The following is a 136,645-nucleotide window of genomic DNA, read 5'->3' as shown; positions in this document are numbered from 1 at the left end:
TCTCTGCAAGTACAACTTACTAAAATTAAAGAGGTACAGTCCCTGCCTTCAAGGAGATTTTGGCCTGAATTGGTGAGAAAATAATGAGTAGAATTCACTCTCACAAATGTATTAATCAAGATTACAATTGGACCTTGACATCTACGCTGACAACAGCAACAGCCAGGTATGGTGGCACATACCTGCAATCCCAGCAATCAGGAGTCTGGGGAGTGGGGGAGGAGTGACACGAATTTGAGGCCACTTTGGGTTACATCAAGAGTACCAGGCCAGCTGTGGCTGTCTACTAAAACAGTGTCTCAAATAAACAACCAAATCTACAAAACCGAACAGCAATTACAACTATGTATTTACAGACTATGCTTTTCACGGTAGGAAATGCATTTTATATAGAAATACTACACATACCTAGTATACATAAACACTTGCACATACAAACACATATACAAACCCCAGAAAGGTTTCATGAACTAATAGTCACCTGTGAAATCTGAAAATCTGAAAGCAATCCAGTGTATTCCATTCTATTCCATTCCATTCTCTCCTACTCTCTCTTATCCTCTCTGTTCATTTGCATGTTTTAAATCCTAGATTTTGCTGCCACTCAATTGATATCATGATACTGTTATATGTCTTCAGTTTGAAAAGTGATGTAGAATGTAAATGTGATAATAAGCTCACAATGTGCAATGGGAACAGATAAAGTTAAGTTAATAACAACTGAAAGACAAAACAATTGCCTCAGCAGTACAAAGCTAAGCTAGCATTGATGGGAAGAGAAGAAATCAGCCAGAGAGGAATTTCTCAGTAGAGGACGACAATGCTGATGGGGAAGCAAACAGAAGGGTCTCTGTGTGGGGATAGACAGCATGATGTGACCTGTGCTGGACACAGGAGTGAAGTGTTGATAGGAGCTTAGTTCTGTTCTTCACATATATGTTCTCAGGTCTACAAGCTGCTCTAAAGTCATCCCAATGACATTTTAATGTAGTCACTGGTCATAATAAATAGTAGTGATGCACCCCCATGATTCTCCAATGACTCCTCAATACCAATGGGACCAAATCTAAACACCTTAGTTTCTTACGCATCCTCACCTGAGCCAGCAATGCTGGTGAGCTTGCTCCGTTCAAGTGGAGGAGCCCACTTTGCCCAAATTGTAAATTGACCGGTCCATGCCATTCCCTGCAACAAAAGTCATTAAGATCTTTGGGGTTTTTTTTGTTTTGTTTTGTTTTGTTTGTTTGCAGATATTGGGAATCTGTATCCCATCAGTCTGAGGAAACATCTAGATACCTGGGCCATCCCCTGGACTGTTCGAATGACAATGACCAAAATCACCCCAAAGTCAGCAGCCAGTGGAGTAACCAGTGTAAGCAGGGATGAGATGAGCAAACCAGCACCAAGAATCTGCTTTGCTCCAAATATGCCCGCTAAATAGCCACTAGGTATCAGAGTCAATATGATTCCGTAGCTGATGGAGCTAAAGATGATGCCCTGCGTCTCTGTACTCCACTGATAAACAGCAGCCTGGAAAAGAAGAAAAGGGCTTTGCTAAGTCCTGATTTGAAAATCTACATTATATTCACAGTTGTTGGGTATTCAAGAGATTCTATTATAAAAATACTTATTTTGGTGTAGGTTTTTTTTTCTCTCAAATTCTTACCTAACATTATTTTTTTATTTATTTGTTTTACAAATAACCAACTCTGTCCCTAATTTGTTTCCCTTAAAAAGAGAACATTTCAAACATAAGAAACAAGGAAAAGAGATAAAGATACATAATTGTGGGGCTGGAGATATTCTTAGCGGTCAAGAGTACGTGCTGTTCTTACAGAGGACTCTGATTCAGACCCCAGAACCCATGTGGTGGCTCACAACTGAACATAAGCTCCAGTGGATCTGACATTCTTTTGGCTTCTGTGGACACCAGGCACATATGAGGAGGACACATATACACACTGGCAAATGCCCACACACAGAATATAAAGATAAATCTTTAAAGAAAAAGATGAACAATCACTTAGATGAGAGGATGAAAACCATAACTAACCATAGCAGGTTGACTTATTTGCTAACGAGCTTCTTTTAAAACCTGAGTACCATTGGCACTCATTGAATAAAGTGAACACAACTTTGCTCATTTCTTATCAAAATTAACCCAATTTAAAAAAATCACATTTAGTTGTTATGGATGGTCTGCCTGGAAGAGCCAAATTACTAAGGTATACATTGTGAATGAGTAAATTCTTCTGACATAACTCAATACATAATTTTGATAGTCTCTAGATCTGGAATCATTATAAATTAGATTACCAAAGAATATAAAACAAGAAATACTTTATTCACTTAAGATAACTCTTATCACCCAGGTGTTGGTAGAACACACCTTTAATCTCAGCACTAGGGAGGCAGAGGCAGAGGAAGGCAGATTTCTGTGAGTTCGAGGCCAGGCTGGTCTATATAATAAGTGCTAGGACAACCAGGGGTATATAGAGGGGTCCTGTCTCAAGAAATAAGCAAAGAAAATGAAGATTATTATAACTCAAAGTATATGATTCATATTAGAATAAACATGTGAGGGTGGACAGAAAATTTGAGGATGGGAAGACAGTTTGGGAGGGTACAAGAGAGAATAATTTTAAGCTATCTTTTGGAGAATGCCTGTGATTTCTGTAAAGAGAACAAGGACAATGCATTCCTACTGGATAAAAAGGAAATTAGGCTTGCAACATGTGGGATATGAACTGCTCCCATTCTGACAGTGACTGTGGCTGGCTCAGAGCAGAGACCTTTTTTTGGCCATTTCTGGATGGGAATGTGCTGAGGAGGAAGACCAGACTCTGGTAGAGCACAGTGTGTCCTGACCCATGTGCCCTGAGTCCCCAAGCACAGGAGTGTGAATGAGTAGGTGAAATATAATACAATCATAAATCATGGATGACATTAGGAATGTGTAGTAAATGAGAGGATAAAGGACAATTGCCAAAATAGTATCTTTATGATTCTTATCCATATATGATGAATATGTGGTAAAGGCAGTATTAATTCATTGATTAATGAGGGAATTGGTAAGAATATGGTAGCTTGTGAAAGAGAGGGTGAAAAGAACCACATCTATCTAAGCTGGACAGCAAAGCAGGAATGGAATTTAAATTGATGGCACACTGCCTTGTTCAGCCACAGTGCAGGAGCTGCTGACTGGGAAGAGGAGAGACCAAGTCTCCACAGGACTAGAACCATAAGCATTTCTATTCATCATATAGAATTTGAAGAGCTATAAATAGCTAAAAATGGTGAAGGCTGCAGGGACTCAAATAGAATTGGATAACCTAGAGGGTTCCCCTAGACAGTAACTAGTTTCTCTCTGAAGATATCCAAGTCATTTATTTGTCCTATTTTTAAATTGCTAAGATTTTCTTACAATTTGTCTATATTACTACAATGAACGATAATTACTATTACACACTCAAGCAATGCCTCAAAAATCATCTCAGTTCCTTTCAGTTTAGAGTTGAATTCTATGCTCAGCAGAGTGAAGACTGCACCCTCCCTTTCCTGTTCTTCTTCTCTGTCAGTGATGTTTTTTTCTCAGCATAGAGCCTGCTCCCCACCACACTCACCCGAGTACTAAAGTCCTTGATGCTTCTGCTCCAGTTACCGAGGGGGTCTGTCAAAGGTCCCTCAGAGGATGTGTTAGCTGGGTCCTGATGCTGTGTGCTGTTCACCATGGCGATGATGGCAATGCTCAGACTCACACGCTGCGTTATCATGGTGAAGTTGGAGAAGTGCATAATGAGAGCCAGCCCATAGCGTAAGGAGCAGAGACCTGAATCTAGGCAGTACAAGAGTTACACAGTGAGTGCCCTAGAGGACACTGCTCTTTCCCATTTCTTCCTCAGTTAAATCTGAAAGAACTCCAGATCACATGACTCAATGCAACTGTCTTGCTTTCTGTTGTTGTTGTTTTTCATCCTTCCTTCCTTCCTTCCTTCTTTCCTTCCTTCCTTCCTTCCTTCCTTCCTTCCTTCCTTCCTTCCTTCCTTCCTTCCTTTCTTTCTTTCTTTTCAGATCCTTATCAGGCAAGCAGTCTTCCTCTGAGCTTTACCCTCAGCCCTTTTTAGAATGCTTTTGAGACTGGTCTCATTAAGTTGCCCAGATTGACTCTGAATTGACTTTGTAGCCCAGGAAGGCCTTAAACGTTCAATCTCTCATGCCTCAGCCTTCCACGATGTCAGAACTACAGACCAGATGTCATCAGGCCCAACTAATTCCAGTGACCTCTTTTCACCAAAATAATATTTTTTCCAAACTCCATTGCCATATTATTTTGCTAGCTTTATTACAATGAGTATGATGAGTTTGGGATCTTGCAAATATGGCCTTCTTTAGAGGCATGGAAACAGATGATGAGCAAGGAAAGCTTTAATGCAAGGGTCTCATGTTACATTGCTCCAAAGTAGGAGATTAGGGGAAAGAAGGCAGAACCAACCATGAATGCCAGCTCTCTGCATGGCAAGTAAGTGATCCATCTCATTTAGCATGTTCATTTCTCACAGAGCTTTGTGAGATTATGCATTGATAGCTGCCTTTCAAGGACACTACTTCCCTGTCTGAGGATTCTCCTTTGAACTGGTAGAGAAATAACATTCTTCTCCTTTCCTGTTCTGAACTCTCTCCCTCACTATCCATGTTGTCTTCTTCTTTTCATTGAGACAAGAGCTGAGTTTGTTGTCCAAGGCTAGCTTGAACTCCTAGGCTTGACTGAAACCCCCAGCTCAGCCTCTGGAACATCTGGAACTCCTGCTGTTTACCACCGTGCCTAGCTGAGAGCTGATATTTCACAACACCTGAGTACTTTAGTAACTCCTTTTTCCTGTGCATTACTAGATCCTGCCTTCATGGCACTTCAACTTTTTGAACAAATATGTAGAAACAATTCTACTAAACTTATAGGTAAAATGATAGAGTAGTATTCATTGGATGTATAACACACACACACACACACACACACACATATATGCATTCAATACACTTCCAATATATATGTTTGTGTAATGTGTGTACTGGTATTCTGTATCTATTCCCAATAAAATAAAGCAATGGGCCAAGATTAGAAGGATTTCCAGGTCACTGATGGGTTAGACTTTTTCCCCCTGCATATTTGAAAAACTAAGTTGTGGGACACAAACAGGATCTGTGAAGAAATAGAAAAATAAATGGAAGAAATCTCTAAGCAGCCTAAGGGGTAGAACTAGCTGCCTGAAAATGAATTATTTCAATATCTGTTTGAGTTTCCAAGCTCAGAGGAAGTGGCCAGGCGTTTGGCAAATGTGTTCTGCAGGGATCTGTGCCTAAGCTGGCAGTTTGCTTTAAAATTACTTGTTCAAAACTCATTGCATACTTCAGATACAGGATTTATTGATCATGTGGTTCAATTTCTGCCAGATTCATCCATGGTGTCTCCTAACAATAAAGCAGCAGGCAGCAGTTTGGGATTGAGGCTCGATCTGTTTCAATTAATCCCAGCCCTCAGGAGGCTTAGACAGGACCAGAAGTTCACTAAGAGAGTCCAGAGGAGCAATATAATGAAAAAGCAGAGAGAAGACAGCAGGCAAGGGGGAAGACGCTGGAGCCAGGGACTGAGTCTTCTAGAAGGGTCTGCAAATGAGGACAGTGGCCTTACCTTTCCTGGTGGTAGGCTTCTCGTCCATTTTGCTTCTCTGGGGAATGGTGTGCACTCTGTGGTGGAGTTCTCCTCTGCCCCGAATCACGGTCACCAGGGCAGGCTTTGACCTATGAGAAGAACATCATGCAAGAAATGAGACACAGCCTCCTCCTGCCATCACTGCCTTCTTTGGGGATCAGGAAGAGGTGGACATTGGTTGTTTGTTTTTCTTTATGGCTTCCACATCCTGACTCTCATAGATTCTGACTACGCTTTCAAGTGGACTATGTTATTATGAGGAAATGATTGTAAATCCTTAGAGAAAATTGTTTAAATTCTCTAACCGCCCATTTTTGCATCTGTTTAATAAGTTTTCTTTCTGAGTGGTACTATAAAACTGCAAAGACTTAATCAAACCATGCAACGCTAAGAAGCATCATTACTTATGCTGACCATAAAAAGTACAGTTGAGCTCAAGAGCTGAAGATGAAGGTTCTAGAGAAGACTTGACTCCCATCCTGACCTCTGGACAAGCATCTTCTTTGAAGATGCTACATGACTTTCACATGCAGTAATGGTCAGTGTTAATTGCCAACTTGTGGAATCTAGAATCACCTGGGAAGATGGACCTATGGGTAGCCTTGTGTGAGATGAGCTTGATTATGTTAACTGAGAGGAGGTTTCATCCAGTGTGGGTGGCACCATTCCCTGGGCAGGGGACCCTGGACTGCATCAGAGTGGAAAAAGAAAGTTGAGCACTAACGTGCATGCATTACTCCCTTCTGACTGAGGACAGATGTGAACTGGGCAGCTGCTTCTGAGGCCTTGACTTCCCTTCCATGATTAAAGTATTGTTTACTGCACATAAAATGAACATTTTATTGAACTGACAATATCTTTAAAACATTTATAAAATGATACTGAATGGGGGGCTTCTGCTGGAATCATAAATGAATTTATCTACTTTGAAAAGCAAATAAAAATACTGGCCCCAAATATGGTCATGTTTAATTCAGTATCTGTATATCTTTGGGAGGAGTATATTCATTTGCTTCTTTTAGCAATTCTAAGGATCTTGTAAATTAACCATTTTTAGACTGTATCTTCAACGACTGTTAAAACCACCTGCATCATATTTATATTTCATAATTCAGGATTTTATACTTTCTGAACCCAAATTTCAAGAGATATTCCCACACTCTTAAAGATTCTCATAACATATGATAGAGGGCCATGATGGAAAATACAGATGAAGAATTTTATCCAAAATATCCATTGTAATATTTTTTTATAACAGCGAAATTTTGGAGTCACAGTAATCAAACTCTAGGGGTCTGGAGGGTTAGTTCTGAGGGCTTCTTGTCAAGGACTCTGTTAGAACAATGCTTTTAAATCTATTGAGATAATATCAGAGAATCACTTTGTACTCAGAGAGTGTAAGCAGGATAATGTGCAAGCCACATGCAGAGAAAAAAATTACACAAGTGGAACCATTGATGTTCCCAAGAGGCAGACTCTGGGAGTTACTTTATTATTCATTATTTCTCATATGTATGGTGTTTTATGTGCAAATGTGTGTGTTCATGTATGTTCAGTTTGTGTGCATGGGTGCACGTGGAGACCAGAGTCAGACTCACATGTCATTCTTCAAAAGCTGTCCATCTTGTCTTTTGAGTTAGAGTGTGTCACCAGGACCTGGGGTTGCAGATTGGGCTGGCTGGTCAGGAAGCATCAGGGTCCTCCTGTCTCTACCTTCCTACCTAGAAGGAGCCAAGTTCACTTCCAAATAACTATTAGACTTCTCAATTGTGAGATATTCTTGATAATTTTTTCTTTCCTTTTTTCTCCTTTCTTTCTCTTTCTCCCTTCCTCCCTCCCTCCTTCCCTCCCTCCCTCCCTCTCTCCCTTTTTCTCCCTCCCTCCCTCCCTTCCTTTCTTTTACTGAGTCCACTATGTAGATCAAGCTGACCTTGAACTTCTGATACTCATTCTGATACCTATTTTTCAGACTCCTGAGAAATAGGAGTAATTGAAACTTAGTTTTATTACAATGGACCCACATCTAGGCTCAACTGCCACAAAGAACAGATGAGCAACAAGGCAGATGCTGGCTAGGTGCTCTGGAAAGCCTCTGAGTTTCACTAACATCTGGATGATGCCAGGATTCATCCCACTGCTCTACACACAGCTCTGGAAGAAGAGACATAGGTTTTCTGCTAACAGCACACACCTCACTGGTAAGAGAATGTGTGCAGAAGATTGGGAAGTTATCCCATCCTCATAGTTCACAGAGTCAGCACCCGGTCTCTGGTCTCTGAAAGGGCCAAGACTGGGAAGTTATCCCATCCTCACAGTTCACAGAGTCAGCACCCGGTCTCTGGAAGGCCAAGACTAGGAAGGTATCCCATCCTTACAGTTCACAGAGTCAGCACCCGGTCTTTAGTCTCTGAAAGGCCAGACCACTTGTGTTCCTATCAGTACAGCCTCCTTTTATTTTCTTAACATTTAAAATTCAAGTTTAAAAAGCAATAACTAGCTTCATTTTGAAGTATTCTAAGTTTTAATCATTTTTTCCCAAAGGACATTTGATGATAAAAAGTTTAAGTTGAACTTGGATTTGAATTTGAATATTAAAAAAAAAAAATCTAATTATCTCTTGCCTTTGCTATTAGTGGAACTGTATTATCAACCTGTTCTGGGGGGATGGAGAGATGGCTCAGCAATTATGAGCTCTGGCTGCTCTTCCAAAGGTTTTCAGGTTCAATTCCCAGCACCCACATGACAGCTCACAGCTGTCTGTAACTCCAATTCCAGGGGACGCAGCACCCTCACACAGACATACATGCAGGCAAAACATCAATGCATATAAAATAAAATTAAATATATTACTAAAAAAGTAAGTAAAATAAACCTGTTCTGACCATGGTTTCAGTCCAGGCCTACAAGGGAAAGGAATGAACGGTCTTAACAGCCTTTTGTTTCCCCCAAGGATTGCCCCTAGGGCCTCATGTGTGCCAGTCAAGCACTGTGCCTCTGAGCTACATTCCACCACCCCAGGTGGGGTCACATGGCTTCTACTGCCTTCCAGTGTTACTTTGATTATCTTAATAGTTTTCTATTGTTTTGTTGGTGCTGGTGTTGCCTTTTCATAGGACAAATATGAAAACTGGACATTCCAAATTGTAGTCTTCCTATGACATAATGAAAACCATGCGTCTAACACAATCACCAGATTTCACAAAGCCACATGTCATTAGCACGATGGATAAAGGCAGTCCAATCATTCTAAGTCTAACTGTAAACAATTGAGACCATGGAAACTTTCAAAGGCCTTCCCATTCAGGAAATGATAGTGAATCCTAGTGTCCAAGTTGCAAGTAGACCTATAAACACTGAAGTAAAATTAAGTTAAATTAAAATTTATGTTTAAAAAGGTTTATGACAATCTAGGTTGTACTTAGGGGGGACGGAAAATACAGACATTAGGTTATGTGTACAGGGTTTTATTGAGAGGAAATGGACTATGGACATTATGCTTATGCGAGGGTCTTCATCCTGCCCTTCTTTGTCTAGAACCATTGTTTTGTTGCAATGGCATTTCTAATACTCCTTGATTTTCCTTAACAACCTGCTTGTCTTGCATAATTTTGTGAGCCCAGTCTCCTGGTTTACACAGAGCAAATGTTGCATATTGTTCAAATATCAGGAGCTAGCAGTTCAGAGCCTGAGTTCCCAGTCTGTGCAAATCATAGCAAGCCTCATAACCTCTTAAAGCCTTAAATATTTCAGAGGAAAAGAGGAGACAATATTGCTTCATGAGACTGTTTATGTGAAAACAAAATATGAGGTGTGCCTGGGTCACTGCAAGGAGTTCTACATTGTCAAATGTCACCAGTATTAACATCGGTAACAGCTACTATGTCCCCACTCCAACCATGTTAGACCGTCTCAGATCCAGGAACAAATACAGGCATGTAGCAAATTAAAAACATTCTGACAAAATAGTTGGTTTTAAACTTTTTTTAAAGTATGTTCTTCTGCCTTGGCTACAATGTGGATGAAGAGGTGCTTATCTTGCCACAAACCTCAAAGAACATGAGGAAAATAATCTCCAGAGTGTTAGGAGAGATGAGGTCCTCATCTACGCTCTATTTTTCTGAGGGACTGAAATAAAATAAACTAGTCCATGTATTATTATGTCACTCAAACAATACCTTTATAAGTTAAATCACAGCAAAAAGGCAAAAAAAAAAGTCCTAGGACTAGAAGTGGAAAATTCTAGAAGTCAGGGTTATGCCAAAAAGCCAAGCACATTTCAACAGTGGCACGGTCCACAGGGGCTCACAGCTCAGGAGTAGCCTCACTTGGTTCCTCTTCCCAGTCTGGAGCTATGCTTTCGAGTCAGGATTCCCTCTGGGTAGGTGGGTAGGATGAGAGAGGTGTCCTCACTGAATCCTTTCTGCTATGGCTCCCACTCATAAACAACAGGCACCTTCCACAGTCTCTCTGGCGACCTCTCAACTGTACAAAACCAGCAAGCCTTCTAGGAGCATTCAACTTGTCTTGATTTCCACCTTATTCAGACTTCTGTCAGTCTCGTTTTCTCAAGAGCCAAGATCAAGTGTATTGAAACAGGGAAAGACTGACCATGGTCCCAAACTAAGCCTTCTCAGCTCATTTCTCATAGTTTCATCTACAGCCAAAGCCAACTGGACTCATCTACATACACAGTCAATACTCACACGTTCCTCTGGCTAGTGACCACTGACCACTGCGGCCCTCAGCACCAGTGGCCTCTCAAGCCTTAGGGTCTTGATTGGATGGTTACTTTGTAAGAAAGCCTCTTCTCCACTTTGGAACGAGACACCATTTCCAAACGGAGATCCTCAGGCTGCAGTTGGTGTATTTTTGAGTGCTTGTAAAATTAATGGATGCATCTCTCATAGTTTAGTAATTAGCATCCTATTTAGAAAAAGATAGCCACTTACCTTCACCATTAAACTAGTATTTGAAGCCCTAGACTAGAAAGCTAGCTTGGGAAAAGAGGGCGTTCCTTCTCTCCTTCTCTTCACAGGAAACATAATGAGTCACGTGGGAATGGGACAGGGCCAGGTTTGACCCTGTGCCCTCAGGACAGGGAGTCTGCATTTGGCTGGGCCGCTTAATTTTTAACTTCACTTTCAAGTTGTCACTGACCTAGTGAATATCTCAAAGATGTCACTCATGTTTTTCTGTTTTGAGCTGTGCACACAGCCATTCAGTCAATAAGCCATTTAACCGAGTGGAGCGGGAGGGAAGCAGGAGTGTTTTCTGTGTCCACAAAGCACTCCACCTTTAGGACGGGTTTCTGCATTAAGAAACCAGGCTTGACATGTTCACAATGCCTAGTTCTTTGACAGAGGAGATGAAATCTATCTGCTAACAGGTAGACGGCCTTAGTGAGATGTTCCTGCCAAGGGATCTAGTCAATCTGCTAGACTGTCCTTCTGTCTCTGGTGCCCACGGTGAATCACTATGAATTGTGGCTCTGAGAATTTCCCTGGTCCCAAGCTTCTTTTTGTCTGGTTCCTCTTGATGTGCTTTTGCTCAGCTCCTGACTCCTGGGTTTGTTTTGTGACGTTTAGGGTTGGGAATGTGGATGGTAGTAGATCATGCTAGTTTGCTTCTTGGCCCTCCTAAAACAAGGTGAGGACCTGCCCGCTCTACTTTTAATCACCCTAGCTGAGCTTCTGAGCCCAGTCCTATCATCAGAGTCCCCCAAAGAGCCTGTACTACACAGCCTCTTAGCCAGTCTGAGTGGTCTCTTTCAATTTTCTTTTTTATTATTTAAAAAATTCAAACTATGTTAATTTTCTAATTTTTTATGTATGTGTGCTTATGTGAATGTACAGTGTGTATGTGAGTATGTAAGGAGGCCTAAAAACCCCTGGAGCTGAAGTTACAGGTATTTGTGACCCCCCACCCCCACCCCATGAGGGTTCTGGAAACCAAACTCAAGCCCTCCAAAGAGCAGTATGTGCTTTTAACCACAGAGTCATCTGTTCTGTGACATCTCTTCCTGGGGGAAACGTGAACAAAGACCTGCTCACTCACACAGGAACAAACAACATGCCAAAGTAAGGAGACCACTAAAGTCCAACTTGGCAAGCGAGCTTTATTGGGGTTACTTACAGGAGTATAGTTGAGGGGGTTGCTTATAAGAGCTGCACCACCAGCAGCCAACCCCAGCATGGCTGACAGCTCACAGAAACTAGAAACCTGGAGTTCACTGCATAGGTGTCTCAGCTGGCCTGAGCTTCTTCTATATTGGAAAGAGCAGGACCTAATGTATCTGAAAGTTTCAGGGACTTCCTGAAACCTTTGAGTTGTTTACTTCCTGAGTTTAAGGAGGCCCACTGAACTACAGAATGTTTCTCTTCTCTGTTTTCTCAAGGAGCTTCCTTCAAGATGGATGTTCATCTGGCACTCTCTCCAGCATCCATAATTTTCTATATGTACTGTATCAGATCACTTACAAACTTGGGGTGTTTAAAGCAATTTATGCTTCTCCCCTCAATTGTAGAAGTCACTAGTCCAATGTGTTTCACTTGGCCAAAATCAGTGTCTGCAGGGTGGGACTCCCTCCAGAGGGAGCCTACAGCAGCCTGAACAGAATAAGACAGCGTGTGCTCAGTAAATAGCAGCTTACAGGGGCTGGAGAGATGGCTCAACAGTTAAGAGCACTGGTTTTTCTTCCAGAGGTCCTGAGTTCAATTCCCAGCAACCACATGGTGGCTCACAACCATCCGTAATGAGATCTGGTGCCCTCTTCTGGCCTGCAGGCATGCATGTAGGCAGAACACTGTATACATAATTAAAAAACAAAAATAAATAGCAGCTTACAGAATGAATGACTTCTTGAATTACACTCACAATGAAAAAAAATCAAGGTTTTTGGAGCTGGCTCAAACTCTTTACCCACATTGTGATTTTCACATGATAACTTCAGTATGGTTTAAACAATTACAAACACATTTAGACAATTTAGATTTTGGGAGGCTGAGGCAGGAGGATTATGAGCTCAAGGCTTGACTGAGCTACATAGTGAAATCTGGGGATATAGCTCAGTAGCAGAGTGTTTGCCTAGCTTGCAGGGTGCCCCCAGTTTAGCCCCCAATACTAGAAGAAAGGTTGACTATATTACATCTGTAACATTCATATACACCAAGAGTGATAGAACCGAATTGGGAAAGTCTTAAAAATGTAGGTTTCTCTGGATTGTTCTTGACAACTGTCCCCAGGTAAAGCAGTTTAACTGCAATGCTTCTTGATTCTTTTTAAAGTTGGTATGTTCCAGACATGATGCCTACTTTCTGAGAATATCAATTTGTTTAATGCCTGGCCCATGATCTACAGAGCCCAAAGTCCACTGAGTGGGGCTGGATGCAGACAGACATCTAGGATGAAGGGTAATGAATGCCAGCCACACAATCTTGCACAAGGTAGTAGGAAAGAGCAAACAAGGACCCCTGCCAACACAGAAGTGTCAGAGGAAGGCTTCTCGGAGGAGGTGGGGCTGTGGCTGGTTTCATAAGCTGCATGAATAAATACCATGAGGGAAGCACCAACCAGAATGGTCAAAGCTATGAAAGGTTGGTATGGTTCCTTCTGACTGAGGCCTAAAGGGCAAAACCATCAAGGGAATTTGGTAAACTGACCCGAAACATGATCATTCTTTTCAGGAAATTGATTGTGTGTTCTCAATAGTAGAAGCAGATTTTCCAGAATAAAACTAGAAAAATGTTATGTTTCCTGCAACAAAGCTATAAAATTTTCAAGGACTGCTTGAACAAGAACAGTATGACTCAACAACAGTAAATTATTAAAAGACATACGGCAAGATCTGTCTAAATAGAACTGTGGTGGTTTGAATGATAGATGTCCACTGTAGAATCAGAGATTTGAATGCTTGGTCCCCTCTCAGCTTCCAGCTCTAGCGACATCTCTGCTGCCTGCTGCCATGTTGTACCATCATTATAGACCCTAAAACTCCCTGGGACCATCAGCACAAGTAAACCATTTCTTCTATATTGGCCTTGGTCGTGTGTTTTATCAGAGCATAGGAAAGTAACTAAGACAGGAACCAAATACTGTGTTCTTAGATGGAAAGCCTTAATATTACAAAATATTAACCCTCCCTAAATGAATAAACCACTGAATAAACAACTTGGTGGCTACTGGATAAAAAGAAAGGCATAATAGAGATAGCCAAAGGTCACCAAAGGAGACAGAATGCGTGACACATGTAAGAGCCTCACCAGCAAAGGAGGGATGAGTCACACCTGTCATGTGGATTTGATGCTTTTATATACATAAATATAGTGGATTCTTTTTTAGTCTTGTTTGTTATGTACCCCAGCCTATTTTCAAAGTGGTGATCCTCTTGCCTCTGGGATGCTAGAATTACAAGCATTCACCACTATGCCCAGCCAATGCACTGTAGTTTCAAATAAGTCAAGCAAATAGAGCGTGTCTATAAAGGGTCTAATATTTTTCTAAATGTTTTCCCCCAAAGACGTGTGTGTGTGTGTGTGTGTGTGTGTGTGTGTGTGTGTGTGTGTACATGATTACATGAGGCAGATAACTGGTCACTTTGGGAACTAGTAATTTTTTCCTCCAGTTAGAAGACTAAGCACAACAGATGACTCTAGGTTAGAGTGGTGGGATGATTCAGTGGGTAGAGTGCTGTCTGAGGGCTGTGAAGGGAAGAACATACTCAGCATGCGAGCAGGGACAAACAGGAAAATGAATGTCAACAGACAAGGGCTCTGAGCACCGCTGATGGGTGGGGCCGCAAGCAGAGAAGAGAAAGTGTTGAAAGAACAGCTGCCATGAGTGGATGGCTCCGGTGTCTCTGGCTTCTCTTTCGCTCTTTCTCTTTGCTGTACTGTCCCTCCATTGATCCTTACGGTGTCTGAACAAAAAGCTTCTTCCTTGTGTTATTCCTCCACGACAGCTTTTTACTGTTTCTCCTTGCCATGGCATTCAAGTCAGAGAGCTGCTTTTTCCTTAGTGGACTTCACCGTGAGTTGGCTTTCTCTTGTCTCTTCTGGACACTTGGGACCTAAGTTGTTGAAGGAAGTACTTGAAATGTGGTCTGGGAAAAGCCAAGCAAGAAATGCTTGCCTGGGGTGATCAGATGCAATTACTCATGGCTTTTCCAGTGTGGTGCAGGCCAGATCACAGGGACCTGTAACCTGGAGCCAGTTAAATAGAAACATAAAAACCCCGACATCTAAGGAACTCATCGAAGTGGTGCAGTCAGGCTGCTGTTTTTCTTTAGTTCGTCTGTCTTTATAACAGAAAAGAAAAAGCAAAAGCGAGACTATCCAGGCTTGGTGGGGTAGAAACAAATGCAGACCCCAGACACAGGGCAAAGGATTCCCAAAACAGAAAGGCTATCAATTAAAGGAAGCAGGCTGGTGGCAGGTCCAAAGGAAACTCTACTCCCCAAATTCTGGCACCCATTTCCAATGGCCTACCAAAGGAGCCTTTCCTGTCTACTTTATCCTGCTCAATCTACTGAACAGTCAGCTAATTTCCTTAAAGAAGGTTCTACATAGTCATCCTGGAAAAGGGGGTCTCTATAACACTGAGAGAGTCTGGCAGACAAGTAGGCAGCACATTCCTTCAAAGGAACATATTTCCCTTCCATTGTTTTCCTTATGGGCAACCTGTGAGTCTGCCTAGGAAGACTCCTTGGTGGGCACACAGCCCTGCCCCAGCCAGTTAACTTACTAGAGAGCTCCCTTGATCAGAGCCCTCTTTCATTCTATATGGTGGGACCTGATGGGGACCTGTGGTCTGGTGTGGGGTGGGACCTGATGGGGACCTGTGGTCTGGTGTGGGGTGGGACCTGATGGGGACCTGTGGTCTGGTGTGGGGTGGGACCTGATTGGGACCTGTGATCTGGTGTGGGGTGGGACCTGATGGGGACCTGTGGTCTGGTGTGGGGTAGAACCTGATTGGGACCTGTGATCTGGTGTGGGGTGGGACCTGATTGGGACCTGTGATCTGGTGTGGGGTGGGACCTGATGGGGACCTGTGATCTGGTGTGGGGTGGGACCTGATGGGGACCTGTGGTCTGGTGTAGGGTGAGACCTGGTTTGGACTTGTGTTCTGGTGTGGGGTGGGACCTGTTTGGGACCTGTGGTCTGGTTTGGTGGGACCTGGTTGGGAACTGTGTTCTGGTGTGGGGTGGGACCTGGTTGGGACCTGTGGTCAGGTGTTGGTGCCCCTCCCTTATCCTGGAATTTATGAGTTCTTTATTAATCTCCAAAAGACTCTGGACCATGATAAGCAGAGGAGTGTGGTTCACGGGAAGTATCCGGAATACTTGGGGTGCTTTTATCTCTACACGACCACCAGATTAAGTGATCTAAAAACATCAAGCTGATCCTGTCCTACTCCTGCATGAAACATTCATGGGATCCAGCTCACTTTTTGTTTTGACTCTGATGTCAGCTTTAACTGCAGGTAGATCTAAGTGTGCAGTCGGAAAAAGCCTGGCACACTCATGGATTCCTACAAGCTTCTGACTTCTCCCTTTACAATCCACTTCCAATTCCTTTAGAGATGAAAGTTTGGCATTCAAATGAGCCTACTTAATTGTTAAAAAATCCTCAGACTGTTGAGTGTCCATGGCACTTAGAAAAATGTTTTATATTTTTTCATGACCTCAGCACCATGGTATGTGTGACTCCACACTTGTGCTCAGCAAGCACTGAAAGAATGTTCCTAAACAGTTCACAAACAAAGCACTCTTGTGGTCTGGAGCTCCTGTCTATCTCTCTGTCTCTGTCTCTTTGCACATAAGCATAAACATGGAGGCCAGAGGTCAACACCAGGTTTTGTTCTTCAGGATGTCATCTACATTGTTTTTGAAGACAGGGCCTCTCACTTTTAATTTTTTTAAAAAAAGATTTATTTAATTATTTAAATTTTTATTTGTTTGTTTGTTTATTTATTTATTTATTTATTTATCTATCTATTTATGTATTGGGTGTGTAAGTTTGTGCCCACATGAGTTTATGTGTACAACGTGTGTGTGCTGGAGCGGGAGGCAAGAAGGCGGCATTGGATGCCGTGAAACTTCATTTGTGAACTATACACTACCTAGGTGCTAGAAACTGAGCCCAGGTCCTTTGCAAGAGCAGTGTGATGGCTAATCTTGGTTGCCAACTTGACCACATCTGGAATCAACTAAAACCCAAGCAGCTGGTCACATAGGTGAAGGATTTTCTTGACTGAATCTTTTGAGGTGGGAAGACACACCCGAAACCTTAGAGTCAAACCTGCTGGTGCCTTTCACTGGGGTGAGACCCTCTCTCCACCTGTGCCTTTTCATGTTGGGAACCTGAATCAACAAGAAAACAAAACAAGGAAGCAAGCAAACCCTTCCCCGCCCCGCCCCCCCTCCAAGAGCAGGAACACTTGCTGGTTTTGTTGCGTGACTCCTTCTCACAGTCAGAGTTGGTCCCTGTGTGGAGGGGGAGGGGCAGGCCTCTCAGTCAGGGCCTTCCCCGCTGCCACCTGAAGGGAATGCACGGGGGAGGGAAGTAATTCCCCTAGGTGAGCATTCCCTCTGCTCCTTGCCAGCTCTAAACAGCCCTGGGAAGGAATGAAGTTCAGTTGGATTAAGTCCCAAAGGAAAAGAGAAAATTTCACTCCTTTCTCTTTTACGACTTATGTCACTTTTAAAACCAATAATCCATATATAATTGGAAAACTCAAAGCTCATCATTCTCTTAAAATAAAGAAAAGGGCTGGGCGGTGGTGGCACATGCCTTTAATCCCAGCAGAGCCAGGTGGATTCCCGTGAGTTTGAGGCCAACCTGGGCTACCACGTGAGCTCCAGAAAAGGCGCAAAGCTACACAGAGAAACCCTGTCTCTGACAAAAAAAAAAAGAAAAGAATGAACATTCAACACACAATTTGAGGTGACAGTTCCCCTGACTTGAGATGAACTTTCTTCTCAATAAAATTTTAGGGATGTGGTTGCTTGGGAATTACATATATATATATATATATATATATATATATATAGAGATATAGAGAGAGAGAGAGAGAGAGAGAGAGACAGAGAGAGAGACAGAGACAGAGAGAGACAGAGAGACAGAGAGAGAGAGATCCACATACACACACTGGGCTTATCTTTACTTCTCTGCCCATTTGAGGATGGTGAGCTGTCTGGAACCTAACTCTCAACTTTAACAGCATATCACAGTGGTATGCCACTAAGGACCCTAAGTGGTCACCGAATGATCCACACAGAAGAGATCTGAAAGATACCACAAAAACTTTGAGAACTGACCTGTCAAGGAATCAGATGGGAGATGAAACCTGAATCCAAGGAGCTTGATTATTTGTTAAATTAAAAGAAATTAATAGAACTTAAATAAGATGTGAGGCTCGTAAAAGGTGACATTTAAAACCACCCAGGAGCTTAGGGATCTATTCGAGGTATATATGCCTGCCTAGCATGTATGAACCCCTGTTTGACCACCAGACTCACATAAGCTGGATGTGGTAGCGTCTCCTTTATTTCTAGCACTCAAGAGGACGATGCAAAAGAATCAAAAGCTCAAGGTCATTATCTGCTACATCGTGAGTTTGAGGTCAGACACAAGATCCTGTCTCTAAAAACTAAAATTAATGAACCAGTCAATAAAATCATAGTAGTGCATGGTAGTTCATACCAAGAATCTCAGTGCTTAGTACTTGAGAGGGTGAGGCAGGAGGACTTCCATCCATTTGCTGTGAGCCTGGGCTACATAGTGAACTCCAGGACAGCCTGGGATAGTGTCAGACTTTATTTAAAAGAAAGAAAAAAAAAATTTTGTTGATTTGAGTAAAAATTAATATTATTGTTAGGTGTGTTGTGCATGCCTTTACTCCTAGAACCCAGGAGGTAGAGTCAGACCAATGGATCTCTGTGAGTTTGAGTCCAGCCTGGTCAACAAAGCTAGTTCCAGTTAGAGTTACACAGTAAGACCCTGTCTTGAACAAAAATGAAAAGAAACAATGAAAAAACCCACCAAAAATATTGTTGACTTAAATTATTTAAAATGATTTGTAAGAACAAGATGAATTGCACATTTATTTGATCTTGGTCCAAGTATTTCTTTTATTAAAGGTAAAGCGCTATGACCAGAGCCACCAAAAATACAAGAGTGCCATCTACTGGTCAATGTATTAGCTAACAGCATAGTGAAGCGGCCCAAAGCTGTCTGTCTCTGGTGTAGCTGATGTAGAAGGATGGAATAAAACAGGAGAAACATGGCTATAGAATTTTCTAGGAAACTGAAAAATATATTCTCAAAAGTTCATGCAAAGTATATTGTTAATTGTAGAAGTAAATAGTGTAAATTATTTTTTTCAGTCCCCATGCCTCTTTTCCAGAGTATATGATTTATTAGTGTGGCTTACAGGATATGGTTCAGCTAGTCCAACAACATCTGTCTACCAATGGAAAGTCCAAAATTCTAGCAGTTGTTCAGCCCATGAAACTGGGTGTCTCAGCGGCTCTACAGTATATGCTAGAATCACAAAGAAGTAGGCTCCAAAGCCAGTGAATGAGTGGACATGCCAGAGAGAACTGAGGCAAGCAGGGAGAGGGAGGGAGGGGGAGGGAGGGAGGGAGGGAAGGGGAGAGAGAGAGAAACATTCTTCTTCCATATCCTTTTGTAGGCTGCCACCAGGTGTGGCCCAGATTAAAGGTAACTCTTCCCACCGCAAAAAGATCCAGATTAAAGCTGTATTTTCCCACTTCAAATAATTTAATTTAGAAAAAAAGTCCCTCACAGGTGTAGCCAGCATGAGCAGAAAACAATAATTACCTTAAGATTTTTTTTTCTCCGACAACAGAGGCTATGCAGTATGTTTAGAATCATTCAATATTTCAACACATTTTGAAAGAGTTATTTTAATATGTTGAAATCTACTTCTTTGAAATGTGGTAGTCTAGTATACCAAATGGTCTTAAACAAAACTTTGACTCGAGTGTCATGTTGGAAAAAGAAATAACAATAGCAACAGCAAGAACAATAGTTAAGCTGATGTTATTTTCAGTTCTTGTTCTTTTATTCAGTTAAAAGACACTGCCATTAGTTCATCTCTCATACTAGAGTTTGAAACACATCAAAAAAAAAATGTAAAGACTCAAAAATTTGACCTTGGAGTCATTTTTATCACAACTATAAAGAGTACTGAATTCAAAGTCCTGAACCCACAAAATGCAGTGGTTCTCAAAATGTGGGTCAGTACCCCTTTGGTAAGCCTCTATCTCCAAAAATATTTATATTATGATTCACAATAGCAGCAAAATCACAGTTATCAAGTAGCAACAAAAATAATTTTATAGTTGGGGTCACCATAACATGAAGAACTGTATTTAAGGGTCACAGCATTGGGAAGGTTGAGAATTATTACACAAAAGTGAAGGAGAAAAAAAGATAATTGTCACTATTATTTTGTTTTCCTTTCCCTGAAGCTGACCATGTATGATATTTTTAGCCTTTTCATCAATCAAATCAGTGCACATTTATTGAAAGTTCATCAAAAGCATTGGGACAGTGGTGAAGAAAAATATTCAAGTTTCTGCCTTATGAGATTTATGTATTTTCTATGATGCTTTCACCATGAGGACTTTTCCCCTCTCCTTGATCACTTCTGGCAGGCAGGAACAAAGGAGAATGTTCATAAACCTGGAAAAAGGGCCTCAGAGTATCCCGGAAGGAAGCCTTGGGGAAGGTGAAGATGTGGGAGCCAGAGGTCATATTGTAGAAGGATATAACCCCAGCCTCAATGTCTAGAAAAACTCCCACAAGCTGGGGCTTCTCACTCAGATGAAGGGAAGTAGGGGTGGAGGTGAGAGCTACAAGACCATCCTTTTTACACATCTTGATGGTCCAGAATCCAAACTCAGGCTCCTTCTTCATGTCAAAGCCCCTTGGTACATCCTTTATACAGACTCCCACATCCCAAGTGGTTGCATTCTCAACAGACACTTCGAAGTAGTATCTTCCTGAAGTAAAGTCCTCACAGCCCAGGACACAGGGGAAAACATAAAATCTCTCGGTAGAAGCCTCAAGATCCTTGTGGCATTGTTTGTAAGTCACTTGTCTTCGATCTTTAGACAGAGCTAGGTCAGGATGGGCTGTGCTTGGGTCCAGAGTCACATCGACTGTAAAACAACCACAATCAGTCTCTTGGGAGCTGGAAACATGATAATTTAAAAAACAAACAAACAAACACACCTCTGTGTTCAAATTTGGGCATGATTTGACATTGAAACCCTATCTATGCGAACTATGTATGAAGTGCCTAGGAGGGGGAAATCATGGAGCCTAGTGCAGACACCAGTGAGGAGAGTTAAGTGAGTCCATGTTTGCCTGGGACATGAGACACGGCTAATCAGCAGTGGCAACAATAAGTCAACCCCCTCATCTGTATCACCAGCATCTTGAGTTATTTGGAAATGCCGAGGATCAGAACTCTTTGGAGTAACTCTGGTTCTGTTCTGTCCAAAACCCTCCTGAATTCAGAACTTTTAGGATTGGTGACATTGATCATGGAGCATAAAGGAGCTCTTCCCAACTCTGTTCATATCTTATGCAAATACTATCTCAAAATAAAGAAAAGGAAACACAAATAAGCAGAAAGCACAAGCAAAATAATCACCAACTGAAAAGAGAAACAAACAACTTCCCTGAACCTTTGCTTTTGAATTTTGTAATCATGGACAAGAAGCTGTAGATTGTGGCAGGCACCAAGAAACAGAATGGAGTAGGAAGCGTACTAGGATCAGCAGCATTTCATTTTTGTATCTAACATGTTCATTCATATCTGAGAAGAGTCCCTGTCTTAGGGTTTCTATTTCTGTGAAGAGACACCATGACCACGGCAACTCCTATAAAGGACAAAATTTCATTGGGGTGGCTCACATACAGTTTCAGAGGTTCAGTCCATTATCATCATGGCAGGGAACATGGCAGCATATGGGCAACTAGAAGTTGGCTGAGACACTGGGCGGTATCCTGAGCATAGGAAACCTCAAGCCTACCTCCACAGTGACACACTTCCTCTCAAGGGCCATACCCACACCTCCTAATAGTGCCATTCCCTTTGAGGGCCATTTTCTTTCAAACCACTAGTCCCTAAAATTATTTCCAGCATTCTACATACTACTCAACTGCCGTGGAGCTTTGAGTGAGAGTGGCCCCCCTAGATTCATATATTGGAGTGCTTGGTCCCTAGTTGGTAGCAATCTTTGGTAAGGATTAGTCAGGGTGGCCTAGTTGGATGGCCTGGGGATGAGCTTTGAGGTTTCCAAAGATTCTAGCCATCCCCAGTCCCCCTCTTTCTACTGACTACTTGAAGATCAAGAAGAAGTAAACTCAGCTGCGCCTGCCACCATTCCCGTGCTCTGCCACCGTGGACTCTAACCCTGAGGAAGCCTAAGCCCCAAGCCAAATGCCTTCTTCCATTTACTGTTTCCTTATTGTGATCAAATGCCTGACAAAAAGCAAGGGGTGGGATGAGGTGGGGTGGGATGGGGGTGTCTTCTTCCACCATTCAGAGGAATGCAGTCCATCACAGAGGGAAGGCGTGTCTGTGGGGATGGTTTAATCCCTCACACTGACCAGGAAACAGATACAGGAAAAAGGAAGGCCTGTACTAAGCTTGCTTTCTCCTTTTTCTCTTTTCCTTGTTCCCAAGACTCCAGCTCATGGCATAATGCTGTCCACATTCCGAGGGGGCCTTCCTTTCCTCATTTTATGTGATATGGAGAAGCTAAAAGACTGGATGTTGCCTTCAGAGACATGGCTAATCATGGAATAGCAGGACCTCGCTCGACAGGTCTGTACATAGAGCTATACATATAGAGTGTGCAAAGCATGCTAACTGCTAAAAAGCAAGAATGTGACAGCTCCACAAAACTAAGTGAGCAACCAGATCTTCGTATGGGAGTGTGTCTCCTGAAGTAACTCTAGAAACCAGGAAAGTAAAAATGAACCATTCCTGGGATGGGGGTGGGGGGTGGGAAGCAATGGAGAGGGGAACAGTGGATAAGTGATGGGTTGGGGAAAAGGGAAAGGGAGTTCTTTGGAGAGGGAGAGGGAGGATGGCAAAATAAAAGTAAGAGGTCTTACAAAGGTCAAAAGGCATAGTACTATTATCTATCTTTAATTAAAAAACCTTGGGTTGGGGATTTAGCTCAGTGGTAGAGCACTTGTCTAGCAAGCACAAGGCCCTGGGTTCGATCCTCAGCTCAAAAAAAAAAACCTTATAATATGAGTAATTCTGTGTAAAAGTATTCATACATAGTTTGAGTGAATTTTCCTCATCTGGGTTGACAATGTTTCCTTCAAAAGCCAAAGATGGTCTAGCAAAAACCCCAATACCAGACATGAGAGGCCCTCTTTGAGTTGTTGGTCAGGGTAGGCCAAGAGATTTCCAAAACATACAGCCTATTGTTATTGCCCTTTCTTGTCCCCAAGAGGTGAAAGGTAAGTTCCTGCTGCTAAAGACACCATGTACTTCAGACACCGAACTCAGAGGCCTTTGGTCGGGCACTAACATGACTGTCTCCTCCCTAAGGACTAGCTTTCATGGAACCAGAAGGTGTCATGCAAGCCTCCAAAGGAGGACATCAATCAAGAGTCCTAACCAGATATGATGCCTATGAACCAAAACAATGACCAACATGACACAACCAGAAGGGTGTAGTAGTGGCACACATACCTTGGTAGTAACCAACAGCTCTCTAATTGGACTTAAGACCCACTCAACAACAAGAAACCATGCCTGGTACTGGAAAACTAGCCAACTACTCAATGCTAGTGAAGTCATGGATCTTGGAGGAGAACCCATTACCATGTGGCCCTTACTACACCAACATAATCCCTAACTACAATCTAAATATTTGTCCTTGTACCCACAGATAAGAGTAAAAAAGTGATAAGTGAGTATGTGTTGCAGCAGGAGGTGACACTGACTCCTGTTTAAGATCCTCCAAGCCGTATTTCACACACCCACCTTGGTGGCGTCTTAACAATGTCTTCACATCAAAGTAAAGCTCAGAAACATTACATGTAGTATGAACCTTCGGGAGTTCGGCCTTCCATGGTTCTAGCTTCACAGTCTCAAACCTAGGAGAAGCAAAAGATGGGGCTTTCCTTAGTATTATGTTCCAGGCAGCTCTAAATGCCCTGACCCCCTTCTTTTGGGTGTTCATGCAAGACTTACCTGCTCAAAGTGTTTTTCACATCCTGTGAAAAAACAAAAGCAAAAGGTGATTATGTTTACATCAGTATCTCATGGAGTTTTTCATGTGAAGTTGATCTCTGAATAAACTCCTCTCACAGAAAGAATAAGATCATCTATCCAACCAAATGGTGGATACTGAGGAGTGTTTTACATGTAGTGCTATGGGATATCTTTCTGTATGCTGTGAATATGTGTGGCTTCCACTGGATAATAAATAAAGCTGCTTTGGCCTATGGCAAGAAAGCTAAGAGCCAGGTGGGAAATCAAGCAGAGATACAGAGAGAAGTGTAGTGGACCAGCATTGGCTATGGATATCAACAAAATTAATAAAAGTTCGATTCCAATAGGAGAAACCCCTTGATGAGGAAAAGTAAAAGATCACCCACCAATGTGACATCTCTTCAGGTTGCATATTGCATACTGCACTATACATTCCTACCTCTGTTAAAGATATTTTGTGTATTGTCACAATTTAAAGTCATTGTCCTTTTACTGTACATTTGCTTACAGACTGTTTGCTTTATTTATAGGAAGCCTTAGTCCTTAGGTTGTTTAGGTAGATAAGACTTACAGAGTTATTGTCACCTATGCTTGTCATCTCTATAATTATGTTAGTTAGGTTATCCAGATTTATAAATACATAGGTCAGATGGACTGGTAATCTTCAAACACTTCATGGACCTAGAGAATATGGCATTTAAATAACTTAGAATTCTGTTGACGTGAGACACGATTGCTCCTGGCAGCACCAATTTGATCCCGAGAGAATGTTGGGCTTCTAAGACATTTCCACTTGGAAGTTTGTCTTCTTGGCACAAAATGGCCTACTGGGCAAAGAACTGCCCTTGCCTCAACTACTGACAATACAAATGCTGTCCTTTCTGGACAAGCGGGACACAAGGAAAGCGACCACTATACTTTGCCAAGACAGGGTAAGATAGTCTTTCAGAATTCCTGCTTCTGAAAATGGTCTGTCAGATACTCTAGGCCTGTAGCCAATTTGAAAGCACCAACGATGCTGAGAAACATTAGGTGACTGTCCAGGCTGCCAGCTGTCTCTGTCTATTCTTGCAAGACTCCCGAAAGTTGCTTGCGTCCTTCTCCCATTTCTCAGGTATTATTATATTCCTTCTCAGGTCTTTGATGAGGTTGAAGATTAGCAGTTATAGTTACAACTTAGTATATATACATATATAATATCTTAGATAGAATATATTAAGTATTAGACTCAGGTTCTTTAGGATAAAACACCTTTTGGAATGATCTTTGTAACATGCCACCTACCCATGCCCTAGACTTCCCTGGATTTACTATGTGTTTTTTTGCTTGATATTGTTTGCATTTATTGTAATTCCAACTTATCTAGGTCATTATCCCTCATTACTCCTGGACAATATTTGATAACCATCTCTTTGTATATAGTCTTGTATTAGGTTAGAACTTTCTTATTTAGACAAAAGGGGGAGATGTAGTGGATAGCCATCCCAGCATTGGCCTGGAAGTTCCAACCCCCACTGAGGCTTTGGTAATGGTCATGCCCACAAGGCGGGGCGGAGGAAGAAGCGGAAGACCCAAGAGAGAGAGGAGGGGCGCGCGCTCTCTTGGTTCGGGGACGCTGGACACAGGAGGTAGACTGAGCAGAGTTCTCCAGAGAACACCGCCAGACTGCGCCATACCTTTGCTAGACCCTACAACCTATCCCTTCATTTGTAAGTTACCCCACAAAATAAACCTCCCTTTTAACTACAAGGAGTGGCCTTAATAATTTCACCAATAGAGAAGGATGGAGTCAAGAGAGATGCCAGCCAGCCACCCAAGGAACAACAAGGTGCCAGCAGAGTGGTAACATCCACATGGCAACATATAGATTAATAGAAATGGGTTAATTTAAGATGGAAGAGCTAGTTAGCAAGAAGCTGAAGCCATAGGCCGTACAGTTTGTAATTGTTATAAGCCTCTGAGTGATTATTTTATAAGCAGCTACAGGCCTCGGGACTGGGTGGGACACAGGAAATCTTCCATCCACAATCCAGTCTCTAGCCAATAAAATGGAAGCCTTTTTCTCCATTGGGAGCCTGCTTCTCCATTGTAGAAGCCTGTGTAAAGCCTACAATGTGGGCTGCTTGGAATGGGAACGGAGAGCTTTTCTCAACCTTCCTCTGACAAGACTGGTTTTGGTCTAATCTCCTTCACAGAGAATTCTTGTTGGTGATAACTTGTAACATGAGTCCCTAGTGGTAAATCCATACACAACTCCTGAGACTGAGCCATTGAAGCGAAAAAGCAGGTACCACTGTGAAGTAGAGCACTGTAACCAGCAGCCCCAGTGGAAGAAGGAGAACTCAGAGCTCCAGCTATTTATCTTGATGGGAGGGATACATCAATCATGCAGCTGTGAGTAAGTTCTGGATCAGGAACCCTATAGTAAGTCATGGAGTAGGTATTATTCTCTTAAATGTCTACATCTATCACTGGTGTATTTTAAGGGTGAGTTTGACAGATACTTCAGTGGCTAAGATAATGTGGCAGAAATTATCCTATTTTGTCACTCTATGTTTATCCTGAGGAAGCGAATTTTTCTGGTTAACCTAAAGGATCCTGTAGACTAGTGGAAGTCTCCCTGATGCTACTCAAACATGACCCTAAATTTCCCACTCCAATATTCTTGTTATTCAGATTGGAGGCAAGCCTCTCCCATTTCCATGCTTCCTTACCAGAATCCTCCTGCCATGAGAATCACCTGCCTTCTTTCCTGCCTCCTAGCCCACAGCCTCACCTGTAGTATATCCTGGGCTGGGCCCATACATTTTGCCTCCAGTTCCTGAATTTGGCTTTCAGTTTTTTCATACTTCTGCTGTAAATTGGCCTCAGCATCCTTCAGCCTCCTCAGCACCTGCTCTCCTTCATTCTCCAACCTCCAAAGGTAAGACTTCTCTTCTTCATGTAGAAAATGCTGGAGATTCTTAAAGTTAGACTGGATCCTTTGCCTCTGATCCTCTATGGCAGCCTAGAGTCAATGAAAACTGATCAAACATGGGGACACACACCCATGTTTGAAACGACTAGCAAATGATACACAAGATGTGGTGTAGAGAATGCAAGGAGGAAGAAGCTTGACTACATCCTGCTAACTGCCATAAGCACAGAACTTGTGAACTAGTGCTTCCGTGATTCATTTATTCAGATCACCAGCAGTGGTCAGTTTCACAGACACAGATCACAGTAGTTACCAGGCATTGGGAGAAGAATGGCAGTTCCTGATAGATAATTACATGTCTACATGGTTGGGCTTGCCCGGCGGACCGCCTAACTCTTTCCGGTTCAGAATAGCCATCTCCGGGTCAGACATCTCACGGGACCAGGACTCCATGGCTTTACATGGTTGCATAAAGCGCGTGCAGCCATGTAATCTACGCGCATGCGTGGAGTACCCACAGGAGTTCCTGTACGCATGCGCGGCCCAACCTTTAAAAAGCCGGTGCCATCTTACATGAGTCCCCCTACTCTCCCACCACGTGTGTTTCACACAGGCCTGTCACCTCTGTCCTCTTTAATAAAACCCTTCTGTGGTCTTGTCGTGTTCGGGACGTGTTCCTAGCACAGCGTAAATACTAACAGTTCCCATTTCAGTTTGAAGAGTAGAAAAATGTCCCGGAGATGAATACGGTGATGGTCACACAACAGCAGCTACAAAAAGCACTCAGTGTCCTCAACTGTATAGTTAACAATGGCAAATCTTATGCTACACATGTATCACCATCAACCACCGAAAGAAAGCAGGAGCAGCTACAGTGATGTAAGCTCCCAATGAGCTGTTCAAGCAGAAAGAATGCTTCAAGTTCTTACGTGGCACTCAGAGGTCAGTGGAAATAGTGTCCCTAATTCCTTAATTAATTTAATTGTGAGTGATTTTTCTTCTGGTTCAACCAAGATATGGGGGAAAAGTGGGGTAGGAACCCTGGAAACCTGAATCACAGAAGCATGGCATTGTTCAACTACTTTACCAGTTGTAAGGGGAAACACAAATTTGTATTTGATGAGTAAGAAGGCATCTCTGAGGATGGTGGAATTCCTTGCAAGTTGTGAAGAATACCACTAAGAAGGAATTGTAAGACAACTATCGTGGTGTAGGAGAGACCTTGACTCCTGGAAAAGGAGATATTGGTGTGGCTGGCTTTTGCTAGGGCTGAGGACCATTACCCAGCAGCCCAGGGTCACTGTTCATTCCTAGGCATAAGACAGCAAGACCCAAATGTTTATGTGATGGGGCTTGACTTTCACTTTGAAATCAGAGACTTGAAACATCTGAAGTTGCTTTACTGACTTTCATGTTGTGATGAATGGTTATTGATTTAAGAAGAATGGGCATTGTGTGTGAGACAGGTACAGCTGTAGCCTTGATATTGATGAGGTTTTCCATGTACATTAGAGACAATTAGTTTCCTTCATTTCCCACAATCCAGAAAGAAGTGAAGTAAGGAAAAACATGTTCTGGAAATTCAAGGTAAACATCCATATGTAAAGGAAGCTGAGAAAAGAATGGCATTAGCTGTGGAAACTGACCATGGAGTAATTGTTAGGTCTCAAAACCCAGGACAAATGGCTAACTGAGGTGCCTATTTAACATATTAAAGTGGACCTAGCCACCAGGTTCTTCTAGCATCTCAGTCCCCATCTGTTACAGGGTTCTTTCGGCTAGCATACCCTGACCTCACCTTAAACTTCTGCAGCGCAGGGGCTGGGCTCTTCTTCCCTATACACTCCAGCCATTTGCTTACCTGGGTCTTTTTGTCTACCCTTCTCTCTCTTGGCTCTCTTGCCTTCCACTCCCCAATCCCTTCATATGGCCTGTCTCAGGCTGTCCCAGATGTCTCTGTGCCTTGCTATACTCTCCCTCATATCCACATTAAACCTTCTCCTGTACCATATCTAGGAGCAGATATGCCCTTCCTTTTTTATTTGTTTTTTTTTTTTCATTAAGTAATCGATAATAAATATACTTCCAGAAAGAATGCACTTCAGACATGTAGGCAGCCTCTACAGTCAGCCATGAAAATGGCTGAAGCCCTTGGTATGCTGTGGTATGCAGCTGTGGTATGCAGCTGTGGTATGCAGCTGTAGTATGCAGGTTTTACAGCAAGATCCCTGTGTCTTAGAAATCACATAGGTTCCTTTTCTGCCCTCATGATATTCAGCCTGGGGTGACCCTCCTGATGAATTCTCTCAAAGATTAGTTTCTGACCTGGTGAGGTCAAGATTCTGACAATCATAGCAAAGTCAGAAAGTTGATGCCTGAGTGTTAGAACACTGTCCATGGAAGAAGCTGTGTGAGAATTCTGAGTGCTTGTGAGATAACAGGACGAGAGTCTTGTGACCTCAGCCCTCCAAAGCACCTGCTTGTTCATGGAATGTGTTTTCGTAACCCTCCCAGGTATAGTAAATAGGAGTGGGTTTATTTCAGATTACCCACTATCTTATTGTTATTCAAACAGTGTTTCCAGGCATACCTTGTCCTTGTGAGTGTATATATCCACATGAACTTTGCTCATATGACCTTGCTTAACCCTCAGAATATAAATAGTCTGATGCTCTATGAAGTTGGCTACTGCATGAGACTTTAGTCCGCCTCATGTTTAGGCTCCTTTCTTCCAGATTCTACCATCTCTACCACAGTGACAACAACTAATGGTTTGAAACTGTGAAACAAAGTGTGCCACAGAGTAAATCCATATTTTTGAGTATTAAAGATGAAGGTCTTGAGGCTAGGAAGATAGCTCAACAGTTCCCAGGACCCAGGTGGTTCACAGCCACCTGTCACATGAGCTCCAGGAGATCTAATGCCCTCTTCTGGCATCCTTTGGGCACCTGAACTCAAGTGCACAAACCCACACCGCCCCCACACACATATTTAGTTTTTTTAATAAAATATTTTCTTCTAAAGAAAGTCTGGGCCAGGGAGCAAAGATGGAGGTTGAGGACATCCTGCTAAGAAAAATAGGCATGAGACAAGGGGTAGATTGTAGCGGTAACACCCGAGCTACCACCACCCATTCACTATGTCAGAGCGAGGGAGACAAGAACAGGGGGTCGGTCATTCGCCTCAGCAGAATGCCGAATGCCGTTTATTGAAGGAGGGAGGAAACCTTAAATACAGACTTACAGCCCAATGGGAGAACCTGGGAGGGCAGAAGTTCGCTATCGATGTTTTACATTCTTGCATCTAAGCTGTTTACATCAAATGCAGGATATACAAACAAAGAACCTCTGGAGCGTTCAGGAAGAAGGAAACCGCCAGGGAATCAGCATAGGGAGGATATCTGGTCAAGGTCAGCAAGCTAGGCAATAGCTACCCAAAATGGGGGTGGGGGGACGGACGGACAGGTGGGGGAAGGCCCTACAATAGATATTACATTACACCTGTGTACGGTGGCAACAGGTTCATTTTATAGAGAGGAGGATATATGCAAGGAAACCAAGAAGCAGTTTAGCGTCTGATGGGATTATCAGAAATCCCAGCCAGTTAGCATTGGAAGAGAGAAGGCCTTGGTGACAAAATCTCATAGCCATAAACAACTAGGACATGAAAACAGCACTGTGTTCTTTGGGCTTCCTCTCTGTTGGTGATAACCAGACACCCTGTGTGTCTCCCAATCTTCCTCTATATTGATGATAACTGACCACCCTGTGTTTCTCCCAATCTTCCTCTATATTGGTGATAACTGGCCACCCTGTGTGTCTCCCAATCTTCCTCCATGCCTAGACTCACAACAGAAAATCTCTTGACACCAATGATCTCAGACTCTTACCTTCCAGGCATTTATTTGTTCTGTCATGAGACATAGCTGAGCTTTGTGGTTTTCTTGGAGTTTACCCATTTTTTTCACAGTTTCCTGGAGCTTTTCCTGAAGGAAAAATTTGAGTGAACAAAATCAATTCATATTAATCATGATTTCATTTTGAAACAGGGTCTGATGTGGCCCAAGTGATCTGGCTCTCACTGAGTAGCCAAAGATGGCTTTGAACTTCCTGCCTTCACTGAGTGCCATGGGACATATGCACCAGCCAGTCCTGCTTTGTGCAGTATTGGGGAACACTAAACTTGGGGCTTTGTGCGTGTTAAGCAAGCACACTACCAACTGAGCTATACCCCTCATCCTCAATTTGATTCTCACTGGGCCCTTAATATGAATCTCAGTACCCTAAAATATGATAAAATCACAATGAGTAGCTATTGAGCTTTTAATAAGTCCCTTAGAGTGCACGCTGAGGTTGTGTATATGGTAATTTACTGATTGCCTTAGCAATCCTCACAGTTGGTAGGATGCTTAATATTGTTGCTGTGCCCTGGAAAAAGAGGCAAGGGAACAAGTAACTCATCTCAGGGGGCATAACTGGGAGCCTCAGGAGTACAACTAGAACTCGCCTCATTGGCTGAACCACCTCCACTACCACAGACTCACTAAGGGAATGTGGTCATAGACTACCATAACCATTTGCAGGGGAGTTTATAAAATAATGTGCTGAACCAAACAGCCGGTACTGGGATGTTTGACACATCTGGAACTCTGTATGTATCATGGGTGAGTTAGAAAGGAAAGGTCTTGACACTAATTGAACTTAGTAGAGTTTGGAGAGAAGAGGGGTCTGGAGGACGGCATCAAGAAACCAACTTAAAGGAATTAGTGTCCTTGTCCCCCAACCCCTGAGTTAATTTCCAATGTGGTTTCTCATATTTTCACTGGGAGCAATTTGAGGCTACCAGAAATTGCCCATTGGGATCAAAGATAAAATAGCTGATTCCAGGCCTCTGTAGACTCCACAGATGTGTATGCATTCATTTCCAAGGAATCTCACAAGAAGTCTGTGACTGCAATATGTTACACGCTGTGTGACTTTACATAGTGTGATATCCATCAACAAATACAACTCCCAGCATATGTGCTGAGGACTCAGTCTATCATCTCTGTTTACAGAGAGGGATAACAAGATAGAAAAACTTTAGGCAAGTTAGCACAGTTATCCATCTGCTCAGTGCCAGCACTAACACTCCACCCTAGCAGTCTGCCTCTGTAGCTGGTCACTGTCACCCTGCCTTGCTCCTTTTCTTACTATTCAGTAGGAAAATCATCCAAATAGCAATTTCTGCCTTGCAGCTGTTCGAGAGAGGCTAAGGAAGAGCCCAGTGTGGGGTCACCTTGCCCAGCTTTAATACATGGGTAGGTGTTTAGTCTTAGTGCAACTTGATATTCCATGTTTTCTTGATACTCATGGGGGACCTGCCCTTTCCTAAACAGAAATGGAGGAGGAGTGGATTGGGGGGTGGGAACAAAGGGTGGTGGTGGGGAGGGACTGGGAGGAGAGAATGGAGGGGACAGGGATGTAAAATTAATTATTTAAAAAGAGTCCAGTGTGCTGAGTGGCAGCTGGCACTGATTCATCCTTAGGAAAGACTTGAAGCCTTTATATGAGACTATGTCTGCTTCATGGAAGACAACATGAGGAGGCCACACTTGGTATGTCTTCCTGGAAGTCACAAGAGCAGACTAGGATCAAGACAGCCACCAGGCATGATGGTGTACACCTGGGATCACACCACTGGGAGGCAGAAGCAGGCAGAGTTCAAAGCTAGCCTGGTCTATATAGTGAGTTCTAGGGCAGCCAAGGGCTATGTAGAGAGACCCTGTCTCAGAAAAACAAAGCAACAACAAAATCAAAAGACAGCAGGACTGAGCTTGCCCCTCCGTGCTCTCCAGGACCTAAGAGCCATGGTACTCCTCCCTCCAGGCAACTCAGCACGAGCACTTATTTTCAGATCTTTGATTCCTCAGGAATCTTGTGTAAGCCTGTCCTCTCACACTCTTTCTTCTGAAGATAATTTGAAATTTCCCCTTGACGTTTTTATTGTACAGCACCAAATCTTCTCAGTGCTTCTGGCCCTTCACTTCCCAAATGAACATTCCTCTACAGTAAGTGCTACTTGACCTAGGCTTTAGAATTAGCAGTGGTGGGAGGGTCTGGGCTCTGGCTTCTTTCCTGTGTCAACACCTCCCATTCCTTCACAGGGCTGCTTGGCTGGACCATGATGATCAGGAAGTTCCTATGGTGTGACTTTTCATATGTACAGTCTCTCCTACTATCTTGGTAGGTGATGATTGTAGGGTAAAAAGGCAAGCCAATGAAACTCACCCTGACCTTTGGCACAGCCATATCTGAATGGAACAGCAGAAGTCATAAAGCCAGCACAGCTGCTTGACAAAGATCCAGCAAAGCTGAGCCACATGATGGCTGCCATGTCACCTTTGGTTTTCATCTCTACCTGTTACATACTTGGGGCACTTTTAATAGTTGTACAATTTGGGGATGTTGGATTGATGGAAAATTCCTTATGAATCATGTATGCCGTCTCCCAGGAATGCTGCTTCTAAGCTCACCCAGGAAGGTCCTGAGCATACTATCTCCCCTCCCCTGCCCGCCCTTTGAGGGAGATATCCTTATCTACTTGTATGCCTTGGAGATTGTGACACATAAAGAAGCCAGAGGTCTCTTCATGAGGCGATGAGACATTCTTGAAACATCTGTCCCTGTACTTACACAGGAACAAGATGTTCAAAACAAAGTAAAATTCAAAAAGGCCAACAAGATCCAGTGGACTAGAGGAGTTGGCCACAGTTCAGATTACAAAGCTCTTCCCACTGTACACTCAGACAATTACATGCCATACAACTCTGCCCTACATAGAGACACTTTGGTGAGCAAAGTATGGAGTGGAAATATGATGAAAGATGAGATGTTAGGACCTCCCTCTTTTAGAAGTTAACTCATGTAAGTCACTATAATGACATATGACCAAGGAATAACAGAAGACCAGGATTAGACATATATAAAGACATAAATGTGAACATTGATTGTATTATGCTAGAATTTGAATAACAACTGCAGCAGCTTTAGCCTGAGGATTTTTCCTGGGCCCTCTGACCACTAAGAGTTAATAATACATTGCTTGAGACATGGCAAAATGCCCATGAAGATTTTGTTTTGGTCTAATGTCTTTCAAGCAACCAAAGCAACCAACCTGAGAACAGGATGTCATATGCCTCTAGATTCTCAAAAATTGGGCCATGGGGTTAATGAGTAAGAATGATAACTCTTTATTAATGATGTCAAAACTTGAGAAAAAATGATTGGAAATGATAACTCTGTTCTGTCATAGTTTATTAATGGTGACTAAAAGTTAAGTAAAAGGAAATGAAACACATGTCCAAAACCAAAAATGATATGATCTATGTTTTGGAGCATCATGAATGTATCCCTGTTAACTAAATCCTGTATAAATAAGAAACACTCTGGCTGCTAGTCAGTCAGGCTGCAAGATTCTCCAGACCACCATGGCCTGGCTCACTTCTGCAACTCCTTACACCCTCTGCAGGACCCATCCACCGCTGGGGATCACTCCCGGCAGACCTTGGAACCAGAGCCAAATCTACCCTTGACCAACTGAGCATAAAACCAACCAATCCCTGAGCAGGAAAAGCAACCAATCCCTAGGCACAAAACCAACCAATCCCTGAGCAGGAAAAGCAACCAATCCCTAGGCACAAAACCAACCAATCCCTGAGCAGGAAAAGCAACCAGTCCCTAGGCACAAAACCAACCAATCCCTGAGCACAAAATCCAGCCAATCTGAGCTTGTTCAAGCTCACGGGGGTCAAAATCTGACCAATTCTCAACCTGAAAATCTTTGCCCTGGAAACGATCCACCCCTAAGAAGCCCTTTCTAAGCCCAGTGCCTGGTTATCAGCTGCCCTTCTCTACCTCACAGAGGCGGCTACTCTGCTGGATTCCTCCTCCCCAATAAATCTCTAGAAAGACCTTTGGATGAAGACCTTTTTCAGCTGGAGCAGAGCAGAATCTCTGCTGGGAAACTCTTTGCAGAGTGGAGCAGAGAAGCAATGGACACCTCTGCTGGGAAACTCCCTTAGAGGAGCAGAGCTCAGCTGTCTGCTCCAGCTGTACCAGCTCTATCAGAGTGGAGCAGGATTGCCACATCCTGTGGGGAGACCATCCACCACTGGAACCCAGCTTTGGGTATAGCCTGACTTCCCAACGGTCAGGATACCTTTCTCCTCACAGCTGTAGGTATCCAGGATACCTTCCCTTAACAGCTGTAGGTATAGTATAGCCTGATAGGTGTGAAGGAGAGATGTAGTTGTATGCATACACAGACATGGGAGTACTCATGCTTGTGTATACACACAGAGGCCAGAAGACAGTGGTTGGCCTGTTCTGTCTCTCAGCATTATTCAGATAAAGTATATCCTTGCTAGGCTTCTATGTGGGTGCTGGGGTCTGAACTTGGGTCTTTGTTACACAGCAATTCTCACAAGAGAGTGGACACTTTTAGAAACCCCCAACCATTATACTCACCTTGTAGTCCTGGCACACATCCCCCACAAGAGCCACGGAATGACCTTTGTGTCTATCCTCCCAATTACAGCGCCAGCAGAGGAGCTGACCCTCATCTTCACAAAACAGATCAAGCTTCTCTAAATGTTCCTTACACAGCATCTTATTGGCGTCCTCTGCCATTTCCTTGATGACATCAATTATGTTTTCCAGATCCTTGTTGGGCCGGAGGTTCTCTAAACGAAATGAACTCCTACACAAAGGACAACCCGATTTTATCTTCAATCCTGTCTCTGAGCTGACTTTGGTATAGTATCTCTGTATGCAGGCTCTGCAATAGCTGTGTCCACAGTTGATGCTCACTGGGTGAGACATCAGTTCCTTGCAGATGGAGCAAGAAGAGATCTTTATCATCTTTATTATGCTATTGCTTGTGCCCATGGCTTTTCCTGAGAAGTTTCCAAATGAAGCAAACAGAAATGGAGAAATATTTTCCACAGTGGTAGATGTACGCCTCACCTAAATATAAGTGCAGTCACCGGCTGCTACTGGTTTTAGGAGTTTGAAGTCTCTAGAAAAGAAAAGCAGACTGGAATTGAGAAGATGCATAAATGGTTTCATGGTATTACATAATAGCCACTATCCCATTTAGCCATTTACATTCAACCTGATAACTGTTTAACCATTTTTAAGTTCAGTTTCTCAGTCTTATCGGGCACTTTCTATCTTCAATTGTCACCTGAAGCTGGTGATTCCATGATAGCCCAGATATAGAACAGTTCATTTTTGTCCAGTGTTCTCTTGTGCCATGTGCTGGGAAAGGCAGAGCAAGACTAATTCCTCTCGGAAGCTGAACACAGAGAATGTGAAAACTTTTCCCATTCTATGAGCACACGAATAGTGCTATTGCTGTCATTATTTATAGCTGTTGGGACATTTGGTGCTCTACCCAACCAGATCTTACACATCCTTTTCCTGGGTCTAGCTGGGTTAGTCTGTCTTATTCTCTCCTCCATGAACTTTCATTGGCCTCCCAGATCTAGCCTCAGGTCCCACCCCCAGTGCCCTAACCTAGTGTGACCTGTGTCATAGTCAATCTCTAAGCTCCCACCTGGACAGGCTCTGTCTGTGCCTGACCCATAGGCCCTTCCCACACCACATTCAGCTTCTCCACTCAGATCCTGCACATTCTTTTCCATGGTCTAGCCTGGTAGGTTTGCCTGAGCTATCCCTTCACACACACTCCTCAACACCCAAACTCTAGGCTTGGACCAGTACACACATCCTGCATACTAGTCCAGCTCCATGTGTCCGCTTGACTTCATTTCACCAACCTCTAGGCCCAACCCACACATTCCTTCATCTGCCCCAACCTCCTCTGTCTATACCAGACACAGAACAAAAGAAGTCCACATATCCAAATTCCATTGCAAAAATACAAATAATATGGAAGATCAAGACTGTATCTCCCCGCCCCACAAATTCACTATTCCTAGAGAAATGTTTGCCAATGAAATTTTCCTAACTGAACCTCAGGATACAGAATTTAAAATAACAATAAACCTTATCAAAGAATTCAAGAAGTTTAAAGAAAATTCAAGGAGTATGAAGAAACAGCTCAGTGAACTTAAAGAGAAAGACTTAGAATAAAAGCCTGAGTGACACTCAAGAAAACACAAACATAAGGCTGATGGAAATGACAAAGACAATCCGGGGTTTGAAAACAGAATTCAGTAAAGAGCCAGGAACGTTCAAAAAGACTTGAGGGGAAGTGAAGATGGGACTGAGACCGCCAGTGACCAGAAAACCCAGACAAAAGCCTTACAAGACGACGGGTCAACTAGAAGACAGATCAGCAGGACTCAAAGATAAAGCAGAGGATCTGACAACATGAGCGAAGAGCTTTTTAAAAAATGAAAACACAGGAAAGGAACATACAGGAAAAGTTGGACACCAAGAAAAGACCAAACCTTCCCTTTACAGGAATAAATGAGGGAGAAGTGTTGGTCCCTGGCCCCCTGGTCCAAGCTTGGGTAGCTGCTGCCTTGCTTGCTGCTCTTGACCAGATGTCTCCCTATGTTGATTTCCTGCCGGCTTCCTTCCTGGAAAACAGCTAACTGCAGGCTCCTTGTTCTGGGTACCCATCTCAGCTGAGTAAACAAGTTAGGGTGTGGGATAGCGAACTTTTGCTCTCATGGGTTTTTCCACTGTGCTGTAAGCCTGTATTTAAGGCCTCTTCCTTCCTTAAACAAACAGCATTCTCTTGAGAGTGACCCACTGTCTTGTCTTTATTTAATCCTCAGCCCCTCACTTGGACATGGTGAACAGGTTATAGCTTGGGCGCTACAGAGAAGAATCCCAGGCCAATGGCATAGATCCTATATATCTTCAACAAGATCATAGAAGAACACTTCCCCAAACTAAGGAAAGACATATTCATATAAATGCATGAAGTACAGAGAATACCAAAAAGACAAGACCAGAAAAGAAAATCCCCACAGTGTGCTCTAGTTAAAACAAAGAAACTGTATTGAAAGCTGCAAGAGAAGAAAAGACACAAGTCACATATAAAAGAAAAACAATAAAGATGACAGCTGATTTTCCCAGTGCAAACTTTGAAAGCTAGAAGAACCCAGAGCAGTGCATTCCAAGTCCTAGAGGAAGGCCACAATGGCCAACGTAGACAAATATACCCAGCACAACTATCTGCCATAGTTGAAGGAGAAAGAAAAATATTTCCATGATATAAACAACCTAAACTATTTATATTCAAAAAACCAAACCTAAAGAAAACATAGGAGACCCATGAGCACAGTCCAGAGACTGTACAAAGAAATACATAATTACTAAAATACAAAGAATCACTAAGAACACAGTACAAAAGTCACACAATGACTGCAATCAATAAACACATTTCAGTGGTAACTTTAAATATTAATGGCCTCAATTCTCTAATCAAAAGATACAAGCTGGCTGAATAGATCAAGAAACAAATTCCATTTGTCTTTTATCTATAAGAAAAGATAGCTTTAAAGATAGGCACTGCCTTAGAGTATTCCAAATGGGACCAGGAAGCAAGCAGGTGTTACTGTCTAACAAAACAGACTTCAAACTTATAACTATTGGGAACATTTTGATGGTTAATGGAAGATACCAGTCAGACTATCACATTTGAATCTTCCTAAACCCCTATGCCCAAAGATCACAAGACATCTCAATAGTGAAATCTCAGCAGAGTCACAAACAGGAGGACGGTAAATATAACTAGGGCAACCAGAACTGATTTATTGGTGGGACTCTTTGTCTGTTTCATACATGGCCTACCTACATAGCCCTGACTGGCAAACAAAAAACAAAACAAAACAAAACAAACAAAAAACAAAAACAAACAAAACAAAACAAAAAACCACCAAAAACCCCAAAAAACAAAACAAAACCAAAAAAACAAAACTCCATGTCTATCAGTCTGATTTGGGATGTGGTTAATCTGTCTTTGCCTCCAATTGCTGGCATTATAGGCATGTACCACTGCGCCTGACCAAAGACTGGTTTATTCTTGTGCCAAGAAAACTGGGAAAAGGGCTGAGGAGGGGAAAGTGGGTCAGGGAGCAGCATTCCTTAAGAACTAGGGGATTTATGTGTCCTCTCTGGGCCAGAACCTTCTCCCAGAAGTTTAGGTGGTAACAGCTGAGGGAGGGAGTGTCATGTCAGAGCCTAGGACATGGAGAAAGTGGGAAGGAGGCCAGAGCTCCAGGAGAACCGCAGTCTGGTGTGCCCATGAGGACGTGATGACCGGAGGGAGTGGAAGGGTGTCTAATAGCGACACTTTCTGTTTCCTGTCCTGTGGCAGCTGCTTCTGAGTCTCATCCCAGTTCTCACACACACACACACACACACACACACACACACACACACACAAAGGAGAGAGAGAGAGACAGACAGAGACAGAGACAGAGACAGAGAGACAGAGAGAACAATAAAACAGGAACCAGGAATTAAGCTGAACTGAAAAACCAGCTGCATTCCTCTTAAAACCAAGCCACAGAGCCACAAAGGATTTCTTCAGAAGCCTTCTGGTCACAGGTAGGATACTGACCCGGTGGGATACAGTTGGGCTTTCTCTGCAAGGAGGCACCACATCCATGACAAATGGCCTTCCCCACCACTTCAGAGGCCCCAGCCAACAGGCCCAAGCTTCACTCACCTGTGTTCTGGGTTTTCTGAGATTGTGCCCTTTAAGGAGCAAAAGCAGATGTGAGAGCTGCCCATGTTCTGAGCCTTTTCAGAGCAGTGAGGAGAGGCCTCTGTTATCTGGATAACACTCTCCACTCAGCTCCGCCCCACGGCAGTGTCTGGGGAAGACAGCTAGGGCTCGGCTGAACAGTTACCACTCCCAGAAACTCTAGGCATCACTGCTGAGTCACTTCACAGTGGAGAGCTCTGTGGGAGGCCGATCGCCAGACAATGGAGGCGCTCCTGTCCTCTGACCCCTCTTATCCTTAAAGGACAGAGGAGACAAAAAGAACAGGATGTAAAGTATTTAACGCAAGGGACAAATGCATGACAAAGTTCAAAACTCTTGTGACCCAGCAGGAAGAGAGCAGAAGCTCAGCACATGCTCTGGTGTGAGAGCTATATGCTTTTACTTCCAACCTTGGACTCCAAAGGCTTCTAGAGCTGCTATTCCATTGGCATTTTGAGGTAGCTTCCTGGTTCATAACTGCTCAGGTGGCAGTAGTGCAGGGGGAGGGGGGTGTCACAGCGCTTCACTGACATCACAAAATTCCCCCAAGCCAGCCAGCTCTGTCTCTGCCCTGCTGGGCTGTGTCACCCATCCTCCTCACCACTCTGCAGGATACAGAAACATTTCCATGAGCAGACTCGGCACTGCAGAGCAGGGAACGACAGACACCACTGTGGAGGCAGCCAGACGCTCATCATAGATACCTATGTGCCCGTGTGCCCGGTGCTTTATGGACAAAAGGCGGGAGGTGACAGGGTGTCACGCACTGAGTCAGCCTCAGCCTCTCTACTCCAAAACCCAAGCAAGGGTGATTTCACGAAGACAGAATTATTGTAGAAAGGAGAGAAATGGATCATCATATTCAGACAAGGCCTGACCACATTTCTAATTGCAGGTTAATGGGGTAAGTGCACAAATACCTTTTCTGCTTGCTTAAGTAATAACATGCACAGTGGTTCAAGGGAGCTGGTAAAGGGGCTGAGGGCACAGGAGGAAGTATGAGTTAAACTTGGATTCTGGAGTCTGTTGGGGAATAATTCTGATAGTTATTCATGTCCAGTGCTAGATCCTCAGATTGCAAAGAGTGCATGGAGTTTATCCCAGCCACTAGCCAACTCAGGCTAGAAGCAAACGTTAGACAGGTCTCCTGCCTTCCCACTGCAAACAGGAGACTCTTCAGCACTGGGAGGTCCTGGAGCCACATCCGCGCCTCACACCATACAATGAGATGGAAGGAACCCATGTTTCTGCACTTACTCCAGGAGATGCACTCCCGTATGAAGATTTGGTTGCTCACTTAGTCTTGTGGAGCTGTTATCTCTTGTCTTTTAATATTTAGCATGCTTCGCATACTAATCACACAGCTCCTTGCACAGTCCCTTTTAGGTTCTGCTTTTCCATTATTAGCTTGCAGGCAACACCAGTCTCTCAGTGTCTCCATATGAAAAATAAAGAGATAAGCATATGCAAAGTCCCCCCTCCATGGAATTAACTACATCAACAGTGTGGACCCATAGCATAGTAGTTTATACATGCTCAGGGAACATGGTGGTCTTAGAGATGATTACAGAATATAATAGCTAATTTTGTCAACTTGATTAGATTAATAAATTCCTGTGGCATTAATGAAGCACACCTTTGCTGATGTTGTAAAGATGTTTCTAGAAAGGTTTAGCCGAGGAAGGAGGGCCCACTCTGAATGTGGGCAGCATTATGCCATGGGCTGGAGTCTTGGGAACAAGGAAAAGACAGAAAGGAGAAGCCAAGCGAGCCTAGCACAGGCCTTCCTTTATCTGTATCTGTTTCCTGGTCAGTGCGAGGGACCAGACCATCCCTGCAGACACGTCTTCCCTCCGTGATGGATCACATTATTCAGAAATGTGGACGAGGACATAAACCCCCACCCCAAGTTGCTTTTTGTCACAGTAAGAAAATAGTAACTGACACCCAGTATTTATTGTGAATTGTTGTGATTCTTTGAGCAATGTTAGCAAGGCAGATGTCTTAGCTACTTTATCTATTGCCTTAATAAGACACCATGGCCAGGGCAAACAAATAAAAGAAGGCAATTAATTTGGGGCTTATGCTTCCACAGGGTTAGAGCCCACGATGGCAGAGCACAGGCCTGGTGGCAGGAATAGCTGAGAGTTTACATCTTCTTGAGCTGCAAGCAGGCGGTGGAGAGGGATACTGGGAATTGCTAGTCTTTTGAAACTTCAAACTGTCACCAGTGTGTGAGCTCCTCCAACAAGGCCACCCGGGCTAATCTTTCCAAAGATTTCCACCAACTGAGGACCAAACGTTCCAATGTATGAGTCTACGGGGGACCATTCTCATTAAAAACACTACTGTAGTTGAGCAGTATGTAGTATGATGGAAATCATTTTAGGGTCTCTTCTCAGATAATGAATGAACATTTTAGATACAAAAATGAAATGCTACTAATCACCATAAATAAGCTTCCTGCTCCGTTCTGTTTCACAGTGCTTGCTACGTCCTATAGCTTCTTGTCCATGAGTACAAAATTCAAAAGCTTCTAGTCAATAAAAGTTTGGGAAAGTTGTTTGTCTGTCTTTCTTTTTGGTTGGTGATTTGTGTATTTGTGTGTGTCTGTGTGTGTGTCTGATTTCTGTTTATTTGTGTTTTGGTGTTGTTTTTGTTTTTTAAGATAGTGTTTGCATAATATATGAACAGAGTTGGGAAGGACCCCTTTATGCTCCATGATCAATGTCACCAATCCTAAAAGTTCTGAATTCAGGAGGGTTTTGGACAGAACAGAACCAGAGTTACTCCAAAGAGTTCTGATCCTCGGCATTTCCAAATAACTCAAGATGCTGGTGATACAGATGAGGGGGTTGACTTATTGTTGCCACTGCTGATTAGCTGTGTCTCATGTCCCAGGCAAACATGGACTCACTTAACTCTCCTCACTGGTGTCTGCACTAGGCTCCATGATTTCCCCCTCCTAGGCACTTCATACATAGTTCGCATAGATAGGGTTTCAATGTCAAATCATGCCCAGATTTGAACACAGAGGTGTGTTTGTTTGTTTGTTTGTTTGTTTTTAAATTATCATGTTTCCAGCTCCCAAGAGACTGATTGTGGTTGTTTTACAGTCGATGTGACTCTGGACCCAAGCACAGCCCATCCTGACCTAGCTCTGTCTAAAGATCGAAGACAAGTGACTTACAAACAATGCCACAAGGATCTTGAGGCTTCTACCGAGAGATCTTATGTTTTCCCCTGTGTCCTGGGCTGTGAGGACTTTACTTCAGGAAGATACTACTTCGAAGTGTCTGTTGAGAATGCAACCACTTGGGATGTGGGAGTCTGTTTAAAGGATGTACCAGGGGGCTTTGACATGAAGAAGGAGCCTGAGTTTGGATTCTGGACCATCAAGATGTGTAAAAAGGATGGTCTTGTAGCTCTCACCTCCACCCCTACTTCCCTTCATCTGAGTGAGAAGCCCCAGCTTGTGGGAGTTTTTCTAGACATTGAGGCTGGGGTTGTATCCTTCTACAATATGACCTCTGACTCCCACATCTTCACCTTCCCCAAGGCTTCCTTTCCGGGATACTCTGAGGCTGTGGAATATTTGTACACTGTGTGAAAAATGTATTGCTGTGATTGGTTTAAGAGCTGAGTGGCCAATAGCTAGGCAGGAAGAGGTTAGGTGGGATTTCCTGGAACAGAGAGGGCTCTGGGAAAAAGAAAGGTTGGAGTCACCAGTGAGGCAGAGAGGAAACAAGAGGTGCAGGATGAAAGAGAAGTAAAATGCCACGTAACAGAATGAAGATTAATATAAATGGGCTAATTTAAGTTATAAGAGCTAGTTGAGACAAACCTAAGCTATAGGTCCAGCTTTCATAGTTAATAAGAATTCTCTGTGTGGTTATTTGGGAGCTGACTGGCAGGACAAAGAAAGATTTGTTATACTTGAGGTCCTTTTTCCAGATTTATGAAGATTCTCTTTTGTTCCTGCCTGCCAGAAATGATCAAGGGAAGAGATAAAGTCCCTATGGTTTAAGTAGCATAGAAAACACATAAATCTTATAAGGAAGGAAGAAACTTGAATGTTTTTCTTCACTGCTGTCCCAATGCTTTTAATAAACCTTCAATAAATGTGCATCGATTTGATTGATAGAAAGGCTATAAATAACATAAATAACATACACGGTCAGCTTCAGGGAAAGGAAAACCAAATAATAGCGACAATTATATCTTTTATCTCCTTCTCTTTTGTAGGTTTAGGATTTTGATTTCATTACTCTTTAGAATGATGATAAAGTGACCCCAAGGTCAAAGTTTTTGTTTCTGCACTGCATTTGATGTCCATCAATCTCTTGTGTGAGGGATGAATGAATGACGGTGTCTGTTAACTGAATAAAAGAACAAGAACTCAAAACAGCATTAACTCAACTGTTGTTCTTGCTGTTGTCCTGGTTTATTTTTTCCTTCTGGATACCAGAGTCAAAGTTGTGTGTAAGACCATTTGGTGTACTCCAACTAGACTACCACATTTCAGAAAAGTAGATTTCAACATATTAAAATAAGTCTTTCAAGATGCATTGGAATATTGGATAATTCTGAACATATTGTAGATGTAACCAGCTTGTTAAATAAGAAACACAGAACCGATTGCAGAGTTAAAAACCACGAGGTCAGAGCAAGAGCGGAAAACCTTACCCTTCACTGCTTCTGCTGTTCTTCCTCTCCGAAAGAGACGCACTTCTGTGCGTCCTGTCTATTTAAAGACTTTCTGTTCTGTTTTCTCATTGGTTGTAAACCCAGCCACATGACCTCCTCGTCACTGCCTGTTTGTACAGACCTCCAGGTCTTCTATGGTTGGTATTGAGATTAAAGGTGTGTGTCTGCCATGCTGGCTGTGTCCTTGAACACACAGAGATCGGCCTAGCTCTGCCTCCCAAGTGCTGGGATTAAAGGCATGCCCCACTACTGCTCAGCTTCTGCTCTGGCTTGCTCTGACCTCAAGGCAACTTTATTGACATACAAATAAAATCACATTTCAATACAAATAAAATATCACTATAATACTACACAGCCTTTGTGTTCAGAGGAAGACTCTCAGGATAACTCTTGTTTTCTGTTCATACTAACAGGATTAGAAATGTACTATGGTTCATGTTTTGTCTACCTCAAGGGGGGGCATGAACTTGACTCACACAACTTTGTATGAATTCTGAGTAGAATTCAGAAAATATGGGGCTCAGAGGTTGAGAGCACTAACTGTTCTTCCAGAGGTCCTGAGATCAATTCCCAGCAACTACATGGTGGCTCACAACCATCTGTAATGAGATCTGGCACCCTCTTCTGCCCTGCAGGAATACATGCAAACAGAACACTGTAAACATAATAAATAAATCTTAAAAAAAAAAAAAAAGAAAGAAAGAAAGAAAGAAATCAGGAAATACTTACTAGAAGGCTGTGGCAGGAGCTCTTTCCCACTCCATCCCACCTAAGCTTCTCATATATCCAGTCTGGGAACCCATCATCAGCATGCAGAATTAGTGGATATTGTTTGGGACACATTTAGCTAAACAGAAAAGGAAAAGCTTCCCTTTTTAACTCCTGTCCTTTGTGGGTGGGGCATGGAGAAGACCAGCTGTAGAGACAGGGCATAGCAGGAATGTTAGCCAGGGGGCCGCTGGAGAAACATAAATAAGATACTACACAGAAGGTCTGTGTCAACCTGCTCTCCCTGGCACAGTTCCGTCCCACAGACCTCAGTCTTAAATTCTAGTAACATCAATGGTAGGAACTTCCTGTAAATATTTTTAATAATTATGTTCTTTAATCAAGTTACGGTATTCATTCTATTTGATTTGATTCCCCAGTTGATAGCTGTTAGCCACTTTCCAGGTGCTCCTGCTGTGTAAGATCCACTCCTGGGTACTTCCTTTAGTGCACTGAACATTCTGGGTCCATTATAAGTAGTAAATGAAAGCCAAACATAACCCTCACACCTTTCTATGGGATCCCTCTGGTTTCTACTGGAGCTGTGGTCCTGGGTGCTAGTTAGGAAGTGCAGGAACAAAGTGCTGGATATTTTAATGAAATTAATGAACTTCACCATCAAATGACTGAATTATTTGAAAACATATATCCTCTTCCCCTCTCTCTTAACCACTCCCCCAAGCTAAGTAGCTGAGCATGACCTTGAACATCTGATCCTTCTGAAGTGGCCAAAGCTGTATGGTCAACCTCCTGTTGGGAGGTTGATAGGAGGCAGTGCCACAGTTGGTAGAGGGAGAGGCCCAGGGCCTGTGGGCACCCTGAATCTGTATCTTCCTATCAGCTGTATCAGCAGAAGGGGGCCAAGTCTAATTATCCAGAGAACCCTCAACTCAGGACCTGACCAATGAGGTACAAGGAAATTAAAGATATTTTGTCTCACTTTACTATGTACTGAAATTCTTTCTGTGGATGTCAAGGATCTGGGTGCACCTGAGCGCCCTGAGAGGAACTCCTCAGGCTGCATTGCTCAGGGCAAAAACTGACTTGCATTTCTCACTTCTGAGGACAAGGCCCTTCCCTAGTGCATGTGGAGTCAATCTCAGTTCCAGTAACTTCAGACTGAGAATCTCTACAGTACACAGCCGCTGCCCTCCATCGTCACCCCTTCAACGAAGGCCTTGACTCAAACAGGTACTGAGGACTGGCAGGTGTTCTTGTATCAGACCCTGAGAGTATTCTGAATTTCTGCTGTCCCCCTTCCGGTCATCCATGACACTGTCTAACATGTTGCTTCATACCGCTCTGGTAGGAGTAAAGTGGTATCTGTGTTAACAGTGTACATCTCCAACAGAGAGCCTTACTTAACTTTACTGTAGACAAGATTATTGAAACTCACCTCATGACTTCTGCTTAGATTGGAGAAGTTCTTCCCTACCCCATGTTTCCAGAAGGGCCATTTGCTTTCTGTTAACAAAACTTAGAATTTGTTTTGTTCTCTTCAGCTTTTAGTACACTGGATTGGCGCTTGGGTAAGTGTTGGTGGAGCTTCCTGGCACCGTCCGCCATCGGGCCCATTACAGGTGCTGTCGTGGATTCTGGCCCTGAGCTCAGTCATTGTCTACGTTCTTGTTTCTCTCATTACCATGCTATTGTCCTCTGGGAGGGCTGACCTTTTAAAGTTAGCTAAATCATCTTTGGCTCCTTTTTATCTGGATATATTTCAAAAAGTGTTTATTAAACCAACCAACCAAACAAACAAACCAAAAAACCCACAAAGTCAACCAGGTGTTACGGCACATGCTTGTCATCCCAGCACTTGGGAGGTAGAGGCAAGAGGATCAGGAGCTCAGGTCATCCTTGGGCACATAGCAAGTTTAATGCCACCTTGGGCCATGTGAAACTTTGTCTTCAACCAAACCAAGCCACACACTTCCACTGAAACTCTGTTCCAGGTAATCAACAAATGTATTTTTGTCTCAGTGTTTAAATTTCACCCTCCTTTTCTGTTTCTCTTGGTTTCTTATGGGCCGGGGAGGCGGATTCCTTACAACCCAGGCTGGCCTGGAATTTGTGTTCTAGCTGTTTCCAGAGTTCTTAGGGCAAGATCTGGGTTCCCAAAAACTCAATAATCTAGGCTCAGCTACCTGTGCCCATGACACCAATTAATGAGATGGGGAAAGGGGACTTATTCACTGCTACCCCAGTGGGAAGAGGAATAAAGGGGTCTAGTAGCCTTCAAGCCTGTCTTCATGGGCACTGACATAAGACTTAGGTTTAAATAGAGGGCAAGGGGTTAATTAGTACGTACAGTCAAACGATCCAGGTGTAGGTATGGTCCCACCATGGTCTAAGCTCTGCTCTCTCTCTGTGGTCTGATAAGTTCTCAGAATTATTTGAAGTCTCCTCCTGGAAGGCAGATTCCTCCTCTGGCTGGCACTGGGGCTTTAGCTTTTCCCTTCCCCGAGCTTGGGACTTCTGGGGGTACTTTTTTCTTTGGGGTCCATCATTTCAGCAGTCTGACAGGCTAAGGAGATGCACATCTCTCTTTAGCACATCTCTCCTGCCTGGTACCTTAACCTCCTAGGTGCTAGGATTAGCTACCACATTGGACTTTATTTTTTTGACAAAGATCTATCTTGCTGACTTCAAGAGAAGAGGCTTTTATATTCCTTCAACTCTTGCAGACACATGACTTGTATCATTACTGGTTTGTCCTTAACCATGATCCTTCCTTCCTCCTGCTGCTTTCTGAATCACCCTAAACTGAATCGTTAGCCTCTTAACCCTCCATCTCAGTTACTTTCTATCACTGTGAAGAGATCACGGCCAAGGTAACTTGTACCAGAAAGAGTTTACTGGGGACTTACAGCTTCAAAGGGTTAGAGTCCATGATCATCAGGACAGGGAGCATGGCAGCAGGCAGGCAGGCCTGAGAATATTTGGCACAAGTGTGTAAGAGAAACATGTAGGGGTGTGGAGATCGGTGCCTCTACCCTTGAAAGGTTCTAACCCAGTCTATGAAATAAACTGACATCAGGCACGTTACAGGGGAACAGTTACTTAAAATTTGTTCATGTGCAAAGAATATTACATGAAAGAGAAGAGACTATCCTAAAACTCAGTGAGATCGACATGCTTATACCATCTTCAGAAGGAAGGAAGAGACAGGGAGATACAGGTAACTTCAGGAAGAGAAGCAGAAATGATTACAAGTATGGCCATAGACCTTTTTGTGCCCAGGTGTTAAGAAATGAACTTGGGCCCTCACCTTTCCAAGTCAAGAATTTTACCAACTGAGCCATCTCCCCAGGTCCCTTATACATTATCATTGGCATGATTATCTCAATATGCCAAGGCCCCAGTCTAGGGATAAATGCTAGACTGTGTATCATGGCAGGAAAGGACCAAGCAAAGTGATAGTGATATATTTGTTCTGGTGTCCTTGTATGTTTGGCACGGCTCCTTTCTTTTCCCTTCTTGTCTTAGGGGTTCTTTTGCTGCAACAAAACACCATGACTAAAAAGCAAGTTGGGAAAAAAGGTTTATTTGGCTTATACTTCCACATAGTTGTTCATCATTGAAGGAAGTCAGGACAGGAACTGAAACAGGACAGGAAGGCAGGAGCTGATGCAGAGGCCATGGAGGGGTGTCATTTATTGGCTTGCTACTCCTGGCTTGTTCAGCCTGCTTTCTTATAGAACCCAGGACCACCAGCCCAGGGGTGATACTCACAATGAGCTGGGCCCACCCCCGTCAATCACCAATTAGAAAAATGCCTTACAGCTGGATCTTACAGAGGCATTTTCTCAGTCGAGGTTTCCTCCTTTCAGATATCTCTAGTTTGTGTGTCAACCTGACATAAAACTAGCCAGCATACTTCTGAACTCAAAGCTGATTCCTCTTAAGCCCTGCTTGCTTTACATAGCCATCTGACTGAGTTAGGAACAGCTAGGTGGGAACAGTTGTAAGGTTCATACAAGCTAGTGATAGCAAAGATTCTCATCGGACTGCTTTTTAATAATCCTGGCTGAGGCTGTGCCTTCAGGCGCCAGGGGCTTCTTTGTATGGTTGTCTCACGGTATCTGTGGGACATCTGAATTAGCTGGTGTTGGCATAAATGCAGTCTTGGCTCTATGACTGGCTGACATTCTTTTTCCTCAAGGCAGCCAATGCAACAAGAAAGAGTCCAACAGCTGCCCATTGGGGAGGCCGATGGTCCCATTGCCAGCACCTTCGATTAGTAATAAACAGTGAACACGGAGAGGAGTGTTGATAGTGAAGACTTCATCGTTTGTCTTTGGCGCAAAGAGAGATTCCAAATGCTTCCTTTTGTGCTGAGGACTGCCTTACGAAGCACGAGCTGTGAGTTAGGCTGAAGTGTAGGCACTGAGAGTGAGCAGGGAAGAGCGGAATCTCTGTCTTCTTTGGGCCTCTGTTCTCTACATGCTGGCTAGTTTTATGTCAACCTGACAGAGGCTATAGTCATCTTAGATGAGGGAATCTCCATTGAGAAAATGCCTCCAGAAGATCAGGGTGTAAGCAAGCAACCCTGTCGGGCATTTTCTTAATTAGTGAATGATGGGGGAGGGCCCAGTGCATGGTGGGTGGTGCCATCCTGGGATGGTAGTCCTGGGTTCTATAAGAAAGCAGGCCTAGCAAGCCAGTAAGCAGGACCCCTCCATGGTCTCTGCCTCAGCTCCTGCCTCCAGGTTCCTGCCCTGTTTGAGTTCCTGCCTAGTGATGTGGCAATGTAAGTGAAATAAACTCTTTCCTTTTCCCAAGTTGCTTTTGGTCCTGGTGTTTCATCAGAGCAGTAGTGACCCTAACTAAGACACTATATGACAACTATTTAGTACATGCTCCCCCTGAAAGCTTTGAGTTTCTCCCAGCCTCACATAGTCCCCACTTTTATCTGCCACCCCGCTCCCTTTACAGGAACAATGAAAACCATTTTAGGAGCATGCCAACACCATGACTGATATGGATTTGGTGTCCTTTACTCTTTTTGTGCTGGGAAGTGAAAGGATACTGTACTAGGATTCCCACATGGAGAATTTAGATCAAAAGACTACATAAAACAGATGTAATGAAGGGACCGCTTACCAAGCTATGAGAAGGAAGCCGTCCAAGAGTAGGATGTGATGACCTAAGCCCCCCTGCGCTACTTGTGAGGACCCAGCCCCAGCTCCAGATCTGCTGCCTCACCACCTCCCTCAGGTCCTACATGGGAAGATGATGGCCAAAAGGATAAGAAGGACTTCATTTACTTCCTGTTTACTTCCCAGTTTGTTGAGACCATCCTAGGAGGAGCTCCTCCTAGTACTGACTGTTGGACCCAATAACAGCAGTCAGCATCTTCTATGCCCTAAAAATCAGCCTCTACTGAAAAACCCAACACTTAGAAAAACCATCTCCCCAAAATACATGCTCCAAAAAGAAAAAAAAAAAGCCCTCCTTGTAATGCTGCTCATTTTTATGGTTGAACTATTCCCACCAGACAGTGAATTAACAATGTGACTGAAGAAATGCACAGTATCAGATCATGTAATATATTCACCACTCAAAGTAGAGAGGTGTGAATGCTTATCATATAGTTGGAAGAGCTTGGTACCTGACTTTAAAAATATGTTATTTAATTGTAACTCATAGGCTTTTAGTAAACTGCTGGGCTGAACAATGGACTCACAAAATGCCTGAAATTTTTCCAGCTGGCTCTTTCAAGCCACCAAATGCTGGGATGTGGCCTTTAACACAGATTAATATACTCTTGCTTGAAGTAAGATATGCTGTTATTATAGCCCAGGCACAGTTAAGAACACTAAGTCTCTGGAGGAGTAAGCAGATGGTCAGAGCTCAGTGCTTATGAAGACAGAAAGCAGGTACAACTTTGATTTTCCTACCTTCAAAGCTTGGGGAATTTCTGAACCCTCACATCCTGGTAGCTGGGTGGTGGGTTCTCTTGAACTGGTTCCTATCACTAGGTAGGTAACCTCTGGGTGTTTGATTTCCCAAATTGGCCTTCCCCCTAGAGGAGGTGGTCCAGACCAGCTAGGGTAGAGATGGGTCAGTATGTGGTTTGATTTAAATATATATATATATATATATATATATATATATATATATATATATATACATAAAAATAAAGAAGATGGTGTCCTAGTTAGAGTTACTATTGCCATGATGAAACACCATGACCAAAGCACCTTGTGGAAGAAAGAGCTTACAATTCCACATCTATGTTCATCATTGAAGGAGTCAGGGTAGGAACTTAAACGGGCTGGGAACCTGGGGTTACAAGCTGATGCAATGACCATGGAGGGCTTGCTACCCCTGTCTTGCTCAGTCTGCTTTCTTGTAGAATGCAGGACCACCAGCCCAAGGATGGCACCACCCACAACAAGCTGTGCTCTCCCCCATCAACCAGTAATTAAGAAAGTGCTCTGCAAGCTTGCCTACAGCCTGAGGATATTTTCTCACTTGAGTTTGTCTCCTCTCAGATAACTATGGCTTGTGTCAAGTTGACATAAAACTAGCCAGCACAGGTGGCATAGCAAAATTAATCACAAACAATTCTAAAGACAGGTGACTGTCTTGAAAAAGGAAGTGTAGTTTGCATTTTTTGTATCACAAAGGAAGGACTAATTTCTTACACACACACACTCACCTGTAGATAGATGTGAGACGGAATAAAGTCTTGTTCCATCACATGATGTGTGCCACCTGTCACTGAGAACAAAAGAACTGTGTCCCTTTACAGACCCAGCCCAGGGACAGACAGAACAGAATGTGTATTATCCTATGAAAGGGTGAGGAGGGGAAAACACAAAATATTTGTACATACTTTTTGTTTGTATTTGCATAAACTGTGGTCATGACAGAAGAAGGAAGCTCAGTGTACATCTTTCCACATAGTTTTGACTGTTGAAATAATATATTGTGTTACTTTTTACCACTTGGCACAGAAATCTTCCCTCTGAGAATCTATTCTAAGACACACTTGACAATGAAATGATGGTGTAAGTTTTGTTAACATTTAAAAATGTTTGCAATAGGTAGCAGGTTAGAGCAATGGAACACACATGGGAAGGAATGCTGTAGTGAATTGCTCGGCCATGTTTTTATTAAACATCTAGTTAGCTGATAATATTTCTGGCTTAATCTAGCTTTGCTTTTTTAAATTTATAAATTCCATTTATTTATTGTGTGTGGGGTGTGGAGTGTGTATGTGTGTGGGTGTGAGTATGCCATGACACACACATCGAGTCAGAGGACTTGTGAGAGCTGAATTCTGCAGTGCGGGTCACAAGGATCACATTCAGATCTTCAGACTTGCAGCAGCAAACATCTTTAGTTTGGATGCATCTCACCATCTCTCTATCCATGTTTTATTTACATTGCATTGTACACTGTCAACAAGCTGAAAAGATTAAAAAAAAAAAACCAGTAAATTCTTCCCCTTTCCCTCAACATTTTCCTTTTGTAATTTGGCTACATAAGACACAATAAAACCTGCATGAGAGATTCTCCTCTGACTCCCTGGCCTGTCTTTCTCCCATCTGTGTTGTGATCGGTGTATGAACTGGAAAAACCCATTATTTGTAGTGTCTGTACCACTTTATTGAGGTCCTACAGGTCTTCAGTTATTTCCGGTGATTTTTCTCAGCCTTTCCTTTTTCCTTTTAAAAAGCTCCAAAGGCAGAGATGAAGCAAATGGTAAAGGATAGAATCTGGACCTGTAAGAAGATGGGCTCAGGCAGAAAAGGTGCCTGACCTGCTTCAGTTGCCGGGACTCACTTGGTAGGAGAGAGTCGACTGATTCCCACAAGTTCTTGTCTAACCTTTACTTTACTGGAGGCTGTGTCACGGGCTCTCACTCTCTCCTCCCCCCTTTCCTTCCTCCCTCTCCCCCACCTCTCTCTCGCTCACAAAATAAATGAATGGAATAATTTAAAAAATAGAATATGTACATGCCTGCTGTCATCTTGTAGTCTCAGGAAGCCCTGTCTTCAAGTCTCTGCTGCTTGTACTTCAAGTGCTCTACCTATGTCCAGGGAGATCTGCTGATTCCAGAGTCAGGACATCAGCTTAAACATGGACTCTTCAGAGTGAAAGACCATGGTCACATCTCAACCACTGGCTTTCAGAACATTTCACAATGACCACCAATATAAAATATTGGTGAAAATGATGCAGAAAATGTATGCACACAGCTAACAACACAAATGTCTAAAATACATACTATATTCAAGGAAGAGATTTTCTGCTCTGTGATGTGACATGCTATAACATATTCTCTTTTATTCCATTCCTACCAGGCTGTAGTTGGAAAATACTACTTTAGCCAGCCATGGTAGGGTGTGTCTTTATAATCATAGCATTTTGGAGATGGAGGCAGGAGCATCAGGCATTGAAGATTATCCTCAGCTGCATACTGAGTCATGAGACCCCTTCACAAACCACTAAAAGCAATTCAAAGCAAATTACTTTAGGCCTTTACTTTGAAGTCAACAAATGGAAGCCCCAAAATGTAGATTTAAGAGATTCAGAATTATGTATGATAAATGTTCAAGGCCAGATCTCCCTCATCTTTGACACTGGAAGAATCAGGAATCAGATTGATATCTCTCTCTCTCTCTCTCATACTCTCTCAGTCACTACCTTGGTGGTCTGACCCAATCTCCAAGCTTTAAACACACACATACATTAAAGATTCGAATTTATAACTTCACCCTCCCACAAGCTGTTGTCAAGGCCATGAAATGATTCCACACAGGGGGACTAAGGAGCGCTGACTCACATCAGGGTACCAGCAGCGTTTGAGTTGGCTGCCGAGTCTGTGTTCTACTTGCTAATTTCCCAGGCTGCAGACTCACAGTATTGTGACTTGCCGTCTCTCAACTCCAGATGGAGTTCTCTCAGAAACATCCATCTTAGAAAAACGAGCTTCCTTCTTCTACTCTCAAGTCTTCCAGTCCTACCATATTTGTGGGCCTCACATTTAAGAAAGTACTAAACAAATTAAATTATATCACTATATAAAGAAAATCTATCAGCTATCCAAACAATTTAAATCAAAAGAGAATGAACAGGAACTACTTAAAATACATATACTAAAAAATTAGTAAGAAATATCCTAACAAACATCCAATACCATACACATTAAAACCGGGAATTAAAGTGCCTGCTAAAATCAATTCCCTGGAGAGCAAAAGCAGCACAAAAATGCATCTGATTCATATTGAGGAATTTTAAAAAGGTGATTTATTTATTTCGCTATCAACTATGAAAAACTTCACACATTATTTTTAAAAGAGTAAATAAAATAAAGTAGAATTTCACAAATTGACAAGAATTCAATATGCTTGTTCCCTGTTACCAGTAAGAGGTAACAAAAAGCCAAGAGAAATCTTCTAGTCACAGTAGAAATAAGCCTATCAGTCGGAATAAAGAATTTAAAAGGCACCTAGTTTATATGGAGAGAATAGTAGATGCAAAAATAGACTCTAGATCCTGTTACATAGAAGTTTAGAAGTGAAAGAGTTTATGTTAGACCAGTGAAGGAAGCGAGTGGATCATTTATGAGTGCTTTTGGAACAGCTATCTAAAACAACATTAACTATATTATTTGTGGATTAGAAACTAATTTTTCTTTTCTTTTGGCAGTACTGGGAATTAAACCCAGGGTCTCACACCTGCTAGCCAAATGTTCTACCACTGGGCCACATGCTAAGCCTTTGTTTTCCCCCAGCCCTCCCTCCTTTCAATTTTCTATTCTGAGGTAGGGTCTTGCTAATTTGCACATGATGGTCTCAAAAACCTCACTCTGTAACCCAGGCAATACATGAATTTGGCGTCATCTTGCCTCAGCCTCCCAAGTAGACATGTTCACTAGACCCAGTTGAACCTAAAAACGTTTTAAAAAGCAACATTCTTAAAATCTAAGAGACTACACAAATAATTCAGTCACTGGGGTATAATTTCTTAATCAAAACTTGAAACCCAGAAGCCATTAAAGGCATATGCATATTTAACACATTAGAATATTCACATATAATATTCAAAACATTAAATTTAATATGCATCACACATAAAAGTAAAAAAAAGTATGCCACACAAAAAACAAAGAGAAGAAAAGATCAGAGTTAGAATACTGCAATGCTGATGGTACAAAACAAAACAGAACTAAAGTTTCTTTTTCTACTATATTAAAAAATATAATAGAGGCAAGGGGAAAGATGGCTCAGTGGTTAAGAGTGGTTAACAAACCCTTGGTGGCTTGTTCCCCACACCCACATGGTGGCTCCCAATCATCTGTAACTCCACTTCCAGGGCATGTACAGTGTACATACATGTGGAGAAAACACTAACACATTAAAATAAACATACAAACCTGTAATGAAACAAGAAGACAGACTACTCTGAAAAAATGAGCAAGAAATACAAGCAAGCAATTCCCTGAAGGAATATTAAGATAGCCAATAAACAAAGTAGATGCCACTGGCCAAGATAATTTGAGTTAAAATTGAAATGATTTTTGCATCCTGTAGACTCTGCAGAAATGAACGAGCTCCTACTGAGGAGGGAAGCTGAAACGGGCACTTCTGGAAGTTGAGCTATTCTTAGAATAAGTCATTTACTAAAACTATAAAATATACTTTATAGGCCGGGCGGTGCTGGCCCAGCACTCGGGAGGCAGAGGCAGGCGGATCTCTGGGCCAGGAACTCCAAAGCGAGTTCCAGGAAAGGCTCGAAACTACACAGAGAAACCCTTTCTCGAAATAAATAAATAAATAAACAAACAAATAAATAAATAAATAATAAACAAACAAACAAACAATTAATTAAATGAATGAATGAATGAATAAATAAAAATAAATAAATAAGCTAACTTTATAATTAACAGTATGGAGTCCTATTTGTTGTATCATGTTCAGTTTAGTGCTTACCAACAGATTAACAAATGGATAGATCAGAATACTTCATGTGAAAGACTGTTTTGGTTAAAAACAAAACAAACAAATGAAAATCAAATCCTCCCTGGCTGTGTGGCATAGGCTGCCCTGAATTCAGGATCCTAGCTTCAGCTTCTCATGTGCTTGAGATAAAAGGTCTGTGCCTGTGCCTTGGCTAATTTGTTTTCCCAAGTTCTGTAGAAAAAAAAAGTATCTAAATGTGCATATATCACATTTCGGTGAAATAACCATAAGGGAAAGACAAAACAATCATTACTGTTTATGGCCAAATGTATTTTTTTTTTAAAAAAAAGGGAGGGAGGAGAAGGAAAAAACAAAACAAAACAAAAAACTAAGTTTAGAGCCAGAAAGATGGCTCAGTCACCAAGCCTGGTAACTTGAGCTAATCCCCTGGGCCCAAACTGTGGAAGAGAACCAATTTCAAGTTGTTCCCCAACCTCCAGACACAAGTGTACACCCACACCAATAATTCTTTAAAAAACTGAATACAAAGGATTGAATAGGGGAGCCCAGCAAGACTGGTGGGTAGGGGTTGGGAGTAACCCTGGTGCTTGGGAGGCAGGAGAATCGGTTCAAGTGCACAAGTGGGTAGCAAAATCAAAGGCTAAAAAAAAGAGCTGCCTGTGACGTTATTTCCAGTATGTGGGAGAGGGACCAACTCTGTCCTAAGAGCAGGACTAGGAAACCCCTCACAAAACCGAACTTGCAAGCATCCAGCGTTCTGATAAGGAACCCAGCCTTTTATGCTTGGAAACAAAAAGCCCACACTGCTCATGAACTTTGTCCTGACCATGCCATGTCCTGTTTGTGACAGACCCCATCATGTACTTTGAGCATTGCATAAGAACCTCATTCTCCGCCTGTTGGCAACACTGGACACTATCTAGGTGTCTTCTAGCCGTGTAGGAATAAACAAGCGACCACATCTGGGGAGGGCGTGGGTCTTCCCCGGGTTACTATCGCATCCTAAGTCCACCCATCTGTTTTCGAATGAACTTGGGAAGGTTACCGAGCTTGGCAGACACGGACCTAACTGGTTGTCACTCAAAGCCTCCGGCTGCCTAGAGGCAACCAACCAGGTATACTATGAAATGCGTGCTAAGCTCTCCTGAGTCATGTAGGTGGCTCTGAAAAGAGCCGTTGGGTTACTGAAGAAGCCTCCAACCGAACTATTCACTTTTTCTTGGGCGCCGCCTTCTTGGGCTTAGCTGCGGTCTTGGGCTTTGTCACCTTTGCCTTGGCAGCCTTGGGCTTCACGGCCTTGGCCTTGGCGGGGCTCTTGGCCACCTTCTTGGCCTTCACCACCTTGGGCTTCTTAGGGCTCTTGGACGGCTTCTTTGAGACAGCAGGCTTCTTGGGCTTCTTCGGGGTCTTCACAGCCTTCTTGGCTGCGGCCCCGGCAGTCTTCTTGGGTTTCTTAGACGTCCCAGATGCCTTCGCCTTCACTGACACCTTGGCGGTGGTAGCCTTGGCCTCCGCCTTCTTGTTGAGCTTGAAGGAGCCAGCAGCACCTGTGCCCTTGGTCTGCACCAGGGTGCCCTTGTTCACCAGGCTCTTGAGCCCCAGCTTGATGCGGCTGTTGTTCTTCTCCACATCGTAGCCGGCGGCTGCCAGCGCCTTCTTGAGCGCTGCCAGGGACACGCCGCTGCGCTCCTTGGAGGTGGACACCGCCTGCACGATGAGCTCGGACACCGAGGGCCCCGCGGGCTTCTTCCTCGGTGCTGCAGCCTTCGCGGGCTTCTTAGTCTTCTTTGCAGCCGCGGGCTTCTCAGGAGCAGCAGAAGCAGTTTGAGCGACGGGCGGCGTCTCCGACATCGTAGCTGCAGAGGATGGGACAGCTATTGCCAAGACGAAGAAAAGAAGTAGACAGACAGGGCCCCCGCGCGGCGTATTTATAGAGCAGGGCCGCGCTGTGATTGGTGCACGCTAACTCCCGCCCCTTGAACCCTAGAAGCCCCGCCCCCTCGGGCCCCGAAGCGCTGCTAGGTCTCTGGGCTTAACTAGTGGCGCCCCCAAACCCTTCTGCCTGGGTGCTTGATGTGGGAATTTCAAGCACAGCAGGGGCCCCACGAGACGGTAGATATCTATCAGAAAGCAGCTCAAATGCTGAAGGGTGTCTGTAAATTAGCCACTCAAAATTCAAGCAGTTTGTTGAGGTGTCACAGATCGCTTCTACAGCTCGGAATAATTCCATGGTAGGCTGTCAGAAAACCATGCTGTAGACCTTATTTATGAGCTTCTGTAAGGAAGAGCTATGTGGCTACTTTTTATGTTAAGGGTGGAATTGTTTTAGGGCTTTAAGAAGCACCAGGTTGCTATAGTGATTTCACATTCCGAACTAATAGTGCTACTAAAATGTGGTTGAACTGTTTTCTACACTTTTGAGAAAGGACCTATTACTGCTCGAGAGCAAAGCCATGGCATGACTTCTCATCCTGGCACATGCAAGTCCGAAACAGCTTTGAAAAACACTTGTTCAGTTTCTTTTCTTTTTTAAAGGAAATAGGAAATAATATAACCTTAATCCACTATGGCCAATTTTATCATTTTATTAAAAAAGATAGTTTCTAACTGCATTGAGTGATTTCGGGCCAAGAATGCTTGAAAAGATTTAGGTTTGAATGCAAGGACTCAAAGGACCTAGACAAATGCAGCTATTTAATGAAGAGATAACACGGAATAACCTGAGTCCGAATTCTCTGCTTATTCCCATGTTGATCTCTGTTTATATGGTAGCTTTTCACAAAGTGGAGAAACCCCACGCAAATGAAGGATTCAAGATCTGCTTTTTTAGTGGCTAGTAAGGAAAAGGCAGTAAACCAATCAAATGATAGACTCTGGCCTTCCAGCACACAAAGCAGAAAATTCTCATTTAAACATTTCAGTACTTTGGATATCAGGTTTATTCTTCGACCCTTCAATCGCAGCAAGGACAAGCTGCCATGTGTTGGCCGACAGAGGTGCTGGAGAAGGTGACAGTCACCGCAATTTTCTTTCATCTTTCTTAAAAAAACACATACAAGAAAAGGGCAGCCACAGACTACCTTAGGGAGATGGCAATCGCGGTTCTAAATTATAAACCAATCAGAGTCTTAAACGTCACAAGTGCACAGTATTTTCATCCAATCACTATGCTTTGTATACTATAAATAGTAGTTGTGAGGGCGTCGTTGCCACGTTCCAGACTCCCAGTCTCTTCTGTTTATCTGTTGCAATGGCTCGCACCAAGCAGACGGCCCGCAAGTCCACCGGCGGCAAGGCCCCGCGCAAGCAGCTGGCCACCAAGGCCGCCCGCAAGAGCGCCCCGGCCACCGGCGGCGTGAAGAAGCCGCACCGCTACCGCCCCGGCACCGTGGCGCTGCGCGAGATCCGGCGCTACCAGAAGTCCACCGAGCTGCTGATCCGCAAGCTGCCGTTCCAGCGCCTGGTGCGCGAGATCGCGCAGGACTTCAAGACCGACCTGCGCTTCCAGAGCTCGGCCGTGATGGCGCTGCAGGAGGCCTGCGAGGCCTACCTGGTGGGTCTGTTCGAGGACACCAACCTATGCGCCATCCACGCCAAGCGGGTCACCATCATGCCCAAGGACATCCAGCTGGCCCGCCGCATCCGCGGGGAGAGGGCGTAAATTGTTACGTCTTAGAACAACCAAAGGCTCTTTTCAGAGCCACCCACAATTTCAAAAGAGTGGCTGTGAATAGCACTTGGTCCAGTTTCCCAAATGAAAGACACAATATAAAAGATGACACCAACGAGAATGCCAGGTACATATAACCGGTGTCCAGTATGAGGCCGCCATGTATGGTATGGCTTTCCCAGTCAAACCTAAAAGAGACCACTTGTCTCCATAGCTGCAGCAAATGGGGAATTGTTAGCCTTTCCCAGGGTGTTGTCACAAAAGTGTCAACTGGCTTTTTGAGTGTAATTTGTAAGTCAAAGATTCCCTTGGAATAAATATATTTAAAATAGCTTTTGCATTGATATTCTGAAACCACTCCAAAGTGAGACAACGCTCAAGGGCGGTGTCTGTGACGTCACTTTCCCGCCCGCGGGCTTTGGGCTCTGATGGGCAGGGCTTAAAGGCGGGGCCTGTGACGTCACTTTCCCGCCGGCGGGCTTTCGGCCGGCTCTGGCGTTCTGTTGGGGTGGGGGATTAAGGCGAAGCAGCTATATAAAGGACCGTTCTCCGGTCTCGCTCACTTTCCCTTCATCTTTCTCAGCTACAGTAGCCATGTCTGGTCGCGGCAAAGGCGGGAAGGGCCTGGGCAAGGGCGGCGCCAAGCGCCACCGCAAAGTCCTGCGCGACAACATCCAGGGCATCACCAAGCCCGCCATCCGCCGCCTGGCCCGGCGCGGCGGCGTCAAGCGCATCTCCGGCCTCATCTACGAGGAGACCCGCGGGGTGCTGAAGGTCTTCCTGGAGAACGTGATCCGCGACGCCGTCACCTACACGGAGCACGCCAAGCGCAAGACCGTCACCGCCATGGACGTGGTCTACGCGCTCAAGCGCCAGGGACGCACGCTCTACGGCTTCGGCGGTTAAGGTTTTCATCCTTCCGTTCCATAACCAAAGGCCCTTCTCAGGGCCGCCCATCTGCTCTGAAAAAGGCGTTGTAATACTGGACCGTGCAGTTTGCTTTGTACCGCGTCCCGGAGAACAAAGTCTGAGAAAGGAGGAAGAATAAATCACAATATGAGTGCAATTGCACTCTGCTTTATTTCTCTTTGTGGATTCAGTGAATTGAATAGTATATTCGGCCACTTTCTTTGGCAGCCAAGGAACTCACTTGGTTCGTTGCTTTTAATTGCGCTGGGAAAACTCGGGTGAGTCCGGGCCTGGGAGAACTATTGGTGTGTAGTCATAGAGCCCATTTCAGGGTCCCCTTTACACCCTAACCTTGTAGATGAAGTTGGTAAAAGTCTGATGTGTCCTCTGAATGGCTTCCTGTACTGTGGGGTTTTGTGCACTAGTGTAGGAAGCTTGGAGGAGCCTTTGCTGCAATTCGGGTTCACGCTGTGCTAAGTTTCAGGACCCAGCTGGAGGGGATACGAGCTCAGTTGATGACTGCTAACCTGTTTTTCTCTTCCTGGGCTCGCCCAGACAACTCGGTCCTCCCAAGCGCTAGGGTTACTGTTCGTCACCATAACCCAGCCTGGCCCCACTTTTTCGTGGTCTTGCTGTCTTTCTTTCTTTTGGTCGTTTGTATTTTACGTATCACTTTCATAAGAGCCAACCGTAGATTCCTTATGGAGAATGATGTGATGAAGTCTTCAGCATAGCTTCATTTTAAGCTAATGAGAACTCATAGGTACGTCCTGGAAGATCTTAGCAATACACCAGACAGAGGAACAAAAATGTGTCTTGAGGGTGACTGCATTTTATTCCGTGTTTGAATTCCTTCAGGAGCTACTTTTTTGATACTCTGTCATGTGCCAGCAGAGAGCCCCTTCGAGCTCTCTTTATGAGCAGTAGGTTTGGAGTCTGGAGATGCAGATTGCAGAAATCAGTAGCCACAATGGCCTTTAAGGCAGGTGTTCAGGTGGAAGACCTACCTCAGTCTCCCCCAACCCCCTAATCCCCACCCGCTCTCCCGCCTCTCGCCCTCTCCAAACCCGGCCCTGGATCAGAAAAGCCGCCAAACGGCGGCTCCTCCCCCAAAGGCCTTTCTGTGCGCCGAAAAATCACCCGGGAGCGTTTTACTCATTAAACCTGGATTAATTCTTAATTAATAATTCTTAATTTGGTTTGATTTGGACTACTGCGTCCGCGGAGAGGTTGAATATCGGGCACAGAATTCTTTCAGTAGGCCTGACCTTTTTCAAAGCTTTCCTAATAGGCCTATATTCTCCCTGGTGGAATCCACCTCTACTGTGGATAGAAACCTCTCCCTTATCCAGTCAGTTCATAATATCCTAGATTTGCAAGTCTGCATTAACTCTCAAGAAAGACAGGAAAGTCAGAGTCATGCTTACTGAGGAATCAGTTGTGGCAGTACCATAGTGGGCCTTAATGGAGGCCTGGGGACTTGTGCAAGGGTTCATGATGTGTTCACTTTAAAGATATACATAAAGATCACGAATGTAAGATGAGACTGAGCTACAGGTTCCAGGCTAGCCTGATCAAGAGAAAAGAATCCAGTGACATGATTCCTTGGGTAAAGTTGCTGCCAAGCCTGAAGACCGGAATTCAAACTCCTGGACCTACATGGTAGACCCAATTCTCTCTTAAGTTATTTTCTGACATCCACAAGTCACTCACACACACACACACACACACACACACACACACACACACACACACTTACATACACGATTATAAAATAAAATGTTTTAAATGTAATTTTTAAAAGACAAAAGAGAACAGGAAGATGAATCACTGGTTAAGAGCACTGGCTGCTCTTACAGGGAGGGACCTACACTCAAATCCCAGCACCCACATGGTGTCTCCCAATCCCCTGTAACTGCAGTCCCAGGAATTCATGATCCGATTCCCTCTTTTGGTCTCTGGGCACCCAGCATGAAAGTGGTGCCCAGACATAAATGCAGGCAAAAATCCATACAAGAAAATAAGAATGACGTTAAAGTAAAAGACAAAAGAAAGCACAATGACACTATAAACAACCTATGTGATACCAGGGTTGTCTAGATGAGGCTGTTCACGTGAGGACACAATGACATTTCCACTGGTAAAGGGGGAAATACATACACATATTAAATATATTGTTACAGATAAAACATTTAAGAGTGACCAAATGGGGTTTTATTTACAGAGTGACAAGTAGAGGTCTCTTTCATAAGGTAGGTATTTGAATTAAGCACTGCTCGTGAATGACAACTCCTGGAAAGCTGGGTCTTCAAGGCTGAGTGATTGGACCTTCAGTGACGTGGAGAGAGTGGAATATTTTGAATTCAGAACCCAATTACAATGAATTCATTTGGGGCAATCATTAGCCCCCTCAAGAGTTATTGCTTGCCGACCTCTATGTTAGACCTAGTCCTGTGACTAACAAGTTAAAAACTTCTTGAAATGTATTAACAAAGTCATTTCTACCAACCAAAAGGATCATGAGACCGCACCTGAGACCAAAAGCTGAGATTTCTCTCCTTGGTTGTGACTGCTTATTTAATGGTTCCACTAATACATTGGAAAGATGCCTTAATGCTTTTCTTTGTTAGTATAAAAATTTTGTGAAACTGCTTCCACATTGGAACATAGATTTGGGGGTAACCTAAACCCATGTTCGTGGGCCATGGTCACTCATATTTGGCTCCCAAGTAAACTATCATACTCTATTTAAAATGAGAACTGTGTTTTTAAGGCAATGCTATTTATTGTTAGTAGTTTGGTAATTCTTAGGAGAGTACATTTAATGTCTTTAAAAACTAGAATCCTGCCGGACTGTTGAGAAATGGCTAGAAGCTGCCTGCCACTCTTATGTTGGCACTGCTACAAGATGAGCCTGGCTTCCCAGGCAAGACGTGGAGTTCTATTGCACACAAAGTTTTAGGGAACACATTAGTTGACAAGACGCAGAGAGAGAGTATACAATACACACAGTACAATCTCTCTCATTTCTGAATCTCTCCATGTACCACAGAGCACAGGCTGGCCTCAAATCTGAGATTCTTCTCCATCCGTTTATGGAGTGCTGGGATGACAACGGGTGTTGGTCAGTGTGTCGTAAAACTTCCTAATGGATAGAGATCATAGGTGGTTTCTTGGGCCGAAACTGCCCTGTCTTCACTTGTTCACTTTACAGATAATGTTGCACTACATTGTGTTTATGTTATTAATCTCATTTAGTTTTGCTATTTAGCCAACTGTCAAAACTCATGGGGGGAGGGGTGCATGTTCAAATACTATATGAAGATGTTGAAGCCGTGTACATGGTGGCACAAACACCTATATACATACCATTATATTTTCTCTTATCTCTGCATTACCCATAGTAATTAATACAACATAGAGTTTATGTCAATATTTGTTTTAATGCACTGCTTGTGAGGGGTGGTCAAGAAAAACATCACATACATGCCAGTACTATTTGTACCAATATTTTCTTTCCATCTTCTGTTGGTCGAACCCACTGATTTTTCTGCAACTCACAAAAACAAAACAAAACACAAGACTGTTCTCTGCAGCTCAGTTCTCTCAACACAAACTTCATTCTTTCTTATTCAATTCAACACCTCCAGGATCAGATGAACCTGCTGTTCTCATTTCCTGTTTTGGTTTTATTTCAAGACAAGGTTTCTCTGTGTAGCCCTGGCTGTCCTGGAGCTTGCTCTGTAGAACATGGGCCTGTTCCTTACGTGGTTTTCCCACCAGTTGAATCTCCTTAGCATGAAGAAGGATTCTCACCTGGATTACTTTTCAGTTTGGGCACCTCCATAAGGATCAATTTTCCGGCGGTGGTAATGAGTGATTGAAACTAGGCCCTGGCGGTGCCTGGGAGGCACGGATTTTTAACATCTATATTCCAGGCTTTTTAACATGGTCCAACCTGACTTTGAACCCACCCTGGACATGAAAATAGCCTCCCAAGTATGCCAACGCTGGTTTACTTTGCATAACTGAATTCCGAAACTCAGAAATTTAATAAAAAGCTTGTCGCTGTTGCTGTTTAGGAGACTAAGCTAAGTGCTCTCCTGCTAAGGTCCCCTTGGAGCTGCTGCAAGGTTAGGTCTTCCCATGATCTTGGACTAAAGAGAAAAGGCTAAAACGTCCAGATTTCCAGCCTAGGTGAAATTCTGTATGTTGAAGCAGGCTGCCTAACTGTGCCCAGCCCGACAAAAAGGTCAAGTACAGGAAATTAGAGAAACACGAGTATTACTCGGTGGCACCTACCAGTGTAATTCTGGGGTGTCACTATTCCTGCATACATCATCTCCCGAAAACGGTTGCTCTGCACACCCTTAACGTCCACCCCATCGGAAACAACTAGAAACAACCTTAAGTCCAAAACGAGATGGCCTACTTTCGGTTTATAATGACCGCGGCACACAGCACAACAATGCACAGCTTTTTGAGGAACAAGTGGGTGGCCCTGAAAAGGGCCTTTTACGACACTGGAGGAAAATGCAACAATGGCTTAACCGCCGAAGCCGTAGAGCGTGCGTCCCTGGCGCTTGAGCGCGTAGACCACGTCCATGGCGGTGACGGTCTTGCGCTTGGCGTGCTCCGTGTAGGTGACGGCGTCGCGGATCACGTTCTCCAGGAAGACCTTCAGCACCCCGCGGGTCTCCTCGTAGATGAGGCCGGAGATGCGCTTGACGCCGCCGCGCCGGGCCAGGCGGCGGATGGCGGGCTTGGTGATGCCCTGGATGTTGTCGCGCAGGACTTTGCGGTGGCGCTTGGCGCCGCCCTTGCCCAGGCCCTTCCCGCCTTTGCCGCGACCAGACATGGTTAGCTTCGGGAGTAGCTGTATACAAAGTCGAATATGCACGCTGCCGGTGGCTTATTATAGGATAACTCCGGACCTGGTTGAGAACCACAAATGGGCGGGGACTAAAAGGCTGCCTAGGCATCTTTTGCTCCGCCCATGGTAGGGCGGAGACCAAGGAGCTGGACACAGAAATACTGCCTTTCGGCAGTTCCCCGGGTTTCCCACAGCTTGGACTGTACTTTTATTTTTGTATATTATCCTAACAAATAATTACATCTCTATGGCCCAGTACTTGAAGGAATTAAAACACAAACCTCTCTAAATCATGTACATTTAAAGCATTAAAAAAAAAAAACCGTGGTAACAATAGAACATTATTTTTTCCTATTAATTCTGATGTGAAAGATACTAAAAACAAAACATTTTTATTACTAGGAGGAACTGAGGCAAAGAGAATGGCTCAAGAAAATCTTGTTAAAATACAATGTCTACATAGCTCAAGACCCCTTGCTTTGTCAAATTGTTACAATGGGTATTTGCCCAATTCTGTGTGTAATCGATTCTGCTGCTTTGGGTTACGTTTTTTTGTTTTTGTTTTTCAGACAAAGTTTCTCTGTATAGCTCCGATTGTCCTGGAACTCGTTTGTAGACCAGGCTGGCTTCGATCTGCCTTCCTCTGCCTTTCAAGTGCTGGGATTAAAGGCATGCTCCACCACTGCCCAGCTACTATATTTTTTTTTTTTTTTTTTTTTAGCAGTGAAGCTGTTAAATGTTTGGTGCTTCTCTTAATTTAATTTGCAGTTCTAACCAGGGCTCCAAGAGGCTGGAGGTGGGATTTTGCCACACCTATACTTGTGTATGTTCTCACTCAAAGGCATGGACTAATAGATATGTGAACTGGTAGTTTTTCCATTCTCCCTTTCACCTATAAAACACACCTGATAATTCTACCAGTATTTTGTGAGAATTGGATTGGAATTTACGTTAAGATGAGATTGTTGCAAAGAAGTACCACATATATTTGCTTGTTAATATTTGTGCTGGCTAGTTTTGTGCCAACTTAACACAAGCTAGAGTCATCATAGAGGAGGAAGCCTCAGTGGAGAAAATGCCACCATAAGATCGCGCTGTGCCCAGTGGCGGTGGCCGCCGCCTTGAATCGCAGAGCTAGGGAGGAAGAGGCAGGCAGATCTCTGAGTTCGAGGCCAGCCTGGGCTACAGAGTGAGTTCCAGGACAGGTGCAAAGCTACACAGAGAAACCCTGTCTCGAACCACTCTCCACCCCCACCCCCCCAAAAAAGATCAAGTTGTAGGCAAGCCTGTAGGGCATTTTCTCAGTGATTTAGAGGAAGAGGGCCCAGCCCATTGTGAGTGGTGTCACCCCTGGACTGGTGGTCCTGGGTTCTATAAGAAAGCAGGCTGAGTAAGCCACAGGGAGCAGGAAGCAGCGCCTGTCTCCAGGTTCCTGCCCTGAGTGAGTTCCTGTGTTGACTTTCTTCAATGCTGACCAGTGATGTGACATTGTAAACTGAAGTAATAAACCCTTTCCTCCCAAAGCTGCTTTTGGTAATGGTGTTTATCACAGCAGTAGTAATCCCAACTGAAATACTATTTTAATACTCTATTAGAAGTGTTTTCATATCAGGCTGTCACTGCCAACACACTATTACTCTCCTGTGTACTAGGATTTCTTTTAATCACTGCATGTGAAGTATAAGGTGACAGATCCTGTTTCGTATTTCATGGATGAAATTTTAAAAATTATTGTTTGAGAAATTCTTTTTGTCATTTCCCTCAAGGTGTATTGGCAACCATATCCACCTTTTCCCAGCCAAGACACAATGTGGTGTAAGTTTATGAATTTCCATTTGATTTTTTCTACATACTTAATTTTGCTGAGACACTTCTTTAACTCAGGAAGTTGCTTCTGGTCAAGACTGGAAGGCCTTCTCCCAGCATCATCACAGAGGAGGAAGCGTCAGTTCCAGAAAATGCCTCTATAAGATCGGGCTGTAGGGCATTTTCTTAGTGATTGATTGGGGGAGGAAACTGTCTGCTTCCTGCCATCACTTCCCAGGATTAAAGGACTGTCCTGTGTCCTTCCCAAGCAAAGACATGAGATCTCAAGTGATGGGATTAAAGGCGTGTGCCACCACCACGCCTGGTTCTGTTCCCAGTGTGGCCCTTAACTCAGAGATCCACACAGATTTCTGCTTTCTTAAGTGATAGGATTAAAGGCGTGTGCCACCACTGTCTACCTTTTCTGTCTATTCTAGTGGCTGGCTCTCTCCTCTGATCCCTGGATAAGTTATATTTGTTAGAGCACAAATAAAATATCATGACATTGCTAAAATTCAACAAAACAAACATAAAAGACCTTGAATTTTTTCCATTATTGATTTCTAAGTACATGGCAATATTTTACTTACAAACTGACCAGACTCTGCAATTAAGTGATGCCAAGTAAAGTAATTTAAGAAGCTAGTTTGGGCTATTTAAAAACTTATACCCCAATCCCAATCCTGGAATATGGTGTGGGTCCCATTTTTGTATGGAGAAAGTGATTCCTTCCAGAGGACACAGAGGGCACCCACGGGAGACAGCCTCAGCAAGCGTCCCACACAAATGACTACTTCATGCTGCTAGGTCCCTGGTGTGGGCTCTTTAAAGGAACTTTTATTTGTTTGTTTGTTTGTTTGACATTGTGAAATGAAGACTGAATCCAGAATCCACCCTTGGCTTTGGTAGGGACTGTGGGGCTGGCAAGAGAAAAATGGCAAGAGCTGCCTGTCCTCACCTGCACTGACAACCTTAGTTTCTTACGGATGGAGAAAATATATCAAAAGCAAAACAGTCAAGCAGAGGACAAAGCCAGCAGAGCTAAAACCAAAATATTGAAATGCTGGGCCTTCAAGAGACCCCATCACATTGAGATACCTGTGGATGCCAAGCTGTTGCCAGGGCGAGCAGTCTGTAGCAGTCTCTAGAAAATCAAATACATACACTTGTACTTTCCCCCTTCCTTGTCTGTTTACTGGGGCTTAAATCTAGGGCTGCACTGTCTAATTTTGAGACAGGGTCCTTCCAAATTACCAAGGCTATCTTTGAACTCTACCTGTAACACAAGCAAACTTCAAACTAGTGACCCTGCCACCTCAGCCTATGGAGTATCCGGGAGTACGTGCAAGCCACTCAGCCCTGGCAATGCCGATTTTCATGATTTAAGAGAAATTATTGTGTAAACCAACAGAATTTTATTTCTTTATTTATTTAAAGCCTTGGAAAATATATCCAAGCAAATCACCCATTCAAGTTAGATGTCGGCAGCTTTTTGTTGCCATTCACATACCAGACAGACAGGGGCAGATTATTAGGTATAAGAAACTGGTGTAAAAGGAACAGGAACCAAGGTGTGGTGGAGTAAGAGCAGCTTCTGTAGTTCAATAGTTAAAAAATATGGTGCAAAAATCTGCAGGAAACAAAAATTTCCAACCATTGCTTTAAATACTCCAGCACAATATAAATGTTAATTTGAGACACTATGCCCAATGGCCTACTTTACAGAGCCTTACCTGTGGCACCTATTTCTAAAAATGGAAAAGGAAATGTTTAAATTTTTAAACAGATTTCAATTAAGAGCAAACCATTTAACACTGCACAGTACACCCTGGTAGTAAGGTTCTAGAATACATGCAAGTGTTATAACCAGCAATATGTACACAAAAGCACTTGGTAAGGGCAAGTTCAAACAAAACTACATAACAGAACACCTAAAGATGTTTCAGATAAGAACCAGATGAAGACAAAACAGGACACGAAAGAATCTACTCACATGGCTATTTATACAAACTGGCGTCAGTTATTTGTTCAGCTAGCTACCAAATCTTAGACTCTCGACTTACAACGCATGTAACGTTGGGTACAACGCAACATCTGATATTAACTAGAAGCACATGTCAGGCAGCATGACAAGGAGAAAAATGCTAAAACTGCGACATTGTATGTAAAGACAAGCAAAACCGTCAGCTTTGAATCACAGCTCCTTTTTACAGAGAATGTGGGTGGCTCTGAAAAGAGCCTTTGGGTTCAGCGTTGCACTCACTGGCCTTTTTTACGCCCTCTCCCCGCGGATGCGGCGGGCCAGCTGGATGTCCTTGGGCATGATGGTGACCCGCTTGGCGTGGATGGCGCACAGGTTGGTGTCCTCGAACAGACCCACCAGGTAGGCCTCGCTGGCCTCCTGCAGCGCCATCACGGCCGAGCTCTGGAAGCGCAGGTCGGTCTTGAAGTCCTGCGCGATCTCGCGCACCAGGCGCTGGAACGGCAGCTTGCGGATCAGCAGCTCGGTGGACTTCTGGTAGCGCCGGATCTCGCGCAGCGCCACGGTGCCGGGCCGGTAGCGGTGCGGCTTCTTCACGCCGCCGGTGGCCGGGGCGCTCTTGCGGGCGGCCTTGGTGGCCAGCTGCTTGCGCGGGGCCTTGCCGCCGGTGGACTTGCGGGCCGTCTGCTTGGTGCGAGCCATTGCAACAGAGGGAAACCAGCACACACTACTTCGCCTCGGAAGGCGCTGTCCATCTTTTATACAATCAGACTATCCGTTATTGGACCCGAGAACATTCAAATGGACCCGCGCTTTTCGGGGATTGGTCAGTCTCTGCTCCTAAGTCCTGATTAAAGTATGCTTTCCGGTTGTTGAATGAACATGCCCCCTCGTGCCTCCGCCCCTCGGTGCCTCCGCCCCTCCACCATCTTTCCTTCTAGTCTTACATTTTCATCGCGATAACTGCCGAGGACAGAAACTTTGCACAGGAATCTGTATACCCAATAGGCTTAGGCTAAAAATATTCAACTCAGGTAATCATGCAATTGAGCATAGGAACTTAAACTTCGTGGGATTTACAAGAGGTAATGTTAGAAGGGGCAAATACTGCTTATCACTTCCAAATACAATCTTGGACGCACGACAGGGGTTTCTTGGAGAAAACCAAGCGGAACACTGCAAACTGTGGAGCGTGCTTTATTGCTGGGTAACCATTAGTACTGTTGTGCTTTGACACCCTAGACCCAGATAGTTTTAATACTCAGGTACTGATTGTTTTAGATCACGTATAGCAAAGGTTCAGCTTTGGGAAATGACCGATTTTGGTAAAACTTAATCCCTAGCAGTGAAAAAATTGGGTTTCAGAACATGACAAACTGTATCCAAGGGAAACACTAGTTAAGGCTGAGATACGTTTCACCCTACAGGACACAGTCGACCTACTATAGGAGCAAGGCAATTCCTAAGGTGGCAGCTCGTTTTATGGGAAAAGGTGGGTGGCTCTGAAAAGAGCCTTTGTTTTGTGTAGATTTCGCCAGGACAATCCAAAAACAAAGAGAGGGAAGTGATCTTATTTCCCCTTGGCCTTGTGGTGGCTCTCGGTCTTCTTGGGCAGCAGCACCGCCTGGATGTTGGGCAGGACGCCGCCCTGCGCGATGGTGACGCGGCCCAGCAGCTTGTTGAGCTCCTCGTCGTTGCGGATGGCCAGCTGCAGGTGGCGCGGGATGATGCGCGTCTTCTTGTTGTCGCGGGCCGCGTTGCCGGCCAGCTCCAGGATCTCGGCCGTCAGGTACTCCAGCACGGCCGCCAGGTAGACCGGGGCGCCGGCGCCCACCCGCTCCGAGTAGTTGCCCTTGCGGAGCAGCCGGTGCACGCGGCCCACGGGGAACTGCAGCCCGGCCCGGGAGGAGCGGGTCTTGGCCTTGGCGCGAGCCTTGCCGCCCTGCTTGCCGCGTCCAGACATGCCTGAAATTGAGAGACAACGAAGAGAGAGAAGAAAAAGATGTTAGACCAGCGCTAAAGTGGGGAGTGAGAAGTATTTATACGAACTGGAGGGATTCTATATGTGCTTCTCTCATTGGTTAATATGTGGTATCCAATAGGAAATAAGAATCTCACTTCCTCATTTGCATACGGTTCTTTTCTGCTATCTGTTCAGTTCTATTTTGTTTTTTCTTTAAATACTTAAAAAAAAAAAAAAAAAAAATGAGTTCTGGAAGTTGAACTCTGGCCCTTATGATTAAGAGCCAAGAGCTTTTCTGGCTTTCTTTCTTAACCTTTGCTTAAACGCAAATAATTAAATGGCTTTTTTTTCTTTTTCAAGATTTTGGTTTTCTTGAAACCTCTCTGATACAGAGCAGGGGTGGGTGTTTCTGAGTTGTTCTGAGCCGTTGGCTCCATTTCTGCATTTAGAATTATGTTTTCTTTGACAACGCAACACAGTGCAGAGTTTCTCCATTTTGTATTTGTGGTAAGGCCATTCCAGGTTTAACTAGAACTTGATCTCCTTGTAGATTCCCATTCAAAATTCTCCAGCTCTTTCCTAGGAAACAAGAGGTCAAGATTCCCCAGCTAATGCTGCTTCCGTTAAACTGCTCGCTGATTAGGAACCTCCCTCTAGAGTTGCATAGGGAGATACCAGGATGTGGGTTTTGCCATTAAAAGCCCTTCGCTCTAAATGCTCAGTACTGTACTTAGGTACTGAATCCCTGAGGAATAAAGACTTTCAATTGGGTATCAAGTGTGTCTGAGTGGTCATCCCTGCACGGCTCCCCGTAGTAGGTTGAGTACATATTTTGAGATTCTATGCTAGGCTTTATTTTAGCTCCACAAATCTGGAAAAGAAAAAGAAACTCTCTCAAATTATAATATATGCAAATCACTCTTTATAATGGGCCATTTATCCCTAAGTTGCCTGAAATGTGGAGACTGAGGACATGGAGACCATGCTTAGTCACTGACCCCAGAGAACATGCAAGGACATTAAGCCAATGAGATCCTGTAGTATGTGCACAGCAAAGCATTCTTGTCTTGTTGATTGGAGAAAGCCTAGATAGACTTAGATGCATCATTTACTAGGCCAAGGTAAGAGTGAGTGAATGAGATCAAGGACTCACCTGCTCTCTGGAAAAGCTTTGCCGATCTTTCCGCCAAGCTATTTCCATCACTCTCTTGTTCATTTTTTTTTTTTTTTTCACGTGACCATCATACAAAGTATTTTAAAACTCCCCATTTTCCTCCATTCTACTGCTTGTGCATATCCAGCTGCTAAATGGAAAACTTCCCATGACTCAAGGTCTGATAATTTAAGCCTATGAAATACATTTATAGATGAATAAACAGAGAAAAACATAAATTAGCAGTCTGGGACCATCGCAAGAAAGAAAAATGCTTACTCCAAAGTCCAGTGTAACCTAGGTGGTTCTGTGGTGATTTCACTGTAGACGATGGGAATGTAAAGTCAGAAAGAACTAGTAGATTTTTTCACAGGACTAACACACATGTGCTCTAGTGTAATGAGTGGACTATACATAACCATGTCAGGTGTTAACATGTAGTCTTTCTTGTGATAAACTTGTCCTTCATGTTAGAAGAGATTTATCAAAATTGAACTTCTTTTGATGAAAAAGTGTCTTTAGATGACTAAGGGGGGGTGGGGTTAAAGAAATCCCCTACATGTTGGACAGGTATTTTCAGAATTATTTCATAACATTGAAAGATTTTTTTAAGTGTTTAACATTGAAAGATGCACACATTATTTTAGTCAACGGAGAAGAAAAATTAAGGAGATATGAATAATGAAATCACAATAAGAGAAATCTTATATTCGTATACTAATGTATTGTTTTAAAATAAAAGTGATTAGATTTTGTTGCCATTAACAATTGTCAGCCAGGTGGTGGTGGCACACGCCTTTAATCCCAGCACTCAGGAGGCAGAGTCAGGCGGATCTCTGTGAGTTCGAGGCCAGCCTGGTCAACAGAGTGAGATCCAGGAAAGGAGCAAAGCTACACAGAGAAACCCTGTCTCGAAAAAACTAAAACCTAAACAGAAGAGAGAGAGAGAGAGAGAGAGAGAGAGAGAGAGAGAGAGGGAGAGGGAGAAAGAGAGAAAGGAAGGAAGGAAGGAAGGAAGGAAGGAAGGAAGAAAGAAAGAAAGAAAGAAAGAAAGAAAATGCATCAACATGGGGACTGGAGAGATGTCTCAGCAGTTAAGAGCCCTGGCTGCTCTTTCAGAGGTCCTGAGTTCAATTCCCAGCAACCACATGGAGGTTAACAACCATCTGTAATGAGATCTGGTGCCCTCTTCTGGTCTGCAGGCATACATGCAGGCAGAACACTGTACACATAATAAATTAATAAATTAAAAAAAAATTGTCAACTGGAAAAAATTTAGAAAATTGGTCATACTTGACCTTTTGGGGAGCAAAATGGTACTTTTGGAAAATGTAAATAGCCATTCTGGGAGGCATCTAGGGGATAGGTATGGAAAATAACCTATGTTTGCCATTGAACCGACAAATCCCACTTTAATATTCCCCATACTGTGTTTTCATAAGTGCATAGAGAAGAATCAAAACATATTTTCATGCTGTAAAAAACTGTCTCAGTTTGTCTTCTGTGTATAGTTGAAATTACTGGCAATGGTGAATATTTCAAGTAATGGGCAGGTGACGTATTTTCAGGAAGCTAAATTAAAAAACTTGATTCACACACATATAATTTAAGACCAAAAAACTAGCAATCAAGCAAGCAAAAAAATAAATAAATAAACAAACAAAACACCATCATGATTCCCGATGTAACTAGGTAAAAAAAAATGCTTGCTTAACCTGCATGAAGTCCTGGGTTTCAACCCCAGAACCACATGAACCGGGGAAGTAATGGTGACATTCCTAGAGCCCCAGTAACCCCAGCACTTGCCAGGTAGGAATGAGACCAAAAGGTTCATGTCAACCTCAGCTACAGTGATTTCAGTTTAATTAGTTTAAAATTTTGCTGAAAGATGCCGAAGACAAATGTGTGAAGCCCACATCTTCCTGCCTACAGTTAAGCAGGAATGGGGCATCCCTTGCCTCTTGTTCATGCATTTTGCCCCGTCAGGTAGTGAACAGTTCCTGGGCTTTCTGCCCCTCCTGCTTCTTTGGAGGCCTTCCTTATTTTCCAAAATTTGTCATCGTCCCTTCCCATATGGCATAATATGAAGTAAAACATCAGGTCGTCACATCTTTCTGCATAAAAGAAAACAGAAAATCAAGAGGAAAAAAGGAGATAGCAAAATGCAAGAAGACAATAGAGACAATAACCCCTACTTTAGGAGATCGGTCTGAAAATGGTAAGAAATATAACCTGGTCTCAGTCCAAAGGAACATTCTCAAGGTAAGTTTCTTCAACTGCATGCTGTGTTCAGGTTTTTCTTCAGTGTTGGGGTTGGGTGTGTGTATACCCACGTAAAGATATTAAAGACAAGGATTTAAGGGTTTCAACAACCACGAGTTCTATGTAGTGACAGCCTGCTCTCTCTCCCTCCAACCCCACCACCCACTTTCTATCTCATGCTTGCCTGCATGTGTGTGTGGTTTTTAGAAACAGGTTTCTCTGTATAGCCCAGGCTGTCCTGGATCTTGCTCTGTAGACCAGGCTGGCCTCAAACTCAAGAGATCTGCCTGCCTCTGTTTCCAGGGTTTAAAGAATCATGCCACCACTGGGTTCAAAGGATTGAGCCACTATTTCCAGGGATTCTAAAAGTTCTTGAAGTATTTGCCTAACATACTCAAGGGCCTGGCTTTCGTTTCCAAGCAATAAATAAACAAATAAGAAAAGCAAGAGTCAGGTCCAATATCATGGATTCAAAATACATTTTGCAGTATTTTCAATGAGTTTCTCATTTTGAGAAGCTATTTCCTCATCTGTTGTTACATATTCCCAAAGCCAGTGGGAAAAAACTTTTTTTTTTTTTTCTCTTCAGTAAGTCTTTTGCCACATCTGGCTCTGCTTCTTCCTGCCCTAATCCACAGGCTGGGGCACTGCTGAATCTTTCCCAGACAAAGCCTTTACCAGTTCTAGAGATTACTTGGGAAGTCTTAGGAGTCAACATGTTCCGTTTCAGCACAGCAAAGTGGTTACAGGTATTTTTAACTCCTGTGAGTTCCAGCCACCATCAATGCCCAACCCTGTATGTAAAAGGCCCAAAGTTTCTGGACTCAATAAAAAAATTTTAATCTAAGAAGCTATAGTTTTGTTTATTTGAACGGCTCAATTTGCTGTAATGTTTAAGTACTAATTTTACACTAGGACCCTAAATTCTTTAACCGCTATAAATGCCAACTCCTAGTATGCTAGCCCTGTCCAGACTGTAGAATACAGGTATAAACTCAAAAGGCTGTCGTCTACAGTAAATTCACAATACAAAACTGGAGGGGTTGGGGATTTAGCTCAGTGGTAAAGGCCATGGGTTTGATCCTCAGCTCAAAAAAGAAAAAAACAAACAAACGAAAAAATAACTGGTGAAATATAAAGGGAACACTAACTGACCTCAGCCTTTAAGTTGGGAAAATGCGTCACTTCATTTGCTTAAGGCCAACTTAAGTGCCACACAAAGACACCAATTACAACCCTGTTTTGATAGAGTGGGTGGCTCTGAAAAGAGCCTTTGGGTCAGAGTGGGGTCCGCCCGCTCACTTGGAGCTGGTGTACTTGGTGACGGCCTTGGTGCCCTCGGACACGGCGTGCTTGGCCAGCTCCCCGGGCAGCAGCAGGCGCACGGCTGTCTGGATCTCCCGCGACGTGATGGTCGAGCGCTTGTTGTAGTGCGCCAGGCGCGACGCCTCGCCCGCGATGCGCTCGAAGATGTCGTTGACGAACGAGTTCATGATGCCCATGGCCTTGGAGGAGATGCCCGTGTCGGGGTGCACCTGCTTCAGCACCTTGTACACGTACACCGAGTAGCTCTCCTTGCGGCTGCGCTTGCGCTTCTTGCCGTCCTTCTTCTGAGCTTTAGTGATGGCTTTCTTAGAGCCCTTTTTAGGAGCTGGAGCCGACTTGGAAGGCTCAGGCATCCTTTCCAGACCAAAGAGACTCTACTCTTAGAATGGGAAGACAGAAAAAAAAGAAAAGGATAGATTGTTGTATATATAGTCTTGAAATTCAAATGAAGCCGTAAAAGCACTCACTTCTCATTGGATAATAATTAGGCCTCACAAAACGACAGGGCTCATGCAAATGAAGGACCAAATAGCCTCATTTTCTATTGGGCAGAAGAACATGGTTATTTTAACCAATAGGACGGCGTTCTTTTGTGACCCAGACTAATTTATCAAAACGTTTAGATAAGCTTCATCCTTGGTTTTCAATATTTACATAACTTAAGTAATGTCCGGACGCGGCAAACAGGGCGGCACCGATCCCTCCAAAGCCAACACCTTGGACCTCCGGGTCCGGCCTGCAGTTCCCCGTGGGCCGCGTGCTCCGGCTTCTGCAAAGGTAAAATCTCACGATCATAGTTTCTTTCTCCAGTTTATTCCCAAACAACATATCCTTACATTATCTAAGAATTTGGAAATTATTAAGCCTGCAGACAACTCTTCACCCTAAACTCGTGAATTACTTGTTCCTTTTAAGAGCAACACTCTAAATTAGGATTGCTGAATTATGACTTTAACCAATCCCTAAGTAGTTACAAGACCTTACACATTGTACCGTGACGAAACAATAACACCACGAAGACATAGGAAATTGGAGCATTGTATTGAGACTGCAAGGGTAGACAAAATTACATAACACCACAATTTAAAAAAAAAAAAAGTAATATGGGCGTGTCAGAATATTTGGCCAATCAGATACGCCTGACGCTAACCCTCACGCAGAATATTACTCAGCCAATGAGGCTTTGGCGCGGGACTTTCGAAAAGTGACAAGGCCAATCAGAATGTTTTTAGGTATATTTAAGGGCAAGATTTCCCCTTCTCCGTAACATTTGTGTCCTTTTTACCCCAGCTATGGCTCGCACCAAGCAGACGGCCCGCAAGTCCACCGGCGGCAAGGCCCCGCGCAAGCAGCTGGCCACCAAGGCCGCCCGCAAGAGCGCCCCGGCCACCGGCGGCGTGAAGAAGCCGCACCGCTACCGGCCCGGCACCGTGGCGCTGCGCGAGATCCGGCGCTACCAGAAGTCCACCGAGCTGCTGATCCGCAAGCTGCCGTTCCAGCGCCTGGTGCGCGAGATCGCGCAGGACTTCAAGACCGACCTGCGCTTCCAGAGCTCGGCCGTGATGGCGCTGCAGGAGGCCAGCGAGGCCTACCTGGTGGGTCTGTTCGAGGACACCAACCTGTGCGCCATCCACGCCAAGCGGGTCACCATCATGCCCAAGGACATCCAGCTGGCCCGCCGCATCCGCGGGGAGAGGGCGTAACGTGATCAGTCACTTTCAAGAGAAAAAAAAGGCTCTTTTAAGAGCCACCCAAAATTTCACATAATAGTGCTGTAACCTGGTCCCCGTGGTTGGAAGTTGATGCATGGGTTGTTTCATATTACCTTGAAGTTATTATTCGTACTCTGCTTGTCTCCGATCTTTGTGTTAGTCCTGATAAGGCCTAGTGAAGTCTCTCCTGTTAAGGATACACTCATTTTCTTTGCTCGTGGTATGAGATTATGTCAAAGGGTTGATATTAACATTCAGAACCATTCTGTACTGTTTCTTTTAACTGCACTGACTCCTGATAAAATAAGTTTACTACATACAGTGGATGTTTGCTTTTTTAAGGTTCATAATTTATTTCCTTGACAACTTGGAACAGTTTTTGTAATCAAGTTTACAGGACTGTTCTTTGGGGAGTCCACAGTCAAGTAGTCTTCCGAATGAATTATATCTGGCTGAAGTCTTATCAATCTAGCTTCTTGCTGTTTCAGAATTTTTCTTCACTGTATTCATGTCTAGAGCTGATACCTAATAGTGTTCCATGTCATCAGCTGATAACTAACGCTGCTTGATCTTGCTAGAGTCCAGGTGAGGCTGTGACCTTGAATGTAAGGAGTGTTCCCTGAAGCCTCACATCAGAAATTCTGGCAACAACTAGTAACACTGCTAATATGTAAGATAAGCATGCTTGGGGCTGGAGAGATGGCTCAGAGGTTAAGAGCACTGCTTGCTCTTCCAAAGGTCCTGAGTTCAAGTCCCAGCAACCATAAGGTGGCTCACAACCATCTGTAATGAGATCTGGTGCCTCTTCTGGCCTGCAGGGATATGTGGTGCAGACAGAACACTGTATACATAAAAGAAAAAAGATACGCATGCTTGTGTATATGACTTTATCTCACTAAACCAAAAATGAATGTAACTAAGTTTTCAAACAAAATTCCAAATAGTATCATCACCGTTCCAACAATCACATAAAGGTTTATTGGTTTGTTGTTTCCTTTCTTTTCTCTTTTCCTATTTGGTTTTTGAGACAGGGTTTCTCCGTGTAGCCAGGGCTGTCCTGGAACTCACTCTGTAGACCCAACTGGCCTTGAACTCAAGAGACCTGTCTACCTCTGTCTTCTCTGCCTGCTGGGTGTTGGGACTAACTAAAAGCATGAGCCACCACATCTGGCATGAAGGTGAACTGTAACTGAGGTTATGATTAGTTGAACATAAAATGAAGGCCTTAACTATACATGATGCAAATGTTGGAAATACAAACCAAAGAAATGAAACAAATACCCAAGCCAAAATGACTACAATACATAATAAAATAAAGTTAGGTTCATAACTTAAAACAAAACAACGAGAGAATGACTTCAGGCCTAGGACCCCATCCAGGGCCTTGGAAGATGAGACACTCGGTTGTCATTAACATCCAGGTCAACATGCCTCTAAACTCTGGCTTTTTCAAATTATACATGGCCTCCCCACTAGCACCCTATATTCTGTTTACACTCACTTTTGCTGATGCTCATCTGCATTGAGACTCTCTCGCCCTGGGGCATAGCTGCTTTCTAAAATGCTTTCGATGGTGATGCCATTATTAGGGAAATGGAGGACTGGGGGAGCATAAGGTGATCAATAAAACCAATAAAGTCAATTATAAGCAATTTGAACACTTTTGACCTCAACTGAAAGTCCAGGCACACCTTTAGAATACTTTATCGATTTGTTCAGTATTGAATAGCATCTTCCTACAAAGAAAGAGGTCCTTGTGGGGAAAAAAGAAAATTAGAACAGTGGATCATTAGGGAGACCCCGGCAGACAACACCGGTGTGAATACATGGTTCAACTACTAGGACTCCTTAGCCTCGTCAGGAGGTGAAGCAAGATGATGAGGAATTTAAGGCCTTGTTGTCCTATATAGTGAGTTACACGTCAGCATGGGCAACAAACTGACATCTTGTCTCAAAACAAACAAATGGAAAGACTGGATTATTAGTTATAATTAACAATAGCTTTCAAATCATTTTCACCCACGTCAGACTAAGGGATTTTAATAAATTAACTACCTGCAAAAATTACCAGCCAGTCATGCAGCAAATAAATACAATTAATATCTTCTGCTAAATAGGTTTGTACCAAAATGGATGATCATATATAGTTTCTTCTTCATCTTCTTCAAAGGTGATTCTGTTTCAGATTATAAGGCTGCCCCTGGGTAGACAGGAGAAGCTGTGATAGACGGGCCTTGATTAGATTCTGAACTTGGTCAGAACTGGTGTGAAGAGGCAAGGAGAGACAGTGAGATACAGACATTACTGATGCTCTCTAAACTTCAGGCCCATACCAGAATGATTGTTTCCTTGGAAACAGCTGCATGTTTGCGTTACCCCTGCACAATTTATTATGAGAACTGTATGGCAGACAAGCATTTGGAATTTAGCTAGTCTAGTCAAAATTGTGCTTTAAATGTAGAGTGGACTCCAAATCACAAAGACTTCATACACAAACATATTGACAAAATATTTTCATATTATTTATTGAAATACTCGTTTAGCCTAGGTTTACAGCATCAAAATAGGTTTAGAGCTCTTTTTAGATTTTAATGCAAGATGAGAAATTTTTAATTAAATGTATATCTCATATAGTTTTGTGCAAAATTGTTACTATATAGAAGATAATGTTACTGACTCAGAGATCAGAAGCTAGCTAATGAATCCTTAATGTGGCCAAGCCTCCGTCTTAATCTCTACAATGGGAGTAGTAATAACACCCACCTCAATGTGCTATGCCAAGACTGTGTTGTGAAATAAGTGTGTAATGAACAGCTACTGTGTTTAGATTACTACAAATAAGTGCACGGGAAGTGCTAGCTCTCCCTGAGTGTTGTTGGCAGCAGCCCCTAGTCCCTGACCCCTCCAAACTCCTCTGATGGACTAACTAATCCTGCGTGCATGGCTTCTGTTCATCTGTAGCTGGGATTTCAAACACAAAGCTATTGTCTACGTTTCCCACCCAGGCTGCATAGTTCAGCCCCTTGTTAGCTTTAGGCCTAGGGGAAGTTAGAGTATATCTAATTGTTGAAAATTATCAAGTTAGTAAGGATGGATATAAGCTTGGAAAGAAAAGAGAATGGCATCTCAGTGCTGCCCGTGTTGCCATGAGGATTATTATGAACTGAAAATCAGCAGAGGGAGGAAAATCTGTTTTCTTCTCGCTTACCTGACATCATTGCCTTGTGAAGGAACCTCCACTCCTGTACTTGGAAAAGGAGCGTGTGTCCTCCCACGTGGGGTGTGGAGAGGGCAGTGGCATGAGGCCTTACCCAGAGGACAAGGCTGTTAACAGGGCTTGAAGGCCTGCCCCCTACAGTTTTTACCAACCGTGCCATCGTTTGAAACGTGAACCCCTTTCCTGAGCTACCATAATTCATTCTAAATTCCGCAGTCTAGCTTCGTCTTTGAGTTTCGTTTTCTGTGAAGCCTGTGCTTACAGAATATGAATGAACTCCTGCTCATCTGAGCTTTCTCAGGTCACAGTTCACAGAGATTCAAAAGCAGAGGGAGAGTCCTTGCTGACAATTTCATAAACATAAGCTGAGAAAAGGATTTTTTCTTAAACAGACCAATTTTTAGGCTCAGGATGAAAGCTGGTCAGACCTACACCAGTCACCTATTGAAGTACTTGTGTTATGAGGGGAAGAAAGAAAGTAAAGAAGACGGGGTCTTGTGGGAGAGGGGTGCAATGTTGCATCTAAAGGCTATGGGTGAGTTATACCTTTTAGATCTCAAATAATTTAAGGAAAATGTCCCGTATAAAGGTACAAATGGGGACTGAGTATGTAGCTCAATGGGAGATTATTTGTCTGGCATACACAAGGCCCTTAGTTTCACCTCTAGCACCAAAATGGAGGGGAAAGTATAAAAGGAAAAAAAATCTACAAAAATATGTTTATACAACATTTCCTATATTCAGATCAACTTTAAACATCTAAATCCAACAAACTAAAACGCAAAGAAGGACTGAATGAAAATCATAAAATCAATTATCTTTTTTGGGGATGATTTGTCACATCTAACTCCTGGAGTGTAGAAATCAAGTAAATATGTAGGTTTAAAAATACTTGAAGAAGCTAGGCGGTGGTGGTGCACACCTTTAATCCCAGCACTCGGGAGGCAGAGCCAGGTGGATCTCTGTGAGTTCGAGGCCAGCCTGGGCTACCAAGTGAGTTCCAGGAAAGGTGCAAAGCTACACAGAGAAACCCTGTCTCGAAAAAGTGGGGTGGGGGGGGAGAAAGAAAAAGAAAAAAACTACTTGAAGAAGGTGCACTGTAGTGGATATTTTGAACAGTGCCATTTACTTTGAGCTTTGTTATTTTATATCATATCATATAATATTATACTATATTATTTATTTATTGGTGATAGAACTCAAGGCCTCAGGACAGACAAGCAGTCTTCTACTGAGCTACATCCATCCACACAGCCTCAGTCTTACTTTAAACATTATTTGTGGTTTTATCTGAAGTAACATTTTTGTTGGTTGGGTGTTTGGTTATTTTGATTTTTGCTGTGGTTGTTTGTATGTGTGTTTTGTTGTTTTGGTTTGCTTTGCTTTGGTTTCGACAGAATCTCTCTACATAATCCTGGCTGTCCTAGAACTCACTCTGTAGACCAGGCTGGACTGGAACTCACAGAGATCTGCCTGCCTCTGTCTCCCAAGTGCTGGGATTAAAGGTGTGACCACCACACCCAGCGGGGGTTTTTTGTTTGTTTTTCAGATAAGATTGGGCTAAGCAGTTCGGTTTTGGTGTACAACAAAGATCCTTCTATTCTAGCTTTCTAAGGGTTGGCTTTACAAATGAGTCACCACACCCTGTGCCATATTTAGCATCCACAATTAGATCTGGTTGCTACAAGGTGATTCAATTCAGCTTGGTGAGGTATTTCCACTGACAGGAGTTCACGAGCTCAGGGAGGAAGTGGGAAAGCAGACTAGAGGGGCAAGAATGTAGCCCTGCACATCTCTTGTCTAGGCCCTAACCTGAAAATTTGCTCTCTTCTACACTTTTGCTCAACAGATTTGGTTTCTCCTTTCTGGGGGCTCAGAAGACAAGCCCCAGTGCCCTGGCATCAGTTTACCTCTGCTCCTGTAACTCAGTTCCATCGTTTTATTATTTTTCAACTGATTTATTTTTTATTCAGGGTCTCATTATGTAACCCTGCCTGGACTTGAACTCACGGAGATCCTGCTGCCTCCATCTCCAGATGGCTGGGAATATAGTCTTCATACCCAGCTCAATTCCACTTTGAATAGAAAATTTCTGATTGTCTCAACTGGGCCCAATGACATCAGGAACACTCCAGACATTTTGTCTTCACTATTTCAGTATACAATATATGAACAGTACATATCTTTAAGCACTCTCATCATGAACAAGATGAGCGCAGAGGTCTGAGGTCATTCTGAAGTTGTATTTATTTATATTGGCTCCACAGCCACAGGTGGCTAACCAAACATAGGAAATAGTACATATTCTGGAATGAGATGCCCTGTAAGTAGAAAATACATATGATATCACAAAGATGCAGTACAAGAAACAAAAATGTAGAATATTACCTATTTTATATTTAATGATGATATTTTGGATATAGTGGATTTAAAATGGATTTTACCTGTTTGGTTTTCTTCTCCTTATGAATAGTGCTTTTAGATTTTAAAGTTATAAATGAGTTGTATCTGTGCTTACCTTATGTATCAATGGACAGACCTGTCCTAAAATTGTTAATTCATTTGCTTCAATAACTAAGTAAGTCGTTTTAATGTCCATTTCATGGGATGTTTCTAAAAGAATAAAATCTCATAGAATGCTATTGTCAACAGCACTAAAGATAAGTTTATAGGATTAAAAGTATGAAGAAATATTAAGACATATTTGGAGAAAATTTAAAGAGTTCTAGGGAGCTAACACAAATACCTAAATAAAAATAAAAACACATGTTGTTGTTGTTTCTTAACTCTGGTAGCATCGCATTTTTTAAAAACACAATCTCAATTAAAATGCCAAGAAGCTTTCTTCTGAGTGATGGGATACTAGAGAACATCTTAAAATACATATTAAACACCAAAAGAGAGAAAGGGAGGGAGGGAGGGAGGGAGGGAGGAGGAAGGAAGGGAGGAAAGAAAAATAACTGGGTATGGTGGCAAAGCCCTGTAACTCCAGCTATAGGAGGCTGAGGCAGGAAGGTCACAAGGTTCAGGCCAGCCTGGGCTACAGACAGGATGAGACCTAGTTCACAACATACAAAACCAGGGGATACATTCCAGTGGTAGAACACCCGATAGCATGTTCAGTCCCCGGGACAACTAATTAACTATTAATTAAAATATAGAAGGATTGCCTTAGATTATGAGAAGCCTGGCGGTGGTGGAACACATCTTTAATCCCAGCACTAGGGACGCAGAGGCAGGCGGATCTGAGTTCAAGGGCAGCCTGATGGACAGAGTTCCAGCACACCCAGGGCTACACAGAGAAACCCTGGGGGCTGGGGTGAAGGGGGAGATTTGGGGAAGGAATTAATTCTTATCCCCATTTGAAGTGTTATAAAGTTATCTGTTTACCAAACAATATTTGAATCCTTGTCCTGTGTTAAGTACCCTCCAGTTTGAATAGTTAAAAGACTATAATTCTACCTTAGAAACTACCAGAAAGACCCAAACAAACTTTAGATTTAGTCTCTCCATGGAATTTAGCCTATGGCAAACGTGAAACAAAAGCTGGGAAGAATTGAGAGTTTTCAAACAGTCCTGAGGGCATGGAGTGGGGAGGACGGGTCAGTTTACTATGCTTTGTACTAAAAAAGCTGTTTGTTCATTTAAACTGAGGACTCAAAAACACTGGGAGAAGGTTTTCCTTCCTTGATCTCCTGGTTTTCCCAGCTGATAAAATCTAGGGACACTGAAATAAATATTGGATCCATTGTGGAAATGCTTGCTGTGGTTCTTTAAAAGGCATACTCCCCACCTCTATAGGAAACACCAGCAATATGATCCAGACTCCCACAAAACCTGGATCCCAACTACCCTGCTGCGGGTATGAAAGAATCAAACAGTGAGTGAAAATGAAAGGCTTTTATTAGAAGTAGCCCAATACATCTTCAACAGATAGCCAGGAATTTACTCTTTACTTAAATATGTTGGACTGCACAGAGCATAGCAAGAAGCCTCAGTAAGTATGCATGCGAGGTCGGACTTTGGAGTCGACACGCATCTATAACTTATGCATTTCGGGAAGCCGAGGCAATGCCGGTTCGAGGACAATCTAAAATGACACCCTGTGTCAAAATAAGGCAAAGCAAGTCAAATAATCGGTAAGTCATGCACCTTAGGAGGGTAAAAAATTTAAAAAAAAAAAAAAAAAAAAATGGCTGACCAAGGTTGTGACGCAGTTCGACCCACCCTTCCCTGGCTGTAGCAAACAAACCGAAAGTACCAGACACCAGCCCCAGGTCCGGCATCACTGGGCGGGCGGGCCCTTTCCGCAGCCATCGCTTACAGGTCTTTAAAGGAAGTCAGATCACCGGCGCCGGCACCCGACCTTCTCCCACACTCGGAGGCACAAACACCCGCCAAAGACTCAGCACATAAAGCACCCTAGAAAAGAGAGCGGGATGCGTTTCTCCATGCAAGAAGCGAAAGCTTCGGGAGAACGCAACACCGACTGGCGCCCAATCAAACTGAGGACTAAGGTCCCGGGCGGGAGTGAGCCAACCCGCAGGCAGGGCGGAAGTTTCAAAACACAGCGCCAGGGGTTGCTCTTGGCTGCTGACAGCCATGGAAGGGTGCAGCCGGCACTTAGCCCTCCTCGGCCGCCCGCACAAGCATCGTTCTAGGCGAGCTAGGGAACCCCACCCCACGGAGCGCTGACTGGATTGCATCCCACGCAACCCACTTCTGCAGAATGCAAGGTGGGAGGGAGCTCTTACACAAATGTCACAGCTCTTCTAAGGGGAGTGGTGGCTCTGAAAAGAGCCTTTTGGGTTTAAGGAGGAAGGCAGCCTACTTCTTCTTGGCTGCAACCTTCTTGGGCTTAGCAACCCTGGGCTTGGCAGCCTTCGGCTTCACGGGCTTAGACGCGCTCTTGACCTTCTTGGCCTTGGCAACCTTCGCCTTCTTTGGACTCTTGGCCACTTTCTTGGTCACGGCAGCAGCCGCGGGCTTCTTCGCTTTCTTCGGGGTCTTCTTGGCGGCTTTCTTGGGCGTGGCGGCACCAGTCGCCTTCTTGGGCTTCTTGGCTGCGCCCGCGGGCTTCTTAGCCTTGGCCGCGCCTGCCTTCTTGGCTTTGGGCTTGGCCTCGCCGGAAGCCGCCTTCTTGTTGAGCTTGAAGGAGCCGGAGGCGCCGGTGCCCTTGGTCTGCACCAGGGTGCCCTTGCTCACCAGGCTCTTGAGCCCCAGCTTGATGCGGCTGTTGTTCTTCTCCACGTCGTAGCCGGCGGCCGCCAGCGCCTTCTTGAGCGCGGCCAGGGACACGCCGCTGCGCTCCTTGGAGGCGGCTACAGCCTTGGTGATGAGCTCGGACACCGGGGGTCCGGACGCCTTGCGGCGAGCCCCGGCAGGCTTCTTGGCAGCCTTCTTCTTCGCAGGTGCCTTCTCCGCTGGGGGAGCGGCGGCGGGGGCGGCAGGAGCGGTCTCCGACATGATGAGAATCCGAAAGTCAGGAACTAGTGGCAAAACGCCGATGGAGTAGCGCGGGCCCGGCCGCCGTATATATAGAGCGCAGGCGCGCGCTGATTGGTGCTCCGGCGGCCTGCCTGGCTGGCAAGCTCAGAGCAGCTGCGCTGCGCCCAACTTGTGTTTGTTACACTTCACAAAAAGGAGAAAATATTAAAATGTCTTGCACCAAATCTCTCGACTTTGGTCGGTAAAGGATCCGAGAAGCCTCAGGCTTCGGATTATCTGTTTATTTTTTCCTTATCCCCAAAGACAACTCACCTAGGAGTCCCTAACTCCCCCAACTCCAAAGGAAGTCCGGGGCAAATAGAGACCACTTTCTGTTTTTCTTCTAAATTACCTGGTCGCTCCTTTGCCCCTGAAAGTTCTTTTTCTCAGGGATTATAGGGCACATGCTTCCCTTAATTTAGGGACAAAAACGAAATGATTTCCGCCTAAATTTTCACGATTATTCTGTTTCTTCGCAAGGGAAGTAACACAAGTCCTTTGCGACTTCTGAGTACAGACCCACCATAACCGTGGACTAGGACAGGGATTTCCAGTCTAAAGCAGTTTGGGCAGGTTGAGAGGGGGTTCATAGGCCTTGGGGGTGTACCATGTGGTGGGGGGCTTAGGACTGAAATATCTGATTTAAAGACACTGTCAAATTCTTTTCACTGGTGGGGGCGGGGCACCCTTTTCTCCTCTCGGAAAGGGAAACATTGGGCTGTATTTTTAAAGCTCTTGGTTCCCCTCTGAGTTTTGCAAGGCAGGGGGTCTAGCGCCTAAGAATAGAGATAATAAGAAGGGAAAGGAACCCCATAAGCCTGCATGAGCGCCCCCTCCCACCAAGTGTCAATTAGAGACTTCGAAAGATACGTTTTTAAAGCAAGGAGCAAATACTTGCTTATTTTGCTGAAACACAGAATTTCACAGCATGGAAATTCTAATCTTGGTACAGGAGGGCCTTCTGTATTATGAGACTGCAAGGTACGGGTGGAAATAAAGTTACTGACTTTCCTAAAGGATACGTTTGACTTAGATTTGACCAATCTGAAGATTTGAGATGGAAAATGTAGTGAATGTTTAATAGGAAGATAAGAAATAAGTAGAAATGGTCATGCCATCTGTAGTGGACAGCTCTGTGTCACCTCTTCTCAGCTTCTCTGAATAGGGCAGTCTGTATTCTATTCAAATTTGCTATGTTAGTTTAAGATCTTCAGCTTCACATTTCATCCTTAGGCACCAGTTAATTACAATGTTGTTTTGTTGTTGTTAGAGAAAATGCAAGGCAAACTGCTTGTATAATTAATACAAGTCTACATTTAGGAACAAAGGAAGTTCCCCAATTCTATCAGAAATCTGTTTTCAAGATTTTCTATTGTATATTTTCTACAAGAAAATATGTGGTGAGGTTGTTAGCATTAAAGTGTGGTAAAGTCACAAGGTTGTACAAATTGAGTTCAAGGATGTTTGCAAAACAAAGCGTATTTTCTAAGACTGAAAACGATCCTGTGGTTTCACTTAATAACATTTGTTTAGCATCTGGAAACAGCATCTACTAGGCTTGTGTCCTCTGGGAATTAACAGCCTAATGAGATTAAGGACGGATGAGTTGCCAGCGGTAGAACCACTTTAGAGTTGCCATCCTGTACGGACTTTGGAATGGGAATTGTAACACATTATCATACAAACTACTGAATGTGTAATAATGTACTAACATGGTTTAGTAACAGGAATAAGAATATGTCACTTGCTCTGAATGTGTGGGTAATGAGTGAATGAGTGCCTTCTTCAACTGATAAGTGTTCACCTCCCCTGGGTTCTAGCTCCCCAGCTTGTCTCCCCTTCACTGTAAATTAGCAACTCATTTTGAAATCTTAGACTTGTAAACCTGAGTCTGGGATGCGTTTACTTATGACGCTTCAAGCTGAGTCAATCAAACCATAGCTCTTTAAATGCAATTAATTAACAAGTTTTGCCCGGAGTAGATGCAAATTAATTATCTGCAATAGAAAAAATAAGCCTGAAAGTTCTGTTTGTATTGTACAATGCTGAATTGTATCTCTAACTTCTCAGTCTCCTAAGTACTCTTCCTTCCCTGAGTCAATGCACATTTTAGCTTCCTATATCCTTTGAACTAACTTTTCATCCAGCTTGCTTACTCACTAATGTGTTCAATCATTCTTTGACAGATATATGAGCTTACCACATATAGTATTTATAGGTGAGTCACATTTTTAACTTTTTGAAAATTATATGTTGGTGCTGGATTAGTCAGCCTGTCCTGAGGTCATCCAATCAGAATCTTCAGAAGTCACCCTCTAAAATGGAAAACAGAGAATTTGGGACATCAACTTTAAAGCAACCTGAGACTTAACAAGTGTCTCATGGAGTCTTAGATTTTGAAGTAACTTTTGAATAAGCTTATGGGCAAGAAAACTTTTGTTAATATGAGCTCCAAGCAAAAGTTCAGATTATGGATATGACCTTCCTATGACATGAGGACACTGATGAAACGTTGTGGTGACTGTCACGTGATCTTGGATGTTTGTATCTATGATGAAGGTTACAGGTAGCTAAGCTTTTGTCATGTCATACTGTTCAGGCTGTGTTTCCATGCAGGGCAGAATTGAATATATAGATAATGAACTGTCTAGTTTGTAAGGAACTAGAAACAAACAAACAAAAAAGCTTAATAGCAAGATACGCTCATAGGAGGGTGAGAGTAGTTAGGCCAAGTATAAAGAATGAGGGCTTGAACCTTTTCTTTTCCATTTCCTCCCTCCAACATGACAGAGTGGGTTTGGAGCAGCTTTTAGAGGTAGCTAGTTAACCACTATTAGTTAACCACTGTATATCCCCCCAAAGATACTAACTAGTATAGAACCCAACTTTGAGTGATTGGAACATGCTTTTTCCTAACTCATCAAGTCACAGTCATCTTATTAGCAAGACCTTCCCCAAAATGATAACTGGCGCACATAAGAAAAATATATATAAGTGATGTCAGGAGATTAGAGTCTTGTCCTGTTTTCTCACCTCAGTCTCATCATTTCTACAATTAACATTAATTTGTGTTTCTATTATTTTCTCAATCTCTCCAGGCAGATGTCTAACAGTTACAAGATCAAGTCTTTGGTACAATGTTTTCCCCAGATAGATGAGCACCTGAAGGACCAAGACCTAAGTTACTGAACTTTTATTCCCTTGTACACCCTCAAATGCAGTGGTGAAACCCACATACACCATAGTAGTAAAGCATACAGGAGGAACTTAGTACAAATAGAGAATCACAAAAAGAGAGACTCACTGCAAAACTTTCCTCCAACACTTTGGAATTGCCAACAAGGTCCTGGGACATACCACCACCACACCACCTTCCTCCTCCTCTTCCTCCTTTTCCTCCTCTTCCTCCTCCTCTTTTTCTTCTTCCAGCTTTTTTCAAAAGATTTTAAAACAGTTTCAAAAACTCAAGCCCACCTTTCAAAGATACAGATTTGTCAATCATGACAATACACATTTTTATACCATATATATGTGTGGTGGTATTGTGTTCCTCAAAATATTGTGTGTTCCCCGAAATAAACTTATCTGGGGTCAGAGAACAGAACGGCCACAATATTAAACATGAGGATAGGCAGTGGTAGCACACGCCTTTAAAGCCAGCACTTGGGAGGCAGAGCCAGGCAGATCTCTGTGAGTTCAAGGCCACATTGGAAACAGCTAGGCATGGTGACACACGCCTTTAATCCCAGGGAGTGGGGGCAGAAAGAGAAAGATATATAAGGCATGAAGACTAGAAACTAGCAGCATTTTGGCTGGTTAAGCTTTTGGGTTTTGGAGCAACACAGATTAGCTGAGATTCATTCTGGATGAGGACTCAGAAGCTTGCAGTCTGAGGAAACAAGACCAGTTGAGGAACTGACGAGGTGAGGTAGCTGTGGCTTGTTCTGTTTCTCTGATCATCCAGTATTCAACCCAATAACTGGCCTTGGGTTTGATTTTATTAATAAGACTTTTAAGACTCTTTGATATTCATGTTAAATATATGTTCAGTCTAAGCTTACAATGAAGGCACAAGAGGCAGACATAAGTTAGATAATCACCTTGATCAGGGCCAATGCACAATGGTTGTTTTGTAGGAAATATGATGTGCAGATTGTGCTAAATATAGTGAAACATTATTTTGTCATCCTGGACCACCAGCATGCTGTGGACACTCTGCACTGGACACTCTCTGAGTGCTCATTTAAGCACAGAACACTTGCTGTGAAGAGAAACAAAGATCAAGCAAGGAGAGCATCTCCTCTCATGGCCAGGCACCTGCTAGGACAGGCAGAGGAAGCATTTCAGAGCAAGAACTCTCGATAGGGAAGCAAAGGTCTGAAGGAAAAAGAAAGCTAAGAACGGAGGCTAATCTGTGGGCTAACCCTTTTCCTTAAGTAATTAGCGATCCAGCTGTGAAACTCTAAGATAAGAGAACTGCTTAAGCCCAGTGAGGGAGATAATTCTGTGAACCCAGCACTGGGCATGGGAAGGCAGGAGGGTCAGAAACTCAAGAGAGAGTTAAAGGCCAACCTGAACTATTTGGGGAAACCTGTCTCAAAAAGAAAACAAAGAAGGAGCATAGCTTAGCCTAGTGGTCCTCAAGCCTTAAATTTCAAGCTCTTCTCTACTCCAATAATTTAGCAAGTCCTCTGAAAATCTTCTGACTTACTAAATCTGTGGTATGTACTATTTTAGGAATGGAAGCTATGTATTAAATTACATAATCTGATAGTTGATAACCCTTAGAATATAAACTTAATGAAATGCATTTATTATGATATGCCATTCACATGTATGCTGTGTATTCTACACTACAGATTTCTATTGTGTATATAAAGGAACTATGCAACATCAGCTGGAAGTTCTTCATGCCTTAGCCCTTCAGAAGGCCATCTGGACTGACCCAAATGTGTAAGGTTGCTTGGGGGTGGAGATTACAACTTGCTGGTGATGTTGGGGATGGAGAGACACAGTTTTAAAGCAACCAGGCTTGGTTTTAATTCCACTTCCTCCATTCATGTGCTAGGGACCCCGTCCATTTCCTGAGCAACAACTTCCACATAGAATACAGTGAGGAGTAAGTAACGGTCCTCCTTCCACCATTGGTGCAGACGCACTCAGCCACTCCTTCCTTGACAGTTATTCCCACCGCACCCTTAGGATCTTAGAATCTGCTGTGGGCAGGATTCTGAGAAAGGTGGTCCTCTCCTGAATCTGGAGAGACGGGTGGGAGTACATCAAGTCCAATAAGCTGGTTCATTCTTTCCGATTACTTGTTCTTTTCTTAGATGCATTCCAAAAGTCCCAAAGCCCAGGTGTTATCCTAATAAGAAGAGATGGTGCAGGGCCATCACACCCGGGAAGGAATAGGGTGTGTGGGTGTGCCTGTGTGGGTTTGCGCAGGCATAAACAAACGTGGGTATGCATTGGGCAACCAGTAGATGAGTAAATAACGTAAGGAAGTTACTCTCCATGTAAGGGTCTTCCCTGACAGTTACCCCGCTCCATGTCCCCTTGCAAACTTGTGAAGACCCTCACACAATCCCTTTGCCTCTGCTTCCTCCATTCCAGGAAGACCATATTTTGATGACAGGAGGGTATGGCTGGTTAATTCAGAAGATGAACCATGATGTTTCAGTGATCTGCATATATTCTCAAATTAATCTCAATCAGCTAACATTAAACAGAACTTCTGATGTAACCTAATTCTTATCAAGGTAACCGACCTAAGATTTGTAGCAGTTAATATAAGAAATATGCTTTTCATGGTTAATAGAAACAGTGGTGTTTTCTTTATAATTTTACAAAACAGAGCCAAGTTATATAGTCAAAAGCTTATCTACCCTGGCACATAGCTGAATTATCTGAGTTAAATTAAACTTTCCTGTTGTCTGGCTGTTTAACCTTGGAAGAGTTAATTAACCTACTTATGCTTCAGTTTTATCATCTGAAAAATAACAATAATAATACCTTATGTTTTATAGGCTGTCAATGGGATTTGTGAGTCAATGTACATAGCTTTGACATATTTACGTTTGACATATTTCAAATGTACATACAGAGAAAGAATAAAAATTATTTCAAAAATATTTTTACATTAACACCTGTGTACAAACTAATCCCCAGCCCTGTCAGAGCTGATGTGAGTGTCATTAAGGCTGATAAACAGCATTTCCAGCACTGTGGTCATCCCAGCTCCCAGCATCCTACTTAGTGCTACCATTACAACCCCAGCCTTAACACTCCAGAAGAGGAAGACTGGGGACTCAGACTTCTCTCAGACAGTGCAGCGGTCTTAGCATTTCTATGCCTCCAGCACCACATACACATTCAAATACTATTGCCTGTTCAGTGGTACACTCCTTCAATGATTAGTGGTACACTCCTTCAATGCTAGCACGCAGGAGGCAGAGGCAAGTAGGTCTCTGTGAGTTCCAGGCCAACCTGGTCTACAAAGTGAGTCCAGGTCAGGTAAGAATACACATTGAGATCTTCTGCAAACATAGATGGATGGATGGGTAGGTGTGTGTATATGTACAGTGAGTAAGCCAGGTGTGGTGACTCCGGCCTGTAAACCTAGGACTCTGAAAGCTAAGGCAGGGGGATTCCTGAAAGTTGGAGACCAATCTGGACTACATAGTGAGACAGATCCTTTCTGAAAGTTGGAGACCAATCTGGACTACATAGTGAGACAGATTCTTTCTGAAAGTTGGAGACCAATCTGGACTACATAGTGAGACAGATCCTTTCTCAAAGGGGGAAAAGGTCAGTTGAACTGAACTGGAACAAGACAGTACTTTTAAATTCCTATATGTAAACTATACAATATAAAAACACATCTCTAGCAATTAACTGCTTACCAATATTTTTAGTTTTAGAAAGACAGCTTTTTACCGCTACAAATACATGTAAGAGTGTGGTGGTGTTTGTGTCTTGGAATCACAGCCATTTACATGTCATGCTGTTTGCTTTAGCAGACACTAGATGGCAGTCCTAAACAAGAATGCTACCTTTAAACACTGAATTTCACTTGACCTAGGTAATTATTAGTCTTTGACTATGTCCACATTTTCCCATCTCTTTCAGAAGTTTTAAACACCATTTGGCAGATAATCATTTTCAGCACCTGGGAATCCACGAGATGCAGCTTCTCCACAGACAGGCAATAAGGGAAGAAGAAATGAAGTGAACTGGTCTAGAAAAACCGTGTTGGCTCCTTCACTCCACAGTAAGTTCATCAGTAACTACACACTAGCACCTGCCTGTCTGGCTTAGGGAATCACAAAGTAGGAGCAGTCTGTTCTCATGGAGGAGCTGGGCAGTGGAGAGCTCAGAGATGAGCAGTGCTGGCTGTGAGAAAGCGCTCAGTGGGATGGAAAGGACAATGGCCCGCTTTATACAGTGCTTGGGTTCAAGACAGAGCCTTAATGTAAGTTATTAAATGGGTTCTTCATATTTTTAGAGTAAAATGGCCACAGTGAAGAGGCTGACAGGGAACTGCCATGGAAAATGGTCTGGGGGGGAAACAGAAGGGAAGTTAAAGGGATACACCGGACAAAGGAGTCCCTCACCTGGTGTCTGGCTGAAGTCTGATAGCTAGAAGTCAATAGCTGAAGATCAATTGGCAGTATTTTCTGTGAAGGTGGCATGTATAGAGACAATATTTCTTTATACAGAGATGTTTCAAGTAAGCAATGAACTGAGCTTAGGGCCTTGGTCCTTTCCCGTCTACAAACCTGCAACACACAAGCTAACAAGCAAGATTATAAACTTCATTTACAGTAAAAGCCACTTTATAACTTTGTGCCCTATGGTTTCACCTTATCAACTGTAATCCCACCCCATGTACTCCCCTCTGGACACAATCCGACACTGCCCTATGATCTCATTTAAGTCCCCGAGACACCAGCCTAACTTCAGAAGCCACCAAAGTCATACATGTGACTACTGTAAACTAGCTTAAACATTACTCTATTGAGACTCCCACACAGACTCTTGGTGTAAACGATCTTCCTGCACATCTGTCTACTAACTGAACTGAATTTTGTGTTGGAATCTCTTTGTTAAACTCTGACTCTGCTCACAATGACTTCTGAGATTCTTTTTTGCAGTGCTACCCTACATCCTGGCTCCTCCCTAGCAGGTGTCTCTGACAAGAACCCAGAACTGTGTCTCGGCCCTGACCCCTTGCTAGTGACTGTAGTACAAGAAGTGGTTCTTGTCTTATAGGGAGGAAATTATGAAATTCATAATTAAGGTTTATTGATAATCATGATAATAAATGTATTGATCATGGTACACTAACAAGGAGATACAAAGGGATTATAACTGTATAGTGTGCTAAAGATCAGCCCAGCCCCTGATTGCAACACACATTCCTTGAGACATACTCCCAACAAATCCAAGATAAGTAGGCTGCACTGAAGTGTGATTATATGAAAGTCTGACTGAACAGATACCCGACACTCTCTTGTCATTTCTGAAATTAACAGCACAAATTAATTTAATTAAAACATTAGGGGATGGGAAAAAACCAAGCATTCGAGCCAGGCATGACAGTACAAGCCTGTAAATCTCAGCACTCAGGAGCCTGAGGCAGGAGGCCAGCCAGGACTACATAGCAAGTATAAGTGAATAAGAAACAGTTTTAAAGACATATGCAGAAAACAACCAAAAAGCCCAGCTCAGATTGCTGACTCGTCATTTTAAATAGTTTTAGACAGGGTCAAACCGGAAGGGAGTTGGTTGTTCGACACCATGGTTGTCCAGAGGGAAGAGAGCTGCTGAGGAGGAACAACATAAAACAGGTTCCTGTCAGCTCTGCTCAGTTCCTCATACCGGGCTTTTGCAATTGCGGATGTTTGTACTGGTAGGACCCTACACAGGATTCCAGGATAATCTTCGGCCGGGCAATGGCTGCAGATCTCACCACTGGCTAATCATTCACTTGGACACTGCTACTCAGCAGATTTATAAACCCTTCCACATGCAGTCTTTGATGACAAGACTGATTACCCACAAGTGACCGGGACAGGGAGACAAGCTTAAGCTGAAGTGAGGATGCCACTCAACCACGTCTGTTCCCACAACCTTCCATGTGAGACTGATTTTTAATGGTGTGTTGTTGTTGTTGTGCTGTTGGTTTCTGAGACTGAGTCTATGAGAAAGAAAAGTAAACAATGGACAGCTGTCCATTTTTTCAGACGTATTCGCTCTGTAGCCAAAGCTGGCCTGAGATTATTGATTCAGAATGGCTTCATACTCATCACAATACTCCACCTTCAGCTTCCCAAATGTTGGGATTACAGATGTGAGCCACCACGCCTAGTTCACAGTTCTCAATAGGAACAAGTTAGCAAACAGAAAAGAACCTGACTCCTGTGGAGAGAGCCGTTTTGCTTTTCCCAACTGCGGTTACGATGGACAGATAACTTCTTGTTTAGCACCTTAGGTTTCAGTATAAGACTGGTAATGTTTGGTGTCTGTTAGTTTAGGCTAGACACCACAATAGGAGATGGCTGTTTGGTGGGAAAGTCACCTCAACTATGTCTTCAGTGGGGGATGCAGAATTAAGCCGGGAACATAAGCGCCATCTGAAGGTAAATATGTTTATTCCTTTTTATCTTTATTTTATTAAGATAATCACAGTCTAAGCCATTTATAAGAGAATACCGGGTTATTTCCTGATAGAGAGCGACGACCTCAGATAAGTATGCCATCAACCAGGCCTGGTGACAAAGGCCAGTCATCACTGCTATTCCATACACTAGGGCAGGGAGCTGGAACTTCAACTCCTGGGCTACACAACAAGTCTAAAGCCAGCCTGGGCCACTTAGCAAGACCCTTGTCAAAATAAAAATTAGGAAATGGGCTGGGGCAGAGAGCTATAGCCTAGCACGGGGCCAAGCTCCGGGAATCCTGTTGAAGAGAAGGAGGAAGGATTGGTCTAGGGGAAGGTGTGGCCAGTATCAGTAAATCAGCTCTGCCTCGGTTTCACAGAACCACTAATGACTCCAGCACCCGACTGGAACTGCTGAGACATCCAGCCTTGTGGCCTGAACAACTACAAGATTCTTGGTCTATCTGTTGTGAGACAGCCATTGCTGGACTATTAGACCACATCTTGCATGAAAGTGTAATAAATTCCCTATTAATATCAAAGAAAAAAAATGGAATGGGCTGGGGAAACAGCTCAGTTGTGGAGTGCTTGCCTAGCAGGCTCATGGCTGCCAGGTTTAATCTCCAGTTCAAGAAGAAGAAAAAAGATAAATAATGTAACTGATAGGTGCAGGGGTAGTGTATCAGAGTAAACAGTCATAACAAGCCAGAGTTATCCCAAATCGGGTGACAGACACCATGCTGAGGGCCTCAAATATCCTTTTGAGAGGCTAGGAGTTAAACAGATTTCCTGGTAGGCACACAGATAAGGAGAGGGGTCATGACTAGGTAATAAAGGTGGTAAATTTCCAAGACGACCAGCTTCTTCCTCACTCTCCTGACCTGAGGCAAAAGCCTGGAGCTTAAAACAGCAGCCTGCCTGGGTTCTCTCTCTCTAGTAGGCCATGGTTGATAAGTTGGCTCAAGAAATTTGAGGCCTGATAAGGACATGTTACACAGCAGTTATGGGCCAATCGACCATACTGTCTTCCTTCAAACTGACCAATCCTAAATTAGGGGAGGAAAACACTTCAGGGATTTTTTTTTAAAGGAGCCCTTGAGAAGAGACTGGAGGTTTTGGCTTCCTGATTTCCCCTCGACTTTATAGAGGGTCTTTTCTCTGTGTCTGCTGCATGTGTATGTCTCTTCACCCCCAGGAGTGCCTTATTTCTTATTTTTTGTTTTGTTTTGTTTTTCAAGACAGAGTGTTTCTGTGTAGCTTTGGAGCCTGTCCTGGAACTCACTCTGTAGACCAGGCCTGGCCTCGAACTCACAGAGATCCATCTGCGTCTGCCTCCCAAGTGCTGGGATTAAAGGCGTGCACCACTGCCACTGGGTTAAAGAATGCCTTTCTTAAACTGCTGGATCTATCTGTTGCTGTCTGCAGTGTTTGGGATGTTGCAGCAGAGATTTTTTTTCCTGCTTTTTAATTCTATATATGGAAGAGAAAATGAACCCAATCAAGATGCCTATACTGTATCAGCTTTTCCAGTTTACTTAAGTATCCTATAAAATAACTTATTTTTTGCTTTGCAAATGAGCAAAATGCATAGTTTTTAATCAGTTTATAATACAACTGATTGCTTGTAAACTGGTTATAATTCAGATATCTCAGAAAGTTGGGGATGGGGGGCAGACATACACATATAACAAGAATTTAGCAGTTAGTTTGCTGAAAGGCTATCATCATCTATTGTTGGGAACCAAAAATTGGATGGCTGCACCTTGACCTTTCTTGCTTGGATGATCTGGCATAACTGCACCCATTGACTTGCAAAACAATTGTTCCTGGAAAAACCACAAAATGTACTTTTAGATTAACTTCCTGGAGTATGTTTGATTGATCAGTTGTTCAAGCACTGGACCAAAGACACCTCATCCTGACCCTTTTCTAACAATTTTTTCATCTCCCTCCCTTCCCCTCATATCCTCGCATGCCCCCTCCCTTATTGATGAGCCTATCCCTGCCGCTGAATTAATCCCTCCTTTGTTAAAGCCTCCCACCCCGGTCAAATCCTATAAAAAGATCTACCCTGTTATTCATAAGAATGCAGCAGGTGATGACTGGCTTGACCCTTCTCCAGAAATCAGCCTGGAAGAAGCGGCAGCACCTTACGAAAGGGGGAGATATGATCCCCCTCCCTTTTCTCAGTCCCAAGCCTTTTTCGATAGCCTCCAAATAGGTGAGAGGAGCCTTCACTGGCCCTCTCCGCCTGCCTATGTCACTCCGGCGCCCGCCCCGCTGCCCCTCCACTCTCCTACCCTGGAGTGGAACGCTCGCCAGTGCTGCCCGCTGCCCTGGCGCCCAGGGTGAGAGATTTCCCCCCCCCCTTTAATGATAATCTGAGAAACCCACCCCCAGGGCTCTGCCCTAGATGCAAAAGGGGACGGCATTGGGCCAGAGACTGTCGCTCCAAGACTGATGTTAATGGCCAGCCGTTATCTGCGGTCTCGGGAAATGGGCTGCAGGCCCCGTTTCGGGGCCCCACCCATCCATCACAACCCCGTACAACCCCCAACAACCCCTTCAAGAACAATCAAGAACAGGGAACCCCACTGCCCCAGACAGCCTTGGCCCAACTTGCTCGAGCCTATCCCGAGCCACACCAGGAAGTGCAGGACTGGACCTCTGTTCCTCCACCACCCGGATTGTAACCCCGGAAGAGGGCACGGTGATTATAGAGACCGGGATCCTTCCCCCGCACACACCTGGGATGTTTCTTATTATAGGCCGAGCTCGCTGCAAGGACTCTCTATCATTCCTTCCATAGTTGATTCTGATTATCAGGGAGAAATAAAAATCCTGGCCCTAGCCTCTCAGGGTCCTATCACCATCTCCGTGGGCCAATGCATCACTCAGGCTCTCCCTCTCCCGATGGTTGGACAATTTCCCCATAAGGGTCCAACTCGTGGCCTCTCAGAACCAGGATCATCAGACATATTCTGGGTCCAACAATTAACAGAGAGCTGACCTATAATTAAACTTTCTCTGGAGGGAAAACAATTTCTGGGCCTTTGGGACACAGGCGCTGATGCCACTGTCATAGCCAAAAAATATTGGCCTGACTCATGGCCACTGGAGCCCACTGCCACACATTTAAAGGGGATAGGCCAAATCCAAAATACACTACAAAGCTCTAGATTCCTAAAATGGGAGGACCCCGGGGGAAATACTGGAACAGTAAGGCCCTTTGTGGTTGAGGGGTTGTCAATAAACCTGTGGGGAAGAGATATAATGACACAGATGGGGATCATCATGATGAGTCCCAATGATAAAGTGTCCCAAATGATGCTAAAGACAGGCTTTCTTCCTGGCAAAGGGTTAGGAAAGTTTGAACAGGGGCAAACTCAGCCCATCATGCCCATCCCCAAGCTGGACAAAAGGGGACTAGGGACAGACCTTTTTTCCTAAGGACCACTGCTCCTCCTGCATGCCAAGCCGATAAAATAACTTGGAAATCGGACGACCCAGTTTGGATAGACCAGTGGTCTATGCCTCAGGAAAAGATTCAAGCTGCCCTCCAGTTGGTGCAGGAACAATTAGAGCAAGGGCATCTTGAGCCTTCCACATCTCCATGGAACACTCCCATCTTTGTAATAAAGAAAAGAACTGGAAAATGGAGGTTATTACAGGATCTTAGGAAAGTAAATAAGACTATGGTCTCCATGGGGGCATTACAGCCTGGATTGCCATCTCCTGTGGCCATCCCTAAAAAATATTTTAAGATTGTTATAGATATTGCTTTTTCTTTATCCCCCTGCATCCTCTGGATTGCAAACGATTTGCTTTCTCTATACCTGTTGTGAATCATGTTGGACGCAACCCCCGATTTCAATGGAAAGTATTGCCCCAAGGTATGGCCAATTCACCCACATTGTGTCAAAAATATGTAGCTCAATCCATTGACCCAGTGAGGGCCCAGTACCCTGATGCCTATATTATATACTATATGGATGATCTATTAATAGCAGGGGAGTCTGAAAAATAGGACACAATACGTGGCGCAAAGGGTAATCTTTATACTTCAAAGCCGAGGATTCTATATAGCCCCAGAAAAGATACAGATGCAATACCCCTTCTTGTTTTTAGGATTTGAGTTACATCCAGACCTTCTTTATACCCAGAAAATTCAGATCAAGAGAGGCAAGCTCCGTTGTCTTAATGACTTCCAGAAACTTCTGGGGGATATCAATTGGCTACGACCTTATTTAAAAATGACCAAGGGAGAGGTACATCCCCTCGAAGATATTCTCAAAGGGGATTCCAATCCTCGGTCCCCCAGATATCTTACTGTAGATGCAGAAAAGGCACTACAAAAAATTGAGTCAGCCATCGCCCAACAACACACAGGATATTTTGAGCCAGCCTCACCTTTATATCTGATCGTTTTCTCTACAGAATTTGCCCCCACGGGCCTGCTCTGGCAAGAACCAGTGCCCTTACTTTGGGTACAACTTACTGTTGCAAAAAGAAAAATCCTTCCCACCTACCCCTCTTTGGTTTGCCAATTGATCGTGCTGGGGATAAAAACTTACACACGATACCTTGGGCGAGACCCTGATGTTATTATTATGCCATATGATAAGGAACAGCTTGAATGGCTGTGCACCCGTAGTCCTGATTGGGCCATCCTAGTTTGTACCTATATAGGGAAATTTGTACACAGATGCCCAGTAATAAACTCCTACAATTCTTTTCCCTTACTTCTTTTGTTTTTCTCAAAAATACCCGAATGGAGCCCATCCCAGATTCCCCTGTGCTTTTCATAGATGGGTCAAAAAATGATAGGGCTGCCTATGTCTTCAATGGCCAAAAGAATGTTATAACAACTCCTTTCAAGTCAGCTCAGTTGGTGGAATTATATGCTGCACTTGCTGTCTTTAAAGATTTTAAAAATTGCTCCTTTAATTTATATTCAGACAGTCGATATGTGGTAGGGGCTTTACAGGCTCTGGAGATGGTCCCAGTAATTCAACCTATTACTTCTACCTTCCAAATGTTTTCTGAATTGCAAAAGTTAATCCGACAGAGGTCATTACCCTTTTATGTTGGCCATATTTGTGCCCACACAGGCCTGCCTGGACCCTTGGCTCAGAGAAATGAGCTTGCTGATTCTGCTAAACGTTCTATCTTAATTTCTCATCTGGAACATGACCAGATAGCAGCCGCTCATGAGGCTCACTGCCTTCATCATCTCAATGCTCAAACTTTGAGACAAAGGTTCTCAATTACCAGGGAGCAGGCTAGGGAAATTGTAAAAAGCTGTAAAAATTGCCTAATGCTCCTACCTGAACCCCATTATGGAGTAAACCCCAGAGGGCTTATACCTGGACAAATATGGCAGATGGATGTCACCATGTTCCCTCTTTTGGTAAATTAAAGTTCATACATGTTACTGTAGATACCTTCTCTGGATTTATTTGTGCCTCCGCTCACAGTGGAGAAGCCACTAGAGATGTTATTAATCATATGTTACATGCCTTCACAGTGCTGGGCCAGTCACAATGTGTAAAAACTGATAATGGCCCGGGATATACTAGTAATAAATTTAAACAATTTTGTTTACAATTAGGAATTAAACACATCACTGGAATACCCTATAACCCTCAAGGCCAAGGTATCGTGAAGAGAGCTCACCAAACTTTAAAAAATACTCTTAGTAAACTCAGCTTACAAGAGACACTGTTTCCCTTTAAGGGGAACCAAAAGGCTCTGCTTTCTCATGCCCTTTTTGTGTTAAATTTTTTGACATTGGATATTTTTTGAAAATCTGCGGCCAAATGGCACTGGCACCCAGAGACCAAACAAGGGAATGCTCAGGCCCTTTGGAAAGACCCAATCACCGGAAAGTGGGGCGGCCCTGATCCAGCTATTATTTGGGGAAAAGGGTCTGCCTGTATCTATGATTCCAAGGAGAATGGGGCTCACTAGCTACCTGAGAGACTGGTCAAGCTATATACTGCCCCCAAAACCCAATCTAAAATCGATGGCCAAGATTAATGATCATCACTGTTTATGATGTCCAGGCCTTAACCCTAAGACAAAGATTTCTCTCTCTCTCTCTTCAGGTGTGGTTGAAGCCTCCTACAGAATGAGGGATTCTGCCCTTACCTGCCTTATCATGTGGCTCACGCTGATGCCTGCCGTTGACACCAACTCCAGCCCTCATCTCTGATCAGGCATTCTTCCCGGGGTATGGCTGTTCCTCTCCGGGGTGACGTCACAGTACCAGGAATCAGAGATTTTATGTCTGCCCTGGACACGGTCAGTCCCAAGCCCAGTTAAAAAAATGTGGAGGCCCGGGGGATGGCTTCTGCGCTGCCTGGGGGTGTGAAAGCTCCGGTCACATCTGGTGGTCTCCCCCCATAAATAATGACCTCATCAAGGTCGAGGCTTGGGTTCGGGACATGTTGGGTACAGGCAAATGTGATGGACAGCCCTGCGGACCCAGCTATGATTCTTCAAAATGGCCTGGCAGATCATGGGCCACTCCAGGGGGCCGATGCAACAGACTAAAAATTATATTCACACCTCAGGGTAAGATTGTTGACTGGACACAGGGCTTCACTTGGGGACTCCGCCTGTACCGAACAGGCTATGACCCAGCCACAACCTTTACCATTCGACTCCAAGTCGAAATGGTGTCTGCCATTCCGATTGGACCGAATCCTGTATTGCCCGCTCAAAAGACGCCTTCTAAGACACACCCCACACCACGTCCCGCCTCTAATCAGTCCCCTAATTATGCTATCATCAGGGCACCCAGCACGAGTACGGGTCCCTCTTGGAACAGGGGATAGATTGCTTGAGTTGGTCCAGGGAGCCTATCTGGCCCTAAATGCCACAAATCCAAACAAAACCTTGGGTTGCTGGCTCTGCCTTACCTCCAGCCCCCCTTATTATGAAGGAATCGCCTTTCAGTCTGCTGCCAGTAACCTCACTTCCCAGAGCAATAGGTGTCAAACTAGGCCCCACAAATTGATACTTACTGAGGTCTCTGGACAAGGTTCCTGTTTAGGCAAGGTCCCACCAACCCATAGCCACCTCTGCAAACAAATTCTGACACTCTATAAAGGGAGCTATTATCTCGAGGCACCCGATGGGTCCTACTGGGCCTGCAACACAGAATTGACCCCTTGCGTGTCTGCTCAAATATTTAATGATTCTCATGAATTTTGTGTGATGGTCCAGCTATGGCCTCGTGTCACCTATCATGAAGAGAGTTCAGTGATGGAGTCCTTTGAACAAAGGGGCAGATACACTCGAGAACCTGTGTCTATGACTATAGCCCTCTTGTTAGGTATTGGAGGCATTGCTGCGGGAATTGGTACAGGGACTACTGCCCTTGTACAGAACAACCACCTTATGCAGCTACAAATGGCTATGACTACCGATCTAGAAGCCATAGAGAAATCTATTTCTGCTCTTAAGAAGTCCTTGACCTCACTCTCAGAAGTTGTGCTATAGAATAAAAGAGGTCTAGATTTGCTTTTCTTGAAGGAGGGAGGCTTATGCGCAGCCTTAAAGGAAGAATGCTGCTTTTATGCCGATCACACTGGAATAGTTAGAGAATCTATGGATAAATTAAGAGAAAGGCTGGCCCAAAGAAAGCGTGACTTTGAGAATCAACACAACTGGTTTGAGGGCTGGTTGAAGGGATCCCCTTGGCTTCCTACCCTGATCCCCCCCCCCCTCCCCCCCCCCCCCGCCCCGATCATTTTCCTTCTCCTCCTTACCTTTGGTCCTTGGGCTTTTCAACGGTTAACACAATTCATAAAAAAATCAGATCGATTCGGCTCTATCAAAAACCGTCTCAGTACACTATCATGGTTTAGAGACTCCAGATCAAACTGTCACAACAGGTGAAAGGCTAAGGTTCAGCACCCTACGAACATAAAAACCCCTTACAACTAAAGGCTAGAGGGTACTCAATGACGGGATTAGTATGGGGCCTGTGCTGGGGGCACAACGTACAGAGGTCGTCAAGACCGGCTCAACATGGCATGTTGCCAGACACGGGACACACCCCATATATCCTAAGACAGGGGCCCCCTCGAGTCATGACCAAAGCCTGCTTTGGCCACTTTAAAGAAAAAAGGGGGAATTGTTGGGAACCAAAAATTGGATGGCTGCACCTTGACCTTTCTTGCTTGGATGATCTGGCATAACTGCACCCATTGACTTGCAAAACAATCATTCCTGGAAAAACCACAAAGTGTACTTTTAGATTAACTTCCTGGAGTATGTTTGATTGATCAGTTGTTCAAGCATTGGACCAAAGAGACCTCACCCTAACGCTTTTCTAATTGATTGATTGGTTGCTCAAGCACTGGACCATAGAGACCTCATCCTGACCCTTTTCTAACAATTTTTCATCTCCCTCCCTTCCCCTCATATCCACCAGTATAAAAGCTTGCTTCCCTTTGCAATAAATGAGACCTTGACGCGACTCAGACTGTCTCTGTCTTTCTTTATGTGCCTGGTCTCTTTCCTCTCTCCCCACCATTGGTCTTTCAGGAGGTGCCTCCTCAGGTCCGACCTAATAACCTAGCCTGCAGGACGGGTCAATCTATCACTTTCCTTTTAGGCCTGCAGGTACTCAATGAGTTAGGAACACAGGATATAAGATTGGCATCTATAAGGCTTACTATTGTTAACTTGACCCGATCTGGGATCACCTAGAAGACAATTCTTCAGGCACACCTGTAAGGAATCATTTAGATTAGGTTGGCCTCTGGGTATATCTGTGAGGGATTATGCTAGTTAAATTCATTGAGGTGGATTTGGGTCCTGGACTGCACGGAAAGGAGAAAGCTAACTGAGCATGAACATCCCTGCTCCCTTCATCCTGGATGTGAGTGCACTGTGATTACAGCTTTTGCTCTTGTCTTAACTGATATGATGGGTTGTGCCTCCAAGTGTGAGTCAAAATAACCTCTTCCTTACAGGAAAAAATAACTAAGCTACCATCTTTGCTTTCATTTCATGTCTGTCTCTCTTATTAACTTAATACTTTTGATCAGATTCCCACTCAACTCTGCAGGTAAACAAACACATTAACCAGGCAAGCAGTATTGATTGATAGCTATCAATCTTCTCTTTTCAAAACTGAAAACACTAAGGCAAGAATAACTAAGGTTGTATCCTTGAGAGTGCTCAGGGGATATAGAAACTCGCCTTCCAGGCCTGGGGCCCTGAGTTACATCTCCAGATCTCACAGATGGGCAGGAGAGAATCGACTTGGGAAGGTTGTCCTCAGACTTCCTCGTGAGTGCCCAAGGCATGCAAATCACTCAGACACTCAAAAACAGATTTTTTTTTTCATTTTCCAGATTTGCAAGAAGATCATAAGCAGCAAACTATCCACCGCTGGCTCTTCCAAGATCCTCTTCCATCTCCTGGAACAGCCTCTAAACCACTGCAGTCCTTGCCCAAACCTGAGTCCGTCCACCCCTGCAGGCTCTTTAGCTTCCACCACAGAAGAGCCTTATCAACAGAGCATCCACATGATGAGACTGAGTGCCTCCTCTAAATGAGATTGCTCACCCCACTGTGGCAATTTGAAGAAGGGTGTCCCCCTCATAGTTTCATGTATCTGAATGCTTAGTCCCAAGGAAGTGGCACTATTTGAGAAGATTAAGAGGATTAGGATATGTGGCCTTGTTGGAGTAGATGTGGCCTTGTTGGAGAAAGTATGTCACTGGAGTTGAGCTTTGAGATTTCAAAAGTCCATGAGAAGCCCAGCTCTCTCTCTGCCTATGGATCAGGTTGTAGCTCTCAGCTACTTCTCCAGAGTCTGCATACATGCCACTCACCATGATGACAAAGGACTAAACCTCTGAAACTGTAAGCAACCTTCTAGTTGAGTGTTTTCTTTTATAAGAGTTGCCTTGGTCCCTTGGTCGTGGTGTCTCTTCACAACGATAGAACAGTAACTAAGACATCCATGGTGAAAACAAAAGTTGTTCTCCTAAACACAAGTAGTCATTTTAGAGTGGGAATGAACTTCTGAGTTCCTGCAAAACCAGACTTGAGATAGTGACCAGCTAGATGACAGTATGGCAAAGACCTGTTTCCTTGCCCCAGTTTCTCCAATATTTAAAGTTAAAGCTCATGTCAGAAACTCCCATGACAGGGCTGAGAGCTCTGCCTCATATCCTCATATGGCTGCACCAGATAATGAAATCCCTTTTCTTCCACACTATAACCTTTATCATATTCTGTGTGGGAGAAGTACTATGCCTGGTTTGCCAAGACTCTCCAAAATATCCTGCTACCTGGCCTAGGACCCCAGCAGTATGTGTACGTTGGAAATGACGTAAATGAAGACCAAGTATGCATGATGAGTGTTCCAAGTGTGCATGATGAGTGTTCGGAACCCCACAGTCCCAGAAGCACTTCAAAGAATGCCAGGCTTGAGGCTGAAAAGTCTCTCGTGAAGCCTCATTTTTTGAGGTTGCTGTTATTTGCATTTCTGCAAGGTCTCTCCCTCCCTCATAGAGCATGTAATAAATAGTAATAAATACAATAAATAGTAATGATAAACAAAAGTCCTGAGCACTTTACTCTCTATTTTTAGAATCTCTGCTACATGTCAGGAATGAAATAAGCTGCAGACTGAGCCTAGACTCAGGTCAGGGCCAGATTCTCCAAAGCGAGTGGAAAAAATTCAGGGGGGGGGGTAGAATTAGAGGGAATGGGCATCCCCCTGAGTGAGTGGGTCAGAGGGGAAAGGTTGGAGTACAGAAGTTGTCCAGACAGCAAATAATGTGTGTTTTCAGGGGAGGAAGAGTTGTATTTGAGATCTGAGAGAAATCAGGAAGTCCCATCTGAGACGGAGTTCCTGAAAGTCCCCCAAAATTGATTTTCTGTTATCAATTAACAGATTAAAGATATCTTGGGACATCAGAGCCTTGCATTTTAAAGTGTTCTGGGCTGTGACCTCAAAGGGGGTAAGAATTACAAAAGTCTTTGGAATAGGATTATGAGGAACAGGACTTAACTCCCGTATCAACCAGGGTATAGCAGCTGCCAACATGCCTGAAGTCCACAACATGTTGCAGTGCTGTGGGATAATGCTTTTGTACACTGGTTTAATACAATGCTGATTGGCCAGTAGCCAGGCAGGAATGCTGAGAAGAGGAAGACCAGAGTCAGGAGACGCCAGCCTGCCATCCAGGGAGCAGCATGTAATGGCAGACAGGTAAAGCCATGGAACACATGGCAACATATAGATTAACAGAAATGGGCTGAGTTTAAGTGTAAGAGCTAGTCAGTGGTAAGTCTGAGCTAATGGCCGGGCAGTTTTAATCAATGTAAGCCTCTGTGTGTTTACTTGGGACACAGGAGAAACTTCAGCTCCATTGTGGGGTTGAAGAAGATGAACAATTGGTACATCACCGTGCCTTTGTCAGTGATGAATAAGTGCTGATTTCAAAAGTACTCCTGATCTGGAAAGAAGCCTTGGGTGTAATTAAGTAGTCACCCTCTGAATTTTGGAATCATCAGGACCAACACCAGCCTTCCAACCTTGCCTCTACCCCCATTTTTGGCCAGAGGAGCTCATATCCATTACAACATCACTAGGGCTCACAGATGCACAATCCAGTGGTAGATGGGAACTAATTCTGTCAGAGCAGGATCAACCTAGAAGCATAGGAAAACCTTATGACTCTCATGGTAGGAATGAAGACTTTCTGAAGAGACAGTAGGTTCCACCCTTCACAATGGATCACATGAAATTGGCATCTCCCCAGAGTCTCATACTGGGAAAAGGAAAAGGTTGAAGCCTGGTGCCAACCACAAGAGGAATTTGTATTCCAGGAAGAGATGTTATACAAGCTGACACGTTGTCAGGCCACCTTGCCAGAGAGACTGGAGCCAAGGAGGGCGGGACCATACCCTGAACAGGGATTCCTGTGTATGCATATGCCTTGCTCTCTGTTTATTCTTCACCTTTATGTCAGTTGGACAGACTGAATGGAGTGGGGATATCACACTGCACTTCTTTCTAATGTGGTCTCCGAAAATTTCCTCCTCCTCCCTCCTCCTTCTCCCCTTTCCCCTCCTCCTCCTCCTCCTCCTCCTTCTTCTTCTTACTTCTACTACTACTTGGAATTTTTTGTTTTTCTTTTTTGAGACACGAATCCTCTGTGTAGCCCTGGCTGTCCTAGAACTCACTCTGTAGTCCAGGCTGGCCTCCAGCTCACAGAGATCCACCTGCCTCTGACTCCCAAGTGCTGGGATTAAAGGGGTGTGCTGCTACTGCCTGGTTGACTACTTGTATTTTCAATTACCAGGATGGGTGATGATGGCCTTGCTTACTAGGACTTCCAGAGCCCAGGCTCTGACCCTAATAACTCCGGCCATATCCTGAACAAAATCAGAAGAACTAGAAATAAGAACATGAATGACATTTAATTAAACACTAACCAATAGACTGGATTCATATTTCAACTTGGACAAGGCACCTACGTCCCAGTCAGAAATTCATGGTAAGAAAGCAAGTTACTTTTGTGTTGGCCATTGATGAGGAAGAAAGTCAGAAGCAGATACATGTTACAATTTCAATCATATACCACCTAAGATAAGCTTCCTGGGACTTGGACCTGAATTTTCCTTTAGGGACCTAGCATCTGCTCTTGTTTGCTCTTGTTTGATGCCTCTCTTAACTCCTGTGTGAATGTTCCCTGACCACTCTCTGGTCAGTCAGTCAGGCTCCAGTAAGGCCTAAGTTCCTGGTTTGAGGCAGCTTTCTTCTCACTGTGCAGCCACATGATGACCTCAATTGCAATTTTGAAGCAACAAGATAACTGGAAGTTGCTTGAGGTTATGAACCCTCAAAGCATACCTCAATGATGCACTTCCTCCAGCAAGGCATTAATGACAAACTCAGAGTCACCAATAATGTACCAGTGTCACATTAAGTAAAGAAATCAAAGCATTTCCACTTAGTGTCATTTAGCCAAGAGCAGCCCAGATTGGAATTCTCTATGGCATGCTCCAGGGCTTTAATCCTTCCTGTATGTTGTATAGTTGCCTGCCTGAGGGTTGTCTTGTGAATCAGTCCCATGTCCCTGATTTTACTCTAAGGGCTTTGCTCTCTCTCTTTTATTGAACAGCACAGAAAGCATCACATGGGGGAAGGAATGGGATATGTTATAGAAATCTTTATCAGAGTTCTACCAGCTCCAACTGGTTCCCAACAGAACTGGGATGGCAAATGTCATTGTTTATTAAGCAATATCTGTGTATTTTATTCAAGATTTATAGTAGATATTCATTTTATAAGACCTCTTTCAACCAGCCTATTTGCTGTTTCCAGCTAATGATTATTATAATATAGTAACATAATGAAATGGGACCCCAAAACTTAGTAGACCCCCCGACCTTCACATAACTGACTCCACCATGTGCCATTCAAGCTGTAAAACTTAGCATATAGACAGCACCACCTGCCAAAACTAAAACCAAATGAGAGAACAAGCCATGATCTACATAGCAAAACATAGATAAGAAATATGTTAATTTAAATTGAAGAGTTAGCTAGTAACAAGCCTGAACTATTGGCTAAGCATTTATAAGTAATATTAAGCCTCTGTGTGGTTAGTTGGGAGTGGCTTGTGGGACAGAAACTGCCGCCTACATATAGCACCCAACACCCAGGGCCACATACATCCACATAAAGCCTGAGAAAGTTTTAAAAAACGGTGCTAAATGCACAAAAATAGAGAGAAACATGGCTTTCTAGTCTCGTGTCTCTCATGATGGCTGCAGTAACTAGACACATCTCCCAGCAGCTGCCTGTGGGAACAGCCAGCTGCCAACCACCATGCACTATGTCCATGCACTAAGCTAAGCTACACCTATGGTGGCTGACATAACAGTTTAAGATTTTTCTCGTTTGATAAAATATATATATATATACAGAGATATGCAATGAAGACAGATCCAAACAGGAAAAAACAAAAAAAACAAAAACTTCTAAACAGGTCACAGTGTGTTTAAAAATTTTCATAGACTTGGGAGAGAGAAGAGAAAAGATATATAAAAATAGTTTAAGAACAATAAAGTCCTTAAAAAGGGAATAAAGTCAGATAAAGGAAGAAAATCCACACAAAGATAGGAAATACACAGAGGGACTGAATCCTATAAGTTATTGTGTTATCTTTTTTTTTTTTTCTGCTAAGAGATACTGGATTACGGCTGCTAGTTTAAACCAACCTATATATTATAAAAATGTCTTCACTTCAACATGGAAGTCAAAAGACATGTTACTTTGGGGAAGAGGTTATACTTTTTTTTTTTTAAAGGATATGAGAGGCTGTGAATTCATTCAACATTAAAGATGATAAGGTTTGGTCATGGATGAACTCCTGAATCCTGGCTACAGACATAAAGCAATAAACCTAGTAAAACTACAGAACACATAATGAATATTTTACCTGCTCAAACATAAAACAAAACAAACAAACAAAAATCTTTGGCTGACTTGTATACAATACACAACCTATACTTGTATTAATAAAGATATGTATATTACCTTTAAAAGTTTAGGTATTTTCTGAACAAGGTACCAGACACCAATAAAAACAGATGGCCCAACTGATGCAGCATCAAGAACAGCTTCAAGGCTGCTGAGATGATTGAGCCTCCTGAATACTATAGCCAAGACTTAACCATTATCCTAAATTTTCTCAGGGTTGAAATATTAACAGCACCTTCAAACAACAGGAAATAGTCTAGAGAGCGATGCCCACATTCCCAAAATATTGGTGGTAAATGTTTGTTATCATTCAAGGGGGGTTCGTTACAAGTTGTAATGGTCAAAAAAAGAAAACTAAACTAAGGAGATTAGATCTCAGAGAATTTCATTCTGAAAAGAAAAAGGGGGATATAGAAATGATAGGATAAAAGAGTAGATTATTGAATGTACTTTAAAACCAAAAAAAAAAAAAAAAAAAGACAGAAACAAAAACAAGAAAACTAGTCTTAAATATTTCACATTGGTATGGGTTTTGGTATATTGATACAAATTCAAAATTGATTTTGTTATACTGTATGTATATTTTTACTCTGGTTTGGGGTATTGTGTATATGCAACTCATTTAAAAATGTAATGTATAATTAAGAAATACAGATTAATAGTCATCTACAATGTCAAACTTATAGTCATATTAGATATGTTTTCAAGGTCATGCACAGCTATATTTAGATAGACAGATGATCTTCAAACACTTCAAAAACCTACAGAATATGGTATTTAGTATGTTTAATAACCTAAGGCTTTTCAAGACAGCAAGACACATCTGTTCCTGGCAGCACCAATTTACTTCACAGGAGACAATGGGAATCAAAGAAACTCCATATGGAGTTTGTCTTCCTTATGGCAAAAACTAGCCACTTAGGCAAAAACTGCCCTTGCCTGTAAGCAGAGTTTTCCTGTGCTGTGGCTACTCCCAAATAATTATGCAGAATATTAATATTAATTGTAAATACTTGCCCAATAGCTCAAGCTTATTAATAGTTAATTCTTAAATTTAAATTATCCCATATTTCTTACCTGTTCTTGGTACCTTTTCTCAGTATGGCATGCCCATTTTGCTTCTCTCTGTGTCTCACTAGACTCCTGTGACTTGCCCTTCTTCATCTCAACATTCTTAGTTTGGAGGCCCCACCTATATTTCCTGCCTGACTCCTGGCCAATCAGCATTTTATTAAACCAATTTAAGTGACAAATCTTTACAGTGTACAAGAAGATTATTCCATGGCATTCCCCTCTGCTTTTTTTTTAATTAAAAAGATTTTAATTTTAACATAGTAAAATCATATACAACAAAAACAGTTACTAAGTAAGAATGATGGTTACAATATCCAATCTGTTTGTATTTGGCAAAATTAAAGAAAATACTCTATTATTTATCTTATCTCTGTGAGTCTAAAGTTTTATATCTAATTTGCCTTTTTATCATAACTAAGGAAAACTATAATTATAAATATCTAGTCTTCAACTCCATCAAAGACTCCAGAAGGGTGAAATGTTACCAATAGGGACATCTTACTGCCTGACAGTCGCCCAAAGTTCTTCTGTAACATTGGGGCATCCATCTTTGGCTTATAGGTCTAGTATATCTGATAGACTTTTCTGAGAAGCAGGGAATTTTGAATGACTGTCCTACCTTGTCTTGGCAAATGTTGACAGTCACTTTTTTTTTTTTTTTTTTTGCATCCTGCTGGTCCAGTTCAGACAGTATCTGTCAGCATTTGAGGCAAGAGCAGTTTCCTTGCCCATATGGCTAGCTTTTGCCATAAAGAAAGCAAACTCCTATAGATGAAAGTTTTCCTGCGTCCCACCTGGTCTGCAGATGCTCAGACCCAAGTAAACACACAGAGGCTTGCTTATATTAATTAAAACTGTCCAGCCATTAGCTCAGGTCTACCACTAACTAGCTCTTACACTTAAACTCAGCCCATTTCTGTTAATCTATATGTCACCACGTGCTCCATGGCTTTACCTGTATGTCATTATGTGCTGCTCCCTGGAAAGAGGGCTGGCATCTCCTGACTCAGCCTTCCTCTTTCCAAAATTCTCCTTGTCTACTAATTTTGCCTATACTTTGTTCCTGGCTACTGGCCAATCAGCATTTTATTAAACCAGTGTACAAAAGCATTATCCCGCAGCAAACTCCATGTGGAGTTTCTTTGATACCCATTATCTTCTTTGAAGTAGATTGGTGCTACCAGGAGTAGATGTGTCTCACTACCATGAAAAGCCTTAGGTTATTAAACATATTAAATGTCATATTCTGTAGGTCTTTGAAGTGTTTGAGGACAATCTATCTATTTTAATATATCTGTGTATGACCTTAAAAACATACCTAAGTTTGACTATTATAGATGACTGTTAATCTGTATTTTTAATTATACATTTCATTTTTAAATGAACTGTATAAACACAGTACCCCAAATAAGAGTCAAAACATACATATAGTATAACAAAACTAACTTTAAATTTGTATTGATATACAAAAATCCATACCAAAGTAAAATATTTTGGGATTAATAGTTGTGTTTTGGATTAAAGTAGATTCAGTAATCTGCCCTTTTATCCTATCATTTCCCTATTGCCCCTTTTCTTCTCAGAATGAGATCCCTGAACCTAATCTCTTTTATTCATTTTTTTCCTGATCATTACCAACAGTAACTCACAACCAATTTCCTTTAAATGATAATAAATACCTGTAACCCATTTTTTGGAAGTATGGGCGTAGTTCTCTAGACTTCTTCCTGCTAATTGGGGCACTGGTAATAATTGGGGACCCTGAGAAAATTTAGGATCATGATCAAGTCCTGACTAGAGTATTCTGTGAGGCTGGATCATTTCAGCCAGCAGCCTTAAAGCTATTCTGGATGCAGAATTTTGAGGAGACATCAAAATGCCAGATCACCTGGACTACCTGTTTTTATTGGTGTCTTATCTCCTTACTCTGAAAACACAGAAACTTTTAAAGGTAGCATACATATATGCATTAATACAAGTATAGACTGTGTATTGTACATAAGTCAGCCAAAGATGATTTTTTGTTTTATGTTTGAGCAGATAAAATATGTATCATGTATCTTGTAGTTTTACTAGGTTTATTTCTTTATGTTTGTAGTCACATTTTTTCAGGCTCTTCCTCGATCAAACCTGATTTTCCTTAACCCAGAATAAATTCATAGCCTCTCATTTCCTGTGGAAACAAATGCACAACCTCTCGCCCAAAGCAACACATTTTTTACTTAAATTTTAAAGTCAAGCTATTTAAAATATATAGATTGGGTGAATCTAGCAGTTTTCATAATCCAGTGTCTCTTAGTCAAAAAATTTGAAGACAACACAATAACATACAGGATTCAGACTCTCTGTTTATTTCCCATTTTTACATGTAATAGAGTAGTATTTTTAATTACTCTATTCCCTTTTTAAGGACTTTCTCTACCATTTTTCTTTTTATTCTCCCAAGCCTAGATATATTTTTAAACACACTATAACCCATTTAGAGTCCCCCCAATCTGAATCTTTCTTTGCTGCTTATCTATCGGCATGTGCAAAAACCCCAAACTCACCATGCAGCATGCTGGCAGAGCCTGCTCTGGCAGCTTAAGGCCACAGGCAATGGCTGAGAGATGCCTCTCTGTACCACTGCCTGTATGAGAGAGTGCAGGAACTGGGCATGCAGGTTAGCTCATGGTATACTGGCAGCTGCTAGGAGTGCATCTGTGTACTGCAGCCAGCATCAGAGATACGAGACTAGGAAGCTGTGTTTGTCTCTTTCTGTGCATTTAGAACTTTTTTAAAGCTTTCTCGGGCTTTTTGTGTACATCAGTGGCACTGGACCTTGGATAGCATTTTGTAGGTGAAATTTTCCTATCTTGTAGCCACTCTGAAATAAACACATTGAGGCTTAATATTAATTATAAATGCTCAGTCAATCACTCAGGCTTGTTGCTAGCTAACTCTTAAATGTAAATTAACCCATATTTCTTTTCTATGCTTTGCCATGAAGCTAAGTACCTTTTCTCAGTACAACATGCCCATCTTGCTTCTTTCTGTGTCTCCTTGCAACTCTCCTGACCCCACCCTTCCTCTTCCCAGCATCCTTAGTTTGGTCACCTCATCTATATTTCTTGCCTGGCTGCTGGCCAATCAGCATTTTATTAAACCAATTTCAGTGACAGATCTTTACAGCATACAAGAGTGTTATTCCACAGCACTTGCCTCGGTTGCTGACAGTATGCTGTCCAAACTGGACAAGTAGGACACAAAAGAAAGAGACTGCCAATGTTTGCCAACATGAGGTAGGACGGTTCTTCAAAATTCTCTGCTTCTCAGAAAAGTCTGTCAGATATACTAGGCCTGTAGCCCAAAGATGGATGCCCCAATGTTACAGAAGAACTTTGGGTGACTGTCCAGGCAGCAAGCTGTCCTTGTCTTTAGGTAACATTTCATGCGTCTTGGTTCTTTGATGGAGTTGAAGACTAGATAGTCATATTTAAAGTTTTCCTTTGTTATAATAAAAGATAAACTACATGTAAAACTTTAGAGTCACAAATATAAAATAGATAATAGAATATTTTCTCTAAATTTTTTTAGGTTTATTTATTTATTATGTATACAGCATGTATGACCAGAAGAGGGCACCAGATCTCATTACAGATGGCTGTGAGCCACCATGTGGTTGCTGGGAATTGAACTCAGGACCTCTGGAAGAGCTGACAGTGCTCTTAACCTCTGAACCATCTCTCCAGCCTATTTTCTCTAATTCTGCCAAATACAAATGGACTAGAGATTGTTACTATAATTCTTACTTCATAGGAATTTTTTGTCTATATATTTTTGTATATAATTTTACTATGTTAATATTAAAACCTTCTCTTTTAATTAGACAAAAAGGGGGAAATGTGGAATATTCCTTTACACTGTGTGAATATATGTCATTGTGATTGATTTAATAAAGAAGCTGACTGTCCAAAAGCTGAACAGGATAAGGTTTGATGGGAGAGCCAAATTGAGAATGCTGGGAGGAAGAAGGGTGAAGCTGGGAGTCAGGAGCCAGATGCAGAGGAAGCAGGATGTGGACAAAATGAGGTAGCAAGCCATGAGCCATGTGGCAAAGCATAGGTAAGAAACAGGGGTTAATTTAAATGTAAGAGTTAGCTAATAACAAGCCTGAGCTATTGGCAGGGCATTTATAATTAATATTCAGCCTCTGTGTGGTTACTTGGGAGAGGCTTGTGAGACAGAAAATTCTGCCTTCAGAGTTTGAGCTCTTGGACACATATAGTGGAAGAATAGAAACGAAGCCAGCAAGCTGTCCTTTGATGTCCACAAGTGTGCCCAAATGCCCACATACATAACTCACATGCAATAAATAAACACACAAATACATATGAATTTAAAAAACTTTTATTCATCTGTATTTTACACTATGGGTTTTGACATTTCAGATTATGCAACAAGTAGATTTTTATAACTTTGTCTCACTTCCCTCCTTCTCTCCTGCTGGTGTCAGGTACAGGTGTATATTTGTGGGTTGGGCAGTTAGAGCATTTAGTACATATATATGAGTAGAGAGTGGCAGGTTAGGTATATGTGTATCCATGAAGGAAGTTCATATAAATACTTCTATGTATGGAGACATGCTGGGAGTGTTCACAGGACCTCCAGTGGTTATTTCTCAGAGGATTTTAACAGGTAACTGATAACAGGTATTTGTCCCACGAGATATATGTCTGTTGCCGATGTAACCTTGCCAGGTTTTTTTCCCTTGAGGTACTGAGGTGCTGTAGGACCTTAAGAACAAAATGCACAAACATTTACAGCAGCTAGATAGATGTCCATCACAGCATCACAGGGGATGCAAATCCTTGCCTTAATAAAATTCAGACAAGCTAGAAAGTGATTTTACAGGACACAATGACACATTCTGAGGGCTAATAATCTCCCTGAGCTTTGTTGTTGTTGTTGATGTTGTTGTTACTATATTATTTGTTACAAATAATATTGAGAAACACCCTTTGATGATACAAGCAACAAATAAACCAGACCCCCCCCCCAAAAAAAAAATGAGTAAGGATCTGAAAGGACATTTCCCCAATGATTTCCAAATTGGCAATAAATAGGTAAAATGATGTTCTATATCACTGGTTATCAAGGAAAGTAAAATGCAGGTCCTGAGGTACCATTTCCTATGCAGTGGGTTAGATTATAAAGATGGACAGTAAGGGATGTAGTGTAATCAGAGCTCTTGGACTCTGCTGATGGGAAGGGAAAATAGGTCTACAGCTGCTGGAAACTAGCCCAGCAGTTTATTAAAAGGCTTATAATAGTTACCACACAACCTCTACTCATGTGTATATATGTAAGAGCAATGAGATCATCAGGGAACATTAAAATAGATTTTGACGTTCAGGACAGTGTCATCCCCAAAGTGGAAAATGTAAACACCTCACCAGTGCACAGGCTGAGGAGTGGATAAAATGTGGAGTGATGAATCCTTACTAGAGAATAAGGTCAATCAGGACAAGCATGTATGATAACGTTAGGCTAAACCACGGAAGTCTCTTCTCTCTGTCTTTCTGTCTCTTTCTCTCTCTCTTATACACACACACACACACACACACACACACACACACACACACGAACAACAGCTATGGAAGTGTAGATTCTATTTGTAGGGCATGTCAGAATCAAAGGAAAGAGATGAGTGATTGTTCAACTGGAGGAAGGGCAGGGAGTATGTAGGAATTTGATAGGTGATAGCTAAAATTGACTTAGGAAATGGAAGTGTTCTAAAATTGATTGGTAATGGCTGCTAACTTCATCAAATATATCAAAACCCACTGACTTCTACATAATAGACACATGAGTCACATTACAATAAATGTAATTTTTTATTTTCTGAAGGAGGAGGAGAATCAAACCCTAGGTACCCATTTTCTCAACCTTTTAAAAACTATCCACATTCAGTTATGAACTCTTCATTTTCTAATTTGTTTTTCTTCTCTAATTGCTGAAATCGGCATCCCTAGAAAGGTACCACTTGCTAAATTTGTTAGGTACTTTAAGGCTTTGAATAAATATGCATTAAAATTATTAATATGATGAAATGCCTAAGGCAGACTTTAGATATTGAGTGTGGAAATGTTGAATGTACAGATCTCACATTTGTGAAATAAGTTTTCTCAACAACATTCATAGTGATTTAAGGGGTGGGGATTGGGGAGTGACCGTGGGGCTGCTGGGTCACTGAGTGTTACACAAGCAAGCACCCTTAGCTTCAGGATAGAGTCCGAGTTCTGGATACTCTCTTTTGCTTTTTTTTTTTTTTTTAGCTTTTTTTTTTTTTTTTTTTTAAACAGTCTCACTCTGTAGCCCAAGCTGTGCTGTATTTAATTCACTATGTAGTCCAAGCTGGACTTGAACTCATGGCAATCCCTCTGCCTCAGCCTTGTGAGTGCTGTGGTCACAGACTTGAACCACTGAGATTTAGGACTTGTTTCTTTCCACCAATGGCCCGGAAAGGGATTTCGCTTGCCAGGAAGTTTTGTGTGAGAGGTTCCGAGCCTCAGCAATGGCTCCAGGGTGACTTCTGTGATCCTGCGCGTTTCCAGATCCTAGTGAAGACAGGCGTACCAGGCTGGGGACATGGACCTGTCAGCTGGGCTCCCCGTGCTACTGCTGCTGCTGTGGTCCATGGCCCCGCAGGCATGGCCGCTGCGTGAGTGCGGGAGAGGAAAGTGGGGGTGTGGGTCACAAAACCGAAAGTGGCTTTCCTGGCGTCCGGAGCTTGTCACTTCCGAGTGCCAACGCCTCCTCTGCGGCCCACTTCCAGCTCTTTGCATGCAGCCCCCCTGGGGACATCTGCCACACAGATAGCTAGCTGCCCAGGGCACATTCCTCCTCTGCTCTGGCTGGGTGTCACCAGTCTAAGCAACAGTATGAGGAGCCACGTTGATGGAGCTGAGCTGAGGTCTCAGTCTCAGATCTCCGTTAAGTTGTTTTTATTGTGAGCTGTGTTGTCCTACCTCCCCTACTCACCCAGGATCTAAAATTTCTCACCAAGAGCAACCAAAGTCGCCCCTTTGGCATTTTCTCTTAGGGTTGCGGGGAGAGACAGGTTGCCCTGTGAGCGCTGGAGGTGCTGGCTCACACCTCACTGTATTACTTTTTGGTGAGAAGAGGTGAAGGTCACTTGGAGCGGGAGGCATGGACATTTCCTCTCTCTTGGAAATTGTTCTTTCATCTAGAAACGTTGTTTTTATTACAAATGGGTGTAATAGTGTAAACAAAGATTTTAGGGCAGAAGCCAGGACTCTGGCAGCCCTTGCTGTTGGCAACAGTGTGACAATTAAGAAGTCCAGTAATGGCAAAACAGATCTATTCAATGTGGCCATATTGGGGATATCAGGTGGCCCAGAGCATGAGTCCATCTTCACGGTCCTTACATGACATTTAAGTTTAAACAAAAAGCAAAATATCCCTGTAGACAGACAGCCTTAGATCCTGCAATGGAGTCCGTAAATTGTTCCTTGTTAGGTACTACCTAACAATTTCTTCTGCCTCAGTGTGCTGCCTTGACCTCAGACAATTACCCTGGTGCAAGCGGGGTGCGGTGGAATGGAGTGGGGATTCCTGTCCTGAGGCTTTGATATTCCTGTAATCCAAGGAAATGTCAGGTTTGAGACAATGTTATCTTTGTGCCTTAAGCCTTGGAAGCAGGTAAGGCAGGTTAAGAAAAGAGACCAGCAGGAGTCTGATGACACAGGAGGCAGGCTGAGTGCCAGGCCTCCCCACCCTTTCACGCACTGTGGGTGAATGCCCTTTGGCAGAGTCACCTTCTGGGCACCTGCTTCCAGACACCGGTTCTCCACCTTCCGAATGCTGCGAGCCTTTAATACAGTTCCTTAGGTTGTGGTGACCCCAACCATAAAATTATTTTCATTACTGCTTCATCACTGTAATTTTGCTACTGCTGTGAGTCAGAATGTAATATCAGATATGGAGAATATCTGATAGCAGAGTCCTGCGGAAGGATCATTTGTCGCCAGGGGGTTTCGCCCCACAGATTGAGAACCGCTGTTCTGGAGGCCCTTGTTCAGCTGGGCTTTGTTGAATTGCAAATTAACAACGGATTAACAGTTTTTTTTTTCTAAAGAATGCCAAAGTGCTGCTCAATACACTTAAATAACATCTGGATCTGTGATCCTTTTCCTCTAAAGCAGTGGGAAGCAGCAGTTATTGCTAGTTAGCTGGCCCTCAGCTCAGGTCTTTCCTCAAGATAAAAAAAAAAAAAAAAAAAAGCCATAATCTTAAATCTGATCTTGCTTTATTTCCAGAATCCCCTGTAGTTCAGGATGGCCTGGAACTCACCTATGCACACCAGGAAGGCCTAAAAACTGAGACAGTCCTCCTGCCTCGGTATCCAGAGTATTAGGACTAGTAGTGTGAGTGAGCCACCAACTCCAGGCCAACAAGCATTTGTGAAGTGCTGACCCCATGCCAGGAGCCTTTCTAAGCACTAGGGTTACACTCCTGGGCAACCCTATTCGGGAACTGAGAGAAACTTGGGAAAGCCCTGTGGTGAGCGTTCCTGACAGTCCCCTTTCCTGGAACCTCTTCTGTTTGGTGAGGTTGTCCTGAGTTATGTGTCAGCAGCATTTCTCCGCCAACAGCTACACAGGAAAATGTTCAGAGACGGAAGTAGAGAAAATCCACCACCAATTCCAACCCCTTAGGGCTTTCAACTTAACAAATCGAGCAGCAACTCCTTAGCTTGGCCCCCACAGCTGGAGAAACCCAAAGGCTTTCCGGAGTCTGGGTTCCAAGATAACAGCATCTCCTCAAGTAGGGAGCATCAAGAAGATGGGCAGAGTAAGAGCCCAAGGCCAGAGCAGATAGGGTTGTCCCGGGAAGAGAACTGTCACTCCACGGTGGGACTCACTCATCTGATAGCGGGAGTTGACCCAGGGCTGTGGGATCTGCCTCCTGATCCCACTTGCTGCCCATTCTAAATGCCTGCCGACTTCCCCAGGGTCACATTCTCTGTACTACCTCTTCATGGGTACCTCACAGCCAGACCTTGGGCTGCCTTTATTTGAGGCTCTGGGCTATGTGGATGACCAGCTCTTCGTGTCCTACAATCATGAGAGTCGCCGTGCTGAGCCCCGGGCCCCATGGATCTTGGGTCAAACCTCCAGCCAGCTGTGGCTGCAGCTGAGTCAGAGCCTGAAAGGGTGGGAACACATGTTCATTGTGGACTTCTGGAATATCATGGACAACTATAACCACAGTAAGGGTATGTGGAGAGGGGAGTCACCTATCCTATAGTGGTCAGAGCACAGCACTGTTTTGCTACCTGGGGATACATCTTGAAGGAGACAACTGTGGTGTGAGATCCTGGGGAGAGGGTGGCACGCAGCAGAGGGAGATAGTTGTCTGCCCAGATCATTCAATACTTGGGGACGGTGGAGACAAAACCTATTTCTTTGTTTTCAGTCACTAAACTGGGAGTGGTGCCCGAGTCCCACATCCTGCAGGTGATCCTGGGCTGTGAGGTGCATGGAGACAACAGTACCAGCGGCTTCTGGAAGTATGGGTACGATGGGCAAGACTACCTTGAATTCTGCCCCAAGACTCTGGACTGGAGAGCAGCAGAGCCAGGGGCTTGGGCCACCAAGGTGGAGTGGGAAGAGCACAAGGTCCGGGCCAGGCAGAACAAAGCCTACCTGGAGAGGGACTGTCCTGAGCAACTGAAACAATTCCTGGAGCTGGGCAAAGGGCTTCTGAGGCAGCAAGGTATGAGGAACCCACCCAGGTCCCACACTCTTGAGTGGGAGTGGAGGGGAATCCAAGACACCAGGTCAGGGTTTCAGTCACTCCCAAGTTTCAAGAAAGTACTTTCTCAATCCTAAGATTTTCCATTTTTATCAATTCTTTTTTTTTTTTTTTCCTTTAGACAAGATCTCGCTCTGTAGCCCAGATTGACTAACTCAATATGTAACCTAGGCTGGGCTAAAAGTCCAAGAAATCCCCCTGCCTCAGCTTTCCATGTCCTAGGATTACAATCATAAACCACATCTGGCTAATGACATTATGGCTTTTTGTTGTTGTTTATCTGTTTGTTGTGGTGGTGGTTCTTTACATGGTCTCTCGTACTGTAGCCTAGGCTGGCCTAGAGCTCACTGTGTAGGCCAGACTAGCCACAGACACAGCAATTTTCCTGCCACAGCTTCCCAAATCCTTGATTTCACAGAGTAAGCCACCATTTGGGATGGAGGTCTCCCTTCATATATTGAGGTGTGTAACACAGCTAGGAACTACAAATTTTGCATCATGTATGTGGCTTAAAAGGAAGCATCATACTCTCCTTCTGATGTAGCCAAGAATCCTGTGTCTATTTATTATGTCTTTTAAGAATTCAGAAATGTCAGTTATCAGATGGAAATACCAAGTAAGGCAACCCATCTGAGCAGCAGAATCTCTTAGGTGATGAAGTTCCCAAAACTACAGCAGTCTCACTAACGGCTCCCAGCTTACTAAGGCCCTTTACTACAAGAATGCTTAGTAGGCTGAACCAGATGAACTGAGAGTTCAAGTCAAATGTGCGTCACAGAAAGGGAAATGTCGCCTGCCTGCTCAGAAGGCCTGGGCAGCAGATGTTAAACAGGGCAGCAGACTGAAGTGACCATTGTCCGTGGTGACTGTTCTCCATGTGGCACTTCATTAGCACCAAATTGTGAAGCCATTTTTAGGATAACAAGTGGTATCTCCTGCAGCTTGTTTTTCTGAGACGGGTGTGCTCTTCCTACCCACAAAGGAAAGTGAAAATTTCAGTCCTCCTGCCCAGGGTAAAACAGGCTCCTCTCCTTCCTCTTTTCCCTCAAGTGCCTCCTTTGGTGAAGGTGACTCGTCATTGGGCCTCTGCAGGGAGCTCTCTAAGGTGCCAGGTTCTGAACTTCTTCCCCCAGAACATCACTATGAGGTGGCTGAAGGACAACCAGCCACTGCATGCCAAGGAGATCAACCCAGAGGATGTGCTGCCTAGTGGAGATGGGACCTATCAGGGCCAGGTGACCTTGGCAGTGGCCCCTGGGGATGAGACAAGGTTCACCTGCCAAGTGAAGCACACAGGCTTGGATCAGCCCCTCACAGTCACCTGGGGTAAGGATGGGGATGCAGGGCAGAGATCACTATTGTACAGTGAGAGAAAGGTCTGCTCCTGGCTGGAATGTGGCAGTCATGGGCTTGAATTTGTGTTTGCTGTTTTAGAACCCCTGCCGTCGAGGGCCATGATGATTGGAGCCAGCAGTGGGATCACTGTTTGTGTCATCTTCTTTGTTGGGATTTTGTTCCTAATCTTAAGGAAAAGGAAGGCTTCGGGTGAGTAGGTGCATGGAGGAAGTGTCATGGCACTTCACCCTCCAGGACACATGCTCCTGCAGAAAAGGAGGCTTCTCTAGGAAGCCCTCTCCATGCTCTTTGCTGGGGATATTGGGGGGAAGGGGGGCTTTGTTTTTCTCACATTGGAAGTTCCTCATTCAGGAAACAACTTCTAGGCAGCCACTATTTTACAGGTGTTCTTTAAGGTAGAGTCAAGGAGTTGAGGTTGAGAAAGCCACTGGGCGAGTCTCAGAACCTAAATCTAGTGTGGAATGGAATTTATGACAAGTAAGTTCAGCTAAAGAAGCCCCCTGAGAGTGAAATGACTGGGATGTCCCTGGAAGAAATGTTCAAGTTACATCCAGAAAGACTATGGAATACAGGTGTGGTAGTTTGTGACCCTAAGCTCAGCAAAAGGATTGCCAGGAATGGAAGAGCTGATTGCATTGTGAGACTCTTAGAATGTGGGCACGTGTGCACACACACACACACACACACACACACACACACACACACACCACAGTGTATTATTGGACCTTGTCCCTGACTGTGTGTGACTCATTCACAAATTGCCCCTACCCAACCCCCAGCTCTGAGTATCTATAACATTGGAAAATGAGAGGGAGATAATTCTGTGGAACATTATGTCATGATGACTGGGGGCTGGTGAAGTCACAAAAGCAAAGGGAGCAATGTCTGTGTTTGTGACAGGGTTGTGAGGGGAGTGGGGAGACAAGGAAAACAGACAGCTCCTGAACAGTTCCATATGGAGAAAGAAATGTTATCTGACACCCAGCGGAGTCCCTGGACAAGCATGACCAGGAATGGAGGAGGTAGAAGGGGCCAGGATAAGATGATGCCTGGCCAGTGATGCCTCTCCCTGGGTCTCTTGTCTTCCAGAAGAAACCATGGGTGACTACATCTTAACTGAGTGTGGATGACCTTCAGCCTGCAGACCCATGGAGGGGAGGAGACTCAGCCAAAGATTTGGAGGAAGCATTCTTGCTCCATTCTAGGACAGAGTTGAACATAATACACAGAAACCGCCTGAGGGACTCTGCCCTTAGCTTTCCCTGTTTGCTTTGTTAAAATGTTTCCTCCAGTCAAGTCTTTGAGTTCCGGAACAACTCAGACTGCTCCAGATGCAACCTCTCCCTCCAGAGCTGGCGTCATGAATCTCCAGCTGCTTCTAGAGGCATCCTTCGTTTCCTCCATGCATCTAGACTCCATACGTCTCCTTCTTAAACAGGCTCTCTGAACTTGGGGAATACAGGATTCATTTCACATCTGGAGAAGCTATGAATCTTCATCCTGGGATGCACACACATACTTATGCCAGAATTTTGCACACGTATCCTAGAATCCAGGAACCATTCATCTGTTATCTAGTGATTACTCCGTCACCAAGCTCTGACTTCTCTGACATTGGAGAGTTACATAGGTCATCAATACAACTGAAGGCTACACACTGTACAACCTGAGGAGGCACTCTCTGAGGACATAGAGATGTCTGTGTGCATAATGATGGCTGTGTTCAAATTTGCAAAGGTGTTGAATGGCTTTTCAAAGATTAATATCATGTGCATTTGTGACAGTATGCCTGTGAAATGTCTTGTCTTCTAGTCCTGATCACAGAAATTATGAATGATTATTATAATAAAGTATGGCTTGCACTTATGAAGAAGTGCTCAGTAGCATACTCTGCTCTGATCACCTGCTAAACATAAACCCCGTCTTGGAAGTCCTAGTGTATTTATGAAGTGGAAATTATTAGCTGCACCAACATCCTTTTTCTTTAGTTGCAGAAAGTGAAGAATACAGTATCTCACAGCTCTCCAGACAGACAGACAGACAGCTGGGAGGGTGTCATTCTTGCTCTTTGATACCCCCTGGGTCCCACTGCACTGGATTAGTTGCAGGAAGTGAGTGGGGAAAGGAGAATATGACTCTTAGCTTGTCTCCTCAGCTTTCTCCTCAAGGAGTTTGACGTACATGATGAGAAATGGCTGCCGACATTCTCCAGCCCTCAGCTGCCAGGACTCCTTTTAATCTCCTGTTTCTCTGCCATCTGTCTTAGTTCACTTAAAAAGTTTAGCTGATCGGCCTGGTGTCCTTGAAGCTGATGCCTCTGGCGTCCGTACCTTCCGGTAACTGTCCTGGCAGTCAATCTTCTGTCAGTCTGTTTCATCCTAAGGAATTAAAATGGAAGCCGGCGGGTGGCCGGAGCATACTGGGAGTTGATGGGTTCTGCTGCTCACTCCTAGTTGTGCACATTGAAACACAAAATGTGATCTAACTAGACAACTTAGTGCTAGATTGCAGAAAAGAGGTTCATCTGTTCATGTTTGAAAGCCAAGCCTGTGTTTGTATCTTGTGTGTGTAAGTACACATAGCTGTCTTCATTTGTGTGTTCATATACGTGTACTTGTGTATGTACATGTGTGTGGGCACATATCTCCATCCAGGTGGCATGTGTTCACTTTCCCCAGTGCACGTTTGCCTGCTATATGGCTGTGTTATGAATTCCACCTTAAAGACCAAACGCCTCAGATCAACATTTGAGGTGGGACCTCAACTCTATTATTATTATTATTATTATTATTATTATTATTATTATTATTATTATGTTTTGGCCTTTATTTTCTGTTTGTGAAAGTGTGAAAGTTAGGTTAAAAAATCAGTAAAATTTGAATTCATTGTTGAAAATAGATAAACTTAGACCTATCATTTCCTTAGTGAGTAACGAACTCTACAAGCAGAGGATATATTGCCTCGCTCTCACTCCCATCATAATGTGTGCGACTAATAAACACATGGTTTGGTAAATATGGCATTATATTTTATACTACAAAGCTTTATTAATATTCTTGTCCACCTTATGAATGTTGTTAACTCATCATTTTAAGGACATTTATATCACCTCTAATTTTGGCTTTTTTTGCTTTGGTTAGGTTTAATTTTTTTTTAAGTTGGACATCACATAGTCTAGGATAGTATCAAACTCCCCATGGGCTCATGCTTACCCTAAACTATACCTCCTGTAATTGGGGTCACGGATTTGTACTTTTCTCTTTGTGTTTTATAGACTATTTTCACTGCCCTGTGATAGCTAGATCAAGTTTGCCTTTGCTATAAGGACATTATCGTCTGAGTTGTAAGCAAGTGTTTATTTAGCTACAAGCTGAGCTGAAAGCACACTGTGATTTATTCCCTCTAAATATCACTCTGTAAGTAACAGAATGCCACAGGGCTTCCCCCACCTCATAGGGAAATGTTACAGTTAACTAAAAAATGGTATAATAATTATACCATACAAATGATACATTTGCATTTTGGTGTGTTTCTTGGTGTCATTTCTGACTTTTTCATACAATTTTAGGAGCTGCATTTGAAGAAATTAAGATTTACATTTCAAATCTCCCGCTTTCCCTCACCTCTGGCTACACGTTAATATAATGTGGTTGGTTGGAGACTGCTGACCCCTGGCGGCTAATTCTGCTACATCAGCGTTAATTGCAAAGAGGTTGGGGACAAGGACATATCTCTAAGGTAAAGTGTTGGATAGGCGCTGGTGGAAGTAGCAAGCCTTGTCCAGAAAAACACCAGGTGTGTTAGGCACACCTGTAACCCAAGAATGTGGGAAGTGGATCCAGGAACATCAGAGTTCAACTTATTCTCAGCAACATTGTGAGTTGGAGGTCAGCCTGGGCTACATGAAACTTACTTTCTTTCTTTCTTTCTTTCTTTCTTTCTTTCTTTCTTTCTTTCTTTCTTCTTCTTCTTCTTCTTCTCCTTCTTCTCCTTCTCCTTCTTCTCCTTCTTCTCCTTCTTCTCCTTCTTCTCCTTCTTCTCCTTCTTCTCCTTCTTCTCCTTCTTCTCCTTCTTCTCCTTCTTCTCCTTCTTCTCCTTCTTCTCCTTCTTCTCCTTCTTCTCCTTCTTCTCCTTCTTCTCCTTCTTCTTCTTCTTCTTCTTCTTCTTCTTCTTCTTCTTCTTCTTCTTTTTTAGGTTTTTTCGAGACAGGGTTTCTCTGTGTAGCTTTGTGGCTTTCCTGGGACTCACTTTGTAGCCCAGGCTGGCCTCAAAATCACAGAGATACACCTGGCTCTGCCTCCCCAGTGCTGGGATTAAAGGCATAGGCCACCACCGCCCTGCGAAACTTTCTTAAAAGAACAAATAACAGTGTGTGTGTGTGTGTGTGTGTGTGTGTGTGTGTGTGTGTGTGTGTAGAAGATATTTTTAAAGAGAAAGTACATGAAAATTACAGAAAACAGATTTATGTACTAGCTACTGGAAAGGCTGGTGTTCTGAACTGCCAACAGAACAGACTGCAAACAAGCAATCCAGTGGTCTCCTAAGCTCCTTCCACAGTGACTCCTGCCTGCTGGGAGGTCCACCCTGGCAGTACTTCCTCTACAGTGCTGCAAAGAGAAAAGAGAAGTAGCTCTTTACTGTCTCTAGGAAGGCCTCGTTCTACACTCCCCAGACACACATCAAAGAAAAATGTTGCAGGTACAGTGCAAAATTTTGTCATAATGTTACTTTTAAACCAATATTTTAAAATAAAATTATTTAATAATGACTCTTAGGCCACTCTGAACAACTTTAAGCATGAAGGGTGTGGGGGCTGGCTGACTCCTGAAATTTCAAAACTTCCTGATCGTTTTGGAGCATAACTTGTTTGTGCTTTAGTGACTAATCCTTCCTCTTTCACATAAAGAACGTTAATGCAGTGTTTCAGGACTCGGGAAGCCAATTTTTAGAAAGCATGGGTACTTTCGACATATGCATTCATTTAGCTATTACTGGACATCACCTGGCCATTCTCTGCCCAGCATACATTCTGATGGCTCAGGCTTGCTGTTTTTTTTATTTACTGTCCAAGGTAGAGGAAGAGAAAAATAGTGTTTTGAGGAAAAGCTTCTCTGCTTCCCTCCCCATTTGCCTCAATAAGAATTTGCCATCGAAGTAACATCTTTTGTGGAATGAATTTTCTAAAACTAATTCATTTTCCGTACTGAGATTCAAACCCAAAGCCTCACACATGCCAAGCAAGTATTCTCCCACTCCCCCAACTCTTTGTAAAATTAACATTTTAGGTAATTTTACTTAAGTACTTAGTAGATGCTAGGCTGTTCTCACTGTTAATTCCTCCAGAGAGTTCTGTGAGGAAGGGTTTTTTTTTTTTTTTTTTTTTTTGCATCATTAGCTTTTATTTCAATGTTAGGAAAATCAGTGCCTAGAGATTAGTCAGCTTACTGTTTGAATTTCTAGTTAATAGCTAGAAAATGACTATGCTGGAATTTTAATATAGCTCATAACCACTAGAATACTTATTGCTAAGCCAAGAAAGCTTGTGGTAGAACACTGTTTCCATTTCTTGCCAAATTTTGTAAGGCATTGCCAGTGCTACCTGGTAGTAGACCTCTGATGTCTTCTGCAGTAAGGAGTAAATATGATGTAACATTTCAGAATTAACCATAGCCCTACGAATTTGTCAGAATTATTTCCAAACCTTTTTCTTCTGAATGTGTTTTCATTGAAACTTAGCTGGGGCTCCTGGTATAAGGTGTTTGTGGTGGGGATGGGTAACAAGAGATGGGAATTAAAAGTCTTCAATTTGGTCAGAAGGCTTTATCTATTTTTTTTTATTTTATTTTATTTTGTTTTTTGTTTTTTGAGACAGGGTTTCTCTGTGTAGTTTTGGTGCCTGTCCTGGATCTCACTCTGTAGCCCAGGCTGGCCTCCAACTCACAGAGATCTGACTATCTCTGCCTCCTGAGTACTGGGATTAAAAGCATGCGCCATCGCTTCCCAGCAGCTTTATCTATTTTTAAAGAGTTGCAAACCATGATATTTAATTTAATTTTGGATTTTATTTTATTTTCTCTGTGTGAGTGTTTTGCCTGCATTCATGGTACCCATGGAAATCAGAAAAGGGTGTCAGATTCCTGGAACTGGAGTTATGGGAGGTTGTGAGCTACCACTTGGTTGCTGGGAACCAAACCTGGGACCTCTAGGAGAATATCAAATGCTCTTAACTTCTGCGCCATCTCTCCTATCTCATTGTTTAATTAAAAATAAAATTTGGAAGTCTAAAACCAACAATAAACCCACATTAAGACCAAATGCTGCCTGCTCTTCTGCCTTTTTAAAAAAATGGGATTAGCCTTGTTTTGACATCACTAATCTTATCAGAGGTTTCCCCAGGACCCTGTAGGCTTTGTAATGACCTTAATCAAGTATTAGGCCTGCACTGTAATTCCCAGATCTACAAAACTTGTCTTTTCAAAAGCTGAGCAAGCCATGCTGGGATTAACAAGGGCTGGAAGGGAAACAGACTTGGAACCAAGACATCAGAAAAACACAGCAGGTAAAGGACAACCGATAGCCTAAATGTATCCTTTTGTACAGTCTTCATAAAAAAAGGGGGAGGTGGAGTCACTAGGTGTTCGACTCGAGATGGGGAATATGAAGTCTACAATTAGGAGGCTCAATTTGAGATGCTTTTTCAATGTTTTTGTCTTCACAAACAAAGTGCTTAAGAAGAGACTTAAATTTTACCGGCAATGGGTGTTCTTGGCATATTTAATTCACCGTTTTGGGTATTTTACGTGCGTGTGCACAAAGGAACCATCAACTAATTTAATAGCAAGATGGAATTTTTTTTTTAAACCATGAAATGGGGATTTCCGTAACTGCTTTCCGTAACGGCCCCAACAAGCCATTCATTTCGCACAAAAATGATGAAAAAGAAAACTGAAGATTTTCCGCGAGATTGAAAGCTGTACCTCATGACACTGTGCTCAAAAATAGCTGGGGTTTGCTGGCCAATCAAAACCTTCAGATTATAATGACGCGTCCTGGTTGCCCCACCCCCTTTCAAGTGCCTGAGTCGAAAACCCCGCCTAACGACTGTGGTTTTCAATCAGGTCCGTAGGACGTCTATTTAAAGGGAAGCTAGGGCTCAGCTTGCCACTTGCTACAACCATGTCTGGTCGCGGTAAAGGCGGTAAGGGTCTCGGAAAAGGAGGCGCCAAGCGCCACCGCAAAGTCCTGCGCGACAACATCCAGGGCATCACCAAGCCCGCCATCCGCCGCCTGGCCCGGCGCGGCGGCGTCAAGCGCATCTCCGGCCTCATCTACGAGGAGACCCGCGGGGTGCTGAAGGTCTTCCTGGAGAACGTGATCCGCGACGCCGTCACCTACACGGAGCACGCCAAGCGCAAGACCGTCACCGCCATGGACGTGGTCTACGCGCTCAAGCGCCAGGGACGCACGCTCTACGGCTTCGGCGGTTAAGCCACATCCTCGTCTTTCTCCATAGTCGCAAAAGGCCCTTTTCAGGGCCACCCACAGACTCTTAAGAGGAGCTGTTGCGCGCTTTCCCAGCTGTTGTGCTGCCGCCGCTAGATAACTGACATACTGTCATAAGTCTTCCCCGGGCTGTCAGTGAAAGACAAGTTCACTTTAAAGTCTTACGCGGCCATTTTAACCTGAAGTCTGCAACCCAGTTCCGGGGAAAAGCCACAGGGTTACGAAAACGGCCAGGCGGTCACCAGCCCCGCAGCCCGACCATTGAGCATTGCAAAAGCCTCGGCTCGCTGAACCAATGAAATTCAAGGTCGCGCGCTTTTGGCCAATCCTGTGACGCCAAGGCATGAAAACCTCTGCTTTCTTTTCTTCCTTTAAGAATCTTTTACCCCAAGAGCTTGCAAGTCGCTCGCCCCACCCGCTGCCACCAAGGTCGCGGACCGAGCTCGAGCTTGCACACCGAATAAACCTGTGTTTGCATCGGGACTTGGCTCCGTGGTGATCTCTTCCGGGCCGTCTTCTGGGTACATCAGTGATGGTTATGTATTTTGAAACACCCTGAGTTTTTCGATTTAGGCCTCTAGGGAGCGTTTGTGAGTGCTGTGCAGGTTTGAAACACCGTGTAGTACTGAGTACGGGAATTTAGCAGGAACCAGAATTACAAGCACATCGCAACCTGACCTGTCTGAAATTGTGTGTGTGTGAAGTGTTGCAATGCTGGATGCATTGCGTGAGGCCAGATTTCCACTGCCATTGTGTAATGAAGTTGAGACAGGCCTCCTCAAAGTACCGGTCATTCAAGAACCACGGCCTTGCCGGCTGTGTGACACATACTTGCGCCGTCCTCACTTCCAAGCTCAGGACAGGCGCCATCTTGTCTAAGGGCAAGGGCTGGTTCTACACAAATCGAAGATGTTAAATGTTTAGCTATTACTCATTGTCATTAATAAGGCCTAAGTGCACATTCTTTATTGGAGGCGAACTATACCCAAACTGCATAGTTGTGCAACGGCTTTATATCATTTTAAACCAGTGTGTGCGCCCTACTTGTGCCAGAAGAGGGCGTCGGGTTTCCGGAAGCTGCAGTTACAGGCCGAACCACCTGCTGTGTGTTCTGATAGCCAAACTCTGGTCTTCAAGAAAAGCAAGTGTTTTTGACTAAACAATCTCTCAAGCTTCCCTGCTATAGTCTTTTGCCATTCTTAAAACGAAGGCCTAAAATAGTCGAAAATGAGTTTAATATTTGTAGCCCTCCTTAATCCATAAAACCGCTAAATGATGAGTTAAGAAAAATCTGAGGTTTTGTTTGTTTTGTTTTATTTTGTTTTGTTTTTCAAGACAGGGTTTCTCTGTAGCTTTGCGCCTTTCCTGGACTAGCTCTGTAGCCCAGGCTGGCCTCGAACTCACAGAGATCCGCCTGCCTCTGCCTCCCCAGTGCTGGGATTACAGGTGTGCGCCACCACCACCCGCCCCGTTTTTTGATTTTTTTTTTTAAGTACTCCAGCCCAGACTTTCCCAGTACTATTTTTGTTACATTTGAACATTGAATTCAAGCCCTAACATTTCGCTAAAACAATGGGATTCTTAATTTTTAATACTGTGCTTGTCAACCCTATGAAGCCTACATGTTATTTTCATAAAATATACATAACACTTCAACTGTAACTTTTAGGCCAATAGTATTAAACCATTTTATAAACTGGAACAAAAATGGATCTTTATTGACAGACTGCAAAAACTTCAAAGATTCTTGAAACGGCTCGCTGTATTTTTTCAATCTATCACTCGGGAAATCCTAAATATTCAACCCAAGAAAAAACACATATAACCAACCTCTAGCTTGAGTCCTCAACAGCTGGAGTTTTGAAAGCCCGGGCACCGGTTAATGTTGTTCTAAAGAGCAAATTGAACAACAATATCCGGTCAACGTGGCCGCAGCTACTGAGTTCATCTCCACTTCCTCCCTTGATGCGGTGCCGTTTCTAGAATGAAATGCGCCTGTGGGGACCTTTAGGCTAATATGGAAGCACTAATGCCAAGTCTGTAAATAGGCTACACCGAGGAGGGGCCGCCCAGCGTTTTCACTCTGGGCTTTAGAAGGCAGATCCACCCGAGGCGCCTGCCCACCTCGTTAACTTTAAAGTGTTTCGCCATTTTAAGAATAATGGAAGTGGCTCTTAAAAGAGCCTTTGGGTTTTTTAGAGCTGGCTCGGAAGCTCACTTCTTCGCTGCTGCCTTCTTCAGGTCGGTCTTCTGCAGGACCATCTTTGGCTTGCCAGCGTTGGGGTTGGCTGCCCTCGCCTTGGCCGGGCTTTTCCGCGCCTGCACACCCTTGGTGCCTTTGGTCTTCGCGGATGCTTTTGCGGGCGTCGCCTTCGGCTTCTTGACCACCTTAGTCTTGGCGCTCTTGGGGGACCTCGAGGCCCTGGGCAAGCCCAGCTTCTTGGCCTTGGCCGAAGCAGATTTCTTGGCTTTACCCTTGACGTTCTCGGGAGCCGCCTTCTTGCTGAGCTTGAAGGAGCCGGAGGCGCCGGTGCCCTTGGTCTGCACCAGGACCCCCTTGTTCACCAGCCTCTTGAGCGCCAGCTTGATGCGGCTGTTGTTCTTCTCCACGTCGTAGCCGGCCGCCGCCAGCGCCTTCTTCAGGGCCGCAAGCGACATTCCCGCCCGTTCCTGGGACGTCGAAAGGGCCTCGGGAATCAGCTTGGAAACCGAGAAACCCCGGGGTTTGCGAGCCGCGGCCAGGCCTGGCTTCTTCCCTCGCCTCTTAGCGGGAGGTTTCTCGACGGGAGCTGGGACCAGGCTGCAGGAGGCAGCAGGAGCCGTTTCCGACATGGCCAAGAGTAGGTCAAGAACGACACCAGCGAGAAAAAGGAAAAGCACCAACAGCGCAGGGGGGCTCGGGGCAGGGGGGGGCCTTATATAGAGCGGGGCGCGCTGTGATTGGTGCATCCCCAGGAGCCTCCCCCGCCCCTGGAGGAGGGGTGTTTGTGTTTCTTTCCCCCCCAAAAGTAGACACTGCCGTGTGTGTCCGCTGCAGAACCGCTCAGGTTGTGGCACCAGGTGACCCACGGGCACTCGGGTTCCACCTGACTTTTTACCTTTCATTGACAAATGTTCCTGCAGGCCAGAACTCCTGGGAAAAGCCCTTGATTGTCAACCAAACTCATGAAGGAGAAGGAAACTTTCTCTTTTCCTTGCAAATTCAAAAGTAATTTTTGGTAGAAAATGCATCCAACCTGTCCGGAGGGGTCTTCTATATATGTGGCTTCTAACTGGTGAAGAAAACCAGTTTTTCAGGCCTGAATTCTTATCAAAATCATTTATATGTGTGACGGAAGTAACACAGACATCTTAGTCGTCCCACCGTGGAATTAGACGGAGTTCCTAGAATGATCCCGAAACTCCAGAGTGATGCCTTCTTGAAGGGAGCACGGCCTAATAAACACTCCACAGAGCGTGTGAGAGGCACGCTGCTTCCCCTGAATCTTACCGGAAACTGCTCAGATCTAGTTAACATCTCACAGTGGCATTTGTGTAGCCAAACCCGCCAACCTCCAGGGTGTGTTTCCACCGAGTCTGCCTCCCCTTTCTCCAACCGAACGCCTTCGTCGCCTGCTCCCTCTGTCTTATCTACCCCTAAATAAGATGCCCGCCCCTTAATTAACTATAAAATTATAAAGCTAGAATCAGTCTACAATCTCCTAAAGTGGCTGGGCTGGCAGATGTGGCTGCAGGTGTGTTAGAGAAACGTTCTTCCCAGAGTTTATCCATGGGACATGTCTGGAGATGAGAGTGCTCACAGCTGGCGTGGTGGCAACATGCTTATAATTCCAATGCTAAGGAAACTGAGGCCACCATGGGCTAGAAAATGAAAACATGTCAGAGGAAGAGGAGGAAAAGGAAGGTACATGATGCTCAAGAAGGAGGAAGACGTAAAACCCAGTCCATTCTGGACAAGTCTGACAAGGGCATGGTGTGATAATGTCAACCGAGGTGGAACATGTGACCCAACTCAGCCAGCCCTTCAGCCTGGAGATACCTACTCTTGTGAAGCAAGAATCTTAACTTACACAACAGGAAAGAGTTTCAGGACCAGCCAGTATGAAAAAAGTTCATGTGTGTTAAGAAGAACCTGAGGGTGGGTATGTGCCTGTGTCTCAGGAAAAAGGAGTGTGTTTGTGTCTTAACAGTAACTGTGTGGCTAGGCCTGGTATGCAAAACTGTAATCCCTGCTACTTTGAGAGGCCAGAGAAAGAGGGTGCAAATTCAAAAGAAACACGAGCTGTAGAGTAAGTTCACAAACGACCTGGTTAATTTCATGAGACCTGTCTCAAAATAAAAACCATACTGAAAACAGTGTGATAGATCTGAGGTTCAAAGACCAACACAGCAGCAAAGCGTACACACACACACACACACACACACACACAGTTTAAAGTTTAATAAAGCAGTTCAAAAATTAAAATTCTATGAGGTTACTTGTTTCTCTTCAAGAATTTCCGTTTGTGAAGGAACTCATGGGGTTGTTTATGAGATGCACTGTTCAGGCTTAGGGATGAGAGGGGAGTTCTGACAGCTGTACTCAAGGTCACATCTGTATTGTCTTAAGCAGTTCGTGAGTTGCTGTGTTCCTCTTGTGTAAGGTAGTTGTATTAAAACTTGACTCCCAAACAGTGAAAAGCAGAAGCTAGACCTTGGAATTGCGGTTGAGGTGAAGGTCCTGTGGTGGTTTAAAAGAAGACGGCCTCCAAAGGGAGTGGCACTATGAGGAGGCGTGGCCTTGTTGGATTGCTTGCGTCGCTGTGGAGGCAGGCTTTGAGGTCTCATATATGCTCAAGCCACAGCCAGTCTCTCAGACCACTTCCTGTTGCTGACCACCATGATGATAATGGACTAAATCTCTGAAAATGTAAGCCACCCAATTAAATACTTTCTGTATAACAGTTGCCATGGTCATAGTATCTCTTCATAGTGACAGAAACCCTGACTTAAGACAGTTCCTTACCCATGTCTCCTGAATTTCCTGACTTTCTATTTTTTATCACCTAAACCCAGGAACTCAACCCAAAGAAAACCTATCAGTGCTATTTTGTGAAGATCCTTAAGTGCTTGTGTAAAAAATGTGCTGATTGTTCTCTGATCCAAGAGCCATCATAAGTTCAGGAAAATTAATAATTACATTATTGTAATATGTAGGTTTTGTATGTTTTGCATAAACATCAACATCATTACTGATAAAGGCTGAGTGTATAAGTTTAGGACTCTTGCAGGAACCTTAAAACTTCAAAGGCAGCGTCTAGGGGGGACAGTGTGAGGAAAAGTCTGCATCTGAAATATTTCTTAAGCAAAAACTTAAGGATGAGGCATCAAATTTCTGATGGCAAGAGACAAAAAGTCTCCCCTAAAGTACCTGAATTCATATATTTTTATTCTAGTGTGTTTTGTTTGGAAAAAATAAAAAACAAAAAAAGTAACAGTTGAGAGTCACGAGACTGATTTCCACCTCGCCAGTGAAGCATGATCTTCCGCTGTGGGAATAGGTGTGTCCCTCCGAGCTCCTGTGCATTTGATGTCGGTTTGGTTTCTCTGACCCTTGATCACAGACAGACTTTCTGGGCCACTAACTGTCAGTGCCACACAGGCATCAGGTAGACCTTTACATATTGGCAGAGCATATTAATCTATTGCTTTGAAAGTAACACAGAACTGGCAATTTTAATGAAGTCTTAGGTTTTATAATTGAAAATCCAGAAAAAGAACTTAAATTAGTATTTTGCCCCAGGCAGCTGAAAACAACAATTAAAAAAAAAATCACATATACACAAACCTGCCCGGGTTTGATTTTTGTTTCACAGTGCAGTACTACGTAGCCCAGGCTGCCCTTCTTTCCCCAATCTTCTTGTTTCAGCCTCCAGTCAGTCATGGGCTGACCATGTGACCACCACCATGCCTGCTATCGTTTTTCTCTTCTCTCTTTTTCTTTTCAAACGGCACTGTGGGGACTGAGCACAGGACCTCGCACAAGACAGGTATGTGCTCTAGCTACATCCTTTGCCTTGCTCTTTAGTTGGTTGACCTAAGTTTTTCCTCTTAGGAAGAAAAGAGTGAAGATTTGTAAATGAAGATTTGTGATTTGCATGCTCTAGATTCCACAAAAACAGGGACTCAAAGTAACTAAAAACACAAAACTAGTTACAAAGGTAGTGGGCGGTTCATTCATAAATAAAATGTTATATCTCCATAAATCATAATTTCTAACCATATTTAATTAAAATTACAGACTTAGAATGCATTTTGCTGTACATGACACTTTT

The 136,645-nt window shown here is 43.5% G+C and overlaps 13 protein-coding genes across 16 annotated transcripts in view; 4 read left to right on the top strand and 9 right to left on the bottom strand.

The window, feature by feature from the left end:
• The window catches only part of Slc17a2 (solute carrier family 17 member 2), a 10,813-nt gene extending 5,026 nt beyond the window's left edge, over positions 1 to 5,787 (bottom strand). The window contains exons 1-4 of the mRNA XM_036188793.1: positions 5,687 to 5,787; positions 3,624 to 3,835; positions 1,297 to 1,530; positions 1,098 to 1,185 (exon numbers count right to left, since the gene is read on the bottom strand). Coding sequence (XP_036044686.1) covers positions 1,098 to 1,185; positions 1,297 to 1,530; positions 3,624 to 3,835; positions 5,687 to 5,714 — 562 coding nt within the window. The 5' untranslated portion in view covers positions 5,715 to 5,787. The remainder of the gene's footprint in view (positions 1 to 1,097; positions 1,186 to 1,296; positions 1,531 to 3,623; positions 3,836 to 5,686) is intronic.
• A 14,385-nt stretch (positions 5,788 to 20,172) lies between these two features.
• LOC118584430 (E3 ubiquitin-protein ligase TRIM38-like) lies at positions 20,173 to 39,713 on the bottom strand. 2 transcript variants are annotated; one of them, XM_036188663.1, is made up of 7 exons: positions 39,585 to 39,713; positions 35,402 to 35,951; positions 30,784 to 30,879; positions 26,754 to 26,984; positions 23,957 to 23,979; positions 23,747 to 23,859; positions 20,173 to 20,891 (listed from the first exon to the last, which is right to left on the bottom strand). In XM_036188663.1, the coding sequence occupies exons 2-7, from the start codon at positions 35,819 to 35,821 to the stop codon at positions 20,320 to 20,322; spliced, it is 1,455 nt and encodes a 484-aa protein (XP_036044556.1). In that variant the 5' UTR covers positions 35,822 to 35,951; positions 39,585 to 39,713; the 3' UTR covers positions 20,173 to 20,319. The 2 variants fall into 2 exon arrangements, with proteins under 2 accessions (XP_036044556.1, XP_036044557.1); XM_036188664.1 differs by lacking the exon at positions 26,754 to 26,984.
• A 1,768-nt stretch (positions 39,714 to 41,481) lies between these two features.
• Positions 41,482 to 43,233, top strand: LOC118584639 (E3 ubiquitin-protein ligase TRIM38-like). Its single transcript, XM_036188902.1, has 2 exons — positions 41,482 to 41,548; positions 42,740 to 43,233. The coding sequence occupies exons 1-2, from the start codon at positions 41,482 to 41,484 to the stop codon at positions 43,231 to 43,233; spliced, it is 561 nt and encodes a 186-aa protein (XP_036044795.1).
• Positions 43,234 to 57,197: 13,964 nt separating this feature from the next.
• H1-1 (H1.1 linker histone, cluster member) lies at positions 57,198 to 57,929 on the bottom strand. The gene has a single exon (XM_036189203.1). The coding sequence runs from the start codon at positions 57,884 to 57,886 to the stop codon at positions 57,245 to 57,247; it is 642 nt and encodes a 213-aa protein (XP_036045096.1). The 5' UTR covers positions 57,887 to 57,929; the 3' UTR covers positions 57,198 to 57,244.
• Positions 57,930 to 60,291: 2,362 nt separating this feature from the next.
• Positions 60,292 to 60,786, top strand: LOC118583752 (histone H4). Its single transcript, XM_036187352.1, has one exon. It carries the CDS (start codon positions 60,300 to 60,302, stop codon positions 60,609 to 60,611), a length of 312 nt encoding a protein of 103 aa, XP_036043245.1. The 5' UTR covers positions 60,292 to 60,299; the 3' UTR covers positions 60,612 to 60,786.
• A 4,328-nt stretch (positions 60,787 to 65,114) lies between these two features.
• On the bottom strand, positions 65,115 to 65,473 carry LOC118583749 (histone H4). Its single transcript, XM_036187348.1, has one exon. It carries the CDS (start codon positions 65,470 to 65,472, stop codon positions 65,161 to 65,163), a length of 312 nt encoding a protein of 103 aa, XP_036043241.1. The 5' UTR covers position 65,473; the 3' UTR covers positions 65,115 to 65,160.
• Positions 65,474 to 69,565: 4,092 nt separating this feature from the next.
• Positions 69,566 to 69,979, bottom strand: LOC118583758 (histone H3). The gene has a single exon (XM_036187359.1). It carries the CDS (start codon positions 69,974 to 69,976, stop codon positions 69,566 to 69,568), a length of 411 nt encoding a protein of 136 aa, XP_036043252.1. The 5' UTR covers positions 69,977 to 69,979.
• An 863-nt stretch (positions 69,980 to 70,842) lies between these two features.
• On the bottom strand, positions 70,843 to 71,244 carry LOC118583732 (histone H2A type 1-B). The gene has a single exon (XM_036187332.1). The coding sequence runs from the start codon at positions 71,235 to 71,237 to the stop codon at positions 70,845 to 70,847; it is 393 nt and encodes a 130-aa protein (XP_036043225.1). The 5' UTR covers positions 71,238 to 71,244; the 3' UTR covers positions 70,843 to 70,844.
• A 4,691-nt stretch (positions 71,245 to 75,935) lies between these two features.
• On the bottom strand, positions 75,936 to 76,334 carry LOC118583759 (histone H2B type 1-B). Its single transcript, XM_036187360.1, has one exon. The coding sequence runs from the start codon at positions 76,329 to 76,331 to the stop codon at positions 75,951 to 75,953; it is 381 nt and encodes a 126-aa protein (XP_036043253.1). The 5' UTR covers positions 76,332 to 76,334; the 3' UTR covers positions 75,936 to 75,950.
• An 8,477-nt stretch (positions 76,335 to 84,811) lies between these two features.
• H1-2 (H1.2 linker histone, cluster member) lies at positions 84,812 to 86,395 on the bottom strand. 2 transcript variants are annotated; one of them, XR_004944973.1, is made up of 3 exons: positions 85,739 to 86,395; positions 85,169 to 85,329; positions 84,812 to 85,010 (listed from the first exon to the last, which is right to left on the bottom strand). XR_004944973.1 is itself a non-coding variant. In XM_036187311.1 (2 exons), exons 1-2 carry the CDS (start codon positions 86,371 to 86,373, stop codon positions 85,248 to 85,250), a joined length of 717 nt encoding a protein of 238 aa, XP_036043204.1. In that variant the 5' UTR covers positions 86,374 to 86,395; the 3' UTR covers positions 85,100 to 85,247. The 2 variants fall into 2 exon arrangements, 1 of the variants encoding a protein (XP_036043204.1); XM_036187311.1 differs by lacking the exon at positions 84,812 to 85,010 and having other exon boundaries at positions 85,100 to 85,329.
• Positions 86,396 to 118,114: 31,719 nt separating this feature from the next.
• Hfe (homeostatic iron regulator) lies at positions 118,115 to 124,701 on the top strand. 2 transcript variants are annotated; one of them, XM_036187290.1, is made up of 6 exons: positions 118,115 to 118,356; positions 120,670 to 120,933; positions 121,134 to 121,433; positions 122,523 to 122,798; positions 122,907 to 123,017; positions 123,918 to 124,701. In XM_036187290.1, exons 1-6 carry the CDS (start codon positions 118,284 to 118,286, stop codon positions 123,956 to 123,958), a joined length of 1,065 nt encoding a protein of 354 aa, XP_036043183.1. In that variant the 5' UTR covers positions 118,115 to 118,283; the 3' UTR covers positions 123,959 to 124,701. The 2 variants fall into 2 exon arrangements, with proteins under 2 accessions (XP_036043183.1, XP_036043184.1); XM_036187291.1 differs by lacking the exon at positions 120,670 to 120,933 and having other exon boundaries at positions 118,117 to 118,356.
• Positions 124,702 to 129,998: 5,297 nt separating this feature from the next.
• LOC118583760 (histone H4) lies at positions 129,999 to 130,370 on the top strand. Its single transcript, XM_036187361.1, has one exon. It carries the CDS (start codon positions 130,005 to 130,007, stop codon positions 130,314 to 130,316), a length of 312 nt encoding a protein of 103 aa, XP_036043254.1. The 5' UTR covers positions 129,999 to 130,004; the 3' UTR covers positions 130,317 to 130,370.
• Positions 130,371 to 132,545: 2,175 nt separating this feature from the next.
• Positions 132,546 to 133,163, bottom strand: H1-6 (H1.6 linker histone, cluster member). Its single transcript, XM_036187317.1, has one exon. The coding sequence runs from the start codon at positions 133,161 to 133,163 to the stop codon at positions 132,546 to 132,548; it is 618 nt and encodes a 205-aa protein (XP_036043210.1).
• Positions 133,164 to 136,645: the final 3,482 nt, after the last annotated feature.

The sequence above is a fragment of the Onychomys torridus genome, chromosome 5, assembly GCF_903995425.1.
Source record: "Onychomys torridus chromosome 5, mOncTor1.1, whole genome shotgun sequence".
Lineage (NCBI taxonomy): Eukaryota > Metazoa > Chordata > Mammalia > Rodentia > Cricetidae > Onychomys > Onychomys torridus.
This window is presented reverse-complemented; position numbering and strand designations above follow the sequence as displayed.

Excerpts from the sequence above, each read along its gene's own strand:
- LOC118584430 (XM_036188663.1), bottom strand. The coding sequence starts at position 35,821 with ATGGGCACAAGCAATAGCATAATAAAGATGATAAAGATCTCTTCTTGC. Across the intron at positions 23,980-26,753 it reads CAGCCCAGGATATACTACAG|GATGTGAAAAACACTTTGAG; the intron begins GTGAGGCTGTGG and ends GTTTTTTCACAG. Across the intron at positions 20,892-23,746 it reads ATTGTTAAGACGCCACCAAG|TCGATGTGACTCTGGACCCA; the intron begins GTGGGTGTGTGA and ends GTTGTTTTACAG.
- LOC118584639 (XM_036188902.1), top strand. The coding sequence starts at position 41,482 with ATGGATCACATTATTCAGAAATGTGGACGAGGACATAAACCCCCACCC. Across the intron at positions 41,549-42,739 it reads CCAAGTTGCTTTTTGTCACA|TCGATGTGACTCTGGACCCA; the intron begins GTAAGAAAATAG and ends GTTGTTTTACAG.
- H1-1 (XM_036189203.1), bottom strand. The coding sequence starts at position 57,886 with ATGTCGGAGACGCCGCCCGTCGCTCAAACTGCTTCTGCTGCTCCTGAG.
- LOC118583752 (XM_036187352.1), top strand. The coding sequence starts at position 60,300 with ATGTCTGGTCGCGGCAAAGGCGGGAAGGGCCTGGGCAAGGGCGGCGCC.
- LOC118583749 (XM_036187348.1), bottom strand. The coding sequence starts at position 65,472 with ATGTCTGGTCGCGGCAAAGGCGGGAAGGGCCTGGGCAAGGGCGGCGCC.
- LOC118583758 (XM_036187359.1), bottom strand. The coding sequence starts at position 69,976 with ATGGCTCGCACCAAGCAGACGGCCCGCAAGTCCACCGGCGGCAAGGCC.
- LOC118583732 (XM_036187332.1), bottom strand. The coding sequence starts at position 71,237 with ATGTCTGGACGCGGCAAGCAGGGCGGCAAGGCTCGCGCCAAGGCCAAG.
- LOC118583759 (XM_036187360.1), bottom strand. The coding sequence starts at position 76,331 with ATGCCTGAGCCTTCCAAGTCGGCTCCAGCTCCTAAAAAGGGCTCTAAG.
- H1-2 (XM_036187311.1), bottom strand. The coding sequence starts at position 86,373 with ATGTCGGAGACCGCTCCTGCCGCCCCCGCCGCCGCTCCCCCAGCGGAG. Across the intron at positions 85,330-85,738 it reads AAGGTTGCAGCCAAGAAGAA|GGTGCTTTATGTGCTGAGTC; the intron begins GTAGGCTGCCTT and ends TCTCTTTTCTAG.
- Hfe (XM_036187290.1), top strand. The coding sequence starts at position 118,284 with ATGGACCTGTCAGCTGGGCTCCCCGTGCTACTGCTGCTGCTGTGGTCC. Across the intron at positions 121,434-122,522 it reads AGGGCTTCTGAGGCAGCAAG|TGCCTCCTTTGGTGAAGGTG; the intron begins GTATGAGGAACC and ends TTTTCCCTCAAG. Across the intron at positions 123,018-123,917 it reads AAGGAAAAGGAAGGCTTCGG|AAGAAACCATGGGTGACTAC; the intron begins GTGAGTAGGTGC and ends CTTGTCTTCCAG.
- LOC118583760 (XM_036187361.1), top strand. The coding sequence starts at position 130,005 with ATGTCTGGTCGCGGTAAAGGCGGTAAGGGTCTCGGAAAAGGAGGCGCC.
- H1-6 (XM_036187317.1), bottom strand. The coding sequence starts at position 133,163 with ATGTCGGAAACGGCTCCTGCTGCCTCCTGCAGCCTGGTCCCAGCTCCC.